The 127,738-nt window shown below is 42.6% G+C and overlaps 33 protein-coding genes and 2 long non-coding RNA genes across 48 annotated transcripts; 16 read left to right on the top strand and 19 right to left on the bottom strand.

Moving 5' to 3' along the window:
- The first annotated feature begins 7,359 nt into the window (after nucleotides 1-7,359).
- LOC6504198 (RNA polymerase-associated protein RTF1 homolog) lies at nucleotides 7,360-10,036 on the top strand. Of its 3 annotated transcripts, none has more exons than XM_032455400.2 (7): nucleotides 7,360-7,622; nucleotides 7,697-9,296; nucleotides 9,351-9,415; nucleotides 9,481-9,547; nucleotides 9,615-9,682; nucleotides 9,740-9,823; nucleotides 9,882-10,036. In XM_032455400.2, the coding sequence occupies exons 1-3, from the start codon at nucleotides 7,620-7,622 to the stop codon at nucleotides 9,395-9,397; spliced, it is 1,650 nt and encodes a 549-aa protein (XP_032311291.1). In that variant the 5' UTR covers nucleotides 7,360-7,619; the 3' UTR covers nucleotides 9,398-9,415; nucleotides 9,481-9,547; nucleotides 9,615-9,682; nucleotides 9,740-9,823; nucleotides 9,882-10,036. The 3 variants fall into 3 exon arrangements, with proteins under 3 accessions (XP_032311291.1, XP_032311290.1, XP_001965163.2); XM_032455399.2 differs by having other exon boundaries at nucleotides 9,737-9,823; XM_001965127.4 differs by having other exon boundaries at nucleotides 9,462-9,547; nucleotides 9,737-9,823.
- Nucleotides 10,037-15,722: 5,686 nt separating this feature from the next.
- Nucleotides 15,723-16,954, bottom strand: LOC6506382 (mitochondrial import inner membrane translocase subunit TIM50-A). The gene has a single exon (XM_001965125.4). It carries the CDS (start codon nucleotides 16,851-16,853, stop codon nucleotides 15,843-15,845), a length of 1,011 nt encoding a protein of 336 aa, XP_001965161.1. The 5' UTR covers nucleotides 16,854-16,954; the 3' UTR covers nucleotides 15,723-15,842.
- Nucleotides 16,955-30,199: 13,245 nt separating this feature from the next.
- Nucleotides 30,200-31,175, bottom strand: LOC6506371. Its single transcript, XM_001965124.4, has 4 exons — nucleotides 30,937-31,175; nucleotides 30,540-30,874; nucleotides 30,412-30,482; nucleotides 30,200-30,351 (listed from the first exon to the last, which is right to left on the bottom strand). The coding sequence occupies exons 1-4, from the start codon at nucleotides 31,012-31,014 to the stop codon at nucleotides 30,305-30,307; spliced, it is 531 nt and encodes a 176-aa protein (XP_001965160.2). The 5' UTR covers nucleotides 31,015-31,175; the 3' UTR covers nucleotides 30,200-30,304.
- A 1,375-nt stretch (nucleotides 31,176-32,550) lies between these two features.
- Nucleotides 32,551-33,139, top strand: LOC6504204. The gene is made up of 2 exons (XM_001965123.2): nucleotides 32,551-32,949; nucleotides 32,984-33,139. Exons 1-2 carry the CDS (start codon nucleotides 32,551-32,553, stop codon nucleotides 33,137-33,139), a joined length of 555 nt encoding a protein of 184 aa, XP_001965159.2.
- Nucleotides 33,140-34,505: 1,366 nt separating this feature from the next.
- On the bottom strand, nucleotides 34,506-35,195 carry LOC6506361 (RNA-binding protein FUS). The gene is made up of 3 exons (XM_001965122.4): nucleotides 35,033-35,195; nucleotides 34,796-34,977; nucleotides 34,506-34,734 (listed from the first exon to the last, which is right to left on the bottom strand). Exons 1-3 carry the CDS (start codon nucleotides 35,081-35,083, stop codon nucleotides 34,599-34,601), a joined length of 369 nt encoding a protein of 122 aa, XP_001965158.1. The 5' UTR covers nucleotides 35,084-35,195; the 3' UTR covers nucleotides 34,506-34,598.
- A 156-nt stretch (nucleotides 35,196-35,351) lies between these two features.
- Nucleotides 35,352-35,794, top strand: LOC6504206 (dynein light chain roadblock-type 2). The gene has a single exon (XM_001965121.4). The coding sequence runs from the start codon at nucleotides 35,447-35,449 to the stop codon at nucleotides 35,738-35,740; it is 294 nt and encodes a 97-aa protein (XP_001965157.1). The 5' UTR covers nucleotides 35,352-35,446; the 3' UTR covers nucleotides 35,741-35,794.
- A 591-nt stretch (nucleotides 35,795-36,385) lies between these two features.
- LOC6506350 (phospholipase A1) lies at nucleotides 36,386-37,866 on the bottom strand. Its single transcript, XM_001965120.4, has 2 exons — nucleotides 37,641-37,866; nucleotides 36,386-37,580 (listed from the first exon to the last, which is right to left on the bottom strand). The coding sequence occupies exons 1-2, from the start codon at nucleotides 37,684-37,686 to the stop codon at nucleotides 36,442-36,444; spliced, it is 1,185 nt and encodes a 394-aa protein (XP_001965156.2). The 5' UTR covers nucleotides 37,687-37,866; the 3' UTR covers nucleotides 36,386-36,441.
- A 1,146-nt stretch (nucleotides 37,867-39,012) lies between these two features.
- On the bottom strand, nucleotides 39,013-40,137 carry LOC26514129. The gene is made up of 2 exons (XR_001408442.3): nucleotides 39,326-40,137; nucleotides 39,013-39,270 (listed from the first exon to the last, which is right to left on the bottom strand). It is a non-coding gene; the product is annotated as an uncharacterized LOC26514129 (long non-coding RNA).
- A 20-nt stretch (nucleotides 40,138-40,157) lies between these two features.
- Nucleotides 40,158-42,760, top strand: LOC6504207 (lysophospholipid acyltransferase 7). 2 transcript variants are annotated; one of them, XM_044716165.1, is made up of 7 exons: nucleotides 40,158-40,459; nucleotides 40,534-40,654; nucleotides 40,713-40,905; nucleotides 41,072-41,223; nucleotides 41,284-41,660; nucleotides 41,848-41,856; nucleotides 41,930-42,760. In XM_044716165.1, the coding sequence occupies exons 1-7, from the start codon at nucleotides 40,248-40,250 to the stop codon at nucleotides 42,342-42,344; spliced, it is 1,479 nt and encodes a 492-aa protein (XP_044572100.1). In that variant the 5' UTR covers nucleotides 40,158-40,247; the 3' UTR covers nucleotides 42,345-42,760. The 2 variants fall into 2 exon arrangements, with proteins under 2 accessions (XP_044572100.1, XP_001965155.1); XM_001965119.4 differs by lacking the exon at nucleotides 41,848-41,856 and having other exon boundaries at nucleotides 40,159-40,459.
- Nucleotides 42,754-50,010, bottom strand: LOC6506339 (RING finger and CHY zinc finger domain-containing protein 1). Of its 2 annotated transcripts, none has more exons than XM_032455105.2 (6): nucleotides 49,835-50,010; nucleotides 47,545-48,196; nucleotides 44,821-44,982; nucleotides 44,154-44,312; nucleotides 43,509-43,787; nucleotides 42,754-43,448 (listed from the first exon to the last, which is right to left on the bottom strand). In XM_032455105.2, exons 2-6 carry the CDS (start codon nucleotides 48,055-48,057, stop codon nucleotides 43,329-43,331), a joined length of 1,233 nt encoding a protein of 410 aa, XP_032310996.1. In that variant the 5' UTR covers nucleotides 48,058-48,196; nucleotides 49,835-50,010; the 3' UTR covers nucleotides 42,754-43,328. The 2 variants fall into 2 exon arrangements, with proteins under 2 accessions (XP_032310996.1, XP_044572101.1); XM_044716166.1 differs by lacking the exon at nucleotides 49,835-50,010 and adding an exon at nucleotides 49,401-49,774.
- Nucleotides 50,011-50,384: 374 nt separating this feature from the next.
- Nucleotides 50,385-51,729, bottom strand: LOC6506329 (MTRF1L release factor glutamine methyltransferase). Its single transcript, XM_001965117.4, has 3 exons — nucleotides 51,427-51,729; nucleotides 50,849-51,369; nucleotides 50,385-50,791 (listed from the first exon to the last, which is right to left on the bottom strand). Exons 1-3 carry the CDS (start codon nucleotides 51,625-51,627, stop codon nucleotides 50,551-50,553), a joined length of 963 nt encoding a protein of 320 aa, XP_001965153.1. The 5' UTR covers nucleotides 51,628-51,729; the 3' UTR covers nucleotides 50,385-50,550.
- A 404-nt stretch (nucleotides 51,730-52,133) lies between these two features.
- Nucleotides 52,134-56,749, bottom strand: LOC6506318 (UDP-N-acetylhexosamine pyrophosphorylase). Of its 4 annotated transcripts, none has more exons than XM_001965116.4 (3): nucleotides 56,612-56,749; nucleotides 54,807-55,193; nucleotides 52,134-53,549 (listed from the first exon to the last, which is right to left on the bottom strand). In XM_001965116.4, the coding sequence occupies exons 1-3, from the start codon at nucleotides 56,667-56,669 to the stop codon at nucleotides 52,435-52,437; spliced, it is 1,560 nt and encodes a 519-aa protein (XP_001965152.1). In that variant the 5' UTR covers nucleotides 56,670-56,749; the 3' UTR covers nucleotides 52,134-52,434. The 4 variants fall into 4 exon arrangements, with proteins under 4 accessions (XP_001965152.1, XP_044572099.1, XP_044572098.1 ...); XM_044716164.1 differs by lacking the exon at nucleotides 56,612-56,749 and adding an exon at nucleotides 56,467-56,576; XM_044716163.1 differs by lacking the exon at nucleotides 56,612-56,749 and adding an exon at nucleotides 55,819-55,836.
- Nucleotides 56,750-57,080: 331 nt separating this feature from the next.
- On the bottom strand, nucleotides 57,081-59,154 carry LOC6506309 (transmembrane protein 115). The gene is made up of 3 exons (XM_001965115.4): nucleotides 58,388-59,154; nucleotides 57,942-58,298; nucleotides 57,081-57,885 (listed from the first exon to the last, which is right to left on the bottom strand). Exons 1-3 carry the CDS (start codon nucleotides 58,909-58,911, stop codon nucleotides 57,417-57,419), a joined length of 1,350 nt encoding a protein of 449 aa, XP_001965151.1. The 5' UTR covers nucleotides 58,912-59,154; the 3' UTR covers nucleotides 57,081-57,416.
- A 62-nt stretch (nucleotides 59,155-59,216) lies between these two features.
- LOC6504210 (GDP-mannose 4,6 dehydratase) lies at nucleotides 59,217-60,979 on the top strand. The gene is made up of 3 exons (XM_001965114.4): nucleotides 59,217-59,483; nucleotides 59,616-60,051; nucleotides 60,106-60,979. The coding sequence occupies exons 1-3, from the start codon at nucleotides 59,331-59,333 to the stop codon at nucleotides 60,684-60,686; spliced, it is 1,170 nt and encodes a 389-aa protein (XP_001965150.1). The 5' UTR covers nucleotides 59,217-59,330; the 3' UTR covers nucleotides 60,687-60,979.
- Nucleotides 60,980-62,278, bottom strand: LOC6506298 (39S ribosomal protein L28, mitochondrial). The gene is made up of 3 exons (XM_001965113.4): nucleotides 62,087-62,278; nucleotides 61,164-61,984; nucleotides 60,980-61,107 (listed from the first exon to the last, which is right to left on the bottom strand). Exons 1-3 carry the CDS (start codon nucleotides 62,105-62,107, stop codon nucleotides 61,044-61,046), a joined length of 906 nt encoding a protein of 301 aa, XP_001965149.1. The 5' UTR covers nucleotides 62,108-62,278; the 3' UTR covers nucleotides 60,980-61,043.
- Nucleotides 62,279-62,611: 333 nt separating this feature from the next.
- LOC6504211 (DAZ-associated protein 2) lies at nucleotides 62,612-63,265 on the top strand. The gene is made up of 2 exons (XM_001965112.3): nucleotides 62,612-62,788; nucleotides 62,847-63,265. Exons 1-2 carry the CDS (start codon nucleotides 62,705-62,707, stop codon nucleotides 63,195-63,197), a joined length of 435 nt encoding a protein of 144 aa, XP_001965148.2. The 5' UTR covers nucleotides 62,612-62,704; the 3' UTR covers nucleotides 63,198-63,265.
- Nucleotides 63,266-63,276: 11 nt separating this feature from the next.
- Nucleotides 63,277-64,774, bottom strand: LOC6506287 (eukaryotic translation initiation factor 3 subunit I). Its single transcript, XM_001965111.4, has 3 exons — nucleotides 64,636-64,774; nucleotides 63,963-64,452; nucleotides 63,277-63,898 (listed from the first exon to the last, which is right to left on the bottom strand). The coding sequence occupies exons 1-3, from the start codon at nucleotides 64,636-64,638 to the stop codon at nucleotides 63,411-63,413; spliced, it is 981 nt and encodes a 326-aa protein (XP_001965147.2). The 5' UTR covers nucleotides 64,639-64,774; the 3' UTR covers nucleotides 63,277-63,410.
- An 11-nt stretch (nucleotides 64,775-64,785) lies between these two features.
- LOC6506276 (protein SCO1 homolog, mitochondrial) lies at nucleotides 64,786-65,691 on the bottom strand. The gene is made up of 2 exons (XM_001965110.4): nucleotides 65,294-65,691; nucleotides 64,786-65,234 (listed from the first exon to the last, which is right to left on the bottom strand). The coding sequence occupies exons 1-2, from the start codon at nucleotides 65,685-65,687 to the stop codon at nucleotides 64,873-64,875; spliced, it is 756 nt and encodes a 251-aa protein (XP_001965146.1). The 5' UTR covers nucleotides 65,688-65,691; the 3' UTR covers nucleotides 64,786-64,872.
- Nucleotides 65,692-65,885: 194 nt separating this feature from the next.
- Nucleotides 65,886-67,044, top strand: LOC6504212 (DNA-directed RNA polymerases I and III subunit RPAC1). The gene is made up of 2 exons (XM_001965109.3): nucleotides 65,886-66,041; nucleotides 66,099-67,044. The coding sequence occupies exons 1-2, from the start codon at nucleotides 65,902-65,904 to the stop codon at nucleotides 66,958-66,960; spliced, it is 1,002 nt and encodes a 333-aa protein (XP_001965145.1). The 5' UTR covers nucleotides 65,886-65,901; the 3' UTR covers nucleotides 66,961-67,044.
- On the bottom strand, nucleotides 66,934-68,308 carry LOC6506265. The gene is made up of 2 exons (XM_001965108.4): nucleotides 67,841-68,308; nucleotides 66,934-67,535 (listed from the first exon to the last, which is right to left on the bottom strand). The coding sequence occupies exons 1-2, from the start codon at nucleotides 68,108-68,110 to the stop codon at nucleotides 67,023-67,025; spliced, it is 783 nt and encodes a 260-aa protein (XP_001965144.2). The 5' UTR covers nucleotides 68,111-68,308; the 3' UTR covers nucleotides 66,934-67,022.
- A 306-nt stretch (nucleotides 68,309-68,614) lies between these two features.
- Nucleotides 68,615-70,659, top strand: LOC6504213 (KIF-binding protein). The gene is made up of 2 exons (XM_001965107.4): nucleotides 68,615-68,705; nucleotides 68,765-70,659. The coding sequence occupies exon 2, from the start codon at nucleotides 68,770-68,772 to the stop codon at nucleotides 70,549-70,551; it is 1,782 nt and encodes a 593-aa protein (XP_001965143.1). The 5' UTR covers nucleotides 68,615-68,705; nucleotides 68,765-68,769; the 3' UTR covers nucleotides 70,552-70,659.
- Nucleotides 70,660-70,751: 92 nt separating this feature from the next.
- On the bottom strand, nucleotides 70,752-77,567 carry LOC6506254 (cilia- and flagella-associated protein 44). The gene is made up of 8 exons (XM_001965106.4): nucleotides 77,386-77,567; nucleotides 77,159-77,321; nucleotides 75,290-77,106; nucleotides 74,517-75,164; nucleotides 74,350-74,457; nucleotides 72,454-74,074; nucleotides 71,973-72,395; nucleotides 70,752-71,908 (listed from the first exon to the last, which is right to left on the bottom strand). Exons 1-8 carry the CDS (start codon nucleotides 77,472-77,474, stop codon nucleotides 70,772-70,774), a joined length of 6,006 nt encoding a protein of 2,001 aa, XP_001965142.1. The 5' UTR covers nucleotides 77,475-77,567; the 3' UTR covers nucleotides 70,752-70,771.
- LOC6506243 (SWI/SNF-related matrix-associated actin-dependent regulator of chromatin subfamily A-like protein 1) lies at nucleotides 77,554-80,485 on the bottom strand. Its single transcript, XM_001965105.3, has 7 exons — nucleotides 79,638-80,485; nucleotides 79,087-79,577; nucleotides 78,881-79,031; nucleotides 78,658-78,822; nucleotides 78,305-78,587; nucleotides 78,045-78,239; nucleotides 77,554-77,971 (listed from the first exon to the last, which is right to left on the bottom strand). The coding sequence occupies exons 1-7, from the start codon at nucleotides 80,393-80,395 to the stop codon at nucleotides 77,756-77,758; spliced, it is 2,259 nt and encodes a 752-aa protein (XP_001965141.1). The 5' UTR covers nucleotides 80,396-80,485; the 3' UTR covers nucleotides 77,554-77,755.
- A 725-nt stretch (nucleotides 80,486-81,210) lies between these two features.
- LOC6504214 (serine protease 1) lies at nucleotides 81,211-82,085 on the top strand. Its single transcript, XM_001965104.4, has one exon. The coding sequence runs from the start codon at nucleotides 81,243-81,245 to the stop codon at nucleotides 82,047-82,049; it is 807 nt and encodes a 268-aa protein (XP_001965140.1). The 5' UTR covers nucleotides 81,211-81,242; the 3' UTR covers nucleotides 82,050-82,085.
- Nucleotides 82,086-83,569: 1,484 nt separating this feature from the next.
- LOC6504215 (serine protease 1) lies at nucleotides 83,570-84,481 on the top strand. The gene has a single exon (XM_001965103.4). The coding sequence runs from the start codon at nucleotides 83,606-83,608 to the stop codon at nucleotides 84,437-84,439; it is 834 nt and encodes a 277-aa protein (XP_001965139.1). The 5' UTR covers nucleotides 83,570-83,605; the 3' UTR covers nucleotides 84,440-84,481.
- A 1,593-nt stretch (nucleotides 84,482-86,074) lies between these two features.
- Nucleotides 86,075-86,893, top strand: LOC6504217 (serine protease 1). The gene has a single exon (XM_001965102.3). It carries the CDS (start codon nucleotides 86,100-86,102, stop codon nucleotides 86,874-86,876), a length of 777 nt encoding a protein of 258 aa, XP_001965138.1. The 5' UTR covers nucleotides 86,075-86,099; the 3' UTR covers nucleotides 86,877-86,893.
- A 1,100-nt stretch (nucleotides 86,894-87,993) lies between these two features.
- Nucleotides 87,994-88,829, top strand: LOC6504218 (serine protease 1). The gene has a single exon (XM_001965101.3). It carries the CDS (start codon nucleotides 88,015-88,017, stop codon nucleotides 88,789-88,791), a length of 777 nt encoding a protein of 258 aa, XP_001965137.3. The 5' UTR covers nucleotides 87,994-88,014; the 3' UTR covers nucleotides 88,792-88,829.
- A 288-nt stretch (nucleotides 88,830-89,117) lies between these two features.
- Nucleotides 89,118-90,694, top strand: LOC6504219 (F-box/LRR-repeat protein 15). 2 transcript variants are annotated; one of them, XM_001965100.4, is made up of 2 exons: nucleotides 89,118-90,014; nucleotides 90,145-90,694. In XM_001965100.4, exons 1-2 carry the CDS (start codon nucleotides 89,251-89,253, stop codon nucleotides 90,326-90,328), a joined length of 948 nt encoding a protein of 315 aa, XP_001965136.1. In that variant the 5' UTR covers nucleotides 89,118-89,250; the 3' UTR covers nucleotides 90,329-90,694. The 2 variants fall into 2 exon arrangements, with proteins under 2 accessions (XP_001965136.1, XP_014760415.1); XM_014904929.3 differs by having other exon boundaries at nucleotides 89,125-90,014; nucleotides 90,354-90,694.
- Nucleotides 90,588-93,389, bottom strand: LOC6506232 (geranylgeranyl transferase type-1 subunit beta). Of its 3 annotated transcripts, none has more exons than XM_032455135.1 (4): nucleotides 93,314-93,389; nucleotides 92,583-92,694; nucleotides 92,375-92,525; nucleotides 90,588-91,761 (listed from the first exon to the last, which is right to left on the bottom strand). In XM_032455135.1, the coding sequence occupies exons 2-4, from the start codon at nucleotides 92,690-92,692 to the stop codon at nucleotides 90,826-90,828; spliced, it is 1,197 nt and encodes a 398-aa protein (XP_032311026.1). In that variant the 5' UTR covers nucleotides 92,693-92,694; nucleotides 93,314-93,389; the 3' UTR covers nucleotides 90,588-90,825. The 3 variants fall into 3 exon arrangements, with proteins under 3 accessions (XP_032311026.1, XP_014760546.1, XP_001965135.1); XM_014905060.3 differs by lacking the exon at nucleotides 93,314-93,389 and adding an exon at nucleotides 92,911-93,051; XM_001965099.4 differs by lacking the exon at nucleotides 93,314-93,389 and having other exon boundaries at nucleotides 92,583-92,740.
- On the top strand, nucleotides 93,028-94,324 carry LOC6504222 (probable 39S ribosomal protein L24, mitochondrial). Its single transcript, XM_001965098.4, has 4 exons — nucleotides 93,028-93,379; nucleotides 93,493-93,646; nucleotides 93,719-94,108; nucleotides 94,167-94,324. The coding sequence occupies exons 1-4, from the start codon at nucleotides 93,296-93,298 to the stop codon at nucleotides 94,280-94,282; spliced, it is 744 nt and encodes a 247-aa protein (XP_001965134.1). The 5' UTR covers nucleotides 93,028-93,295; the 3' UTR covers nucleotides 94,283-94,324.
- LOC6506221 lies at nucleotides 94,276-96,755 on the bottom strand. The gene is made up of 5 exons (XM_032455136.2): nucleotides 95,656-96,755; nucleotides 95,305-95,595; nucleotides 94,833-95,233; nucleotides 94,585-94,770; nucleotides 94,276-94,529 (listed from the first exon to the last, which is right to left on the bottom strand). The coding sequence occupies exons 1-5, from the start codon at nucleotides 95,752-95,754 to the stop codon at nucleotides 94,343-94,345; spliced, it is 1,164 nt and encodes a 387-aa protein (XP_032311027.1). The 5' UTR covers nucleotides 95,755-96,755; the 3' UTR covers nucleotides 94,276-94,342.
- Nucleotides 96,756-97,139: 384 nt separating this feature from the next.
- On the bottom strand, nucleotides 97,140-99,890 carry LOC6506210 (proline-rich extensin-like protein EPR1). Its single transcript, XM_044716415.1, has 2 exons — nucleotides 99,827-99,890; nucleotides 97,140-99,773 (listed from the first exon to the last, which is right to left on the bottom strand). The coding sequence occupies exons 1-2, from the start codon at nucleotides 99,852-99,854 to the stop codon at nucleotides 97,213-97,215; spliced, it is 2,589 nt and encodes an 862-aa protein (XP_044572350.1). The 5' UTR covers nucleotides 99,855-99,890; the 3' UTR covers nucleotides 97,140-97,212.
- Nucleotides 99,891-101,801: 1,911 nt separating this feature from the next.
- On the top strand, nucleotides 101,802-105,396 carry LOC6504223 (P protein). The gene is made up of 7 exons (XM_001965095.4): nucleotides 101,802-102,176; nucleotides 102,429-102,836; nucleotides 102,893-103,065; nucleotides 103,212-103,554; nucleotides 103,612-104,000; nucleotides 104,053-104,379; nucleotides 104,434-105,396. The coding sequence occupies exons 1-7, from the start codon at nucleotides 101,933-101,935 to the stop codon at nucleotides 105,106-105,108; spliced, it is 2,559 nt and encodes an 852-aa protein (XP_001965131.1). The 5' UTR covers nucleotides 101,802-101,932; the 3' UTR covers nucleotides 105,109-105,396.
- LOC123257421 lies at nucleotides 102,729-102,987 on the bottom strand. 2 transcript variants are annotated; one of them, XR_006507477.1, is made up of 2 exons: nucleotides 102,847-102,987; nucleotides 102,729-102,790 (listed from the first exon to the last, which is right to left on the bottom strand). It is a non-coding gene; the product is annotated as an uncharacterized LOC123257421 (long non-coding RNA). The 2 variants fall into 2 exon arrangements; XR_006507476.1 differs by having other exon boundaries at nucleotides 102,729-102,793; nucleotides 102,847-102,983.
- A 1,047-nt stretch (nucleotides 105,397-106,443) lies between the features above and the next one.
- Nucleotides 106,444-126,248, top strand: LOC6504224 (P protein). 3 transcript variants are annotated; one of them, XM_014904931.2, is made up of 12 exons: nucleotides 110,553-110,739; nucleotides 112,880-113,482; nucleotides 122,180-122,286; nucleotides 123,056-123,200; nucleotides 123,274-123,334; nucleotides 123,400-123,538; nucleotides 123,597-124,501; nucleotides 124,560-124,889; nucleotides 124,948-125,295; nucleotides 125,358-125,505; nucleotides 125,568-125,661; nucleotides 125,720-126,248. In XM_014904931.2, exons 2-12 carry the CDS (start codon nucleotides 113,406-113,408, stop codon nucleotides 125,802-125,804), a joined length of 2,439 nt encoding a protein of 812 aa, XP_014760417.1. In that variant the 5' UTR covers nucleotides 110,553-110,739; nucleotides 112,880-113,405; the 3' UTR covers nucleotides 125,805-126,248. The 3 variants fall into 3 exon arrangements, with proteins under 3 accessions (XP_001965130.2, XP_014760417.1, XP_014760416.1); XM_001965094.4 differs by lacking the exons at nucleotides 110,553-110,739; nucleotides 112,880-113,482 and adding an exon at nucleotides 106,444-106,674; XM_014904930.3 differs by lacking the exons at nucleotides 110,553-110,739; nucleotides 112,880-113,482 and adding an exon at nucleotides 119,311-119,873.
- Nucleotides 126,249-127,738: the final 1,490 nt, after the last annotated feature.

Genomic DNA, 127,738 nt, shown 5'->3' with positions numbered 1-127,738 from the left:
ATACTTTAATTTAATTACATTTTATTTAAAAAAATGGATATCCAAGATAAAGATTTATTTTAGACCCTTATGCTTGAACCCTAATAATTAAATCTTTGAAAGTGGTGAGGGTTAAAAAATAAATGGGAAAGTAAGAAAACTTTTTTTATATAAAGGAAACTAAAATAACTTACCTATTAAATTCAGGTAATATATATTTGTTTTATTGTTTAATTTTCTTATTACTTCTTAAGAATAATTCTTAGATTTAAAGTTTATTTGAAAATTAATAAATTTTCCATTTCTATTACCAGGTATCTCATTTTCGAAACACATTTTTGACAGGTATTTGAAATTTTTTGTTGTCCGGCGCCAAAGTATTTTAATGTTTATTTATATGTAGATTTTTTCTATGCTATTGCTAAAAAGGACAAGACCCCAAAGGACCTCGCCGAAAAGGTGGCGGATGTTCGTCGCCGGATTTCTGAATATTTTTTTCTAGTGTCATAAAAAGGTCCCGACAATGTAGCCAGCAAGTACGCAACACCTTTGGTCCTGGACAAACATACATACACTAATACACCCAGAAAAAGGACATTCAACAATAGAAGGGGGTGGTGGGCGGAAGTAATTTACAATTTGGTAGAAGAAATGAAAATCAGACATAAAAGCAAACAGAAATTGCAGGATCAGGATGTGTCTGGCCGCGACGTAAATTGACAAGATTTATTTTCAATTAAAACGGGCACTGCGCATTATCCTTTTTGCAGGATACTCGACATAGCCGTCGCTCCCAACACTTTTATTGGCAGCATCGTTTTATGTTTCATCTCAATTGACAATAAATCAAAAGCGGTCGACGCATTTTAACATTTTGCACATTTCCACATTTTGGGTTCCTTTTTGTTTTTTGCCTTTTTTTTGTTTTTGGGGAAGAAAACTGTTAGTGCAAGCGGCAAGGACGAAGGCTGCATGTGCCACCCCTAAGCCGCAACCGCATACAACGTTGATGAATGACGAAGGACATGCACATGCAGTATATATGTGTCTCCATACGAATGCGAGTCCGTTTATATGGCGTGGCAAGGACACGCACACCGATTGGCTGCACGTCGACGTGCAATAATTTCATGTGTCCTGGCGAGGAGCAACAAGAAAAAAGTCTATATTTGCTTATCACACTCGACAGGACAGTACTCATTAAGAAAAAAGGACATTTTTACTAAAATCTTTTTCAAAATATTAAATTTTGATTAAATGGAAAAATTTATATATTTTTTTATTTTATAAAAATTAATAAAGTAGGCTGTGTTTGGAACACATAACACCCTTTGCTGACCTCAATTAAATGGTAACCAAATAAAAGGAAAAAAATAATAAAGAGGGGAAACAAGAAGTGAGCTCTGAGGTGGATGCAGTGCAGCCGCCTCATTGTTGTCCTGGTTATTTATTGCCCATTAAGGCAAGCGGCAATTGCACATGTGTTCTTCACACTGACAATCTTCCAGCTCCCAGCCAGCACCACCACCCCTTCACACTCTCCTACACTCATACACGGACACACCCAACAAACACACTCTGGTTTTATGTGTGTCAGAGTCCTTCTTGTTCTTTGATTCGAGTTGCTTTCGCTTTTAATTGTTTTGCCGGCACAAATGTTGATAATTACACCTTCTTACAATCCGAGTGCAATGAATGATTCGCCACGTACACACATGCATATGGAAAAAGGATCAGGGATGTCCTTTTGTCTAATAACCATAAGATATAATTCATTCTGAATCGTGTTCCTCCAATGGAATTTATGACACTTCATCCACATCCACAACCGTTCACGCACGCAAAAAACAATTATGTGCCTTGGCAACCTCCTGGATTATCCTGTGCCAACCATTTTTATTCAGTGCCCCCATTCCGGAAGAATATTTAATTGCCTTTGGCCAAAGGATTCGAATGGAGACATTAGAAAAATCTGTCGCCGTCGACAGGACACACGTCGTTCAGCTTCAGTCGAGGGTCGTTAAAATGTGAGAATTACAAGGATGAGGGCGGGAGCACTAACTAGGACCAAGGATGTGTGAAACGATCGTGCTTGTTCAAATCCTTAAGCCCACATGTGACGGAGGACTTATTGGACTTGACGAGGACAATTTCAAATCAGAAATATACTTCAAGTTTAGCTTTAAGTTTTATTTACTTTTTTCCCACCAATCACAACGGACGCAACGGAATCCTTTTGAATCCTGTGATGCACAAGAGCAAAAATGCCGGAATCATTGCAAAGTGACAGAATAAATAACAAAGTAAATAAATTTGACCCGTCGCCCTCAGGAACAAAGACAGGACCAGCTAGGACATAAGCTACTGCGGCTTCTGACTGGTCCTCGAGTACAATATGTCCTGGCTCGGTCACAAATTTATGCGGGATACCAAGTGCGGTGCAAGCTGCGTTTGACTGCTCTTCTAGCTGGAAGAGCCAGGACAGCGAGCTGTCCAATGCATTATCCTTGAGTAGTGGTCTGGTAACAAGATGGCCATTTAAAGGAGCTTAAAAGGATCTATGACTAAGAGTATTTCGGAAAAGTAAGTGGGATAGACGCGTTTAATACTGAGATATACTTTCACTATCTAATATGTTCACATTCTGAATCCTGCAGTCTTATCGAATCAACGCAAATTATTGGAGTTATTCGATTTCCAAAAAAGACCAGGATATATGCGATTGATTCGCAGCAATTCCAGTTCTAATTTACTCGGCCTTTTTCGACTGGGTGGCGAAGCTAAAAGTTCACTGAAAATTTTTTGAATGTTGAAATGTCCGATAGTATTCTTCACAACCAAAATCATAATAGCCATGGCAACAGCCGCAGTACAGATCTCCGCGCAGAATCTTCGGATTGTCGCTCTGACGTCTCCAATCATCAATATTTGATTGACCACATCATCGATCATATTTTCAACTGGTAGCCACAGCAGGTACATGGCGAACTCGACCATCAACAGGGCGAACAACGTCTCCAGAATGAGAAGGCCCCAGGACGGCACAGATTTCCAGTGATTGGGTATCAACTTTCGGTGCCATAGCTTTCCCAAAACGGTAAAATAGAAAATTATACTACCTAATATAGGCTTATCTTCAAACGTTTCCGGATCGAGATTGACAAAAAGGGCTGTATTGCAGAAAACATTTATGATAATCGGAACACAATAACATCCTATTCTTCTCATCTGTTGGTTGGAAATTACTATATTATATTACTTTTTTATTACTATAAGACTCTTTATTACCAAATATTTCTAATTACTTACTGGTACTAAGGATAACAAGAAAATAAATCAAAATTTTTGAGAAATTTTTGACCAAAAACTTTGCACTTGAAAATTCCTTTCTTTATAAAAAATCTACTCAAAATTACAAACTACTTGTACTCAAAGATGAAACAGACTGATGAATGATGATCTGACGATGATGACAAGTATAACATTTGTTTCCATAGACTACTAGTTTTTATTTTCTACATATTTGTTATAGTGGATATATTCTTTTAAAGAAAACATCCTTGTATTCTTTACCCAATCGGTATGTCCCTGTGGAAAGGCATCAAGGTGAGCCTTTGGTCCTTGTCTGCCTTTCTTTGCTAAGTCCCAGCATCATGGTTGAATCTTTAATCCTGCCAGCTAAAAAATGCATAAATACCATTTTAATTAGAAAATTAGCTGAAAATATGCAGCTCACGTTAATCGCATGACGTTGTCGGTGTCGCCGTTGTTGTTTTAAGCTTTTATTGTTGCTGCCGGAGAATGGAGCTGGCTGGATGGCAAATGGAAATTGGGATAGAGGGGAAAACTAAACTCATGCAATATCCAAGAGATGCGACAACAGTGTCCTCGGCACACTCGTCGTATTCGCAATATCATTTGCCTCAGTCTCGGCAGTCTCAGCCGCAGAAGCCTCATTCCTGCAGCCGTCCTGCAGCCGCCCTTTGTCCTGACACTGGAAATCATTGCCTTTTTACTCCGATTCGAGATCCTGGCTTGTTGCAAAGGTTGCAGAGGAGTGTTGCGACAAATGCCATTATAATTATTTATACTGTAAGCACATTTTATGGTGTCGCAATTTTAAAATGCAATTAGAAGCGCGCTAACTCTCACTTGCCATTCGAAGGACGAAACCCAGCAGAATACCAAACGCGGCTAAAAAGGAATTGGAAATGCAATAAAGGGGCACAATGAATATAATCGTAACAAAACAAATGTATTTCTTAATGGAATTTTGTCATTTCAAACAAAAAAGCACATATAATATTATGCAAGCATCACCTGAAGTTGCTTCCCTTTTCCAACTCCGTCACCTGTATTTTTGGGGGCTGAGACCATCACCTGAAATTGGGTTTCCTTTCGTGCCTTATTGAACAGCCGCCACCGCGGATAATAATATGAAAACTCATCTCAGTGCCGGGCGAAGCGAATCGAAATGAGGAAACACACAACAGCTGCAGCGATTCAAAAAGATTTCCCTATATTAGAAAATATGAGAGCAAAATTTTCATATTTAGTGGAACTTTTGCCAAACTAAATTATCTGGATAAGCAATATAGGGCCGTCTGGGATTCAATTGAACTATGTATATTTTTCAATAAATTTACATAGCCAAGGGTTTGGGGTTTAATTTTTTTTCTTAGCATTTATAGAGTTTGGATTGTCCTATATATTGAAAGTTTTGTTATTTTTTAAAGCCTTTTCCTTAAAAATTACACCATAATCTTGCATATTTTTCTGTGATATTCTACTCCAATCGGTAAATAAAATTTCTTTGTCCGGAAATAGAACCGAACTGCAGCATTTATCGACTGCGGTCGTAAACCATTTGCAGCAATTATCTGCGCTAAGTTCGCCCGACGCCTTGGGCGAAATATGCGGCAAATTAATATGGCCCAGGACGACTGCAGAAGTTCTCGAGACTAGAGACCAACTTGGCCCGGCCCGACCCGGCCCGGCCAAGACCCGCCCGGAGTGGCCGGGAATAAAACCCTTTTTAGCCCGCACTGGCAATGAGTTTTTAAGCGCAAGTTTTGCTTAATTTATAACGAGGATTACAATAAACAAACTAATCTAAGGCAATAAACACTAAAAATCCCCCAAAAAGTGCTGGAAGATGCTGCATTCCCAGTCGCAGGACGACAGGGGAGGAAAGCTCATCCAGGGGTGGTGGTGGTGGTCCAGGAGATGAGATTTCGCCACTATCAAAGGGGTAGAGTCCCCCCCAGGGGTATTGAATCCGCTTCGTTGATTTTATAAGTTAAATCGCAGGAATCCTTTGGCCTTTTAAATATGCCATTTCCGTTGTGAGATTATTTTTCGATATCGCATGATACGAGGATGTTTACGAGTGTCCAGTGTCCACAGGGTTTTGGACTGGACCAGATAGGCATCGTTAACCCATCCAACCCCCCTCCCAAAATAGTCGGGAATTGTCAGTAGACCAGGCATCTGATAAGGTGGAGGGGTGGAAGGGGTTAATGTGCGTGCCTCATCCGTTCGATCCCTTTTTCTATTAACAATAAATTTGTACGATTTTTATTTTGACCACAACTGGCTTGGTCAAGATGTGTGGACAGAACCGTTGAAGGAATGCGGGAGAAGGTACAAAATTTACAGAAGTATAGTTTAAGGATTCGAATGGAAAATATATTTATAAATAATATTTAAATACTCCTTTATTTATGAGTAAAAGTTATTCTCCTTCCCTCAAAATCCTTCTAATTATCAAAGGGCACACCGACCCAAGAAAATTTTGAAAGCAAGGCTCGCCGGCAGAGCTATCTCTTTATTCCATCATAGATACAGTAAACCCCATGACCAATGGATCGTGGATGTGGATGTGGATGTGGATATGGGACCGGAGGTAGAAAGACAAAACAAATCGGCAAAACGGGATGCGCGTGATGCCCAAAAGGATGCCATTAAGGCCAACGGTTACAATCGTTAGTGAAGCCATTAGTTTGCAGCTCCAATATGCGAAAATCACATACACATGTGGGCCGGCAACCCCACCAAACAACTCAACCACCCAACTGCCCAACCACCCAATCACCTAACACTGCCACAGAGTAAGTGTATAATTGCAAGTGGAACAGCTTTTGGAAAAAGCGAGATATAACATGTAATAACTTTCGCCAGAGAGACCCACAGCTCCAAAGTGTCCATCTTCCACTAATGTGTCCTGGCTGGGATTGGATGCGGATTGCCGGAGACCCAAAAACAATGAGAGTCACGAAGTTGCCACACAACGACCAATGTCCAATGTCCAACAACCAACGACACAATGAAACAATAACAATAAAACAAAGGCCAAGTCCAGAACGGACTGAAAATAATTTCAGGGATATTATCGCCACCGTCGGCAGATGTCCCAAGTGCGATATGTGCCGAGCCCAATGGAGCTGACCAGGATCTCAGTTGGACATCAACATAATGTCTACTTTACAATGTGGATAAACTCGCAAAGAAAACGAAATCACATCCATATCGAGAGAGACAAAGATACCACCCACACCTGATCTGGAAACATACAATTGTCTGATGGTCAGATTCTCTACGACAGTGATGCCAAAGTTAGCTTTATTTCTTAAAAATAAAATATATCTAATATAAATATATTAAACTAAGAGTAGTGATTTATTTTAAAAATGTATTTTTTTTGTTAAAAAAACCAATAACCTTTTGGAGATGTGACAGTAGTACTTCCCTCATCACTACCCTTTGGAGGATTCGCTGGCCACTCGCACGCCACGATGCAATAAGTTACCGGCTGTTCGGACCATTACAACAACGTCGTCGTGGCAAATGGTAGTCCGTGGAGCGACCTGGCACAGCCGGAGACAAATCCGAAATCCATACTCGTAAACAAATGCAACTAATCGCCGTTCATGTTGAACGTGTTCACGGCTAGGCAAACGTGAAATTGTGGTCAGCCACACGGAGTCCTGTTCCCCATCCGGATCCACCTTCATCTCCGTATCCTCCGGACTGCAGTGTTCATTTTGTGCGGGCTTATGGCTCCGAATTTGATGGCATTTTGGACTGAAATTGGAAAAAAACAAACATATCTGTTTGAGCTTAAGTATCAAATGAATTATGACCAATATTTTTAAAAAAATTAAAGACTCTAAAGAAGCTACAAAATTGATACTATGTAGGGCTTGAAGCCTCAATAATTATCTTTTTAATTACTTAATTGATTTAGTAAATGGGGAAAAACTAGTAGGCCTACTGTGATCTTTATCCTACTCTGATTTAAACAAAATAAAGAAGATTTTTCCTCATCAAGTATGCCTTGAAGCATTTTGGGTTTGATTCGAAGAGTACCTAAGGGCTTGGGCCTCAGCAAAAATCATTCCGATTCCAGATTTCATAGCGAGAAGTACTATTGGTAGGAATAAAAATAAAATAAATTGGCGAAAGTATTCTGAAATAAATTTGTAAAAAAAATTTGTGGAAAAAAACTTGGCGAGAGAAATTGGCTTTTTGTTGAAAAAAGTTGTCCAAAACTTCAGATTTGATTAGCGTTTCTTGAAAAATATTTGTTTCTAATAGTAAGTGAAAGGGACTTTGGAAAAATTCGAATTTTTGCTTACACTATGGTTAGTAACTGCTCAGAAAATCTGCTAAAAATGCCTTAATTATTATTTTCATGCGTTTTTTTCTTTAAACTTAGATGTCCAACTCGCCAAAACGCTTTCGCAAGCGCCTGTTGTCTCCGGCCGAGGACTTGGAAGATGGCGAAATAGCAGAGGTATTAGAAGCCGTGAAAATTCCTGAGGTTGAGCCTTTTAATGATGGCTACGATGATCAGTTCATGGGCGATGCGGAGGACCGCGCACGTCTTCAGGGCATGAACGAACTGGAGAGGGAGAAGGAACTCTACCAGAGGAGCCTGCGACGCGAAGACATGCAGCGCAAGTGGGACATACGCTGCCAACTAGCTAAGGAGCGAGAACTAGCCGTTGGTGTTGAGGAGGATGCTGGTATGAAGGAGCGCTCCCTCATCCGTCGTCACATACTAGATACCCAGCGTGCTGGGAATAAAAGAGCGAATGCCTTTGAACGCTTGATGGCAATTAGAAACAATAAGATAACCAGGGAGAAGTGGGCCGAGCCTGTTGTCGATCAGCCGGAACAGTCTGTGCCGCTAAAGAAGATTTCCAAAGTGAAGCTAAAGGCCACTGATATCTATTCGGACGACTCGTCTAGTAGTCTGAGTGATGCCAGGTCCAGGACGATTGAGCCGAGCCCTGTCCTTAGTGCTAACAGCAGTGACCAGTCCGTGGTCACCATCCGGGAGCAACTGAGCCGGGCCATCTTGACCCGCGTTCAGCTGGAAAGCCTTCTGGACAAGCCTGTCTTTGAGAAGACGGTTGTCGATTGCTTTGTACGTGTCAACATCGGTTCCGAGGGTTCAGCCAACGCCAGCCGCATCTACCAGATAGTCGGTCTGCAGCAGGACAACAAGGACTACCAGCTGGGTGGCAAACGCACCAATATCGTCCTCCGTTTGCGCTACGGCGTCCAGGAGCGCCTTTCGTTAATGGATGTGGTGTCCAATCAGCCAGTTACCAAGTACGAGTTTTATATGTGGAGTGGAACCTGGCAACGCGATCTGAAGGCCTTGCCCCTGCTCTCCCAGATAGCCAAGAAGCAGGAGGACATCGCCAATGCCATGGAGTACTCCTACACGGAGGGTGATGTGGAGAAGATCATCCAGTCCAAGCGCCAAGCCGCCCCGAAGCGTGTTACTTCGGCCTATAAGAAAGTGTGTCTGATCATGGAACGTGACCAGGCTGTGGGTCTAAACGACATGGAAAAGGTGAAACGCCTCGAAAAACAGATCCAAGAGCTCGACGGCCCGTCTGGTGGTCAGTTGGATAGCGCCAAAGAGCCTTCTCATTCGCAGTCGCAGCCGCAGCTAGCCAGGATTAGCGCCCACGTACCTCCCATTTACTCTGCTCCACCCGCCTCCAAGAGATGCCACGCCGAGCGACCTCCCAAAGCTGACGACTTCCAATTAGAGCAGTATATGCGTCGTAAGTACAAGAAAAGCTCCGTAGTGAGCAGGAGTCGTGTGGAGGTCGAGGCGGAGGACTGGGGCGGGGAGCAGGAGGAGGAGGACGATGAGGAGCCAATGGTGCCCGATCATCAGCTAGCTGCGGCTGTGACTGCGAAACCAGAAGAGCTCAAGGACGTCCAGGAGGTGATGCCAAAGGTGGATCTGCACGTCTTGCACAATTTCAAGGTGAACCTTAACACGTCATCCTTAAGTGAGTTCCTTCAATGTTTTAAGGTGAATTTTATAAAATTGTTTTTTCTTCTAGTCCCCTTTAGTGCGATCTTTAAAGATCCCAAGTTTGGCAGTAAATAACTAAAACGAAGTCTACAGGTAAGTATTATTGTTTGGTTAAAGAAAATATTTAATAATATTTAAGTTCATATTTTTCCTCCCAGGCGAGGTCTTTTTTATTGTTCTTGATTTGGATGTTGAATTTCATGCTTAGAAAATACTAAGACCAAGGTGAGCTCTATATATCTTATCAATGAAAGTTTTTAAAATATAATATCGATATCCATATCTTCCTTAGCCACCTTATGCACTCTACCCGGCACAATTTCTTACTTTTCGTGTCATTCATACACTTCGTAATAGCACGTAATATCAATAGATTTAAAAAAAAATCACCAATAAATCTCAGTTCTTCCTTAGCAGCTTAAGAATGTCCTTATAGGACACCCTTCTCCATAATTTCTTGTTTTTCACATCACCCAACACTTCAAAATGAAAGGACTTTGAGTAAGTTTTATGACATTCATGAAAATGATGATTATTTAATTTAATTTACTATATTTAGGTTCATTGAAACACTTGCTTTACATATTTGGATTTTAAGCATTCATTTTTTAAGTTGGCTTGCATTACTGTGAGCTCAGTCAATTTGATGTTTTTCAATAAAATAAGATGGATTTCTATAACTTTCTTAGAAACCTCAAGGACTACAATCTCGAACTTACGACACCACTAATTTCATAATAAGAGATCTTTGACAATTTTAAGCGTTTTGGTATGTGAATTTTTGATATTTTAAAGAAGTTTAATTCGTGCGGACGTTCAAGCCGAAACATTACACATTTTCAATTTGTGAGAATCAATTTGAATATAAATGACTTGTTTCAGTAGAAACAATATCATGTGAATTTAAAGATATTTTTCGGAGAACAGGTTACCCCTTTCTAACTTTCAGGCAGTTGACCAAAACAAACAAATGCAGTAATCACCCGTGCCTCTGGGCTAGGCAGAAAATCGGCTTTCAAATCGGTGGTTGTCAGCAGTCCTGGGAAAGAGGATGGGACCAGGATGCGATTGATACGGATTTGGAAGAGGAAAAGCTGCAGAGCCTGGCCGACACCAACCACATCTGGGGGAAACAAACATCAACAAATTGTGCACCGCCAAAAGCCTGTTCTAATCCAATCAAATTTTGAGTGCGGTTGTCGGCCAATTCAAGGGGACTTGGACTATGGGACTCTAGGACTATGGGCATAATTTGTAAAACGGATGAATAAATTTTCTTATTTTAAAAATAATAATGTATTTAAAAAAAATTCAGAATCCTGTTTTAAAAATATATAAAGCTTATAGCAAAAACGAAAAGTTCTTCCTTTTCTGAAAAAATAGTGGTTGCAATAGATAATATTGTGAAGGTAAAGTCTATGGATACCCAAATAGATATTTTTAAGCAATGGATTTAATCCATAACTTTTATTTTTAGCTAAAAATGGGTCAAAAATCTGATATTTTTACTTTATTTTATTATTTAAAGAAATCTATTTTTGCTACTTTGACATCTCAGGCATATGTCTCAACATTTATTTTTTAAGATCTTTCCTTGAATTCCATTTGTATTAAAAAGGATTAGTGATGCACTTAACACCAGTCACGTGCTGTACCCCAATCACTCATTTATAAATTTTTTCTTGGACCTCGAACGAGAGGTGAAGCTCCACACCTTGTGACCGGCCAAAGTAATCATTAATAATACAAATAGAAACTCATTCATAGTCCGGACATCAAGTGGAATTGGAATCATCATCAGGTTAGAGGTTGGATGCTGGAGGCTGGTGACCTGGCTGGGTCATAATTGAAGTTGTGGTGGCCAGAAAGCTAGAATGCCAGCTAGAGAAAAAGGTGACAAAGGACGCTCGACTGGCAATAAAATAAATGCCATTTACTGATGAGTCATCAGCATAATTTTTACGATTTTCGCCCCCATTCGATGAATAAACAAATAAACCAACTGGAACTGGCCGAGGTAACGAAACCCGATTCCTATTCCGATTCCGAATCCGATTCAGAGACTAGTTTGAGCGTGACACGAAAACATTTCGCATGCATTGACTTTTTATGGCAGGCAACGAGCCGGATCCGAAGAAGCCGCAAAGACTGGAATCGACAAATAATGCAAAATCATTTAGTGGAACTCTTAGAACCAACACTTTGGGTCCCCTCCCTCGCTCCATCTTCCAGCTAGAGTCATAAAATCCAGCACCGAATGAAATTCTCATCAAGTCGCAAGTTGGCACAATTTCACTTTGCCGCTAAGCAACTGAAGGAGGGAGCTGGGAGAGGACTCACTGGCCAGGACCTGGACCTCCCTCGGCAATCGCGCGTGACTAACGTAATCAGCTCACGTAACTCCGGAACGAGATGAGATGAAATCAGCATACACTCCTCTGGGCTGCCGACTGCATAAATGTGGAATTTATACGAAAATGAAGAGGCTCACTCAGGAAACCGTACCGGACCAGATGCTATAGCCTGTGGGGCATCATTCACGGCTGCCAATGTCCTGGCCAAGTCCTTGTCGGGCCCCGGGCAGGCTGTTTTGTAGATCTTTGACACGCGATATAGTCGCATTGCAATGTTTTCCATTCATTGGTTAATTTGCAATCAAATGTCCGGACTAAATCTGGTTTCAATAAATCGAACAATGTAGCACATTTTGTGGGGAAGAGTCCTGATCCTGTCCAGGGAGTCGAATAATGTGCTCTGTACAGAATAGTTGAGTATTTTGGGCTTTTTTTAAGCTCATCCTAGTATCTATTTTAAGTAAAACAAGCTACTTAGCTTAAGAAATTTTAATTTAATTAAATATTAACATTAAATAAATTTAATTTAAAATATATTGAGTTAACCAGCCCGTATAAGTATGCAACACTTTTTGCAATGCCAAGTCTTCCCTGAGAGCCTTAACCCCAAACAATAAAATGGTAAATACAAATATGCCAACTGCATTAGAATGGTCATAAAAGTCAACCTTAGTTCTACGGGAATGGCCATTTCAGTGGATTCCATTTAAATGTAAAACCTATCATTAGTAATGCGAACAAGTGACCCCGAGCATAAAAACGTAGAGAAAGGCTAACAAAAATCCAATGAGACCATCGGCCCAAAACATCACGCATAAGTTTCATTTTATTTTGATTTTTACGACTGCACCACGGCCTGTGACAGTCCTGTCCAGTCCTGCTGGAAGTCCTGTGGCAGTCCCACCTGGATCACTTGCTAAATAACCAACCGAATGAAACGGAGCAACAAAAATCATGGGTTGGGCGGCCAAAAAAAATGTACAAGAGCCCCCGAAATAGTCGCCAGTTGTCCAAGGGGGGTGGATTCTGGATGGTTGGGTGGCTGGGTGGTTGGCCTGCTGGCTGGGAGATGATGTGTCCATGAGAACTAAAGCAGGGAAAATGCCTATTTACGAGCTTGCATGCTGCCGGACACATGGTAATCATATATTTTGGTCATATCTGTGGACCATAAAACCAGTGTCCTTATGTGCCTGTCAATGAGTTGTTTCATGACATTTATTTCGCTTGTTCCAACCCTGTTTTGGGTCTTCTCCTGTCTCCTCTCCTTACTTTTTTTTTGGTAAAGGCCTTGCGTGCAGATGGAAAATATTTTAGTGTCCATTTAATGTCCAATCTAAGATGAGCTCGTAACTTTTGATCGAATAAACGGCACCATCACCCCATCTCCTTTGGTCCATTTGGGTCAAAGGGCAATGGGAAGACGGGAAGGGTTTCTCCTTTTTCTCGAATTGGACACGCAACCTGAGTCTGCAAGTCTCTGGGGATAATTCTCTAATTTTCTCACCGCTTCCCGGCACATCTCTGACTGATAAGCAGAAGTTATTTGCCACAATATTTGCTTATTTTATTAGTGGATTTTCGTTCCCCGGCCCATTGTCTTCAATCCCCTGATTGCCGCGGCATCGCCGCTCCCTTGGAGTCATAAATATTTAATTAAAATCAAAATTAGTTTTTCGACGGCTTTTCATTTTGTTAGGCTCGGTGATTCCGTCAAGAGAACGCTGTGGAAAATGTCAAGGCACCTGGCTTGTTAAAAATTAAAATCGCACATGTTGCTCTTCCTGAAGAAAATAATAAAAATTCGTGTTCAATTCCCGTAGAGTTTTGTGGTTTTTGGCGGCGATTTAAGTCCTGGGCACACGCAATTCTCAACGCTTGCATAACTTTCCCTGCCACTTTCTCCATAAAGTAGATTTGCATGCGACGCCCCAGGGACTGCCAAAAAAAAAACGAATTTCTCCATCTGCCTTATAGAAAATACAAACAGCAAACACTTTAAATTGTTATATTGAATAAAACATAAAAACAAGAAAACAAAAACATATAGTGTATAGTGTTTAAAATGTAAAGTGTTTGTTGGTGAATCTGGCCCAGTGGACAGCTTGGCGGAGTGAATGTGTGGTGTATATTTCTTTGATGGGAATGTTTCGATTATGGCACCAAGCTACAGTAATTCTTGGGTCGAGAAAACGTATAGTGTATTTTAATATATTCTTTTGTCTGTCTGTACGGAATATGTTAAAGCGTCTATTAATTAAAACATTAGAGTTTGAGTGTGAAATGGGAGGAAGTCTTCTGGATGGAATCGAGTGAGTGGAACTAGTTGCGGAATTGTCTAGACAATTGTGGCTTCTTTGAATGTCCCTGATCCTTTGGGCACTCGAACTCATATGCAGTGATGAATGCAAATAGCTTAGGGATTTTCCATCCTTTTGATTGAAGTAATTGTAAATTTTGTTCAGAACTTGTTGATAGTGTTTGAGGTGATCTTTCAGAGGCTTGTTAGGTGGAAATTTTTCCAAATTTTTCTGTAAAAATGTACAGGCGTTATATATCCAAAACATTTTAGGAGTTAATCCATCCATTAAACTTTCTAAATACTCGAACAAAACGTTCGAAGAGAGTTCCTCAAACACATGAAAGTCTGCATCTTTGTAATCCAAAAAGTCGTGCAGATTTCTTAAAATTTCTGGATGCACCATAAAACTCTTCTTGAAATTATCATTTCGTAATTTAAACGTATTTCTTGCTGCTGTGCCATATTCAGTCTTCACAAGATCCTTTACACGCAAATCGCAAATAGAAGCTATTTTTGGATTATCTTTAGACTCTGAAAAGACTTGGAAGCCTAAACGATCGATGAAATAAAGTGCCACCGCTCTTTGGCGTTCAAAACAACACTCGGAATTCCAATCTTGACGGGACACTCTTCGGATCTGGCAAATTCGTGTTTGAAGTCTTCGGGCTGTGTCCATATCTTTTCGGCGACAAGTTACTATATTTCCGATCTTTCTCGCACGCACATAATGGACCCGGCCCGATAAGGCGTCCGTCCAGGACCACAACCAATCTACTCTGCGATCGTGAATTACACTTTTCCAAGTGTGGCCATCGGGAGCCCCTGGTGCTCCATTTTCCTGTGAATTGATATTAACATCCTCGGGTTGAATTCTAGGCTTAACCATCCCGTATTTGGGCCCACTACGTCTATATAAACTTGGTCCGTCGAACGAAAAGTGTGGGACTCTGTGCCTCTTACCATCAATTGTGCAATAGCCGTAGTGGTTTCTCATCATAGGTGTCATCAGTTTCCTCTGAACTCCCTGTTGCCCCTGAATATAGAAAGCAATCTTTGTAAAATCGCAAAGCTCAAATGAAAGAATTTGTCTTCGTAGGGCACGAGACAAGTGGCTCTGGAAATCTTTGAAGAAGTTCTCATTGAATGTATCAGTTATGGCCAAAGGCGAGTTCATGAACTTGGCATACAAAGTGGCCAGCTCCTCGGCCGTTGGATTCAGCTTCAATGGCAAGTCTTCGTAATAGAAAGCCACCTCTTTGGGAAGAGCTTGATAGTGATCTACAAATAATGGTCCATTATGGGACAGGGTTGTCCACTTCTGATCAGGGGCCGCCATGAATTCTTGTGGTGATGGTAATGATACGGACATTATCAGATCCAAAGGATCAACAATGTTAACTCGGGATCTGCGGCCAGAACTGCGCCTGGTCATGGGATGGGGAACAAATTTGTACGCTTTCTTTTGAATATTCATTTTCAGATTGAATTTTTTTCTTCTTCAATACTTCTATATTTATATATTTTTCTTCTATACTGCTTGCTGACTGGTTCGACTGAAGCTGTGCCTTAGAATGACAAACTTTGACCTACAGGCTTTGACAGAATACTGATAGGTGGTATTGGCCCAAAAAGCTAAAAGCAGTTAAGGAAACAAATGTGGTTTGTCCCACACCATATGAATATGTTTAAAAACTAAAAAAAATCTAACAAACTCTACAACTTAGAATCGAAATACAAGAACTATTTTTAAACACACAATTTATTTAAAATTTATTAACTATTTTAAATATTTTTCACACACACAATGACAATTGTTTTAGCCTTATTTTTTTAAAGTGGCCTAAACCGAAGCGTAAACAGTTCATCAGGAGCTTCGAAAGGAGCGTCCCATCAGGCTGAGAGTCCACTGCCTCTGGTTCCTATTGTTCACCCTGCTATCCTCGTTCTCCTGGTGCTGCTCTTGTAGTCGTCGCTGGTTATCCTTGAACTGCTCGATGGGATCATCGAACTGGCGATAGTACTGAAGGACCTCCCGCACATCCGTCACCTGATGCTCGGCCACCAGCTGAAGGAAGGCTGTGAGATCAAAAAGCTGGACATCATCGTCATTCCCCAGCCACTGTGTCATCAGGAATATGTTGTCCGGATGCAGGGGCGTGGCATTGGGATCGCAATCCACCACAATCACCCGGCTGAGATCCCTGTTCAGATAATCCAAGTTCTTGATGTGCTGCCCCTCCACCACTTCAGTGGCCCCCCGGACAAGGCGGTACTTGATATAGCCGTAGGGATCGAGGGCATCCAGCAAGGGAAAGGCCGTCATGCCCTGCTCTGAAGTATAGACCACGATCTCAAAGTTGCGGCTGCACTGCTGCAGAAAGTAATCCACGCCTGGACGCTTCTTGAACCGCCAGCCGGTTTGATAGGTCCAGTCCGGATGTACCAGCACATCCTTGATCTCCACGACGAGGGAGTAGGGCGGTTGTATGTACGGCGGCGGCAGGACATCGGGCAGGAGCTTCTCGTGCAGCGGCTCTTCAACCATCTTCTGGTAGTACTGCAGTGAGTGCCACATCCTCAACACGTACTGTCGCAGCCAGGGCAGTTGGCTGAACTGATCCTCGAGTGGACCCCGATGGTCCTCGTCCGGTTTCCCCAGCTCGTACACTGCCCACAGCATAGCACTGAAAAAGGTGCCGAGGACAATGGTGCATCCGTAGAATTTCTTGCTCCTCAGAAGTCCGGGCGGAATGGGCTTCTGCGTCGACTTATCCGCCCGATTGGGCCGGGGCGATTCCTTTTTGCTACCGTAAGGACGCGATGGGTTGAGAACTCCTTTCCACCGAATCAGTCCCCGAATCCATGGGTTCAACATGTCAAAAGTGTCGGCTTTGTTTAATTCTCTGGTTACCAACAATTTTAATCATTTCGAAAGAATTTTTTGATTAAAAAAACTAAGGATAACTAAGGAGTTTTTCAAGCAGATGGTCCTAGTTTGTAACGGCAAACCACTTTCAAAATCGATCGAAAAAGCCTTTTAAATATTGAATTTAAAACAAAACTGCTATGCAAATACTTGGGCTTAATTTCACAAATTGCATTGGGCCGCTGCCATCAAAAGGACTGGGCAGGATGTGACTGGACACGGGGCTTTCAGGTGGTCATCATCATTTAAATGCCGTATTATCAGTGGCCAGCAGCGGGCTGGCCAGTCAGCTCGTCGAATTGTCATAAACAATCAAAATCCATTTAAAATTGTACATGCAATTTGGCCAGGACACTGGACGGTGGCATGGCGAAGATGTTGCAGGAGCGAGAGGAGCCAGAGCGGCAGGACGAGGACGAGCTGCCAGATGCCGACACCATCAACGCCTCGTCAAGTGTGTGTGTGGGCGATGGGTGGCTCGGGTTGGTTCATTGGTTGGCCCAAAGCTCCCTCCTAGCCCCCCATCAGCCCATGACTGCCTGCCACTTGTCAGCCAATGTGCCATGTCCTGGCTTGTCCTGCGTTTCGAGTGTGTGTGTGTGTGCATGTGTGCGGCCATTTCCCGTGTCCTGGGCCTGTGTATCGTTGATATGATAATTGGCATGAGGTAATAATCCACTTGGATACGTTGACAATCGTTTATATCGCAATCAGTGTCATGCCGTCTGCTTCTGTTTGGCTCTGCTTCCATATCCTGCAATCCAGTGTCCTGGCTGCATAAAGTATAATTTCACAGCCGTGTTCTCGTTTCGTTTCGTTCCGTTTCGTTTCAGTGTGCTCCTGATCCAACAACTCCTGATTCTCCACTCGTCCTGCCGACGATATTAAATAACAATGAACTGCAATTGCCCAACGAGTCTCGTAATTCGTTTGTAATGCGTGCAGACGCACAGATTTTGAGTAGTCGCAGTCAGTGTCCTTACATGGCTCCATCCTTCCATCTCTCCATCCTTTCGTCCGTTCATCCTTTCCGCATCCTGTCGCTGGCAACGCCTTCTGCTCCTGCTCCTCCTGCTGCTACAGCCGCCTCTCTCCGCATCTTTGCCCGCTGTTTTGTTTTATGTCCTCCACTGGCAATTGTCCTTCGCATTGCATATAATTTCTGATTTCCGAGTTTAACTCGTTGCCTGTTAAATTTAATCACTTTTTGAAATCGGACGGTCCAGCCTGATGGAGTACGGGAATGGAATTGAATGGAGGAGCTCCAAGACCAAATGGAAATGAAAATGGAAACGGCCATGGCAGCCAACCGAGACAAAGTCAATTTTGTGAAAATTACAAACCAAATCGGTAAACTCCAATAAAGGGGGATTAAGTTTACCAAATATAATGGTAACTGGTGAGATATTGGTTTCAAATAAAAAGGTAGAAATGTTCAAAAAATATTTTTTGAAGAAGGGTTCAGGATGTGATAGGTAAGTATATAGGTACTGACCAGTGGAAAAACTTAAATCCAAACTTAAAGTCAAAAGTTTGTGAAAAGAGTTATAACCGAGTTATATCCATTCAATATATTTTCAATCAGAATCTTTTATTTCCTCTTCACATCTGAAGCATTTTACTTCCAAAGCTTACTATTTTTTACAACAGCCATCAATGACCATAAACCCTTGTCTATTTATTTAATTATAAAAATCATTTTTATTTAATTATTATCGAAAGGCTTGCCTGTCATGCCATCATAGATTTTATGAGACCGGCAACTGGTGGAGAAAACCATATTAGATGCCACACATGGATGACCGGACGATACCCGCCTGGTAGCCTCCATTTTCGAGGACACTTTGCGATGCAAAAAGGCGAAAATTTATGCGCGTTGCAAGTTGCAAGAGCGGTGGGGAGTGGTACAGGGGGCAGGTGGTTTTTGGGGAAATGGTTTGGAGTCAGATGGACATCCGGTAGCGGCACTTTCATGCTTGACCTCACTCACAGCGGCCTGCTTAGCCTCTTGACCAAAGCAGCTAACTTGGCCGGGATGCGATGCTACCGAGGATACCACGGATGGTCAGGATGTGTGCGCTTGTATCCGCCAGGGAGAGGAAGGGCAGCAACGCGGCAGCGTGTGTGGGCCAATGGCGGTGCGTTGTCCTTTTTTTTATGGCATCTCCTCTCTACCACTACGACCACCACCACCAGGACCAGCACTTGCAATGAAAGCATTTCCGCATCCGCCAGCGTAGCTTGCGAGCTTCCAAAGCCAAAGCCAAGGAGCAGCATGGAGTCCACTTTAATTTTTGTTTTGTTTATAATTTACGCGACACAACATCAATTAAGTGCTTGGCCGGAAAAGCGCATACCTGCAGCTGAAAAAAGCAGTCATAAATTCTCGCCCTAAAGTGTTGGCGAGTGTCGGGTGCAACTCCCTATCCTACACCAAAGGATACATATATATATATTTTATATATATCCGCCATACTTCCAGGATCTCCCTAGGGTCCGAAAAGGGGTGTTAGGGGGGCGTGGCGCTTGAGCAGACCAGCTGCAATGTGCTGGAGCATAAATAGCCAACGCCATTTCGGTATGCGTACTTTTTTATGTATCACACAAATCATTTTATTGAATACACACTGTACAGTATACACGGTATAGTGTATGCAACTTATTTAAGCCATGAAAAATATTTCAGACCAGTTATGAAGACCACACAGGCAGTTTCCAAACAATTTCAATTTATTTATTAAGTTTAAGTATTTATAATTATAATTATAAATGGAATGAACAAATATATGTTCCCAAAGAAGATTAATGACTTCATTACAAAAATATTAAGATGTGTTTTATTTTAAACCAATTATTAAAATCAAAAATATTTATTAAAAAACATTGCAAAGTAAAGGGTTATGTTTTCTTAAAGGAAGCTATTATTCCCCTCCTAATAATTATCAAAAAATAGTTTGTTTAAAAATAATCCTTTTTGAATTGAATTTTTAAAATCTTAAACCTTTTTTGAACAAATTCTTATGCTCTGCAGTCTATATATATTCCAATTCTTTCAACAAAAATCAATTGGCAACTTTGCAACCAAAAATATGACTGCAAAACATGCACTCTGCCGCCCATGGAGACGAAGATAGCTAATTGGAATTAACAAACACGATTTATTGACCAAGTTGGTGTGATTTGTTGGAGTGACATTACGATGCGGTAAACGAGCTAGGACGCAGGCAATCAGGACGAGGAAGCCGGTCCTTGCCGGTTAACGAATGGAAAGTAACTCGAACCAAGGAAAAGAAGGAAAGGTCCTCGGACCAGATTGTGTGTCTAAATGGGGCATGGGGCATGTGTAGGCACTTGCAGACGCAATTTGTTACAATGCTGCAACAAAAAAGGATCCAAAAAGTCATTAAACAGTATAAACAAACCTCCAGACGGGTCCTTAGCTTGCCTAAGGTACAAGGAAGGTCCCAAGTACAAGGAAGTGCCAAGTGACAGTGGAAACAAGAAGTCACTTAAAGCTAATTTAGATAATTATATGGTTTTTGTTAATTGAATCATTTATAAATTGGTTGCTAAATTTGCCAAAAAATTAAAATTGAAATTAAAATTGTACCTTTCTAGGAGTAGGAAACCAAAGTAAATTTATTTACTAGACTCCGGTGTGCAGTTGGTCGCCGCCCCCGCCGGATGCGACATTCAAATAATGAAACGAATGTTTTGCTGCACTCATCCATTTATTCACGCACCATAAACTAGGGACGAATTTATTTCAAGGGACATCCGAATGTACAATAATAAAAATAATAAAATTAATGGGGGCACAAAAAGGCAGACGGACTTGTTGGCTCGATCTACTTTTATGCCAATTTCAATTCGAGATGGAGGTTCATTTTCAGACCAGGTACCCCAAAAACTGTTGGCGAATTAAATATGCATTCCATTTCAAATTGGTTGGAGGAGGCTTCTGGATGGTAAGTGTGGGAGTTGGAAGAGTGGACGACCGCGACCAAAATTATTTCAACCATTTGCCAGATTTTGAATGCAGCTGGCCCTGCATTTTGGCCATTGCCAATGCATTGTAATTTACGCGACAATTGCAATAAACATTAGTTCATTTGTTACGCAATGTACTGCACCCAAGTACCCACTGCAGTTCGACTGCAGCCGTTCCATAACCCCAATTTTGGAACCGTTTTAACCCCCATTTTCGACCCACTTTAACCCCCACACGGCCGCCACGTTGTTTGTGGGTTTGCGGCTGGCACATTAAATTAATTACTCATGTTATTATTTTGGCCGAAATGAAGTACGCAACAATTTATAATCGCGGCTACATGAGATTAGAAGTACCTGCGGTGTCTGTGTCCCCACCACGCCCCCTTACACACATATAGAAGGGTGTCCGCCCACCGCCCCTTACCGGCCATCAGTTGGGATTGCAAACGCTTTTGCTTTATTAGTCAGAATGCAGCCGGAAAATGTATTCGAAAATCAAAATTCTACAATTTTCCCGCGAATGCTTCTGTTAGTAATTAACGCTAATTTATGATCAACTAATTTCCAAAATGTTGCTACGGAAAATGTGTGCCTAAAACGGCCATTATCATTTAAGAGTGGAGGCTTTTACAATTTTATCTAGATTGTAGAGTACTTTGTGGTATAAGTTCCTTATGATTTATTTTTTCTCTTAAGCGAAAATATAATTAATTCATCTTCTTAGTCCTTCTTATTTATGAATTACCTAATTAGGCCTGATTAAGCCTTTCAAGACCGAGACAATCTAACAACTGCATTACATTTAAGCCGGAATGCAACTAAATTTGGCCAGAAATTTATGGCAATTGCTCAAGCAAAACATTAATTCCATTTAAATTACCGCCTTATGAATCAACAGGCGGTTGGAACAAGCAACACAATCACATCCTAATGCATCCGCCAATGCAGTGCCACGCCTCCCCCGGGGGGTACCACCATCGAGGAAGGATGGCCGACTGGCCGGAAGTGTTGTTGTCTAGCCCCCCTTCCTACCCGACCCAGTCTTCGGTAGCCTTACTGTTTTTGGGCCTAATGTATGATTATGTTCCGAAACACAAAGCATACGCCAAGGCGACAAGGACAACAACGACAAGGACAGGAAGGAGCTGGGCTCCCGGAATCCTGGGATTGGTCAACGAGCAGCACCATGGCAACACCACCATGGCCCCATTTATTTGCATCGCAAAATTTGCACATGTTCAAATCGAGATTTACGATGCCGAGTGACATCATTAATCAAGCGCCTGATTGGTGATCCTGTTCCTGTTAATTAATACAATAATGGATTGCGTGTGGAGACTTTTGCCATAGCTTCTATATCCCGATAGATGTATGTATCTAGCTCCATCCCCCAACGCTCCAACGCCCCAAGACGAAGGACATTGCAATTTACGGCCCAGAAGAAGCCGCAAGGATAAGCTAGATGCCATTCTATTGGAGAAAAAAAAAACACGTAGTCCTGGCTGGAACATTGATTTAAAATTTACAACGCTCGTGGCAAAGGTTGCTGCAACATTGCCATATGTTGCATTGATTTATCATTGCCAGTCGATGTGGCAGCCAAAATGGAAATCTTTTCCAGCTGCTGCAACAAGCCAGGACATTAGATACGTTTTAGCCTTGATGAGGTGGGCTGGCCCCTCACACACACAAACACATACACACACACTACTCACACAAATTTCAATTAACAATTTTACCCTTAATTTGGCCAAGAGCTAGCAACCACACAAAAATCAGGCAAAGTCAACAGGGCTAGTGGCAGGGGTGTGGCTGGGCCGAGTGGGGTTAGGCCAACAAACTAAATTACAATTTGGTTTGGCCAACAATATCCCCCTCCCCGGCATTCCCTTTCCAACCTGATTTTGGCCAAGGCTCGAGCATCAATTATGATTATCGTCACGTTTTATGAGACGCTCGCTCGACAACTTTATGACTTGGGCCACGCTTGTCAAGCGCCCGAAAGTATGCACTCGTATAATGAATATTGACAAAGGATACTGCGGATAGTGGCGGTTGGGTCCTGGTTAACCTAGCAGGTGGCATTTGTGTTCTATCCTCATTTATTCATTAGGGGAGTACATTTGTTAGACGAGGCCGGAATAAGTCCGGATAAAAATCTAAGATTTTGGATATCCTCCTTGGTCAGTAATAGCCTATTGAAACGCACAAGTTTTCTATCCTATACTATAGTTTAAAAGCCAATTCTTAAATTTCCATATTAAACCTTCTTAATTAAAACAAACCAAACACCCTGACAACTCCTTAAGTCTTCGAAAAAACCTCTATGATAGCTGCACTTGCTGCTTGTAGACACGAATCCGTGCACAGTTGCTTCTAATTGTCCTAAACCAAAAATATTAATAAGCAAATATTACAGAGAGGGGAATAGGAAAGAAAAAAAACCCAAACCCCAAGCCAAAACACAAGACAATTAAAGCCCTAAACGAAATTTCAATTAGCGGCACTTAACGTCAGCTGCCAAAAAGCCAAGAAAAAAAAGAAAAAAAAGGATAAAACCCCAAAGATGAAAAAAAAAACCAAGGAATATCTAATAACAACTAAAGGATATTAGAGACGAAATTAGCCAGAATAAAGTGAAAGAGTCAAGAAATTGAATGGCAAAAACCGCAGTCGAAGAACACTCTCGGTGGCAGTTTAGCAAAAACAATTTTCATTTGCAAATTGCGTATGCTGTTTGTTGCTTGTTGTGTTGTATTTTGCATGCAACATTTCCATTAGATTTTTACATTTGCCAGCTTCAAATCGTTTTTTGACGCAATTTGGCTTAGTGATTTCTTTTGCATTTGGTAATTGCCAGAGCTCTGCTCCGTTTTGGATTTAATTAAAATTGCAAATATGCAATTCGAATGGCAGAAAGTGCCGGATCGCAGTTCCTGACTAACAAACTTTTAAAAATTGTCTAATAATGGCACTCCATAATAATGTTATCATTTTAATTAAGTTGAAAGCATGGGGATTTAAGTTAAATTTAGGCATTAGAAGTGTTGATCTCTGCCCCTAGGTTTTTTTTTAAGAATAAACTTTTAGGTGAACATCAAAACATTCCATGCCATTACACAAATCCAAAGTATCCTTTATGAAAGCTTCCTGTACTGCACTGGACGCAGGTCCTGCCCCCCAGCCCCCTCAAGCCAAATGTTGGCCGAATATTTTGGATGATTGTCGAGCATGTAAAACTTCTTGAAGATAATAATAATTTAGTGCTGTTGAAATGACTTTTGACCATCACACACAATTGATACGATCCAGGCTCCCACACGTGTTCCTCCAGCAGTAGCAGTAGCAGCCGCACCTACACACCACCCTCGGCCACCCCACGCATCCTTATTTTTGCACCACCCTGGCACCACCAAGCTCGATTTGCCTTGGAATGCAACTGGAGAGTAGAGTCGAGTCGAGTCGAGTAGTTTGCACAATCAAAGCTGGAAAATCGAGGCTGCGGTGGGCCGGCAGGAGGACATTTGTTCGCTGCCGCATCTCAAAGAAATAAACAAAAGGGGCATGCCGCCAAAATGCCGGAAAATCCACACATCCTGCAGGCTGTGGATGTTGCAGCCACTTTGCATGCAGTGCGAGTAAGTTTTGCCTTCAGGATATTTTTTGTGTTTTTTTGTTTTTGTTTGTGCTGTCTGCGAGGAGATTCCTTTAGCGGGCTTGGGCTAAAGTGGAAAATGAATTTGTAAAAATTCACTTGTAATAATTTCTCGATTTTTGGTAAATTATTTGATTACACACACGTGTGGAACTGACTCCACCACCAGCATTCTCTTCTGGCTGATGCAATGTCTGGCTAGCTGGGTGGCTGGCTGGCAACAGGACTCCCATATCCTTCTTGGCTAGAGCGCCAGGACCATAAAATAAACTTCATCTTCGGTTCGTGCTGTTGCTGCTGCTTTGCACTTGGCGTTTGTCTTTTTTTTTTGGGCCTGGAGTTTGGGATTCTTCTCATCCGCCAGAAATGCGCATTCATTCGCAAAATTCACAAAACAAATAAAATAGTTTCTGGATGTGTTTTCCTCGGAATTGGGGCCGATTATAGACGATGTGATTTGCGGTTAACAATGGCTGAGGATTGTGATTATCTGGATGATTTCCATTTGAGTTTGAAAAACTTTGCACTTTTTTTTAAGATTATTGATTTCTAATAAAAATTTTTTATATAATATTATGTTGTTAAAAATATAACCAAACTTCCCTAAAATGATATTCCTCTGAATGTTCCTTTAAGTTTATCAACGAAGCTTTTTTATGAAGTCACTTAATGCCAACCCAAAATAAACTTCCACTGCCCAAAAAATACAAGAAAAAAATATATATTAAAATACATTTACTTGAGAGAGGGTCTAAGAGGGCGAAAGGAAGCTTGTCTCGTCGGAATTAAGCCAAGTTTTGACCGGGATCGGGCCCGGGCCCAGGATCGGGCCCGAGTCCTGGTCCAGGCAGGAAATAGATTAAACTGAGCAACACTTGCGCTATTTTGGTTTCCTTTTCCTGCCGCTTGTTAAATATTCACTGGACGACGTGGAAGGGGGTGGCAGCTGGAGCTGGGGGCATGTTATGGGGGTTACCCTCTTGGCGGCGAATCACACGCAGGTCGTCGAGGGTGCTCCCCTTTCGGCTTCATCTTCCACCGCGTCGTGACAGCCAACGGCATAAACTTTTCGAATCTTATTTGTAGGATGGAGGAAAAAAAGAATATGGGCACCATAACAACAACGAGCGGTTGCGGCAATAACTGTGCTGCCCGTTGTGGTTGCCATTTTCCCGGCCCTGCGGCATCGTGTAACAATTTCCGCCGGCAGCCCCACGGAGTGCCCCACCAAGTCCTGCCATTCTGGCCCCAGTGGCTCTCGTCTCCGACCTTTTGCCTTAAATAACTTTCAATTTGAGCCAAGAACTCGCGGTTGCGCCTATTAACCGTATGCCAGCGGATAGCTTCCCCGCCATCCAGAGTCACTTCACCTTTGAGCCCCTGTCCAACAAGGGGCAGGGGTGGCGCAGAAGCCGACAATTTGTTGACTCTGGTTCCGGTGTGTTTATTAGTTCATTCTGGACTTCCAGATGCAAATTACACGCTTACCAATGGCTACTTTTTTATGGGAAAAATGTTGATCCATTCATCCACCACTTTATTTCTTTACTCATTCCAAGGTATGTATCTAACAACACTATATAATATTATATCCTTTTTAAATAAATTAGTATTAATTGATTGGATAGTTATAATCTATGTTTTCTGGTATACGTTTTTTAGGAAGGGGACACCGACGCGCTGCTGTAGATCCTGGATCATGGCGTGTTCAGATGTCACAGCAGCAGAAATTGTCGAACGACAAATGAGATATTCTGAAGATTTCCAAGACGATGAGAAGGGTATCCTTTTAGTTTGTAAGGGATATTGACCGTTTTAGTTCAATGTACAAAGTCAACTGTTTTATTGCCGTTCCAGTTACCATAACTCTCTTATAAGTTAACAAAAATCTGATCCGATTTTCAAAATTTTCAATTGCAACTTTTCTATTGCAATTTTGTGGGATTTGAATTCAGATTGAAGGCAATTGGATTTTTGAATCGTAAATGGTAATCCTTTTCCAAATACTACACTATATGGTTTCAATATTGGCTAGAAAGTGTTTTAAAATTTGTATTTAAGCCACTATGGCCTTAATTTGGACTGTAATTTATTTTAGAGAAACCGCCATACTTTTGTAAAAAAATCTCGCATATTAAACCTTTCCGACCTTAACATAGATCTAGATTACCTTGATTCTCCTTATAAAATATTCTACTGAATATAGAACTTCATTCCATAAATATTTTAAAATACAATACATTATTTATACATTCTGTATAATATCCTTCCCCCTAATGATCATTCAGCAAACTAAAGTTATATTTTAACCATAAAATTGCTTTGCTTTTGCTGACAGGTTTTCCATCTTTTCGAACTAATTCTTATCCCAGGAAAAGGATTCGGCAAAGAAAAAACTGAACAACGGCATTGTGAGGGTCCTCAAGCAATTGTAAAGATGAGCCGAGACCAGAGAGCCGTGTCCCTTGAACGCCAGAAGTCGGGAGCAGCGACAATGGCTAGATATCCTGTTTAAGGACGACCCATTCGCTCATATTTAGCTTGTCGCCTCGTATAGAAAGCGGCGGCGGTGTCATAAATTAAAACTTAAACTTTTGGAAATGTCAAGTATAAAACGGTAAATCTCCGCACACCCTTACACACACACTTGCCTGCTGGAAATGAATTGCAGCAGAAGATTGGCCAGAGAAGGGTTGGGTGCGCCAGGCAGGGGGCGTGGGTGAAAGTGGGTGGCGAAAGTCGGGAAAGGAAAGGCGAACGGCTTCCCCCATTGAATGCGCATGTTTTAGTTGCGGGCGGCGTTTTTCACTTGCTGGCAGAGATAGTGGGGAGTGCAGGGGGACTGGGAAATCGGTGGGAAAACTATATAGAGCCAGCACCCAAGAAAAGACACAACAACAACAATACATATATATGGAGGAAAAACTCCACCCAGTTTCCCATAAATTTGGGCAAAACGCAAACTTACAGATTATCCGCATTTAGTTGTAAAGGTTTCCCCACAAAATGTGTTGTATTTCATTTTTGGACTCCGCCAAAGACGAAAGTTTGTCCGGCTTGCCCTGCCATTCTGTCGATGATTTACATTTGATTTACTTTCCCTGGACAGAGCGTCCTTTTCGTCCTCCATTCTGGACATCTTAGAGCCTCTCCCCACTAACGATCCCCACTAATTTACAATAAATTCTCATCGCTGGCTCTAAATTTCTAATTTCTAATCATCATAAAATCTGATTATCATTATCGTAACTCTCGAAAAGATAGCCACCGAAAAACTTGACACATTAAGCAGCCATAACAACGAATTTACTATGCTTGAGAAAGGAACAATTTTTAAGTAAAATTTATGAAAATTAAAAAACTGTGAACAACTTTCCTTTGGTCATTTGAGAAATTTAATTGATCGCATAAATTCCTGGCAGTTTCAGCCTGCCAAGGGGGATGTACAAGAATTTATGCGAGGTAAGGGTGTCCTGACTTTGGGGGTGGCAGGGTGGTAAGGTGGTAAGGTGGAAAGGTGGCGAGGTGGCACGGTGGCACTGTGGCAAAAAAAAACATCACGACGAATGAAGTGTAACCGCGAACATAATCAAATTTCGTTTGGCCACCAAGCAAAACACAAGTTTACCTACCACCTCCTTCAAGTTTTTTTTTATTTTTTTGTCTTGGGAAAATTGCCATCTTAATTTAAAAACAATTTTGTAACTTGCCGGTGTCGTGTCTTGACTTTTTTTTGGGACACATTTTTCACGCAATTTTAATTTAACGCATAAACATTCATTTCCCAAGAGAAAATAAAGTTTTTTCCCGTAAAGACTCAAACAATAATGTTTATCTCCAAAATTTTATTTATTAATTAATCGTTTAAGGCAGACTCTTGTCTGAAAAGTACAAGAACCAAACATCATGCACCTCTTTACCAATTTTTCAATTTTTCTCCTTCCAGAAAGGATAAGTCCTCTGGGAGGGTCCTCTACCCACAAATCCCACATTCAATGCCAACACAAATATGATGAATTTGGACATTTTGTGTGCGTTGTAAAGTCACTTGCTCAAAAGTTATTAAGGATTAAAGAGTCGAGGCAAATGCGCCAGCGGATTCTGCTTCATTAGAGAGAAGGGCCAAGGATTCGGACCCAGCCCAGATTCATATGTGGTGAGACAGGACTACCAGGACTAAAGTGTATGTGTGTGGATGAGGGCGATGTTTACTTACCTTTGGTGAAAGTTTTTGAAAATCCTAAAAGGAAATCACTTTAGACGCGTCCAAAGAGATCCAGTAAAGTTTCGTTAAACCATCTGGCCGGGCTCCCCCCTTTACCAGTTCCATCACCACAAAACCAAAGTTACCAGCAGAGGAAGTGTGAACGATTATGAAGAGCTGATAGAGGGAATTCGAAAGGAGTTGCCGAAACCTATTTTAGAGTCTTTTCCACGGATGATGTTTTAATGTTGCCCGCTGGAACTTTTGAGACATCTTAATTCCTCTCGAGATAAATCAGAGAATTTCTAGCTGGTTGGGAGGTAACTTGAATTATTGGCTTGCAGGGGCTAACGAAAAATTTGTATTTTTATTTATACAATTTTTTGGAACTTATGCATTTTTATGAGCCCGCCGCTACTCTCACAACTCACTTGAATTTTTAGTATTTGTTGGGGTGTATGTGTGTGTGTGTGCTGGGTTTATCCTTTCATAAATGGGTCCAACGGCCAACTGATTTATGCCACCGCAAGCTGAAGCTGTAGTTGTTCTTGGTCCTGCAGCAGCAGCGCCAGATCCTGCAACTGTTCCACACCGGGGCATCCTGATGTCGACGGTGGCAGCGTTGGGCGGTGGCAACAAAATAACAAAGCAACAAAACCGAAATTCCAGAAAACAACATAAAACCGATTGATTTATTTTGACAATGCTACCATGCAGTGTCGACCCGACCCGGCTTCCCTCACCTTCCCTCCACCCACCTCTCCGCTCTTGGCATACGCCCATGGAAAACTCAAACCAAAGCCAACCACCTCGCCACCCACTGATACCACGATCCCTGAGCGGTGCAAGTCCAAGCTTCAGTCTGGTTGCCATTGTTTGTTGTAGTCCGTCTCGGTGTCTTCCTCTCTCTGTCCCTGTCTCTGTCTCTGCCTCTGTCTGTGTCCCTGTCTCTGTCCCACTCCACATCGACATGTTCCGTTCGCATTTCGGACCCCATCACACCCACAGTCCCTGCCCCACCACAGCATACCCTGAAAACCACCAGCAGTCCTGGACAAAAAGTTGTCCTCGTTGTCCGCTTTGTAAAATATTTTATTTGCACATCTTTCTTATTTTAATCCTTCATTGCATTTTGTTTGGCTTGGGTGACTTGAGCCAACCACCCACCCACCCACTCACACCCACAATTCCCCTGCTCTCCTCATGATTTTCTAAAGGACATATAGGGTGGGGCAGGGCAGGATGCGTTGGTTCTATACAATGGCAAATGGCCATAAAATAAACGTTAATTACCCACAAGGAATGAGAGTAATTCCTAATCCTTAGGGTAATATATGCAGAACTGATCATTTCGAATAATAGGATCACAGAGATGTGTTTTATCCTGTGTCTTGATCGAAAACTACTACATATAATACCAGATTAATAATAATAAAAATGCAATTCCTTTAGAATAATATATTTTTTCGCATAAGATTCAACAACTCGGAACACACTAAAAGAAAAACAACGACCAAAAATATTTTAAATGTAAGAAAAGGCTGTTCTTCACCAAAATGAATGCCTGCGTTGGTGCTGCATTCGTCCATTATAATCTAAAAATTAAATTTAATTATCTTTTTGAATAATTATAGCAAAGTATTATCTTTACTAACCAGTGGCATAATTAGGAAAGTAACTGGAATCTCCTCCGCTGTTTTGGGTGCTAGAAGCATCCATCGGTGAACTATGGAAATCCCATAATAGTTAATCCCTTAATTAATATATTTTTTTAAAAACTTACTACAACCCATTACGTGACATCATTTCTTTAGCTCGCCTCTGTCCACGTGCCATGCAACGATACTCTGAAGGACTCTGATAACCAACAGGATTGTAAGGATTGGAACGAAAGCCATCAGACATATTGTCGTTAGGCCGCGGCTGCTTCTGATAGTACTTATCGAAGTACTCATGTTGCATAGACATTGGAGGGGCCTGACGATTTTGATAGTCCCGTGGCATTTCCAAATCCATTGCAGGAAGCCGACAGTCACCATAACGCTGCTCCATAGCAGTGGGAGGACGATAGTCGCCATGGCGCTGCTCCGGCTCTTGATGCTGCATCCCACGAGACAACTGATTCCAATCACATAAGTTATTGGGTTATAGGATATATAATTAGGGTGTAGGATAGTTACCTCGGGATAGAATTCTTCAGGAGTAGGCATATAGGGAATTCCAGAGAGCTGAGCGTACATGGCAAAATCAATGTCCATTTTAATGGGTCAGTTTTTCTTTTGATTTGATTTTGAACGAAAAGATACTAAAAATTTTAAGAAAATTTTTTTTAACTTTTTTTCTGGTTCTAATTTGGCAGAAAGTAAAACTCGAATGATCTTAGTCCAAAGGAATTTCCAACTCGTTTGACATCCTAAAGGCAAATGTTACTAGATTGCTAATATTTTTCGTGGTTTAGAAAAATTTCAACAAAAGCCTACTCAGATTGTATAAAGTGAAAAATTATGATAAAAATTTATATGTTCTAAAGTTATTTATTGTACGATTATACAAGCCGACAATTTCCAACTTTTTTTTTCCTCCACGCATAATTTTACCTGCTCCATAACCTTTAGGCTCCCCTGAACCAAAGTCCAGAACAAGAATAGGTTCTATCACCCACAGTTTTCGCGGAACATCTAAGAGAAGAAATCGATCATATTTTACCATATATTGAATTATGTAGGCCGTGTAATGACGATGACCATCATTGTTTCTAGTACATATCATTTTTGAAATGTATGTGTACCAACTAAAATTAAAAAACGGTATCTAGCAGTTACCATATCTTTGGAATACTCATCCAAAGTTGAAATCTCAGATTTTCTACATTAATTTTTGGTCTTCTATGATTTTTCCCCAAACATTTTTGTATGGAAGATTTTTATTTTCTTATTGAAATCAGTAGATCATACAATGTTTAAACAATATTTTCGTCAATTAAATTGGAGTTTTTAATCTCATATTTTCAAAAAGTCATGGCTATCAAAAACTGTTTCTATGTTCAAAACGTATCTATTGCAGGTTCAGCTTGTTTAGTAAAACTTTACAGAAATAGTAGACAGCCATGACTTTTTGAAAATATGAGATTAAAAACTCCAATTTAATTGACGAAAATATTGTTTAACCACCTATAATAAATTCAATAAAATTATTTCTGGTATGATCATGGTACATGGTATGATCTACTGATTTCAATAAGAAAATAAAAATCTTCCATAGAAAAATGTTTGGGAAAAAATCATAGAAGACCAAAAATTAACGTAGAAAATCTGAGATTTCAACTTTGGATGAGTATTCCAAAGATATGGTAACTGCTAGATACCATTTTTGAATTTTAGTTGGTACACATACATTTCAAAAATGATATGTACTGGAAACAATGATGGTCATAGCCATTACACGGCCTACATAATTCAATATATCGTAAAATTTGATCAATTTCTTCTCTTAGGTGTACCGCGGAAACGGTAGGTGATAGAACCTATGTTTGTTCTGGACTTTGGTTCAGGGGTGCTTAAAGGTTAGAGAGCAGGTGAAATTATGTATGGAGATTTTTTTTCTGTTGGCCTGTGTTATCTCGACTTAATTATATACATATATAGGAGTTTATTTGTTTATTTAATGCTTTGCTACTTAAATAAAGATTAAAAAATGTTTAGTGAATACTTTGAAAAAATGACTCCCGAACATTTTAAATATAAAAATAATTATTTAACTATTTTCCGAATCATTCTGTTGGTAACATTGTCGCCATGAATATCGGATTTATAAGTCTTTTGGGATTATCCTTCATAGCCATAGTTCCTGGTGATATAAAAACACGTCACACGAACTTAAAGTGCGAAATCCGGGATTTCTCATACGTGGAAGTGAAAATATGCCGTCTGAAGGTTTTGGGGCGTGGCAAAATAGGAGCAACGGTCAATCTAAAACTTTTAAAGCTGCCCATTAAAGCAATAAGCGTTAATTTTTCCGTCTTTAAAAAACTTTCCGGCTACCATCCATTTTTATTTAACGTAACCGTGGATCTTTGTCACTTCTTGAAACATCCAAATCGCTTCCACGTCTTCTACTACTTTTATGGAGCCATGAAGCCCTTCATGAATATGAACCATAGTTGTCCCTTAAACGTAAGTATACTCAAAACTATTGTAGTTGACATTATTTATCTTTTTCGACATACAGCACGATTTCATATTAAAGGACTTTGTTCTGAGTGATCAGATGTTCTCTAAGATCCCAGTCCCAGTCGGCAGTTACATGTTTTTAATCACATTTATCACGGAAAACGTTGTGCGAGGAACCATAACTTCGTATTTGGATATAAACGTTGATAACTAGTATAAATGAAGCACAAGTGACATAAATAATTATAAAATTCTAAGCTACACAATTATTTAAAACTATGGCCTTTTTCGACTTAAATATTAATATAAATTTATAAGAGTTTACTTTTTTTAAATAGAATAACAATTTGAATATTTAGCAATAAAAGTACCTAAAAATTAAATGTCTTCTAGTTTGGTTTATGGTTCACTGCCTAAATTGTGAAAAATTAATATTGGTTGAATATTTATATTTTTGCATAAAATTGATTCAATCTTCTGCTTTTTGAAAGCTAATGATGTTAAATATTTGCCATAATTGATACTATGTTGTTTCAACAGGAAGTAGCTGTAACTACAATTTTTTTTCCAAACTACCATATAATTACCTGCGTAGTTATAATATTTGTTTGTGAACTTGTAATATGAAAATAATTACCTAACCATTTTCCGAATCATTCTGCTGGTAACATTGTCGCCATGAAGATCGGATTTATTAGTCTTTTGGGATTATCCTTCATAGCCATAGTTCCTGGTGATATAAAAACACGTCACACGAACTTAAAGTGCGACTTCCCGGACTTATCATACGTGGAAGTGAAAATATGTCGTCTAAAGGTTTTGGGGCGTGGCAAAATAGGAGCCTCGGTCCATCTTGACATTTTTAAGCTGCCCGTTAAAGAAATCAGCGTCAATTTTTCCGTTTTTAAAAAACTTTCCGGCTACCATCTATTTTTATTCAACGTAACCGTTGATCTTTGTCACTTCTTGAAACATCCAAGTCGCTTAAATGTTTTCTTTTATTTTTATGGAGCCATGAAGCCCTTCATGAATATGAACCATAGTTGTCCCTTAAACGTAAGTAATCTTTACACTTTTGTAGTTGACATTATTAATCTTGATAATAATATAATCTTGATATATATATATATCTTGTGTGATACTTATCATATTTTACCAATAATACTCGTATTTAAGATTTAAGTCTTTGAGGATTTGTTGTTTTAAAATGATTTGTGGAATACAATGCATCGTAATCGGTCCAAAAAAATTAGCCTCGTTTGGCTTCCGTGTGAAAATTTCGAAGGTAATTCGAAGGAAAAACATCTGTCACAATAAAATTCCATTGTAGTTTTTCCATGTAAATAAAAAAGTGCCTTTAATTGGACTAAAAGTAGCTAAAAAGCAATTTTTCGTTTTCAAAAAAACTGATATGTTCTCTGGAATTATTATATTATGGATATTAAAAACATTCCTTTACATTAATGATATAATATATCATATCAAATATATCCTTTACTAATGATTATTTAAACACTATAGAAAACCAACTAGTTTTTACCAGATCCAACCCTCAATCATTAAAAATAAAGTAGCCAATATTTAAAAAAATATAATATTTAATGTTTATTTATAGGCAAACACGTTTCAATTTTAAACCATAATATCAATATCTAGTGAGTGCACATCTTTGACTAAAAGTAAGAGTTTTGGTTGCTGCTGCCGTTTCCACGGTTTCCACGATATATTTGGCCCTCGGCGCCACCAATTCCGGGCAAGGAGCTGTAGTAATCTCCCTGTCCTCCACCACGCTGTTGGTCCATGGGGGAGCTATGGATATATTTTATTATATTTATATAAAGGACTAAGATGTGATGATATGTGGACTTACTAGAGCCCGTTGCGAGAGTTCATTTCGCGCATGATCTTCTGATAACGTAGAGGACTACGATATCCGGGGCCACCGAGAGCAGCGGCGCCACTTTGCATGTTCCTGGACTCTTGTCCAAAGCCACCGGCAGGTTGGCCGAATCCCTGGCTGGTGCCCATCTGGTCATAGTTCATTTCATAGCCCTATATATTTATAATACTAATAACTGATTTAAATTTAAAAGAATTAAGTTCTCACCTCGCCGCCCTGGCCGTAGCCACCAAATTGCATACCATTACCGTACTCCATTATAATTTTTTTTTTATCGAAAGTTTTCACTAAAAATTTTGATTCCAGAAAAACTTTTTTTGGTTTTTGTGTTTTTTGTTTTTAGAGATCTTTACAGTCCGAAACCAGAAATAGAAATGATTTGTCTCCAGAGATTCATGACCAGGTCGAAATTTTCATTGACAGAAATTTGTCATAGATTGCTTGGTTTGGAAATCTGGGAGAGCTTAAAAAAATGTCTAAAATCTAAAAATGTTATTATTGGTATATCATAGTGTGCCTTTTGTTATCCTTTATAATAAATACAAAGTTATAGTTCAAATCACATTTTAAACTTGGACAAATAAAATCGAAAAGTGGGTACTTATATATATTTCCTAAAAGATGTCTGCCGAAATTGAGGAGATATTGAAACGCTACCAGAGTTATCCCAATGTTGCTGGCATTATAATTTTGGATCCCTTTGCCATTCCTATTAAGACGACTATGGACTATACCTTGACGGTGCACTACGCCGCTGTGGTCCACACTTTGGCGGCTAAGGCGGCTAAGATGGTGTCCAGTTTGGACGCAAACAACGAGCTGATGACCATACGCTTGCGCACCAAACAGCACGAGGTCGTCATAGTGCCATCGGAGAGCTACATCATTATTGTGGTGCAGAAACCCGGCGAATGATTAGCCAAAAAAAATGTAATATCCAATAAAAATATATTTGTGTTGGGGCCCCTATGCAATTGGCTTTTTATCTAGTTTTAATTAAAGTTAGAAAGTGTCTGGGCCAATGGCGCATCTTTGGCCGTGTGAAATATGAGAGTTGGCCCTGGCTTGGCGGCGTTAATTGCTGCAGATAAATACACGCCGCGTCGCCATAATTACGACAGACAGATTAAGGGCCACACTTAATTGTCCGCCGTAAACTGTTTGCCGGGTATCTCTAATCCGGCCAAGGAGAACAACTTGCCATTGCCATCGTCTTGGCAAAAAAAATATTCTCCTGCTCGATTTTAATTATTCGGCGACTTTCTCACACTTTGCCGTTTGCATATTCATTGGTTTTGCTTCACTCCCTCTAAAAAGAACCTTCTGGGGGCATGCAGCGCTTTGATTTCCATTACGGCCATTTTGCAAATTTTTCTTACCTCTTCAGCCTGAAACTTCTGAAAGTTACGTTGCAATATGGCTTGGAAGATAAGCTAGTTGAAGTGGTCATACAAATGGCCGGCTAGTTGGGGGAAAAACTACATTTAAGTTGATATTAAGATATTTTCCAGAGCGAGAAGAGTATTATTAAAATTACCATTAAATTTATTTAAAATAAATTATGTATTTTATAAAATAAAATCACATTTGAGGCACTTATTCAAATAACTCTAATCCTAATCCGTCGACTTGCCAAGGGCAAAGGGATCACTCGACGAGGTCCTCACGTAGAAGATCCCCTCTTTGTGGAGGGATGGTTCTCCGGCCATCTGGACTGTTTGCCTCCTGCTCTGATCGCACTTCCACTTGCCCTCCTCCCGGACACAGGGGGTGCCCCAGAATCCAAGCGGCGAGTTTATGGATTCAGCGAACATCTGATAGGATCGGATGTGGGAGCACCCCAGGTAATAGCAGCTGCGCTGGTAGGCACCATAGTTCGGATAGAACGTGGCACTGCCCGTGGGTCGGCGAAAGCCAAAGTTGGCACTGGTGTGCATGGACTCCACATACTTGGCATCGGTGGGATCGATCCGGAACTCAGCGGTGCGGTGACGGAACTTTGGCCCAGCAGGATCCAGAGCAAAGATGGTATTGACCTGGTCCGGTTTCAGTCGCTTGCCGGCGGATCCAGCTATCTGGGCTCCCAGGGAGTGTCCAATCAAGTATATGCTATCGAAGTCGGCGTCGAACTCCCGATGCAGGCTCCTCACAAACTGGGCCAACTGAGCGCCAAAGGTTTCGATCAGAGTGACGACTGAGAAGTAGTTGATATTTGCGGAACTGGCACTCCAATCGGCCACGATCACGTTGTACTCCCCCTTCTTCAGATAGGCATCCTTAATGTCTCTATTGAAAGAGCCCCGCGACTGACTCATCCAGCCATGGACCATCAGCCTGGTGGGCAGAGAAGCATTGAAACCGGAACGCTTCCATTTTTGCTCATTGGAGAAGTCGAGCTCCCGGCCGCATTGGGGGAATTCCCGCTTGAAGAGGTAGAACTGCATTCTCAGCTTCTTGCTGGAGAATGGATTCAGATTGCTGGCTATTTTTTTGACAAAGGCCAGATCCAAAAACTTTCCAATGCCCCGCGATTCGCTGAGATCCTTGTCGCACTGATTCCACTTCTCAAGCTTGGCTCCCTCGTACTCATCGTCAAGATTTTGGAGGATGTCATCCGCCTCGGGTTGGGTAGAAATGTCAGATCTGGCGCCTAACCCAGTGGGTATGTCATCCAGATTGGTAAGAGTGCTCATAAACTCGTCCATCTCGGCATCGTAATTGCCCTCGACTTCAATTACGCTGGGCTTGCCTTGGGCTAAATTATAAAGAAATATTATTTATTTATTTTTTATTATTTTGTTCGAAGAAAACTCACCTAATGTGGCCACCAACAAGAGAACTGCGAAAAGTTGAGTCCACATCTTTGGTCGATTTATTAGATCAGCTGCAGCTAGAGAAGCTATCGGTTCTACTGGCAATTGCACTCTGTTGATCTGTTCGATCCAGCTACCTGGTTTTATATACCTGGGGTCTCAGCAACTCTATTTATAGTGCCAATGCATTCTGGCATTATAGATTCACTAGACGCACTCGGCACGTCACAGCCTGGCATTTTCACGGCATTAGTTCGCACAGATCAAGCGATTCAATTGATAGTCGATTGACTCCAGAGCGGTAGATTAAGAGGGGTTTTGTAATTTATAATAATACGAAAGTCATAGATTATATCTATAATTATAGATATGTATTAATGATATTATAGTAGATATATTACATGTTATAGTATAGATGGAAGATATATTTTTTTGTTTATTTTGATTCAACATCCCCTTGGTTAATTTGTTAAGTCCTTTAATGTTGTATCTATTGATTTTGCCTGGTTATTCTCCCACATAAACTATTATAACTACGTGTGGCTTTTTAAAACCCCTTTTTAAAGGCTAAAATTTGTATGAAAAATAGAAAATATATCCACTTTCAAATCACAAGCATTAAATATTAAAATTTTGACTTTAACGTCAGCAAACTGCGTCCGATTCTATGGAAGATTTGTTAAATTTCAACATTTTCTAAGTTTTAAGAAGCTTCTAGGACCCATAGGCCTCAAATATATTCATAGATTAGTAAACCCCTTTTGAGCCAGCCTCTGATCACTATATACCCAGCTGATATGAGGCATTGCCAGCTTTTTTTGTAGAGGCACGCGTTTCTTCCCACAGAAACAAGTCCAGTTTGCATTACCGGTTCCCCAGGCATTCTATGACGTAGCACTGACTAGACCAAGTCGGACAACTAAGTCGCGTGTCTGGGAAATTCAGAATGAAAGCTTCAGTAGACGGCAAAAAAAGTGGGCAAAAGCTAAGTTAGCCAAACGCGATCACAATTATCAACTGGGCGTTTTGCGGCTATAGATTATAGAATACTATTAGCCGACCAACCTCAATGACTTTAATCGTAATCGTTTTCATGGGTCATCTAATCGACTATTTGCGGTTTTTTAAGGGAAATATCAATTGAAGTTTAATAGATTATTTTTATTAAATGGCACAGTTGACGTGATTGAATATTAACATTTAACTTGTAGAAACAATACTCACTGAAAAATCTTTTATTCCCAACATTTTCATTCTTTAAAGCTAGAATATTACCTTGAATAGAAATTTTCCAATACCTTTCTAATGAATAATAAGAAATCCCTTTCTTTTTAATTTAATTATTACGTTAATCACATAATAATACATAAAGTATAAATTATAAACATATATTTATGTAGAATGATTCCAAAATAACTAAAGCCACAGGAAAAATTTCCGCATGGCCAGAAGGCGCTACAGGGCAATAGGGTTCTTCTTGAAGATCTTTAGGAACTGCCAAATCTTCTCGAAATGTTCTGATATTTTTAGACACGTATAGTACAGAAACCAGACAGCATCTAAACTGAAGAGGGATACTATCCTTGGGAAGTACACGCAAATGATTCATCATTTCATCTCAGGATTGAAGGTCTGAAAGGAAAGTTAATTTAACTGAAAATTTTACTAAATAAAACTGAATCCTTACCTTTAGTTATAGAATTCACTCTGTTCTGGTCCGACTAGTATTTCAATACAGCATCATGGAACTCCGTTGGCCAGTCTATTCGCATCATAGGCATTGACATTGGAAGCTCACCTGGGGCCGCTCGCAGACGCTCCCCCAGATCAGCGAGAGTTTCTTTAGAGCCATGAGCCGACTCTAAAGCGAAGAACTCCTTACCAGGAAGATGTCACCAAAAATTGGCCAGCCCAGAGCAGATAGGTTTCATGTGGAATGGGCTTCTCGTGGTACACTAAGCAGAGCATCAATTTGATTCAAAGGCAGCAACATCAAAAGTTTAATAAAAGTTTTTAGTTTTTAATTTAGAAATTTAAAACAAAATTGTTTATTCCATTTTGTCTCTGGTTTTTTTTGGGAGTTTTGTTACCGTTCCGTGTGATAAATATTGTAGACTGAATAATTTTTGCCTGGGGCTCCACTTTTATAGTAAATTATGTTTCTATTTACAAAGCCTCCTTAGGTGACAATTTTTCAATTTATATTTTTTCAATTTCAATTGTTTAGCAACATTTTTTATTATTGACTAGGGCCTAGAGTCTCAGCAATATTTTCAGACTTCAATAAGAAAAAAATTAAATACTAGCACTTTAATGAGCTTTTTAAACGGTAAAGTAAAATTTAATAATGAAAAATATTACTTTTATTCTTAAACTAAGCAACATCTAACAGAACTTTGTAAAAACTTCTTAGTCAAGTTCACAACCAAATGTTATTATTTACTTTACATGTTATTACAAATCTGTTAATAACAGAGAAATGGAGCACAACAGGGGGATTTAAGAAAAAGTACGCTATGGCCTCTCTAGTATCCTAAAAAAAACAACAAAGGCGGCCGCAAAAGCGGCTGGCAAATCATTAGCAATAGAAAGAAACAATAACAATAACAATGAGCATCGACGACGTCATCTACGTAATCTGTCTCCTGGCGTGCATCGGCGCTGGAAGCTATGTGAAGAAGATCAGCGATGAGGGGCAGCGGAAACTGGTGTCCACCGCCCTGGGGGTGATTGTTGTTGTGATTGTTTCCGGTCTCCATAGTCTCCACTGCTTTGCATCCTTGGCCTTGGGCACGGTCAGTGTGCTCCTCGTGCATCCTAGGTGAGAATGGGGGGGTTTAAATGGAGTGACATACTTCTGCTAACCACCAACACATTCTCCTCCTCCTCCTCCAGCAAATGCCATCTGGTTACGTTTTTTGTAATGTTTGGCTACTTGGTGTTCTTCCGACTCTTCGATTTTTACCTGGGAATTCCTGGACACACGAACATGATACAAATGATACTCACCCTGAAGGTTAGTTGCATAATCCACTCCAATTGCCAGTAATTGGTTTAAAACGATTTCATTTCAGGTGTCTGGAATCGCATTTGAGAAAACGGCAGCATGGAAGAAAATAAAGGCCCGGGATGAGCAGGATAAGAAGGAGGACAGAGATGTCCACTCAGAGAGTCTCGTGGAGATTACGGACTATGATGTGGAGCTGCAGACACTGGGAGCGGCGGAAATTGTTCACTATAGCTTCAACTATATAGGAGTTCTAACAGGTGATGATCGGGCGGATCAAGTCAAGTGGTTATAGACTACGGGATGCAAAGTTCAACCGCTTTAATTACAGATAATAATTCTGTATATTCTTTCCAATAAGCGCTGTCCACCAAATACCTTATCAGCTTGTCTGGAGCTTGTAAAACATATGATTTTCTTTTGCAGGCCCCTACTATCGCTACCGCACATACCGAGACTACTTTGAGATGCCCTTTAAGACTCATGCGCCCAGCATTGACGCCACGCTCGAGAAGCTTAAGTATGCCGTGTTCTACTGTGCCCTGTACCTAACCACAAACTATCTGTGGCCCTTAGATGTGAGATTTTCCCTATAGAATGTCATTCTATTATTCATTTTTATTTTCATATTTTTATAGTATGCGCTGAGCGATGAGTTCTACAATGATCGCTCCTTTGTGTATCGGCTGCTCTACGTGTGGCCCACATTCTTTACATTCCGTGCCCGCATTTACACGGGCCTGACCCTCAGTGAGTGCGTCTGCACGATGGCCGGCTTCGGAGCCTATCCAGATGAGTCTGATCCCAATAACGGCGAGGGTCCTCGCAAGCGCTACCAGCACTTGAAACGAGATGCCGAAAAGCACAAGTACAACTTCACAACGATTGTAAATACCAGAGTACTGGATGTGGAGCGATGCTGGACCTTCAGGGAGGGCATGAAGCACTGGAATGTCTGTGTCCAGTATTGGCTGGCCGTAAATGTTTACAAGCTCTTCCCCAGCAAGAAATACAGGTCAGTACGGGGCCTCTTTATAGTTATGTGTAAACTATGAGACTATGAAATAACATATATTGGTAAGCTCCTGAAAACTCCTTTGACCTAAAAGTATTTCATAGAATCCTAGCTATGTATTGTAATTGTGCTTGCCTTTGGTATTATTGCTCTTGTTGTTGTTCTTTCCCATTGCCACTGCTCGCAGGGTTGGCAGGTATTCCTAGTAGTTAATTGTATTTAAGAATTTTTGTAATTCCGCTAAACTGATACGATTTTAAACATTTTAGAACCGGGGCCACCTTGCTGTGCTCTGCCTACTGGCACGGTTTCCGGCCGGGACACTACTTCTGCATCATGGGAGCCCCCTTCTACGTTTCCCTGGAGGATATGTGGCACAAGCTGGTGCGCAAGGATGCTACTGGCACCAGCCGCAACGTGATCGACGTTCTGTTCTGGATCTTCAAGTGGTTTGCGTTCAGTTACCTGGGAGAGGCGTTCCTACTCTCATCGTTCGGAAACATTTGGCGCTTCTACAGCTCGGTGTACCACATTGGATACATCAGCTGGGCGGCAATGATTGCCTTGGGACTATATCTGACCAGTCAGAAAAAGGCTGCCGAACGGCGGAAGAAACGGGCGGAGGAGAAGGCCGCTGGGGGAGATTCAGCCTCCCCTCTAGTAGACAAAGAAAAGTCACAGTAATGGCTCTTTTAATCAAATCGCCTATCGGTTCAATTTAGGGACAACTTCCTGCAAGTTTTCCAGTAGATATCGGAAAGTCTGCCATTTACTTGGTTACAAATACCTTTTCAAATCTAGTTCCAATCTATTGTAAAAAGAGAAGCTACTCCAAAGCAAATTAATTCGCAATTCGTTATTCAATGCAAAACACCAATTTAAATATGTACAAAAGCCTTCTATCAGTTACCATCCATATGCTATCGGAGAGAATGATATTTTTATCTATAACGAGTAGGTTCTAGGCATATAAAAAGTTACCAAAATTATACACATCTTATTATTAGTTTTAATTGAAAATAGAATCGAAAAGTGTATATTCCTAAATGAATTTAAATACCCAAAATATAGATATTCAAAAAATAAAGCGTTCTTTTCAAGTTCACTTAGTTTTATTGAAAATATTGTAAATTTGTAACGGCGTTGTGAGATTTGAGGGGATTCTTTTTTTTCCAAAAATTAAGTTTAAAATTCGAGAATAACATCAATTGATTTTGAGAAAATAATAGAAAACATAAAAATTCGAGTGCTTTTCGTTGCAATATTAAAAACTGAACTAAATGGTGGAGTACTGAAACCTTTAAAGATTTGCAATTAATATTCAAGATTCAATTATTTAAAAGGCCTATCACAATATATTCAATCTATTTAGTTTCTGTAAATCAGAGATATTGTTTGTAAATCCTTAGAGGCTTCAAAACTCCACCCAAGTGCTTAAGGAGCCTTTTGCTTAGGGGTTTGTTTGTTTCATATTCGATACCAGCTCGAATTTGGTCTAAATTCAATGCGTTTCGACTTCAGTTGTGTTGTGTGTTTACGAAAACAATTTAGTTTCTTCAAATATGTGGGAGCATGGCAAGAGATTTCCTGTTGCAGTTGCTGATGCTGGTTTTGATGTGATTGTGAATGTTGATACTGATTATGAGGGATTGAGGGATCCTGGGGACATCACGCCGATGAGGGTTCATCTGTGACCAGAGACAGGCGACGCTTTACATCCTGCGTGGTGTTGTAGGCGCCGCAGTGCACGCACTTGAGTCCTATGAAATGGAATTTGGTTTTGGAAGTCTGAAAAACAATAAATGACATTCATTATTCCAATAATTTGATTATAGATGATATACTCACCTTGTGACAATCGTTGCAAAAAATATGAATGCGCTGATTTTCGTATTTCAGTGGCACTGGCAAACGGAGTGCCTGATCGTCGAGGTATTCCCAAAGCGCCGTCATGTCTATCAGTGAGGTCTGGCAGGTGGGACAGGTGTAGTGGCCGGAGGCCAGCAGCTGGTCGAAGCACATCTTGTGCAGCAGGTGTCCACAGTCGGGAATATGGCAGGGAATACGCGATGTATGGATGTCCCCCAGGCAAACCGGACAATGGGATCGTGAGATATTCTCCACGCACTGCAAAAGAACGAAATACCATTAGAGAGGGCTTGGGGATCTTAGTTTCAGATCCATCTCAGATTTGGGTGCCTGTTACGGATCTGCACAGCACCTGGAAATGTTGACCAATTAATTAAGCTATTCCTCGAACCGTTTTGACATTCATATCCACTCAACTGGATCGCAGATCGCGACCAGCTACAAAAAGCAATTAGGCAACCGGTTTCGGCAATGAATTGTCGAAATTAATATTCAAACTGTCTGTCTGGCAGTGTCTTTGATTTGCTTTCGATATACTGAGGTCAATCCGTACTTACAACGAAAACTTTTCAAAGTGGACAATCGTGTGGTCTAATGGCGTACTGAAAACGAAACCCAACTCACCCGATGGCCATCGATCTTCAGCTGGATGGGTAAGCACATGTTGCACACCTCGCAGTGGAAGAAGTTTTCGGCACCGCCAATCCTACAGATGCCACAGCCGTGGCAGTGGTACTGCTGCTTGTCGGCATCATCGAAGAGGTTGCAAATGAGGCAAGTGTACTGAAATATTCGAATACATATTTAGTCAAAATCTACAAAGCTTTTTTGGCGTGATCAATTAATTATTTCTCCAATTAGTATGATCAATCTCAATCTCAATCTTAACAATCTTCAACCGAAAAAACCCCCTTACGTGTGTCTAAAGGCAATCGAATAAATTGTAAAGATACAAATATTTATAAGCTCTTTTAACGATTTTAAGCTCATCTAGTGAGTTAAAAAACAAATATTTGTTTTATTTATACATGTTTTTATCAGGCTAATAAAAAATTTGAATACTCTTTGGATAAATGACATTTTGAAACCACTTCTCCATTAAAGATCCGGTATGCAAATTCATAAACTTGCTGGGGACATTCCAGCAAAGTGTAAAATGTAATAAAAATTTAATCAATTAAAATCAAATAATTTACACTTAAAAATCTTCCAAAGATACACAATTACAAGTTTTTTACAGGTATGTTTGTCAAATAGGTTGGAGTTTCGGAAACCCTATAGATTTACTTACCTTTCCAAAGCGTACTCCACAGTTTTCGCATTGTTCCCGGACTGTCTGGCGGGTATTGCACTCTGAGCAGATCAACTCCGTGAGTGTCTTGCGATCGAAGTGGTGCGTCTCGTTCTCATCATGACAGAATCTACACTTGTAGAACTTGTTGCAGCAGGGTGTCTGGCAGGGAGAAGTAAACAAATTAGTCATAGAAAGAAAAAGATTCCTCTGAAAAAAATTCCATCTAAAATTAAGCCAAGATTCCACTCTAGCTCTGCTCTACAACTCCCCAAGCCAAGGACTACCCCGAACCCAACATAATTCATTAGCAGTCCCCGATGATGCGACGACTAATTTTCAAATTAAGTTGCTAATTAACAAACTCTGCCTGGAAACCGACAAGTAAGACTTAAAAGTGACGCACTTGGCCTCCAAAATTAAATGTTTCGGAGTAAGTTAGCATTATCGTAAACATTGCACTCGGAATTCGAGCGAGATTTATGAGCTACGAATCCGAATCCTAATCAAATCAGGTGGAGAAACTAAATCCGTCTTAAAGATGGATAAAGAAACTCGTGTCGATTCATTATATTGTCGCTAATTGCCCCAACATTTTGTTATAAATCTGACGGGTAGAAATCTGGTTCTTGCAGACACATTAAACAAATTTATGATAAACACGATAAACGTGGCTTATCTCAAGTGTTTGCCTTTTGTAACTTATGCAATAAAAAGCGTCCTAAGTTGTGACACCCTTTGAATGTGTCTTCCACTATCTTCAACAATTATTTATAACTTAACAACAGTTTCTTTTTTATATTAATTGTACTTCAACTCTGCTGGGATGATAACACCCGAGCTGCAGAAGAGGAGTAGCAGCCTGTTTGAATCCGGTTACTTTGTGTATTCCCCCTTCAATTAAGTGCTGTTCTTCATTAATGATCGTATTATTTCATTTGTGTTCTTGTACCTGACGACCCAAACTCATTTATTCACCAAAAAAAACAAAGAACAAAGTTAAACAATTAAAATACAAGGTTCTACGACAAATTGATACAAGATGTGCCTGGAACAGACACATCAGATATTAATATAATCGCGGGCATTGCTCCACTTGGACACATTGCACACATCGTTTTTGACATTGGGCCTGAGTCCACAGGTACTACTTATATGCATAAATTAATTTCACGCATTGTGCGACTTACAGACACTCGTTTATTAATGCAAATACAAATATTTGTGATTAAAATACGCCACCTGATTCAACAATTCAAGCGAGCCTCAAATACTCGTTATGCTTAAATCTAGCCGAATTTTTTTAGCAGTGTAATAATTGAACTGGCGAAAGCGAAATCGCTGGGAACACCTCTCGGATTATCGAAAATGTAGGACGGAATGGGGCGTGCACGGGCTTACGTGACATTTTTGTAAAAATACATTTTTTCGGGGCTACAATTATTAATTCATATCGCGGCATGGAAATTGCTAAGCTTCCCGCTTACTTTGTTGTGTTTTATTTAAATTAGTTTTCTTACTACGTTCGAGTGCATCCTAATCGGGGTTTAGTCATGCTAATAATAACTGCCAATCATTAGATATTTTAGGCAAATAGAGGGCTCACAATTTTCCGTCTTGTGCATCTCTACTTTCCCTTGAAGACAGCCACTATTCTCTCACCCTATAATTTTATTATCTGACGCTATATCCCTTACTTATCGCCTCTCGATAATTATGTCGGCTTCCTCCTAATAGGCTAAGTAAAGATCTGGATATAGCCGAGCCGAACGACTGCTTTATGAGTGCACACAATTTTCAGTTTACTCATAATCTTTTATCCAAGCCCGAACCGTAAAATGGAGGTGTTAACTGGCCACTCGCCTCCGGGGCAGCCGGCCCGTACAGAATTCCTGCCTTCTGAATCGGAACCAGAGCACAAGTTTCCGGACACCGTGAGGTTGGCTGTACAATTGCCTGGCAAAAAGTAATTCCCTTCAATTGAAATAAAATTACAGAAGCAACAAAAGAATCATTGGCAAAGGTGTCTGGTTAGACTTTAGACACTTTATTTCATTTGTTTGTTTAGAAATGAATAAATAAACCTTAAATGGTCCATTCGCGGCTGCCGGATTGAATAAATCGAAAGGAAAATGGGCAGAAAGAGAAAATTCTCTATGGGAGCCACCATAACTTTCCTTTAAGAAAAACCATTTATGATTAAAAAAATATTTGGAAACATATAGCCCGCATATTGAATTAATTTAAGATAGGGTTGACCTTCTTCTCCAATTGAAGAAAATGTTTCTTCATCTATTTTCATAACAATTTTTCCAAGCAATTGAATTGCGACAAAAGAATAATTAAGGTCAAAACGAGTTCTATGGATGATCCATCTACAAAAATTTGGAAATATTGAAATTAATATCTTTAGGTTATCAAAGAAAATGTCATAGATATCATGTCTCCCTCCTTTCTTTTTTTTCGTGCGGTTTCCGCTGCATACGTACAGCCCATTTCCCGCCCAACCGAGGGGCGCTGCCACATAACGTACGGCGCAGGGATCCGACATAATAGGGGTAAAGTTGAATAAAGTAAAGTATATCGAGGAAGAGTGTTGAACAAATAAATTGTTAAGGATAAAAGGTTTCAGTTGTTTGATGTTTAGAAACTTCCTATAACTCTTTCCAAACTTAATACTAATTTTAAAACATTTAATATTTATTTTTTAATATTAAAACTTACCACAAACATGGCCCTTCGCTTATAGTGAGCGCAACCAAAACGCAATGACTCCGGTGTCGTTGGCGGGCTGTTGCTGGTGATGCGTGAAAATTGTTCATGTTGCAGGGTTTTCTTAGCCTCTGTGGCAGATTTCCCGAGATGTGCGGATGGGCGATGACAGGTGGGGAGATCCTCCGCCATCGGGTGGCTCAGACTTGGCGTCGATTTGGATTTTCGCAGCTTGGTGTGGAATGGAAAAGCGCCCGTCATGATTGTGGACGGCCTAATCAGTTGTTGTTGCTGCTGCTGCGGTGGAGCGGCTATCTGAGCGGCTGGAGGCGAGACGGGATGAGCAGCCTCCGTTGAGGTCGACGTTTGTGTAGTTGCCAGCAGCTTTGACGATGAATTTAAATTGACTTGATTGGGTTCTTTTGTATTGGTAAATATTTGTACATCGATGTTGCTGCCGCTGGCCATGTGTTTGTTGTGGTTTTCATTTAGCGATATTCGGCGGGTTCGCTGACGATTCTTCATTCTGCTGCAGGAGCTGTCCAGTCCAGTCCACTCCACTCCGTCCGAGTGTCCGTCTCTCAGTGTGACTACGGTTTTCCGCTGCTTCTTTCGCTATCGTGCTGCAGTTGTCTTTGTTAATTGTTGCCTCTCCAATTGCCGCCTGAGGAGCATTTAAATTATTTCTTGATGTTGCTATTGTGACATAGACTTTGTATCCGTCTTGTGACGTGACCAATCCTAACTTATAAACTTAACCCTACCACCCCCGGCCCAGCCCAAAACCCAACTCCTAATTTCTCTTCTTTTTTTGACACTATATGGGTAGTAACTTTCATTTATGCAACACTTCCTTATGTATTCATAGGTTGTCGTTGTGCCACAGGTACGACACTGGGCTGGAAGCTATTCAAAAGTGTGGGAAAGTGATAAGAACCTGTGTCGGAGCCATTGTTCAAACAGAGATCGATCAAGTTAGTGATATGGTAAGCTCCCCCCATTAAGGTGTTTGCGACAAACAATCTACTGTGGGCAGTCCATTTGCATTTCAATGATTCCCACTCTCGCCGGCCCGTGAAAGGCCATCTAAAATAGATAACTGCTATCTTGATTTTTAGTCGGGTTTCTTCGACTATTCGCAGTGCATTGGAGTGGAGTGGGAGGACCTTGTGGCATGCGAACGTGTGCATTTAAATAGCCTACTTAGCCCCCATGGGTCACAGTGTCGCGAAAGAGACATTCGCAGGCTTACTGATTCGCAGTGCCTTGACACACAGTGCGCTAAAATAAAAACAGAAATAAAAACAGAAAAAAATAAAAATAAAGAGACAACAACCCACACTTGTTAACATAACCGGCGTGCGACTCGGCAAAAACTTTCGCTCATCGATTGTTGCTGGTGCTGTTGCTGGTGTTGCTGGTGTTGCTGGAATTACAAGTTGCTGTCGTCGTGCTGCTGTGTTGCCTCTTGCCACCGCAGGAGGAATTACCAGAAATAACCAGCAACAGCAGATGATTATTTGGCCTGGGAGGCTGTGTGCGGGGTTTTGCTTGCCTCATTATCGTTATTTTGTGGTTATTCTTATTTGCATAGAGCTGCCAGCAGAAAAATCGTTGCTAAATCTTGTTTATTCAGTTTGTTATTTTCGCAATTATCAGAAGGAGAGCACAGTAGAGCGGCATCAGCCACTGTTCCACTGTTCCACCGACAACAAATATTGAAAGTGTGCTAAAATTACAGAAACCCAAGGCGACAAAATAGCGTCATTGGAGAACCAGTCGCCGAAAAGAACGCAGTCCGAGTTTAAACTTGATTTCGGTTTTCAATTATTAAACATTCAAGCTTACGCAGGCACGCACTCACTCACACTGAGATACAAATTGCAGTCAATCAGTCAGACAAATGCATTAAATAATGTCACGATCTGTGTAATTGGTTTCTAAAAGTTTCCAATCCAAAATCCAAACAGCCTTCGGCTTGAAGCTTGGCTATGCCTCTGAGTCTCTATGTACATTTACACGCATTTTATAAATATTTTTTATTTAAAAAAAGAAAATATATGTATGCACATTAACTTATTTAGGTTTTTTAAACCAATTTCTTGCTTAACGTGTTTGGGTTTTGCTTTCGGCTTTGCATATTTATACTTTTTGCTCAGCGACTGGCTTAATCTTTTTCGCTTTTATTATCGGTCTCATTGTGAGCTTCGCCGAAGTTCAGCCTTTAATTATAATTTTGCCCATTCGTTAATTATAATTTATTAGCAATAAAACGTATACTTGAAAGTAATATAACACACACACCAGCCGCTCCGAGGAGATCGCACAACTCGCAGCCCGAAAAAGTCAATTGAATTAAAAACGACAACGGAGACTATTTCAAAAACCGCGTTTATCTCGCGGATGCGTATCCCGCAGATTCGTGCGGCGCGAGCTTCGATTCCCAAGTGAGCATAGCGTCCGGACTTCAGAGATATTCCACTTGTTGCTCTTGAAGCTTTTTCTCCCCGAAGCTTAAAGCTGCTTCCAGTTGTTGATACTTCAGTTGTTGGGGTTATACGCATTTAAAAACTTTTAAAATGAGTTTATTTTTTTAAAATGTGTGTAGATATTTATCTAGATTTAAACAAAATTTAAACAGAAAAAATTACAAATTGTAAAACAATGTTTTTTCTACAATTTCGTACGAATACTTTATCCAAAAACGAATTATTTCAAATAATGAAACAGTTTCTGTAAAAAAATGCATTCTGTCAATTACCCCTTAAAGTTAGAGTTCCTCTCGAAGTAGTAAACTCCAACAAAAATAGTTGTTTCCTCCGGGTATTGGTAAAGTAACAAAACATGAGCGATAAAAATATTATTTTATATATATATTTAATATATATTACGTGAGAGCCTCTGGGCAGCTTGCGGTCGTGAGGTTATAAATCAAATCACAGCTAAATGCGTAGGCATGGTAATTGGTTATTGCATTATCTATGTCATATCGGCAGTGCGGGTTAAAACAAATCTCGCCTAGACTTTTTCAATCTGGACGAATCTCTCGCGCTTATACTGGTCATTATAGCTGGCTATGAACTTGAGCCGTCCCTCGTACTTAAGATTCATAATGGTCTTCACCATGGGCGGATGCTCGTTGCCCAACTCCAGCCAGAGCTTGCCACCGGGATGCAGGTGCCGGCAGGCGAGTTCAAAAACCAGGCGAGCTACTCGCAAGCCATCGGAACCGCCATCCAGGGCGTTGAGGTTTTCGTAGCTGAAGGATAAAGGATTTCAGTTTAAGAAAGTCAAGCCATATCCAAAAGTTACTTACACAACCACTTCGGGGTGCAGATACTGGAACTCCTCCGTCTTAACATAAGGCGGATTGGAAATAATTAAGTCGTACTTCTTGTCCTTTAGCTCCTCCGGCATATACTTGTCCTCCTCCATGGTGTGGTTATGCACAGTAAACCGATCCTGCAGGTTCAGCAACTTGGCGTTCTCGGCAGCCAGAACCGTGGCCGCCTTGCTCCTTTCGATGGCCGTGGACACCACCTGGGGCAGAGAGTGCAACATGGCCAGAGACATGGCACCGGAACCACAGCCCACTTCCAGCAGATTAACATGCTTCTCATTCTTGTAGTTCTCGATCACCAGCCGGACAAACTCCTCCGTCTCAGGACGGGGTATAAAAACAGTGGGTGCCGTTTTCAGGGTGATGTCCATGAAGTCCCACTCGCCGATGATGTGCTGCAGGGGCATCCGAGCGCATCGTGCCTCCAGGAAACGCTCAAAATCGGCCAACTGACTGGAATTGAACTGAAGCTTCTCAAACGAATCCGGAACGGTGTTCTAAAAAATGCAGCATGTTAATTAGGTCAAAACGGAGATTTATGACAGAAACATTACGAATTTCTTGTTGAGGACATGGGATATGATGCACTTAAGGTTGAATTTGGTGTCCTCAATACCAGCGGCCTTGAGCTTTTCCGCCCAGCCCACCAGGGCTTGGGTCACCGGAATCTGTCCAGCCGTGGAATCTGTGCCATAGTTGAAATGCGTGAATGCGCGCGAGGTCAGGCGCAGTGACCGTGTCAGTTGTCTAAGCATAATTTCACTTATTATCTAATTGCTATTGATTAACAACAAAATTTTTACGCCGACCAGCTGCCCGTTCCAATTTGAAGCAGTGTGGCCAAGTTTTAAATGTTTATTCAAATTGCATGCAGTGCTGCCACCTGTTCGTGCTGTCATTTACGATAAATTAGGCGGGAAATTTAAAATTTCCAAAGCTTTTTAAACTTGATGGAGATTTCAAGTGAAACTATTACTTCAGTTGGCTTCTTAAGTATCTTGAATCTTGTTTATTGTTAAGGCTATAAGTATTTAAATGAAATATGATACCTGTGCCTTTTTAGTCTTTCAGCTGTGTGTTCTAAAGAATAAAATCCACCCGCCAGTACCAGTTTGTACTTTTCGCTCAAATATAAACATATATGAACTGATATCGACTTAAAAGCCTTGTAAATAGACATTGGCACCTGTTCACATATGGGATTGGTTTTTATTTACCTTTGTTTTGTACCTTTGATTACAAAGAAATGAAAAACAAGTCGCTTGATTATACTTATAATTTTGTATTTTACAACATATTAAAATATTTATATTATTCTATATATATTGTATATATTCACATTATGATTGCACAATTATTGCCAAAAAACGAAAAAAAACAATGGACACAATACGTAACAAATTTTTACAAGTCTCCTTTAAGTACTGAAATCAATGGAATTTCCGTGCTCTACCTATGGTGTGGGAATCATAACATTCAAAACGGAAAACGTAAATTTACAAATAACCAAATCAACTATTATCCGTCCATCAGTCTATGTGGCGGCACTGCATCCTAGTTAATTAAAGGTGCCCGTGCAGGGGATCCCGGGTGTCCCGAATGTAGACGGGACTGCTGAACGACTTGCCCTCGACCTGCGAGGCGAGATTCTCGCCGGCATAGGTGACGAACGGAGAGATTTCGCAGACGTCCCCATGCACAATACCGCCGGCGCTTTCAATATACTTCTTGTGCAGCCTATGAAGGTCCTGTCGGGCTGTACTGGGGCAATCCTTGCCAGCGGTATCAGCATTTTTCAGAGCACTAAACTCTTCGTCGCGCGGCACCTCCATGGCCACGAATTTCTGTGCGAACTCGAATACGTCGAACACGAACTTCTCAATTTTAATGCCATTTGGCTTCTCGGGCGTCAAACGCTTGCCGGCATTGTCGACAAAAGGAATCTTCTTCTTGGCCACGTGCAGCTTCAGCTCCTGCTCGAATGTGTTGCCGATCTTCTGAAGGAAGTTTGCGCTAAAGAAGTGGTTGCAAATGTTTCCGGCACTAAAGGTCAGCCGTCCGTCGGAGTTGCGCATCTCGGCGGTCTTGGCCGATATTTCACTGTACTCCACCACCTGGTACTTGCCATCTACGATGGCCACTACGCCCACGGCCTCATTGGGCGACGCCTTCTCCACCACCTTGGCGGCGCAATCGGCCTTCTCCTGCACACAGTAACCGATGAAGACCGGGTCCGCCACCTTGATCAGGATATTGTCCACGCTGTGAGCGTGTAGGTAAAGTACACCACGCTTCTGCATGTCGTCCAGTATGCCCTGGCGCTTCATCGCCCGGTAGATACCCCCGTTGCCGTCCGGTGCACGCGCCACACGGTGCTTCTCGTCCAAAATGATACGTCCATCGTATTCGAAGCACGGTAGCGATCCCTGTTCAAACAGCAGCACGTTCTCAGCCTTCAGGCCGAAGTAGTTGTTGGCAACGAAGTAGTCTTCCGTGGGTTGTACGGTGTGCTCCGACGTCATGATGTACCAGGTGATGTGGCCACGCTGACCGGTGGCGTGGTGAGCCAGCTCCTCCAGCCTAAGGATGCGCTCGGCCTGGATGCGGAACAGAGTCTTCTTGGACTGTAGTCCCACATCGTACATGCCCTTTGGATGATCGAAACCAAGTCGTGTGCCTGCAAAAAATTAAATATTTTTTAATATACTCTTCTTTTAAGTCAAAAGATTAAAATTAGTTATCTTAAAATGTATACTCTACCCGCTTGTCTGAAACTATTAATCATTCATTAACAAGAACTGCAACATTTTTGATTTCCCACCCGGTTGGCCTTAAAAACATGTTTCTTTTTCGACCATTGTTCCGCTCTTACGTATTTCGACTTGTCTCCGCGCCCATTTAAACATTCATAAGCGGCTTAAGGTCGGACCTACTACCGGTTTTTAATTATCAGTTTTGGTATAAGCTTAAAATAGTGCTTATCGGCTCGGAAGAGAATCTAAATCCACTCGGAAAGTTCTTAGAAATTGTGCCACTATCTAAGTACACCCTGGAACCTAAACGTGATAGAAATACCACTGAAACGAAGAGATTTTATTGCCCTGCCCCAACTTCTACTTGTTTTGTCTTCTATTCCGTTAAGGCAATTACGTGAGTGGACTGCACCCACCAGCCTGTTGCTCGTGGAGCGGCAAGGAAATGTCAAATGCCGACTCAAAAGAGCACTGGCCAGGCTGGCAGCGAATCAGAAATACAAAAAAAAAAGAAAGGCAACGCCTGCCCATAAGAATGGCTTAAAATTGCTACTGGCTTGGCGGGTTTTATTTATTTATTGTATTTTTTTTTCCTTTTGTTTTCTGTTGCACACGGAATTACAATTACAATTACAATTGCAGTGCAGCTGCATGAGTGGGCAGCAGATTGAGATGGTCTATGTGTGAGATGGTTGGGAGCTCGATGGAGCATTTTTTATATCAAGTTAATTAGCTTTTTCAAAAAAGGCACACACACAAACCCAAATCAAATGATTCGCTGAAGTTGCGTTGCTTCATTTCAGTTTACATTTTGTTTATTGCACATCAAGGCAAAATGTAGTGAGTGGGCGACTGATTGTGGAATGATAAAAATATCTCACTTTATGGTGATATGAAGGCAAACAGATAGGGTACAAACCAAATACGGAGATATACACATGTACCCCCACGAGTATGAACACTAAAGTGCACAAAAACAGCCCGTAAACATGCAGAAAAGGTTGAATTTTGTATTTCAAAGAAGAAATACCCTTGAGATACATACCTCTTGAATTTGTTAAAAATGAATCATTTTCTTGTGGAATGAGACCTACTAGTTACTATCAAAACTTTTTGCTAATCAAACACAAGTGTATCTTTGACGGTTTTCCCCAAATTTAAGATGAAATTATACAACATACCTTGTCCCCCTGCCATAAGCAGCACAGCGACATGGCCCTGGCTGATCTGCCGGAGTCCCTCATCCCTGTAGGCAGACAGCTTCTCCTCCGGGGATCGGGCGATGGAAATCAGCTTGCCCTCCGGCAGCGGCTGCAGGCGATCATCCAGCTTGATGCCGTTCTCATTCATGGAGACGGTGGCCCGATCGAAATACTTCTTGATCTCGTCTAGATTCAGTTCCTCGATGTCCTGCACCAGCTCGATGCGTTCGTCGTTCGTAAGCTCCGGCCAGAACTTGAGCAGATGCTCCTGGCCCACCTGGGCGAGGCGCGAGTGCAGCGTCAGGTAGTCCGTCATTGTGGGCGAAGGCTTTGTTGCTATCGGTGACTTGGATGTGGCACCGCCAGCTGAAAGGTTGAAAGAACAGAGTGTGAGTTGTTTACTTTGGCTAATGGAGTTCCTCTCCAGACTCCCAGGTGTGTGTATGTACTTTTCTCGACCGCTGGCTACTGATATTTGGCGAGCGCGATAAAATGACAACGTTTTTATTTGATTGCGAACCGTTATACGTGGTTACCAAAGCTCAACTGAGCGCCAGCGATCGCCCTAAGTGGTTTTTCTTGCTCGAAGTGGAGCTGCCGTCGCCGTCGCTGTCTTCGCCTCCATCTGTCTCTGTCCGTCCGCCTGCCTGTCTGTCCGCCAGTCCGTCAGTCCGTCGTGGAATGGCAGTCGCTCGTGCGCTGGTTATATGGGTTTGTTTCGGGTGCAAGTGTGTGTATGAGTGTTTCTCTTAACGTATTTTGCAGGCCCATTTTAACATGGCCATGCCAGTTGTTTGGGGATACCCTACCAATGACGTAGCTACTAGCTATGGTGGTGGCTATGGAAAGGAAATCTTTAATACAAATTTAATAAAATCATGATAAACTTTAAACTTTTTACTCTGAGACTGGAATAGTTCATGCACCTGACAATTGATAATGATTTTTAGCGGGAATTGATATGGGGAAGTAGTATATATTAGGGGAATACCTGTTTTCTCTTATCAGTTAAAAGGCATGCCCATTAATAGGTTTTCCAGTACAATAGATAGGCCTTAAGGGTATCTCCAAGTCGAATCCTATAAGTGCCCGCCCGCTTGATTGCTCGACTTTGTTGTGGACGCCACTGGACTGGGGGGCTGGCTGCAGCAATAGCCATCGCTTTTCAGCTGCGGGGCATATTTGCGGGTTGCAAATGCAAAGCAAAATATCGAAACCGAAACCGAATCCAAACGACCCTGAGACTTGGTTTTGTGAAAGTAAGCGGTGCTCCACATAGAGTCCCAGAAACAAGGAAGCACTTAAGGGCGGTCCCTCCTTGGTTAACTTTTGTAAATGTACAGGTATCTGTTATATTATGTACAATTTGAGTCCAGTTCCTGATAAACGAGTTCAAGTTGGGCTTACAAACTAGTTAAGTGGGTTACGGGTGGTTGTTGGAAAGGTTATGGCATTTAAATAAGCCAAGAATTGACGAAACTGAAAAGGCAAAACTGATATACGAATTCCATGCTAGGCCGGTTTGTTTAGTTTTTGTTTTTGCCACGAAGCTGCAAATGTTAAAAAATGGAAGCGAAACAGCAAAGAGCAGAGCCAAAAACGGAACGAAACTGCGATAACAAATAAATTGTTTACATACACTGGCGCAGATGTGTGTGCGCTTTTTTTGTGTGTTTGTGCTTTTCCGCTGCCACTCCTTATCGCAGTCATTTGCCTCTTTTTCTTATCAATATCAGCGACTGGGTTTTTTGCTTTGGAAGGTTTTCAGTTGAAGCACTACTAACCATTTCGGTGGCGCCGCACATTCGCCTGCTGATGGGAATTGTAATTGTGGCGACCCATATCGGCTGAGACACCCTGTAGCCGTCTCCTGATCAAGTTTCTTTTGTCAGTTCTCTCTTTTCTATTATCTATGGCAGCATCGTTTGTGCCCTTACGGCTAAGATAGTGTAGTACACGTGGCTTAAATTTGGATCAAATCAAGCTGGCAGTCGGTAAACAAACTAAACAAAATAATACACTGCACAATCAATAACACGACGCAGTGCGGCCAGAGGGCTGTAAGTTCTGGTTTACGCCTAACGCGTAAGGCTTCATGTTTCCCCTGTGACGTTTTTGAACACTAAAAATAACTGTTAAACCTCATTTTGAAACCTTAATTTATTTTTTTAACTTTCTTTTATTTATTATTGATAAGAAAAAAAATATTTTCCATTCAGTCACAAACTTTCCAACCATCAAACACAAAATATGTTTCGCTTTTTAAATATATTTACAGTTATGAACTAAATAAAGCATTATTTTCATTTAAATGTAAGGACTACAACAGAAAGTATGCATCTACATGTGTAAAGACTCTAAATTTCGCCTGGAAGGTATTCTTTCTCGTTATTAATTCGTAAAGATAACGGCCGGCGATGTGCGCAGCAAGCAAGCAAATCTACAGGACACTACAAAACACACGAACGGTAATTACAAGGTGGTCAAGCTAACATACTTTTTGGAGAACCATACAAAAAACGGGCTTAAATCATTGGATCATTCGTTTAAATATCAAAATATTAGTTTATGTTTGAAAAAAATCACTGTCTAGGCCGTCGAAGACGTGGAAGGGACGTCGTCTAGATTAATAAGTGTTGCTTCGGCTCCGGCCGACGATGCCGAACCGGTTCCTTCCTTAGGCGGGGGCGCCGGCATTGGTATTGCAATTGGGCTCATGGTGCTGATCATGCGCGGCTCCGCTCGTGACGTTGTGATGGGCAGCTGTCCGGAGCTGCTGGTGGGCTTCAGGAAGTCAGGTTGCGGAGTCTGAACGGGTCCAGGCCCGTGGCTGTGACCGTGTCCCCCTCCATGGCTATGACTATGTCCAGCACCATGGCTATGACTATGTCCAGCACCTTGGCTATGACTGTGACCGTGATGCTTGTGCTGTTGGTGGGGCGAATGATGGTGCTGATGCTGCAACTGCTGCTGCTGCGGAAAAGACTTGGGAAGCTGAGAGTGCTTGGTGGAGTCCGTGGCCTTAAGCCGTTCACTCAGAGCCTTCAATGCAATTTGTCTAAAAATAAAATAATGGCAATTACAGAGTTTATGCATTTATTTCTATTCACTTACCGCCTACGCTCAATATCGTGCGGATCTACACCCGGCATTTGCACGGATATTGACGATAAGCTGGAAGTGGATATCGTTCGCAACGGCGTGGGCGTCTTTACTACGCCCGCTCGCAAGCAGCAATTATAAATGGGATTAACCAGAACGCTGATAAACGGCTGGGTCACGTTCGGGAAGAAGCTGACAAATGTAAAGCTTTCTGAGCTGTCCCCCCTTCCATTTGGATGGTGTTGGAAGAATCGTAAATAGATCCAAGAGACCAAAGATCCGGAAGCAAACATTGCCGGATAAGTGCCGTCCAAAAGACCAACAGCCCATAATATAATGGCCATAATGAGAACAGTAAGAGGAACGTTTCTAAAATGATCAAATTATTCAAATTAATGCATAAAATTGTAACGAAATAGAAAAAAGCCTAATACTTTTTTTTGGAATGCAGATCTTACCTATTGGTCAAACGTCCGTAGCGTGTTTTGAAGATCAGGTGATCGGGCATTATCTGGCGGACAGCAACGCAAATGCCGGCCACGTATCCGGCCAATCCGTGAATGTGAACGTCGAAGAGTATAGTCGGGTTCTTGGTTACCATGTAGTAGAAAAGGTAGTAAATGGTTGTCAGCAACGACACCCCGAAATTGCTCAATGCAAAGAACTTGAACATCTCCAGCTGCCCCCACAACGGCTCCAGCATCTTTCCACATAGACCCACGGTCACCACGTCAACAGCCACCTCCCACCAGTGCAGCTCGATGAAGCAGAACGTGAAGGCGGTCCATATCCAGAACTTCCCATTGGGCAGGATGTAACCGGGCGTGACGCTCAGTAGCAGGATAGCGGTCTCCGAGAAGGAAAGCAGGTAGCCGAAGGTGGTCACCACGCATATTAGTGTGATGACCGGGGAGGTGTTGTGCAGCAGGGCGTTCAGCTGTTGCCATATATACGGCCAATTTCTGGCCAGCGGAGCTGACATGGCACCAATAGCGGGTTTGATTCGGGTGTGAGGCAGCTGTAGTTTTCACTTTTTTCTCCGCGTCCAGCCGGCTCCAGACTTGAGTATTTGGTATCTTCTCGGCAACGAGGTTAAATGCAATTTAATTCGTGTCTGCCTCGCAACTCAACAAGCTCTCGGGGCTTCCGAATGGGCCAAATTTCCTAATATTTACGATTTTGCTTCACTTTACATTTCATTTTGTTGCCCCAGTATGACCGGATAATTCTGCAGCGGAAATACCTTCCCAAAGGTCGTGCGTGTGACCGGTCGTCGCATATACCATTTGGATATACCATATATACTGAAACTCTAATTAACAATAACAATCTACCCTCCCCGGCAACATCGACTTAAAAACCACATATTTGGATTCGTATTTCACAGAAACTCTCATTAAGATGTCGACCAGTGATGGGGCCACGGAAAGCAAAAAACGTCGCTCGGACAGCAGCAGCAACGGAAGTATAGAGCAGAATGGAACTTCGGCAGGTTCCGGAGACGCGGGTGGACCCCGTGATAAAGTAGCGCTGATAACCGGCATAACGGGCCAGGTGTGTAAACGAATGTAAATGGATTAGTCACGGTTGTGGTTTTATTTGTTGGACAACCTACCAATCCCATGTTTACGTGTCCTTGCTACGTGTCATCAATTTTGATGTTTCCCTCTTTATATGATTCACCAGGATGGCTCCTATCTTGCGGAGTTTCTACTGAAGAAGGACTATGAAGTGCACGGCATTATACGGCGGGCTAGCACTTTTAACACCACCCGTATTGAACACCTGTATGCGGATCCCAAGGCGCACAAGGGGGGCCGAATGAAGCTCCACTATGGCGATATGACGGACAGCAGTAGCCTGGTGAAGATCATCAACACGGTGAAGCCGACAGAAATCTACAATTTGGCAGCACAATCGCACGTAAAGGTGTCCTTTGACTTGAGTGAATATACGGCGGAAGTAGACGCCGTGGGCACGTTGCGCATACTGGATGCCATTCGTACTTGTGGCATGGAGAAGACCGTAAGGTTCTACCAGGCCTCCACTTCCGAGTTATACGGCAAAGTCGTGGAGACACCGCAGAACGAACAAACGCCCTTTTATCCAAGGTCTCCTTATGGTAAGGTGATTAAAATAATTCAAATTTATAATTTAATGAGTTTCTCCTTCCTAGCTTGTGCAAAGATGTACGGGTTTTGGATCGTTATTAACTACCGTGAGGCCTACAACATGTATGCCTGCAATGGCATCCTCTTCAACCACGAGAGCCCGCGACGTGGAGAGAACTTTGTCACCAGGAAAATTACTCGAAGCGTTGCCAAAATTTTACTCAACCAAATGGAGTATTTCGAGCTGGGAAATCTAGACTCTAAACGCGACTGGGGACATGCTAGCGACTACGTGGAGGCAATGTGGATGATGTTGCAACGTAATTCGCCTTCTGATTACGTTATCGCCACAGGAGAGACGCACAGTGTGCGCGAGTTCGTGGAAGCCTCTTTCAAGCATATTGGGCGCGAGATAACGTGGCAGGGAAAAGGCGTGGACGAAGTGGGCGTAGAGACCAGCACGGGCATTGTTCGTGTGCGTATTAATCCAAAGTATTTCCGCCCCACCGAGGTGGATCTTCTGCAGGGCGACGCGTCAAAGGCCAAGCGAGAGCTGAACTGGACGCCCAAGGTGAGCTTCTTGGAACTGGTCAAGGACATGATGCAGGCTGACATCGAGCTGATGAAAAAGAACCCCATTGCATAGGGCACGACTGCCAGAATGGTGACAAAAACGGCACAAAGCTCTCTTACCGCTTCCGGAGCTATTTTTTAAATACATAGTCGTAAGCCTAGAAAGTGGATCAATCATCTGGATTGCATCGCGTTTTTGTGTATGTGTATTTCTGTATTATCTGGGATTTTGCAATCATTCCTTTTCTAATTTGCGCGTACGTTTTCAGTGTGGTTTTAATTGTTTTTATGAATTTTCACCATTCTAACGAATATTTTCAATAAATACGTTTAAAGTGTAAACTACAGAATAACAAGGACGACATATTTCCGAAGTTGGTTTTTTATTCAAGGCTAAACACAAATCAAAAACAAAACGAGGGCAACTGACCTAGGTCTCTTTTTTGCCAAAAGGATTGATCTTGGAGAGCCAACTGGAGGACGGTGAAGATTCCCTGAAATGATTTAGAAATTAGCAAATTAGAAAATAGGTATAGGTTTTTATACTCACAGCTTTGTTAATGCCTCAATATCCGAATCCTTGTGCTCCGCGGAGGATCCTGTTTGTGAGTCCGTCTGCTCAAGCTTGCCTGCCTCACTAATTCCCGCCTGCCGCAACTGCTCAATGAGCTTGCTACGGAATTCCACCTTATGTGGCTTGACTTTCTCGGCCTCGCGCAGCTGCTTCTGCAGCTTACGGATGGCCTCGAGGTATGTGTGGCCGTACCAGTCGATTTCCTCGGGCGTATACGGCTCCAAATACCGTCCATATTCTTTGAGTACCTCCTGCTGACGGTCGGGCTCGTCATCCAGCGCCGGAACTCCCTTCTGAAGAGCCTGCAGTACTTCGCGTTTGAGCTTCAAGGCCAGAGCGGAGCGAAGATCGCAAGCCCTGTTCTTGAGGAGGTAGTGATCGAATCCATGGCACTCGTGGATCTGTTCCAACGTACGCTCCGTAACCACAACTGACATGTAAGCATCTAGCACATGGCTATGGACAACAGAGCGCCTTAGATTCGGAACCCAAAAGTGCGGGACACGACGTTTCGTCTGTTGGCGCTTTTGGAATCCCTTGATAACAGCTTCACCGCCCCAGATGCCTTGGTGCGATTCCGGCGTGTCAATCAGCGGCAGTGGAATATTCTGCACAGGTAGAATAGCGTGCGTCACCTCATCCCGCTGCCATTCCTGCTCCTTGGGGATGTAGTGAACTGCAGCCGGAGTCGTCAGCTTCCATTCGCGCCAGAACTTGCGGTACGCCTCGGGCAGTTGGGCACCCAGTCCCTTGTCAAACCGGCCCGGACGTTTCCATCCGTTCAGCAACTTTACGCCCTGTAGGACAATTTTAATATTTGTTATTAGTTTTCTTGCAAAAGCTTGTAAAGCTATTGCGTCACAGCAATGCTTCTTGGAATGGTTTGCGCCCAAACTCACCTGCGGAGTGGCATGAGCCATTTTATGAGGTACCGCTTATCAGTATTCTGGTTTTCTTAGTTAAAAACTACTGGTGACAGTCTTTACGAGGCAATTTAACAATAATTTCCTTGATTTCGGTAAGGCCAACAAAATTATCACGCCGCTCTTCCTCTTCCCACTTGGAAGAATCAGCTGGCCGAGGTGAGTGGTCTGTCACCAGAGTTGGCAACTTCTATACGATAGTTTGTTTTAGAGGTGCCACAATATTAAAAAAAAAAACACTAGATAATTTTAAATTAAAATATTTCTCTTTAAGCTTTCATAATTTTAAAAAAATTTCATAGAAAAATGCACATGTAATCTGATGGATAAGACTGTATTATCTTATGCATAAAATTTAAAAATAATGATTAAAGATTAATTAAAATAATAATATTTTCTAAATTTAAATATAAAGAAAATAAGTAGCTTTTTATTTGGTTTAATTTCTCTAAAATTCAATTGGAACAAAACAAACACAATTTAACGCGAGAAAAAAGCCAAATGGCTCCATTTCCCGCTGATAACACTGAATAGTGATTCACAGTTGTTTCAAGTAAACAAAGCGGATAACAAAGACGGAAAAAACGAAATACCATGTCGAACCCCCAAAAATCGTCCCCATCAAGCGGAGGATCTGCCCCCCCTTATGAAATGGCCTCCAAGGATGAAATGGCTATGGTAAGATTCAATCTATAATCGAGAAAAATAAATATTTGAAATGTATGGACACTTCTAGCGTGCCCCGCCGCCATCGTACGAGGAGAGTCAAAGAAGTGGCGGCGCAGTTGGACACGCTTACCAAGGACCTGTTCCCCATGCACAGAATCAGTATTATGGCATGATAAGTCATCACCAGCAACAGACTCCGCCATATGGAATGACCTATGGAGCCGCATATGGACCCGGCACTTCAGCTGCATCTGGTGCCTCTGGCTCCCATGTTCTTCATCTGGATTCGCGTGCAGAAGTGGGAAGAACTATAAATATTCCGCCGCCCCCGCCGGGTTGCCTGCCGACGCCTGCTCAGTGGGCTGCAATGCAGGGCCAGCAGGTCGCCGTGAAACAGAAGAAACGTTCCTTCTTTTAAATTTAAAATTCCATTTTCTATTTTCTCGAATATAAAGTATTGTTACCCTTTAATGTTATCCAAGAAAAGATGCCCTGTGTTTCGTTTCGTTCTCGCGTATATTTGAAAGTTCCCTAAGCTCACGAACATTTTGAAGCCAGTGAAAAAATCCCAAGAACCGGGTGCAATCTTCACTGGCCTGGCTTTTTAATACAGACTACTAGCGGTTGCGGACTACTCGAAGATGTTTTCAAAGTATGTACTATCAAATGTCTGGACACGCACGAAACCGTCTTCTCCGCCAGAGGCGTAACTCTTGCCGTCCGGATGGAAGGCCAAACTGTTGATGGGACCGAAATGACCCTTCAACCGAGCGAACTCCTCCTCGTAGATCAGATGGAAGAAGCGCGAGTCGAACTTGCCGGCCTTCGTCGATGTGGTGGTTACCTCCATAGCATCCTGGCCACCGCCCAAAACCACATGGTCTAGGATGGGGCTGATGGCGGCGGAGTTCACGGGACGCTCCGTCTTGTAGGTCTTCAGGCACATGAGGGACTCGGAGTCGAAGAGCTTAGCAGTGGTGTCCTTGGAGGCGGTCACGAACATGGTGCCGTCCTTGCTCAACTGCATATCGTTAATTCCAGCGGTGTGGTCACTGCCGGAGTCAACAACTTTCTGACCCTTACGGATGTCCCAGATAGCAATGTTGCCGTTATCGTGGCCTGAAATGTAATAATTTATATAAATTACTTAGAAAGGTATATCAAATGCATTGTAATAACTTACCGGTGATGATGGTCTCATCCAAGGGACCCCAGAGCATTGAGGTAATCTTTGATTCCGTCATCGGGATGCGCAGAGTAGGTGTCTGTTCAGCCAGCGACGAATCGGCGTTGCGAACGTCAATAATGAACAGCTCACAACTTTGACCCATCGCCTTGTCCGTGGAGTAGGCGGCCTGGTTACCCGAGAAGCTGAAGTTGCTGGTACGCACCGACGATTTGGATGGGATGGAGGCGATGATGGTACCATATTCCACGTCCCAGATTTTCGTGGTCATGTCACCGGCACCAGTAATGAGCTTTCGGCTCTCCCAGTCCACATCCAAGCACCAGACAGCACCCTGGTGGCCATCGTATGTGCCCAGACGCTCGCCATTGAGAGAGTACCAGACGTTGGGCTTCTGATCCTTGGAGCAGGAGAAGAGCAGGTCGCCCTCGCGATTGTACTTGATTTGCGTGATGGAACGCTCGTGGCCCTGGAGCATCAAAGGACGCTGCAAAAAAAAAAAACAAATGAATGAATTGATTGTTGAAATAGAAACCGCTTTTAAGGTTATGTTTAGCGTAGATTTTCTGCAGCGGTTTTGCGCCCGGCCGAATCGTTTAATTTTGAGTTATTATTGTGGCAATTCTCCTATTTTGAATTTAAAATATTTAACACTCCTGTAGCAACGCACCATTTTGTATTAAGTTGTTATTTGTTGCGAGAAAACAATTATTTTTGCAACATCCACGCAGCAGCACACGCGAAAAGAGCTGCCAACTTGACGCAAAGAAAAACGACGAAATCCCAGGCGCTGCCAACTTGTCCCAACAAAAAATTTAAATTTGTTATTTAATTTTTTTTCTATACGTTTTACGTTATAGGTAAGTATAAATTACAACGAAACAACTTTTTTCAAAATTTAACAGGCCTAACTAAACCAGCCTTTTTTGTTTAACGAGTCCCACTTGGCGATGTTGACCATAATGGAGGACACACACTGGTCCTTGTCCCGATTTTGGCCATAGTAGTCCACAAACTCTCCGTCCGGATTGACTAAATACATGATAATGGTGTGGTCTACAATGTAATCGTTGTCCTCATCTCGCGGCCCGGAGCTGAAGTAGACCCGGAAGGCCTTGCACACATTGCGAATTTGGTCCACTGTTCCCGTGAGACCTAGGAGTTTGGGGGAGAACTCCTTGACATATTTTCCCACCACCTCCTTCGAATCGCGCTCAGGGTCCACAGTAATGAATATGGGCTGTATAGCCGGCGTTTGTGGGGATTTCTCTGTTCAAGATTACAAAGATTAGATATTGTTTTAAATTTTAGATGTTATATGAACGCACCAACTTCGTCCACTACGGCAGCCATTTTCTCCAACTCGTCAGGGCAAATATCAGGACAGTGGGTGAAGCCGAAATATATGAGAAGCCATTTCCCAAGGAAATCCTCGGATTTCCGCACTGCACCTTGGGAGTCGACTAGTTCCCATTTTCCGCCAATGGCCGCCTTTCCCAGCTGACGCTTCCGTTCCCTCATCCTTGCTTCATCCTTCTCACTTTTGACGTAAAGCATAAAACCTAATCCACCGGCTCCAAGCGTCCCGATCACCGCCAGACTTTTCCAAGATATGGGACCCTTTCCTTTTGTGGAATCCACAGGAGTGGCAAAGTGGCGTACCGCCGGTTGCTGGGCCCATCGACGACAGCCGCCCAATAGACGTTGCAAGGAGCGGGACATTATATCTCAGAGTTTTTGGAGTTTTAAGCTTTTACGTAAATCCTCTGGAGAAGTGAAATATCGCCGGCGACCTGCTGCTTCTTTTTTGTGTGCCAGTCACTGCAAAGCTGTGCCAGCGCTGCCAACTTGTTACGAAATTCCACTTGGGTTTGGATTCCAACACGTGCTGGTCTTCGATTTGGTTTTTGATTATTTACTCGGAAATAAATAGAAAATGTCAAATTCAAGACGAAAGGAGCCTCTGCTGTATATGGAGGAATACAGAGTCAAACAGGACCCTCAGGATTATGGCCTGGCCGACGAGGTGTTCAACATGGAAGTGTTTAAAAGCAAGCTCCAAATAGCTATCGTTAGGTTTGTTATTCTTTCGATTTAAATTTTTTTATTGAGTTTAATGTGTTTAACCTGAAGGAATGACGAGGATGGACTGGAGTTCGATCTGATCGGCGTTTACCCAGCCATTGCCAACGCCTTCCGGCGCCTGATGCTCAGCGATGTCCCCAGCATGGCGATTGAAAAGGTCTACATATATAATAACACTTCGATCATTCAGGATGAGGTGCTGGCACATCGAATGGGATTACTTCCACTCCGGGCCGATCCCCGCCTATTCGCTTACCGTACGGAGGAGAGTACCGAGACTGGAACAGAGCAAGACACCCTGGAATTTGAGCTAAAGGTCAAGTGCACGCGGCGCAAAGATGCAGGAAAAGATCAATCCAACTTTGATGACATCTACAAGAACCATAAGGTTTACTCCGGACACCTAAAGTGGCTGCCAAAGGGCAAGCAGGCACAGATATACACCGAGACGGGGGTCGGCTGCATTCACGATGACATACTTATTGCTCAGCTGCGACCGGGCCACGAGTTGGATCTCCGCCTCGTAGCGGTTAAGGGCCTTGGTCGGGATCATGCCAAGTTTTCGCCAGTTGCCACAGCGACATACCGCTTATTACCGCAAATTAAACTCAACCGCGAAGTCTCTGGCAAGGATGCTTATTTGTTGCAGAGCTGCTTTTCGCCAGGAGTGATTGGCATTGACGAGAACGAGTGCGCTTACGTAAAGGATGCACGCTACGACAGCTGCAGCCGCAACGTATACCGATACCCGCAAATAAACGACTCTGTGACCTTGGCCCGCGTTCGAGACCACTACATCTTCACCGTGGAGTCGGTGGGAGCCCTTAAACCTGAGGTTATCTTCCTGGAGGCCGTCAAAGTGTTGAAAAAGAAGTGCCGATCGTTTATTGACGAAATAGAAGCAGAGTAGATTTTTATTTAGAACATAAAAAGATAATGTAAATAAGACAACAAATGATATATACAGTAAGATTAAAAGGATCGTTTTCCTTCTCTTTTGCGTTTAAGGATTTTGAGGCGGAACTCTGTTAGTACCACTTGCAGTCGCTCTTGGCAGAGCAGGGCGTCCTCCAGCCTCATGTTATTTAGTTGGAGCGCAACGCTCTTGCCAAACAAATCGAATTCGCTCATCATGTTCTCCTCAGATAGGAGCTCATCGTTATAGTCATCTTGAATTTCTTGGTCCTGCTTATTGTTTATCTCTTCATAGACTTCCTCCTCTATGTGCGCCTCCTGTTCCTGGTTTTCGTCCATTTGCACTTCCTCTGGTATGTACTGCGCCTCCAGCGGCTCACCGCCTAGCAAGTCGTCCAACATTGAATCGTTTGAAGCCAGGTCTTCATCGACCACTTCGTCGTCTTCCTTCATCTCCGTCTTGATCTTTGGTTTAGCTTTGGACTTCGGCTTTGTCTTAGTTTTGGTTGAATAAGCCCGTGTATCCTCCGGCAGCTGCATTACCGCCTCCAACTCTTCCTTAATTAAGTTCTGCAATTAAATAAAAATGTCAATAACAGGGATGGTATTTTTATGGATAGTAGGGAGTAATAATATTTATTAAAGTTGCAGTATAATATTTAAATCTGGTGTGACCTCTAGTATATACCATGGCTAACAGAAATTTAAATAAGGATTGGAGAGTGTTTTTTTTTTCAAATTGTGAAAATGTTTTAATTTCAATATAATAAAAACAAGGCCGTTTTTATTGCAAACACTAAAAAGGATTTAAAGGCGAATTCTAATTGTTTGTTTAGACTTAAAATCCACTGTTGCTATTGGATAACCTTTCTCACCTTGCATAAAAAGTCATTGCACTTCATGGCCTCTTGATGTTTTCTTGTTATGTGATGCTGCTTGATGGATGCTAGTCTGGCGAGCACATTAACATCGCAGATCTTGCAGTGTGCCGAGTAACCATCATTGCTGGGTTGGAGCCAATGAGAAAACGAGGGAAACCTCTCCCACTCTGATCGGTATCGCTGATGGTACTGTCGACGCACCGACTTATCTACGGGGGCTTCTTTCCGGATCTTGGATTCCAGTTTCATTTTGGCAATTTTCATGTTAGTTGGCAATCAAAATTTTATGGGAATCCTTTAAAAGATGACCGCCAAAATTCGTACCGTATTTTATTTTAGTAATTAATTTGGTATAAACCGAAAAACAAAGCGACGCAACTCGAAAAAATCTAAAATTCAATACAATGTGACCGTCCAATGATAGCCAATAATACCAAATCTGTATATATACCATTATAGAATGTCAGGGCTGGAAAATTCGGAACAAAAACGGCTAGTTCCGTTTGGTGTGTTCGTATATGCGACAAAATAAATGTTATATCTTGTAGTTGAGAGATTATTTTATCAATTTTTTTTCAGATCTTTTGAAATTAAATATATTTCAAAAATAAATTAAATTTTTTTTATACATTTTTTTTTAGAGGATTTTCTCTGATTTTAATGAACCAAACAATATTTCATGAAATTACCTCTGAAATTTTTATGAGCCTTGAGTAAATGGAACTTTGCTACATTTTTAATTTTTAGTAATTTTAAATTCTTTCCAGTTTGAAGTGTTTTTTCGGAACTATTGTTCCTATCAAACGGTCACACAGTCCAGAGGAGCGATGACAGCCTAGGAACGAGATATCTGAAAAATGTAAATAACAAACAAATTAAACGAACAATTTGAATGAAGCTTCACTTTACAAAACACAGTAAATATGGTTATTGCAAAGGAGATTCTAAGCGACATCAAGGAGCAGTATGAAAAGGCCAACCGGCTTGTCGAGGAGGAAAGTCGCAGTGACCCGTCCACTGATCCGTTTCGATCCCATTACAAGGCGCGCGATGTGCTCCATGATTTGAAAAAACAGCTGGACGACCAGCTGGTATCTGTTCAGGCCTGTGAAGATGGTGGAGGCCAGGATGACCTTTGCTATCGCTCCTTGCTGGCCTTTGTTTGCCGGGACCTCGGGCGCATCTATGTTTACACGGAGGAGCAGGCTGAGGGTGAGAAATTCTTAAAGGAATGCCTGGATCTCGTCACGCCCCTAAAGAAGAAATCAGTGGGGATTATTCCATATGTAGGAGCCATAAACGAATTAAGTATTGTGCTGGGAACCAAAGAGAAATTTCAGGAGGCTCTAGACATGCTCCTTGAGGCTGAAAAAGGGTATGAGGAATTTAAGGCTAGCGGCTTCACACCCTTGGCCATATCGGATATTTTTTGTCCTCCAGAAGAGGGGCTGGATACAGAAGCCGCTGGTACCAATGAGCTCGAATCTCTGTACACACTAGTTTGTTTTTATCTTGCCCAAATGTACGGTCATTTAGGCGATCCGGAGAAGTCTGCCAGGTGCTGCCATAGCACACTGCACCGCCAACTTCAGTTCAAGTCCTATGATGCTATTGATTTTGCCCTAAACACGGCAACACTTTCACAATTCTATATAGGAGAGGAGCGCTTCCGTGAGGCACGTCACCATCTGGCTGCGGCCACCCTCATCATGGCCGAGTACGAGGAACGTATGTTTAAGCCGGAAATGAGCGATCATCAACGTCAAGAGCTGGCTGAGACTTTCAAACATCGGTATGCCGATGTGGCGCGTTGCTGGGCCAAGTATGGTCTATATCTTTTGCAAACCGCTAAGTTGCGCCTGCTTAGGGATGAGGACGAGGAGGCCAAGTGCCTGGAGAAGGCCATGCGCCATGTCCGCCTAGCCGAGGCGGAGAAGTCTCGCTTTCCAAACCTGGATGTAACAGCTTGCGAGAATCGGATTAGCTGCGAATACTGCCTGACTTTTGACGATGCCAAGTTGGTGTTCCACTTTGTCAACGAGTGGCTGGACATTGCCAAGGACTACTACAAGGCCGAGAACGAGGCCACCGAGTATTCTAAGATAATACAGGACTACGCAGAGGCGTACGAACAAATAGCCTTCTTCGAAGAGAATCCAGAAAACCAGGCTAAAATGCAGAAGCGTCGTGCAAAGTACCTAGAAGACTTACTGGAACTTCTCGACCCGATCTTCTACCTAAAGATCTGCCGAGAGTGCTGGTACGGTGCCGGCACTGCCCATGCAGCTGTTCTTGACGTCCGCCTTGACATTGTCCGTGACAAAATCTCTCCGGCCCCAGATGACATCAAAAAAGTTAACCAGAGCTGCATGAAAGCCATTAAACACTTTGAGAGCTACGTAAAATCGTACCTAGGAAAGCCACCGAGTGAGGAATGGCGTCCCAACATGGACGTCGAGGAGCAGAAGCACATGCTCTACGCCCACTTTCACATTGGACGGATCTATTACAAGATGATCAGCGCTCATCCAATGCTGCAGCTGGAAAACCTTACCAACTGTCTGGACTATTACAAAAAGTTTATAGCCGGCTGTGAACAGTACAAGGAGGCGGCGGAGCCTCTGCATGGTGAGATCGGAGTGGTGCGGGAGATGCTGCAGCTGCTGCCACTCAAAATTAGTCAAGTGAAGGCGCGCCTCAATTAGTTTAGCAGAGTCAAAAGGGACAATTTCCAAAAAATATGTTGCATTTTTCGAAAGCTTTATATATTTTCAAAATAAATCGTTTATGCTAGAGAAAATTCACGTAATCCAGTTAATTGTGTTTTCTTATTTCTCGGATTTCTCCAAAGATCTCCCAATCATTTTCGCAGGATTTCTTTCCAAAATAAGTAACATCATATCAGTAAAAATTAAGATTTTTATCCTAGAATGGGAGACCACTGACGTTAGGCGCCTTTTTGGTTGCAATGCGCACCGACATGGGCGACTCGCAGCTGGGCGGCTTGTACTGCCGCCGCTTGATCAGATCTCGCTGGATATTGCTTCCTAGCTTGCGCACCGGAACAGCTGTGATCCCGTCCAGCAGATTCTCACGGGCGTGTCGCAGTGTACAGCGGATTAGATCCTCTACATCGATCGCTCGTGGATCCATCATTGGCTCTCGCTCTAGCACGTCGACGATCATGCGGCAGGTTTCGTCGGACTGGAACTCTTCCAGAGGCAGTACTTCGATCAGCTCTTTAAACATGTGCGACACAATAAAGTGGGTACGATTGACCACACTGAGATCTGCCTGGGGGACCAGGGCGCACATCGATTCTTTTGCGTGATCAAAAATGCCGGAGATCAGCTCCTCGGTGTTTATGTCAGAGCGTTCGTAGTCGAACACGGCCACCACTTCGTTGAAGAGTTTTCGCAGCTCTTCGGCACTGATGTGGATGAAGTACTTCTTCGGCACAATTGTCTGCAGGTGCTCCGTAATGCACTCTGCAATGCGATCCGTGTAACGTCCCTGGAAGCTATAGGCGGCTTGACAAAGGTATAGCGAGGATCTTTGGGCGAATTTTCGGATATTCTCCGGCGTAGTGTTACGGCCAAAGAAACGATTGAAGCTCTTCTGGACAATTGTGTGCACGCGATCCATAATGAACTCATCGGGCATGGGCGGCAGCATGTATGCGTCCACATTGAGGATAGCCGGACAGATCATGGCATCGTCGTTGGGCAAAAGTTCGGTGGTCACCTGAGGCGGTTCGTTGGGATCATTTTCGTACTCGCTGTTGATCTGCAAGGGCTTAGACTTCAAGCGAAGCGCACAGATCTCCCGCTCCAGGCACTCGATCTGTTGCATCAGGGATTTCTCAATGCCCATCAGTTTCTCGATGTCGTAGGAGAGATTCAGCACGTTTGGCTTGCTCCACTTGGCCATGTTTCTGTCCTGGATTTCCAGTAAGGTGCAGAGTATGTTCTTCTCCTCCCGTAGCACAGTCAGTATATTTAATTTTTCCGTGTTGTTTTGGGTCTCCAGGACAAATTCCTCTTCACAGCGGGAAAGTTCTTTCTGTGGATTGGAGAAAAGTTAAAGGAATTCTTCAGGATTATGTTCCCATAACTGAACAACAAACCTGTCTCTCGGCCAGTTCCTTCTCCAAAGCCCGCAGCTCATCCTCGGCAGTGGTCTCTAGGTCAAAGATGTAGCGTCTCAAGACTTCCTCCTCCAACTCATCCAGATTCACAACAATCCCGAATTTCTTCATCATGGCCTGACGGATTTCCTCCTCCAGTCGAGTGATCTCGAACCGCATAAACTTGATGTCCGTGTTCATGCGCCGCAAATGGATGAAGTTGATGCGGTGCCAGCGTTTAGTGGCCAGAGTCTCTTCATGCAGTTGGTCAGCTCTCCGGCGCAAATCCACTAGCATGTCGGCGTTGAAGAGAACAGCCTTGGACAGGTCCCTATAGTCGTCGCCTTCGTAAAAATGTTGCAGTTGGTCCATTCTCAGGATGACGCTTACTTTAACCTTATTTATTTCACCTTGTCTTAGACGCTGGGAAAAGGAGGTAAGTAATCAGGAAGAAGAATCATTACCATGAGATGAAACTTACTCGGAACTCCATGAGTGCATTTTTCTCTCGTTGGTAGACCTCTTCATGGTACTTCATCTTGATCAGCATCTCAGCGATCTCCTTTCGTTTGTTTTCAACGTCGCGCTGCAGGTCGCGGACATTCCGTTCCAGTTCATGGCGGTCGGATCGCATTTGGAAGGCTAGGTCGTACAATGTTCGGTCCAGTCCAGAGGGGCAGGTGGTCTCGTCCAGTCGAATTGTGGTCATATCCAGGGAGTCCAAACTCTTGTTGTCCGCCTGTTGATCTTCGCTAGAGGAGGAGGATTCCGACGAGGACGACGACTCCTCGTCATCGCCCTTCGCCACTTTCGGAGGGCGCCACTTCTTTTTGAAAATGCGACGCAGAAAATCAAAGAACTTATGCCCCTTGACGGTGCTCATGAAGAGCACCTGGAGGGCGGTGATCTGCTCGCCCAGCTTGTCTATGTTGCGACGCAGCTCCTCCAGTTGCCTGTTTGTCTGATTTATGATCACCTGCAGTTCGTTTCGAGTGGCCATCGCTGTCTTGGCATTTTGGAGTAGCTGCGTCTCTATCTCCTCGCTATCGCGCAGAATGTACAGCTCCTGGTTGAGACTAATCATGTAGGAGGCCATAAATTCGGAGTCCATCTTAACATGAAAGCGTCGCACTTTTAACTTTTCCAGGGCCTTGTCGAACTGCTGGACTTCCTCGTCCACATTCGTCCGAATCGACGCCTGCTCCACTAGGAGCTGTCTGAGCCACCTGTGGCGCAGCTCGCTCATATAACTGGACTCACCTTCCTCATCTCGTTCAAAGTAGGCCGCATCGGAGACCGGGGGAAAAGAATCGAGCATAGCATGAATCTCCTCGGCAGGTAGACTCCGTTCAAGCTTCGAGATCTCCAACATAGTGAAGGCGGCGGCCTCGTGAAGTTCCGGCTTTTCCAAGCCGTGCATACTGTACAAACTGACCTTCGAGACACTCTCAGTTTTTCTTTTGGTGGTGATCACATCCTCTACCCTATTCTCCAACGAAAGGATCTGGTCGATCTCCACTCCGCAGCCGGGAGTAAAGTGCTCTATGAGGTTAAGCTCCGGATACTCCAAGTCGAAATCAGTTTCGTGTATGTGGTCCAGGGGCAGGCGATCCTGGGCGGGCATATAGCTATGGATCACCGCCAAACGGTCGCGCTGTTGATTTATGAATGCCACCAGGTCACGCTTTCGGTCGCGTAGCTCCAACACAGCCTGGTTGAATGTGTTAACTAGGTGGAAGTACTTCTCCCGGCACTCCACCACCTCAATATACTTTTGAGTCAGAGTCTCGTCGGACCGGGGCTCGTAATCTGCACCAACCTTCAGCTTGAAGTCGCCCAGGTTGCGTTTGGCCAGCTCAATCTGGGCATCGTCATCCGGGTGATTGCGGTTGGGATCTGGCTTCTGCCGCTCCAGCTTGTCCCAGTCAAAGATGCGACGCACCTCGTACATCTGGCGCTTTCGGTATCGGATCAGAAGTCTCATCATCTTCCGACTGAAGCGCGGCTCGATGCTTCGCGGATCTCGGCCGAAGAAGAACGTCTCCGGCGGCGGCTCACCAATAGTTTCCTCCACCACATCGGTCACTAGAAGATCGTGGAGTCTGTGAGGAAAATATTTTTAGTCTAGACTCTCCCAACAAAGATTTGGTCGACCTACAGGTGTAACTACAGTGTAACTAGTGCAAAGTATAATGATATTTTAAGCTTACACTTCCGGCTGATCTGGAACTCGATCCACGCGATAAAGGCTGCATGTTTTGGTTTTCAAAGATTGGTATTATATGTATATTGGAATATGTATTTTGTGTTTTTTTTCCATTAAAGTATAAATGTTTGAAGACCTGAACGTGTTCCTACAAACTAGAAACTAGCATACCCCATGTCGTGCTCCAGTTTTAGGCGCTCCTCAATGTCCTTCTTGATCTGCTCGAACTCTTCGCCTAGTTCCTCGAGCCGAAATGAAGAGACCCCTGGTTCGTTGCCACTACCGGAAAATAATTAATGTTCCAGACTTGTAATGAGAGCAACTGACAGATCACTTACCGCAGGTGGCTGACGGTGAAGGGAACATGCACCAATTTCTTGAGGAAATGATTGTAGAGCTTGTTATGACCCACTTGGGCGAATTCCAGGTCATAGGCCAAGTCTTCGCGCACATCGTCCAGCTCCGCTTGGAGCTCATCTCGGATTTGTTGGGTGATGCGATTGTCCAGCAGCAAGTCAGTGTCCTGGGCCCTCAGTGCCGCCGGCAACTCCTCGTTCCGCCTAATAATTTCAAAGTAGTCGTTTTGCAGAATTCCGATCTTGTTCAGAACATCTCGGTCATGCGCCTCAGCTGCCTCCTGCTGTCTCCGTAGCTCTGCATTGATCTTTTCCTGCTCCAAAGACGGTTGCTCCGGGTCGACAATGTCCGGCACCGCCTGGAAGCCTTCTGGCAATGGAGGCAGTTTGTCCCGCCGACTGTTTTTCACAATCTTTGGTCCGTTCCACTTAAACAGGAACATGTTCCCGTCGTATCCAACGGATAGCATGTGTTCCCCATCGTAGCTGGTCTTGATGCTAGGAATGATGCCCTTGAGAGCGTCATGCATGGGGTATACCCGGTACTCAGAGAGATCTGTGAAGTCATCAGGGTTGATCAGATTGACCCGAATGCCTCCGTTGAACATTCCGAATATAATAAACTCATCTCTGTTGGGAAAAAGTGGTAAGAAAAACTAACTAAGATTATTTCGGAAAATCTCAACATATCCTGGAAGGATATTCGAATAAAATGTAGTTAAAAAAACAGGATAAGCCCTTTGAAGAACACTCACACGATGCAGTAGGAGTGGATCTCGATGTCATCCGCATCCGCAATCATTGTGCTGAAGGTTGGCTCTGCCTGACCAAATTCCAGCTCGTAGACATATCCTGCATCGTATCCTGCCATCGAGACCCAGATCGTATCCCTATCGGTGTAGCGCAACCAAATAATTGGATTGGGTATTGGGGGAATGTGCAGCGGCTCCTCCTCCTCGTCGGGCTCCGAGTCTGCTAGGGCCGACTCCATATCGATCTGAATACCCGGGTTTGCCTTCTTCAGCTTCTCGATCTCGTCCATCTTGCGTTCCTTCTTCTTTTCCTTCCGTTTCTTGGTTTTCTCCCGCTTGATCTCCCGCCGGATAATGCTCTTCACGGATGCGAATTTTATGCTTCTCATGCGCGCCGGTTCCGTGATATTGTAGGAGAGATAGGTCTCTTCACTAGTTACCTTCGTGCGGATATTGTACTCATAGACCTCTCCGGACTTGGAGCCAATCAGGACAATGGTGGGCACCTCTTCGTGCCAGTAGAAGCAGTTCGGCACCGCCTTAAACTGGACGAAACCCAGAGGATGCATATCCACCATCTCGTTTTCATCCTTCCCCAGTAGGTAGATAAATATGCTCATGTCGGCGCTGCCGGAGAGTAGCAGAGTGCCCGCCGGATTGACGGTGAGGCGGGTTATTGGTGAGGTGTGAGCCTTAAAACATCTCACCCGCTTCATGGTTGGCTTCATGGGATCGCTTATGTCCAGGTACAGCTGTCGAAGGATGCCATCCTTAAAGCCGGCTACCATTTCCGTGCCCCGCGACGAGACCTTTGTGTCCAGCCAGAGCAAGTCGACACCATCAGCCGGGAACTGCTTCTCCAGCATTAGACGCTGCTCCTCGTAGTTGTACACAAAGATTTTGCCGCACTCGGACATGGCCAGGAAGTGGGGCGATACTGGTGACATTTGGGACGTAATCACTTTGCCGCCGATGCAGGAGTAGAGCTTTCGCGGCGGCTGGGGAACGTCGAAGGTGTTGATGTCGCAAAACCATATGCCTCCCTTGCCATCCTGGGCGTAGTGGGTGAAGTCCGTCTCGTCAAAAGGCAGGATCTTCTGCATGCAACGCAGCTCCACATCGGCAATCTTGAACTCGTAAATCGGATCGATCTCCACGAACAAATCGTCCTCGGGGGGATCGGCTAGATCCACAGTCTCCCAATACCAGACCCGCACATAGCCATCCATGCCCACGGTGGTCACCTCGCCATTCTTCATGGTGATCCGAGTTATGGGCTTCAAATGGCAAGGCTTCCTCCCTTTTCGACAGATTTCAAACTTGATGAGGCCAGCCTGCCAGAGCAGCATGTTGCCCCAGTCACACCCGGAGATGACGTTCTCATCGGAGAGCATGAACATGGCGTAGATATCGCTGAAGTCCGTCTTGCCAAAGCGTCCCAGATCGCCCTTGAGCTTGAGACCGGTGAACGTGTTGGCCATCTTCCAGAACTTGATGTGACTGAGGCCCGATGAGCAGAGCAGGATGGGGTTGAATTCCGAGAAGTGCACGAACAGGATGTCGCTCTGAAACGATTTGGCGCGCAGCACCACCTCGCCCTTCTCCCAGCGCCAAATGGTGATAATGAAGTCCGGATAGCCGGCCTGCGAGGCAAACAGCTCCCCAGTTTTGTTGTAGGAGCCGGCCGTGAAGCAGGATTTCGCCGCATTCCGGAGCCTGATTCGGACATTAAGAGAGGGATACTCGTAGATATAGATGGTCGGCGTGGGTCCGTTCTCACCCACCGTGAAAAGGTCTGTGTAGTCCGGGTGTTCGTTTTTCTGCAATACCGAAGAACATGACATCCCAGCCTTTTAAATATCTTAAACCCACCGTGATGAAGCCTATGCCGCATCCGAAAATGGTCTCCTGGAAGGTGATCTCCTGGCGCGATATGCTGAAGTAGTTTAAAAAGTTACCTGATGCGAAGATCAGCGTATCTGAACCCACTAGCACCAGATTGAACAGCCTTTTGCAGTCATATCCAAACGAGTGCCTGCAGAGCCATAGCCACAGCCGAATTAGTCAGAGAAACTCGACAGGATGTTTCAATTACTTACTCCACGTGCAAGATCCCGTGGGCGAAGGACACTTCCGGCTCCTCGTTCAGCTCCTCTTCCTCACCCAGTAGTTCCGTTTCGGTATCCATTATATCTATTTATCATCGGTTCTAAAAACTTTATCTTGTGTAAATTTTTTTGATGCAAGTAAAAAGGATTGCTTGAGTGTTTGTTTGTCTGTTGCCAGGACTCGGCTGGTGAAAATTTTAATAGAGCGTGGAGCATGCGCTGTTTTCGTTATTACAGAGCTAACTTTTTTGTTGGTAAACAACAGAGGTAACTTTTTTATAAACTGGCTAAAATTATTTCGAAAAATATAAATCCTTTTGCTTATTGTAACAACTTAACATTCTTAATTCAATTTATTTATCTAAATATCTAAATCCATGAACGCCTCGTCATCATCATCGTTGAAAAAGGCTGCAATATCAGATTCCTTATTTGGTTCTTTGGTGTTTTTCAAATTATTATTTTGTTCACTATGAGATTTAGCAGGAATTGGAGATAGGTACTGCTTAATGGACCCTCTATCCGGTTTGGCTGATGAGGCTTTGGCCGGAGAGAAATACTCTTCGATTTTGTGAGACTGTAAATCAGTGAGAGATTAGAGCCAGGTTAAAGGCTTCAAAGAATTCAAGTTTAATTTATTTTAAGTTTACCGAAGTGGGTGCTGCTGTGTGTGTGGCTTTCTGAAGATTCTCGGCAAAGATCCCCACTTTGCTGAGCACTTCCTGCTTGTTTTTCAGCATTGCCCAGATAGTGTCATCGGCTGTACCATGGGCCATCAAATAGCGACAGATCACGGCTTTTGTCTGTCCAATCCGATGAGCTCTACTCTCAGCCTGAGCAAGGGTCTGTATCATATTGAAAACACAAATTTATTGCGGTGTCTTAGCCTTCTTACTTCCCTTCAACTTACACTAGGATTCCAGTCAAGTTCAGCGAACAGAATCATCTCGGCTGCTGTTAGGGTGATTCCGGAATTGCAGGCTTTCAGGGATAGCAGAGCCACTTTGCAGCTACTATTCTTCTGGAAGGTGTCCACAAAGTCTGCCCGGAGATCACTGCGAGTTTGGCCATCAATGCGAATATAGTGGACTTTTAGCTCGGCAAGACAATCACTAATAGCGTCCATCATGACTCGATGGTGTGCGAAAATGATGAACTTCATCTTCTCTTTAACCAAAGTTTTTAAGTAGGCACTTGAATAGGATAAAAATCTGAGCTAATAAACGACGTAACTTTTGAAGAATAAAGATAAATTGACCTTACCAGACTGCCTTTGTTTTTACTTCGGCTGTGCGGGCGTAGAAACGAAGCAGAATCTCTTCTTTCATCTTGCCTTTGCTTGAATTGAGTTCCTTACTGAAGGCGTCTAAACTAGTTTGAGTCTCCTCGTTGGTCGAAACCAAAGCAGGATCCAAGATGACAGTTTCTCTAAGAGTTCGTGGAATAACTTTACATTCTTCTTAAGATTGGAGTGAATGAAACCCACCGATTTTTCTCAGCCAGCTGAGGAAGAACCTCTGTTTTTGTGCGTCTTAGCATGTATTTTAGTGTGAGAATAACTTTAAGCTCTTCCAGGTTCGATTGCCCATTGGCATCCCAGCCAAAAGTAGACTGTTTTCCGTCACAGTACCGGGTGGCTACAAAAGTATATGTTAAGTCGAATATTTTAGTGAAAATTATGAATTTTCTTACTAAACTCCATAAAGCTCATAAACTTGCTGTCAACCATTTGAAGTTGGGTGAACAATTCCAGGGGCCGTGAGAGAGCTGGAGTGCCAGATAAAAGGATTACCCGTTTGGCCTGATCTGTAAGCCTCTTTGCCACAGCCGTGCACTTGGCTTTTCCGTTTTTTAAAGTGTGCGACTCGTCAAAGATGATAAAGCCGTATTTTCGCTGCAGCAGTTTGTCCATGTGACGCTCCATCATGTTATAGCTGGTGATTAATACCTGTGCCTCGGCAACATACTGCTGGTTGTTGTTCAGCACCTGGAGGTAGTGGATGGGCACCTTGGGTAGAAGCTCCACAACATGCTTAGCCCAACTGTCTCGTGTCGAGGCAGTTGTGCAAACGAGCAGAGGCCAGTCATCACGAAAGTAGTCTGCCACGGCGAGGGCCTGATAGGTCTTCCCCAGGCCCATCTCATCACAGATCATTATGCGACCCATTTGGGCGATGGCAAAGCTGGATAAAGATTCCGACTATAAAATTTGTTTTAACTTTTAACAGAGAGAATATAAGTACCATACTCCATCCTGCTGAAAGGGCATAAGCTTGTCTGCCAGCTTAGGTTCTATGGAGGCCAATACACTCTTGTCCAGGGCCATGGGCGGTTTCTGGCAGAGATCAATAACCTTTTTGGGAATGCTGTTCATATGGACATATGGCTTTAAATCCGCCGTGTGCGTTTGGAGCGATTGGTAATCCTTTAAGTCGAAGTTCCATATACGAGTGTTATTATCGTAGGATCGTGTAGGCATATTTTTGAACACGGCAATCAGTTTTTCATGGTATCCAGTCGTGTGGACGGCAAAGCGATGTGTGCTTATCATGTAAAGGTTACATGTAATTGAGGTCAACCGCTGTGCCACTGTAGGACCATCCTCCTTCTGTGGTGCGAGGGAAAGACTGGGTTTGCCCTTTCCCGCCTCTCGGTGCTGTTTCTGATACGGATGTGCCGCTCCTCTGGCCAACTCCCTTGAGGAGCTCTGTTTTATAGCCTTCAATGCATTCAAGAACGATGAGCTTTTGTTGTCACTGGAGGTGGAGGCAGTCCGGCTGATCTTTTCCTGCTCCGCCGGCGGTGAGCGGTAGAAATTTAGAGGCGATTTGACCTGTGGCACATTGGAGTTCACATTTGTTTGCGGTTTTTGCTGCACACTTGTTGCACTTGTGGACGGGGTGGCTTTTCCGCCAGCTAGGATCTGCGCCTTCTTCGCCTGCAGCTTGGCCAGTGCAATGCGTTTCTTCTCCGCGATTTCGATGGCACTGCAGGCAGACATTGTGCATGGAATCAAATACGTTTTTTGGCGGAATAATAAACAAATGTGGTTGTCCGTGTGGCCAGGTGTGTATCTTAAAAATTAGTAAGGCATTTGCACCGAACATCATTTGGCGCATAATTTGAAAATGTTTTCAATTTCTAATGAAAGTATTTGAGTTTAATTTTTTGTTGAAACTATTATAATATTTCGCGAATCTTAATATAAAACAGAAGAGTTTAAACATTGCAGAACAAAATGTGAGATAAGTTAAGCAAATCAATCAATAGTAAAAAAAAAACAAACTTAAAAAAATATTTACACATTTAAACATAGAAAAAGTTTTTTAAAGTCGCTATTTTAGTCAAGCTTCAAGCACATCTATATCCATAACCTGGATAAATCTAAGATTAATTTAAAAAAATTTGAAAGAAAATTAAAAATTATAAGATTTGGAAGACTTTACTAAAGTAGCTATTTCAGAAAACCTTCAACCTTTCGGAAAATCACAAGTAATCTCCAGCCAAGTAATCTCCAATTTGAAAGAAATATTCAGACATTTAAGATTAGGGAGAGATTAATGGATTCGATACTTTAGTAGACCTGTGAAGTGATTCATTTTTTTCGCAATATACAAAGAGAAGCCCAACAATAGCTTGTGTTTGAGTACATACCTCCAACAATAAAATGTTGAACTGTCTAGATGTGCTCAGCCCTCCTATCTATTAATTTCTATGTGCCTAATCGTGATGAACGTAAGGAGATAGGATAACCAGGAGTGGCGGCCACTTCAAGCCCTGTGGTTCCTGATAAGAAAGATGAATAAAAACGCCCGGGTGTTGGCAGAAATCACATTCGCCCTTCCACCATGAAAGTATTCATTGTATTGGCTCTGGCTCTGGCCGCCGTCTCTGCGGAGACTGTCTACCCCAAGCAGGTCTACCCCAAGGACCTGCCCAAGGACACCAAGATCAATGGTCGCATCGTAAACGGCTACCCAGCTTACGAGGGCAAGGCTCCCTACACTGTGGGTCTGGGCTTCAGCGGTAACGGCGGCTGGTGGTGCGGTGGCTCCATCATCGCCCACGACTGGGTGCTGACTGCTGCTCACTGCACCAACGGCGCTAGCCAGGTCACCATCTACTACGGAGCCACCTGGCGCACCAACGCCCAGTTCACCCACACCGTGGGATCCCACGAATTCCGTCAGAACGGAAACTGGCCCAACCACAACGGCAACGACATCGCCCTGATCCACACCCCCCACGTCGACTTCTGGCACATGGTTAACAAGGTTGAGCTGCCTACCTTCAACGACCGCTACAACATGTACGACAACGCCTGGGCTGTTGCCTGCGGCTGGGGACTGACCACCTCTGGATCCCAGCCTGACTGGATGGAGTGCGTCGACCTACAGATCATCAGCAACTCTGAGTGCTCCCGCACATACGGAAACCAGCCCGATGGCATCCTCTGCGTGTCCACCTCCGGCGGCAAGTCCACCTGCTCCGGCGACTCTGGCGGCCCCCTGGTCCTCCACGACGGCGGTCGTCTCGTGGGAGTCACCTCCTGGGTGTCTGGCAATGGCTGCACCGCTGGCCTGCCCTCCGGATTCACTCGTGTCACCAACCAGTTGGACTGGATTCGCGACAACTCTGGAGTCGCTTACTACTAAGCTTTTTGAAGTAAATTCAGTTTAAAGAATTTGAAACCAACTTTTGTTTTTTAAAGAGGGATAATTTATGCAGATCATGCAGATTACTGAGAGACCCTCAGATGAATGGCGTTTCTGATTTCGATGTTCCTTAAAATATTTACAAGAATCTTAAAGATGGAGAATCAGATAAAATAATATTTGATTCAGGATTTCAGTAATCAGGAAAATAATATTGTTAAGAACCCAAGAATTCTTATATGAAAAGAATATTGAAACTATTCATTTATCAATTTCTAAATTGTTTTGGAGTCAGGATTTAGGATTTCAATATACATGAAAATAATAATTTATAAGAACCTATGAGTTCGTATATAAAAAGAATGCTAACCAAACCATTTCATTCATAAATCTATTGCTAATTTGTTTACCATTTATTAATATTACTCTGGATTTATGATTCAGGTTTTCAGTTGTAAAAACTCTAAAGAATTCCCATATAAAAAGAATGTTAAAACTATTTTATACATCCATTGCTAATTAGTTTACTATTCTTTAAATTTTGTGGATTCAGGATTGATGATTTTAGTACCAATTAATTTATGAGAACCTTAGAATTCTTATATAGAAAATGTTTGAACTATTGCTTATTTCATTCATCCATTCAGCATCCATTGCTTATTTGTTTACTATTTTAATTATTACTTTTGAATTATGTACGATGCATTTTCATCGATTTAATTTGTATCTTCCTTTGTAATCCTCGAGGATTATGAATTCAAAATAATAATTTTTTTAAACCTTTCTCTTAAGCGAGAGGCCCTGACACACTTCAATTACACGAATTTCCAATCATTACTCGATTATTTGTTCAATAATGGTTTTTGTAAAAGAGTATGTATAGTCTACATTCCAAACATGTGGTATAAAAATGATGCACGCATAATTTATAAATACAAAGAATATATTTAATCATTTATATAAATTATTTTGAAAACGGACGGAAACTTTATACAAACGAACATTCAAAAATAATTCTCATAATTTTATAAAAAGGCGAAACTAATATGTATATTTTAATAAATTAATGTTATTTTTTGACAATAACAACGCTTATATAAATTGTTGTTTGACTTTTTAAGAACTGATCCCCACGAGGATCACCCTAAAATTGTTCGGTGCTTCTGTTCAAGTGCTCCATTCAATGGAGGCTTACGGAGTGATTTGGGGCTTATCAGGACTTATCGACTGATCGTCTGAAAGTGGCGGCACGACTGTTGCGATTGTGCCCCACAATCTTTTAATGAATGAATGGAAGGAGCTCACATGGTGTGCAAGTCATCAGCTGAAAAGTAAGTGGATCGGGAGATCTGACACTCGGCGCACTCCCCATTAGATAATGGCAGGAAAGCTCCGAGCCAAACCGCAGGAAAGCTATCGCCGCGAAAAATTATTGTGATAAGATTCAGCAGTGCCAAGTGCATAGAACTCTCCAGGAATATTAGAGATCTTCGATATGACGGGTATATAAATCACCGACCAACAAACCGTCAGTCAGTTGTACTCCAATAAGCAACATGAAGCTGTTCCTCGCTGTTTTGGCTTTGGCCGTCGCCTCCGCCACCGCTCTGCCCAAGAATCCGGTGAAGCCGGTGCCTCTTAAGGATGCCATTGTGGGATCCGGACCCGGTTCGATTGAGGGCCGCATTACCAACGGCTACCCAGCCTCCGAGGGCAAGGTGCCATACATTGTTGGCCTGGGCTTCAGCAGCGGCGGCGGTGGATGGTGGTGCGGTGGCTCCATCATTGGCAACACCTGGGTGATCACTGCTGCTCACTGCACCCACGGTGCTGAATCTGTGACCATCTACTACGGTGCCCTGTGGCGCCTCCAGGCCCAGTACACTCACACCGTTGGCAGCGGCAGCTTCCGCCAGCACGAGCACTACAACACCAACAACCTGAACAACGACATCTCCCTGATCAACACCCCGCACGTCGATTTCTGGCACCTAGTCAACAAGGTGGAGCTGCCCAACGGCAATGAGCGTTACAACAACTTCGAAGGCTGGTGGGCTCTGGCTTCCGGATGGGGTCGTCCTTGCGACAGCTGCAGTGTCTCTGACTACCTGAACTGCGTCGACTCCCAGATCATCAGCCGCGGTGATTGCGCCGGTGTTTATGGAAATGAAGTTATCACTGACAATGTCATCTGCACTTCCACCCCTGGCGGCAAATCCACTTGCTCTGGTGACTCTGGCGGTCCCCTGGTCATCCACGACGGAAACAAGCTTGTCGGTGTCACCTCCTTCGTGGCCTCCGCCGGATGCACTTCTGGCCTGCCCGATGGCTTCACCCGTGTCACCAGCTACTTGGACTGGATCCGCGACCACACTGGCATTTCCTACTAAATTTGATTTTCATTTTTGAAATAAAAATTTTAGAATAAAGTACAATCTGTGGTTTTAGTTTTCCTAATTTTCTCTCATTTAACGTTTGTTTTTAAGTAAATAAAAGAAATGTATTAAAATACTACTTATGTAACCTTAAAACTTTTTAATCAAAAATAAAATTACAATTTAAAGCGTCTTGCTATTTAGAGAAATGACTGAGACTTTGGATCTCCAACGGCTGGACTGTGAGAATAAATAAAAAGGGTCCTTAACTCTTCAGTTAAAGTCGTCAGAACATAATATGAAACTCTGACAGTTTGGAATCCATTTATTATATTTTATAATATATACTAGTTTTCTTTTTGTTTGCCAATTTTTAGCCAGAAAGTATTATCGATTTCATATTTAATTGAACCGAAGGGCTGGCAATCGTTTGTTGACCGATTTGATAAGATTAGGCATTTGCGCATTAAAGAAAAGAGATTATTCCTCCCTCAGGAAATATTTTATTTAAATAAACATTTAATGAATATCTAAGGATATATGGAATTTGTGATAAAGTCTTCATCATAGCGAAATACTATTTAAAGATTAAAAAATGTAAAATTCCGTGTCCAAATTCGAAAGTGTAATGAAATGATAAGATAAGCCAATTTCCACTTGAATAAAATAGATTTAAAAGGAATACTAATCACAGCAGGAAGTTGATACAGTAATGATGTTAGATTAAAGTATATTTATGTGTAGGTTCTGTTATTAGATTATGATTGGGGGAGTAACGTTTTCAATAAAGCGTATTTATTTAAAGTGCTTTACACTAAACTAAATAAAATTTAACTTCATATTTTTTCACTTGAACACTATTTTATGATTCAAGAACTTCTGGAAGCCGGTTGAATTGGATTTTACTAGAGACATTGTATCATTAAAACCATTTATGGGGCTCTTGAGAAATATTTATGACTCAAGTTAAATCACAGGTGGGACTTTTCCAGATTCAAAAATCACATCAAGCTGAACTATAGCGAAGCTATAGTGAAAAATAATAGTTAAGTCCATCTAGAGTTGTTTATAGTGGAAAGGACTTGGTTAGCCCATTTTATAGGGCTTTAAATATATAGCCCTCTAAAGATAAAATATTTTATTTAATCGAAAACATAAGTGCAATAATATTTGTGTTCAATTTTTCTAAAAGGCTGAGTAATGTCTTCTGTTGAAAATCATCGGGTTGAAGCGATCATTGTAAATTTCAATGTACATATTTGATTAGATAGAGGGAACAGGAAAGAAATTAACATGCTCACATATATTAATCAAAGTATTAAAAATGTAACAAAACCGAGTCTTATAAGCTTTATTCGGAGGAACAGTTTTATTCTTTTACAATGTTTGAATCCTAGGCAAATCCTATTCAAACAAGGGACTATGTGGCATTATTTTCATTTAAATTGCATTTAGTAAGATATAACTAGTAATAAAGTTATAGTTAATTGTAGTTATAGTTATAATACTAGTTTGTACTGAAGCTTCAATTGAGCCCTTATCACTGACATCGTTTATGGATGTCTGGAAGAATATTTACAATCCTAATTTTGAATATACGGGTAGTAGGAAATGAGGTTCGGAAATGCGTATAAGAGGCTTACCTAGGGTTCCAGATCCCAGATTCGCCATCAACATGAAGGTGTTCCTTACTATTCTGGCTCTGTCCGTGGCTTCGGCCTCCGCTTTCTCCAGCAAGGTCTTTGTGAAGGATATTCCCAAGGTATCCAAGATCGAGGGACGCGTCACCAACGGTTACCCCGCATCCGAGGGCAAGGCTCCCTACACCGTCGGTCTCGGCTTCAGCGGCGGATGGTGGTGCGGTGGCTCTATCATCGGCAACACCTGGGTCCTGACTGCTGAGCACTGCATCAGTGATTCGGCCTCCGTTACCGTCTACTTCGGAGCCACCTGGCGCACCAACGCCCAGTACACTCACTGGGTTGGCAATGGTGACTTCATCAAGCACCCCAACGCTGACATTGCTCTGATCCGTATTCCCCATGTGGACTTCTGGCACATGGTCAACAAGGTTGAGCTGCCCAGCTACAACGATCGCTACAACAACTACAACGAATGGTGGGCTGTTGCCTGCGGCTGGGGCACCACCTATGACGGCAGCTCTCTTCCCGACTGGCTTCAGTGCGTCGATCTCCAGATCGTCCACAATGACGAGTGTGGCTGGGCCTACGGATCCGTCGGAGACAACATCATCTGCACCCGTAACGTCGATGGCAAGTCCATCTGCCAAGGTGATTCCGGCGGCCCATTGGTCACACACGAGGGCAACAAACTGGTCGGAGTCACCAACTTCGTGTCCGGCAAAGGATGCCAGCATGGCGATCCTGCTGGATTCCAGCGTGTCACCTACCACTTGGACTGGATCCGTGACCACACTGGCATTTCTTACTAATTTTTTTAAAATAATGAAATAGCAATATTTTTTTTGCAAAAACAAATAAAATTTTCTTAATTATTAAATACAGTTTATTAAATATCTAAGATTATTATTAAAAATATATATATAATATTGTGGGTTTAACAAAGACTCTAATAGAGACCAATAAGTATGAAAAGGCATTGGTGGTGCAGTAGCTCCATCATAAGCAACACCTGGTTTCTACAGCTGAGCACTGCATCGGCGATGCTTCCACTTAGTTGACTTGACATCATCAGGGGTTAAAGGGCTTAACTAGGTTAAGATTCCCGGCGACATCGCCCGCTACGACAACTACAGCGAATGGTGGGCTGTCTTGGATGCGGATGGGGAAACACCTTTGACGGTTTGTTCACAAATGCAGTGCGTCTGGTCCTAAGGGTCTGTAGAGAAGATCAAGTGCCAAGATGGCCAATCCACTACCGAGGTAATTCCTGTGGCCCAATGTAAAAGCACTTGGTAATCCCTACATAGACAGTTCTCTTTCTTTAAATCTTTATTTTATCTAATCGAAAACACGAGCCCAATAAAATATATGTATCTGTAAAAGTTTTTTTTGAGTTGCTAAACAACTCCTTTTGTTGAAAATCATTGAATTCAAGAGATCATTGTAAATTTTCAAAGTACATTCTTGATTAGATAGAAAAAACAGGGAAAAATAAACTTGGTCATATATATTAATCAAAATATTGGAAAAAATAAAAAAAAGGAAATATAATGACTGATAATGGAGGAACAAATGTATCTTTTAAACGATTTTGGATACGCAAGTTTTATGCAGAATTCTCCAAACTTATTCGAAATAGATGTTTATAATTTTTAAAATATTCCCATTTTTTAGTTGCTTTTAGCATTTTTGTTTTTAAATCAAAATCGATAATTATAAGATATAAAAAAATGCATAAACGTTTTATAATAAGATTTTGTTGGGATTGATCTTCAATTAAAAAAAAAAAGAATGAAGTGCACTTTTCAGTCCTTATCACTAACACCGTTTATGGGGGTCTTGAAGAATATTTACGATCTCATTAAAGTCGAAGATACGATAGTAGAATCAGTGGTTGGGTATATAAAAGGCTGCCCAAGGGTGTCAGAATCCAGTTTCGACATCAACATGAAGGTGTTCCTTACTATTCTGGCTCTGGCCGTGGCTTCGGCCTCCGCTTTCGACGACAAGGTGTTCGTGAAGGACGTGCCCAAGAGCTCCAAGATCCAGGGACGTGTCACCAACGGATACCCCGCAGCTGAGGGCAAGGCTCCCTACACCGTCGGTCTCGGGTTCAGCGGCGGATGGTGGTGCGGTGGCTCGATCATCAGCAACACCTGGGTCCTTACCGCTGAGCACTGCATCGGTGATGCGGCCTCCGTTACCGTCTACTTCGGAGCCACCTGGCGCACCAACGCCCAGTACACTCACTGGGTTGGCAACGGTGACTTCATCAAGCACCCCAACGCTGACATTGCTCTGATCCGTATTCCCCATGTGGACTTCTGGCACATGGTCAACAAGGTTGAGCTGCCCAGCTACAACGATCGCTACAACAACTACAACGAATGGTGGGCTGTTGCTTGCGGATGGGGCGGCACCTATGACGGCAGCCCTCTGCCCGATTGGCTTCAGTGCGTCGATCTCCAGATCGTCCACAACGACGAGTGCGGCTGGACTTACGGATCCGTCGGCGACAACATCATCTGCACCCGTACCGTCGATGGCAAGTCCATCTGCCAAGGTGATTCCGGTGGCCCATTGGTCACACACGACGGCAACAAACTGGTCGGAGTCAGCAACTTTGTCTCCAGCAATGGATGCCAGTCCGGCGCCCCTGCTGGATTCCAGCGTGTCACCTACCACTTGGACTGGATCCGTGACCACACTGGCATTGCTTACTAAATTTTAAAATAAAATGAGCATTTTGAAAGAATCAAAAATCAAATTTTTCATTAAGAAGATCTTCCTTTTCGAATTTGTAGATGATTTATAAAATATTTGCAATTTACGTTGGTATAGTCTATAAAATTCCAATATACGCCAGGCAGAATAATCAATTTTTACTTAATTCAAAGTTAGACAAGAAATTTAAGTTATTAGAAACCTGTTTTAGTGTGTTAGTTAAAAGGATTGTAATTTGGCAGCCATTTTAGTTTTCAAATTGAATTGAAATGATTCAAAAAGAAAGAAAGTAACGAAGTTTTCGTTGGCCACACTTTATAGGTCGGGTTTACTGTTTTACAACACTACTGTCAGCTGTTCGCCTGCAAGGTAAACAATAAATTGCGTCTTCACCTGGCTCCTTGGATTGGGTCGCTGGTGCCCAGATCACGTAATCGAAGTGGAGACGGGGACGGAAACATGTGTACCCTGCACCCTGAGGAGGAGGCCCACCTGGCGGCGATGGCTCTTTCACCCAGTCCGAGAACGCTAGACTCCTCTCGACCTTCAACTCCCACTCCCTGTTCACTGTTTGATGTTTGTTGGGATGATGTTCTTATTCCACAAGTTGCCGTCTACCTGACGCTAAAAGACTTGTTTAATTTGCGATGCTGCTCACGAACTGCAAAGAAGTTCGCAGAGGCAGCGATGGAAAAGCGGCAAGAACTGCACCTCTCTGGAAACAACTCAAGCAATATTGAAGATGGCTTTCGCGTGTTGGCCCGTTGTTGCCGTCGCCTGGAGGTGCTGCATTTGGCCTGCTGTCGCTGGCTAACGGACGATTTGCTTCTTCCACTTCTGGCCAATAACAAACAGCGTCTGGTGGCCGTGAACCTCAACGAGTGCATCAACATTACGGCCCTTTCCCTGCAACCGATAATCGTAGAATGCAAGGAGCTGCGGGTATTGAAACTGTCCAAGTGTCAATGGCTCACTACTGGAGCGGTGGACGCTCTGACCCTGCACCAGAGCAAGCTGGTGGAGTTCGATATTTCGTATTGCGGAGCAATTGGCGAGCGTTGCCTAATCATATTTTTCAGGAGGCTCAACAATCTTACCGTCCTGTCACTGGCTAATACTCCTAGTGTTACCGACCAAGTGCTCATCCAGATAGGCAACTACTGCCGGGAACTAGAACATATAAATCTGATTGGCTGTGCCGCCATCTCCGACTATGGAGTGCAGTAAGTAATCTATGCCCATTTGTGTTCCTCCTCTCGGAGTAGTTGTCTGTAATCGTGTTGGTGCCGTGATGTGTTTGATTGGTTTGGATACAGTACAGGAAATCAGCATCCGCCTCTGCGTATTTTTCAGTGCTCTGACAGTCCACTGTCCGCGTATCCGGACTCTGCTCATCCGGCGTTGCCCTCGGGTAACAGAGCGATCGTTGGCTCCGCTGCGGCAGCGGTGTCTTTTTATTGACCGGCCGCTCCTTGAGGGGGCACACAACGCCTACAGCCTGAACGACTTCTATCCCAGCAGTTTTCTCGTTTACTAGCCCCAAATCCATTTTTTTCCTTTAGCGCCCTAACCCAGAGTTGCCCACTTCTGCAGTCGCTGATGGTGCAGCGTTGCCCGCAGGTCACCGAACGAGTGCTGGCCCCTTTGCGGGGACGCGTCCATATAGATAGGCCAGGAATGAGTTACAACCTACCAGCCATGCAGCATCATCGACTTTTTCTGCAAGTGTAAGAACTTCCCAACCCGCCATAACCGGTATTCGAGGAGGCTATCGGAGGAGGCTTTAACCCAAGGGATTCGCTGTAAATACATGCTTCTGCATGGGACGCTTTAATTTAGCTTTAGGCTTACTCTTACAGTGTAACATTAATTAAGGCTGTACATTAAACATATTTACTATTTATCCATCCACTCTCTAAAGGCCAAAGCATCTCATCATAAAAATACACGTAAAAAAGCTAGACGTGGCTCAAATGCTGCCAATATTAATACAATAGTGTGCTTTAAGTCGTTAGTTTCGTCGTTGGATTCCCATCATTGTGCCGGAATCAATGGCGAATTGGAGGTAGTCGCAGCAGTCGTGGCTTTCGGATCGCCTTCCTTCATTTTGAGCTTTAGTTGCTGTTGAGCGGCGGAGCTCAGGCCGTGGTCTTCTTCACCCTTTCCGTTTTCAGATCGCCATTGTTCATGAAGATGCTGCAGGTGGGCGTAGGCGGCCATGGACATGTTCAGACTGGGATGAACAGCGCCTAAGCCTGGCTCACCGGTGAAAGACAAACCACAAAGGCCCAGGTACGTATGAAACGGATCGGGGTTGCCCTGGGGCCACTTCGAAAACCCGCCGATTAATTTATCTTGTGTGCTTAGGATGTACTCTCGGTTCTTAGCATAGTCGGTCACTTCAAAAGCATCTAGGATACACAACGAAGCCCCGATCCAGAAGGAATAGCAAGTGTCGACAGGCTTGTTGGGTCGGCCCTGGAAGCCGTCCATTTGGCGGAAAATAAGCCACCGCTTTATCCGCTCCACTGTCGTAGAATCCAGACGTTGCAGTTGGCCGCTGAGTTGCAAAGCCGCCAGAGCACAAAAAGTGGTGCCGCCGTGGGCCTCGCCCTCCAGCTCCTGACTGAAACCGTAATCATACCTCAGGCTCCGCATGATGAACTGAAACATGGCCTCCTTATCCACATCACCCCAATAGTCGAGCATGTAGCAGATGGTGGCGGCGCAGTAAACGAATCGCATATCATCCTCGCTACCGTCGATGCAGGCTCCGAAGCTGCCTTCCTTCTTTTGTACGGCAGCCACTCCGTCGACGATGCTCTTGCGGTCCAGGCCGGATAAATCATCACCCAGGGTGACGAGCACGGCAATGCTGGTGTAGGTCATGGCCAAGTGACCCCACTGATACTTCCGCATGCACTCCAAAAGAGCAGCATCTTCTGTTTTTGGAACCATGGCGCGACATCCCTGAAAATAGTTCAATTTACTGATCTGTCTCAAAGTGGTTTTGCATGTTTCTGATAAGGCCTTGGCAGATAAAAACGAGGTGGGAGACTTCTGGGGAGTGGGAATGGGAACTGCTGTCATGTAAACTGCTGCGCAAATTGAGAATTCCCCCACAATTATGCATATTTGCACGCTGGAGGCCGCCATAATAGCATGTTTTACGTTTCAAATGGGAAACTATGCATTGGAAGCTTAAATAAGTTTTTAAATATTCCATTCATGAAGAAACAAAAATATAATTAATTGCTTTCTAAGATAACAGGTATCTTCAACGTAAAAACGATATCAGTCTTACTATTTTGGGCGCAGCTGTATGTGCAGTCAGTTGCTTTGATATGAAGCGAATACTAATACCAATTTTCGGAGAAGGAAATGAAACTGGTGGTGTATCAGCTGGCTGGATAAACAACCAGAGTGCCGAGGGATGCGGCAAGGTCTGTCGCAGTGTGTGCTACCGGGCCACGTAAAGAGATAAGGAGTTCGGTTGGGAATGGGAAAGGGAGTACCAAGAAGCTCTATTTACTTGCCGACGACAGAGTGTTTGTTCACCTGACAGAAACGAATTTATGCTCACCATGAAGCCGCCGCAGCGTTTCTCGTTGTCGCGTGGCACCACCAGGCCCCCGTAGATCCAGTCGATGAGGTCCTGCCGCAAGTAGGGTTGAATTAAATGCAAGGAGTTCAGAACATCCAGACCAGAGACAGCGAAGAACACAATGGTGCTCCTGGAAGTTACAAAAGTATGAAAACAGAATGCATCAGGTATCCAAGGATTTGCTTACCGGGTGTTGTCATGCGAGGCCATCCGCGCTGGCAGGAGATTCAGAAACCGCAGAAGGTTCTTGGCGTGCCTGGAGAAAGGCAAAGGCTCCGGATCGACGTGGTTTTCCATATCTATGTGGCAGGACATATTGGAATTCTTATTAGATTCGTGTTCTTGGGCAGGAACTTTTTTCTCAGTGAGCGAGAGTTCTGATACGAAAATGACTAATAGCCCCCTTCGAATGGTTGCGAGTTTTAAAGAGCAGGAGTTGAAGCTCGCTGAACGCAAGTGCGCCGGGTAATGGAAGTGCGGTTGCACGTGCCCACATTTAAATAGTCAGCACTTACCTTTTGTTTATAATAAGCCGGTTTGCATCGCAATTTAGGGCTGCGGAGAACGATATAAAAACCCAGAGAACAAATAGCACCTGCTTCTTCTTGCAGTACTACCAATCCCCGCGAATTTTATTACACGGAGAAAAATGTTTTATAATAATTGTGTATTTTTCTTGGAAGACCAAAAGGACATAAAGCGTTTAATAGAATATATTTTCGGTGTATTGAAACATTAAGATTATTTGAGAAACAATTATTTAAAACCCCCGCGCAACTGTTTATAAACCTTAATATTTGGCGCTTCGTTGTGAATGGTACTTTGTTTTGGGCAATCAGCTGTTTGCGAGCCGCATTTAATTTTTATGAATTTTGTTAATTGTTGAATTAAATATACAAAATGCGAATAACACAATACCTGGCTAGCAAACTGAAGAACTTCTCCAATCTTCCCAAGGAGTACATTGAGCGCAGCAAAAAACAGGTAAGCCAAGTCTACATTTCGTAGGAACGAATTGGTGGAACAGCTCACGTAACACATTTCATGAAAAGATTTTCCGCTTATTAATATATTATTTGATTTGTTTTTACTACTAGGTATACTGGCAAACTCCGAAGGAAATCAATTACCTGCAACGGACTGTGGAAAGGAAGCGATTCCGCTATACCACGAACCGATCATGGACGGGCCAGTTCCGGCAGCAGAACATGCCGGGAACATGCCGCCGCCATGTATTGGTAGAGCCAGTTGGTGGGTGTTACATGCATAATAACAAAGTAATGTTTTAAAATGTTATTAACCAAATGAAAATCATTGTTTTAGAGGAGTGGAGCTTCTTCCGCGGCGATCGCATTGAAGTCCTGGTGGGCAAGGACAAGGGAAAGCAGGGAATCGTCACCCAGGTGATTCCTGAGCGCAATTGGGTCATCGTGGAGGGTCTGAACTGGCACTACCGTAAGGTGGGTGGCGAGAAAGAATTCCCCGGAATCATCATCAAGTCAGAGGCGCCACTGCATGTTCTGAAAGACATCCGGTTGGTGGATCCCTCGGATTTGCAAGGAACGGAATTTGAGTGGCGGTTCACCGAGGAGGGTGAGAAGGTGCGTGTGTCAATGCGCTCTGGTCGCATCATTCCCATTCCTGAGACGAACAACCAAACACATGACTACAAGACACCCAATGCCTACATCGAACGGGAGAAGGACACACCAGGTATGTCTAGCAACAGCTATAATTTCGTAGAATCTTCTAATTCCCGAACCATTTCCAGCCGCTGTTGTTGGCGAGATTACTTTCCAGCCCAAGCTGTCCACCTTTGAAATGGATATCATGGAGGAAATGGGTATCGAAGAGGAGCGAACGCCAGCCAAAAGCTATTGGTACTAAGTCTACGTTTACTGTTTATTAAAATACTGTACAAAAAAAGTGGATCGTTGAGCTTGTTTGTCATTTCTGCACTGTGCTAAAGACCTCCTCCCTATGATCTCTCAGCGTTTTTGCCAATCCAAAAACAGTTTCCTCCGCTTTTTCGAAGTCGCTGCGAAGGGTGCTGTTAAATGTATCATACAGCCAAGTGCAGGCTTTGGAGATGTTGGTCTCGTAACTTGTGAAGACGCGAGTGGTGTGCTCATATCTGAAAGGAATCGGTTTTAAGGAAGTTTAGGAGGAGCCCAATTTGAAAAACCTACCGCGCCTTGTTGGCTATGTCTGTGATAAGGTAGGTATTGCAGTGCTTGACGGCCAGAACCTGGCGGTGAGTCATGTACTTCAGCTCTACGTGCGGCAGAGCCAGCTGTGCCGCATCCAAAGAAACCATCGAGGCATGCAATAAGCTGCGGCTGTCCAAGGCCCATTGGAGCTTCTGCTTGGGATCGCTGAAAATTAGAATGAAAAGATTATTGAATAAGTCTGTAGAATAATTCTATGAAATACCCACATCATCCTGCTCAGCTGTCGCCACTGCTGTAGACCCTGGGTGGCGGAGTTGGCAGAAGCTCTCAACAGCAGGCCACAGATTCGCCACTGCTCCAAGGCACTGCCCAGCTTGTCCCTTGTGTCTCTGGCCGTCTCTAGCTGCTCATCGATGCTTTCCTCCAGTCGGGTCATGTACGTTCCCCCGCTTATGTAAGCAATGATCCCGTCCTGCTTTACGTATCGTTCGTTCAGATCCGCATAGCTCTCCATCAGTGTCTTCAGTCGCTCTTTACTATGCTCCAGCAGCTCTCCGTAGTATCGTATGCTGAGCAAATACATAGCCGAGTCACTCAGGTTGGCAAAGAAATCCTCGTGCATGGAAGCCTTGCGGGCATCGCCAATCACGCCCAGGTTATAGGCCAACTGAAACCCAAAAGGAAACTACTAATTTACCAAAAGAAATTTCATCACATTCGTTAATGGCCGGCAATTACCTGTGCGAGGTCCTTGGTAGGTGTGTTGGCCACAATTTGATTGCCCTGCCGGCCCATGGGGTAGTTTGGCTGGGGCAGAGCTTCCTTCGGGTCGGTTTCCCTCACCCTATTATTCTCCCTGTCCCGCATCGTAGCCAGTTCCAGGTCCATGCCCTCAAGGCCCAACATGGCCTCATGCTTGCTCCGTAGATGTTCCACCCAGGCCTCGGCGGTGGCCATCCGCGGACCCGGGCATGTTCCTTCCAATTTGCTTATCTGTTCATCCAGTCGGACATACTGCTCCACGATATTCTGAAGGCGTAAAATGTGCAGCTATTGATTGGGTTCGAAAGTAAAAGTTCCATCCATTACCATAACTCCTGGTGCGCCATTTTGGCGCGATTGCATTCCTGAGCTGACCTCCGTGACGATAGGATTCGTCTGTGTCTCCATGGATGAGCCGCAGCCCATCGCTCAAGTACGGTTTCCAGTTTGTCAGATGCACTGCACGAAGGTTTCCTTCGCTGCCGGCGATAACATCTTCCGCCTCGAACCTATTCCGTTTGCCTGTCCAGCTACGAATGAGCTTTCGTTTGGATATCCGTGCCCACTTATGAGGGAAAATACAATAACAGAATTATTTTTTGCGCGCTGACCATTAAATGGGGCCAAGCAAAGCCACCCCTCGACGATTAATGGCAGGTGAGGTGGCAGGACACCGTCTATAACATTGCCCCTTTGTGTCAGCACGTGTGTGCTCCTAAGGGTGAGCCTTCATTTTCACATTACGTATACGACATGTGTGTCATAAAGTATATTTTGAATTAAATGAATATTAATTGCGCGGAACCTCTGATCCTTTCTCATCAAGAATTTCTTATAGTTGTCAAAGCTATATAAAGTAATAATTAATTTAATACATCTTGCTGTCAGAGGTCCACTCTAGCCACTCTGTGTGTGTCAACAACTTGTTATTTACTCTGGCTGTTGGTGTTTCCAGTGCGGCCACAGGAGTTTGTTTTGTTTGTGAATTGGCACACTGTGTATTTGTACTAACAAGTTATCAAAGTCCAACAACGGGGAAGCCGTTAACATCTGTGCTTTGTGAGCCCAATGTGCAGGCCCCCACCCGGACGAAGGACGAACTCACACGGGGGCGGAGTCACCCACAGAAATTGGGTACTAATCGACCCGGAGCATAATCCATCAACAGGATATTAATCTAGATTTTGATAAATTACAAGCAAATTATGGGTTGATTTTGAAGCGTGGAGTCGATTCCAAATCGAACCTTTCAATACCCTGGAAAGCCTGACAATTTTGTTATAATTTAATAATTATATTGTTAATTTTTTAACTAATCTTATAGGGTTAAATGTCCTGGTTTAAATGTTTCCAATTCGCTTTGCTTTAAAAAGAAAAGGATATATAATGTTACAATTGCAGTTATAATTTTCACCCTTGAGTGCTAATTCCGGACCGCCTACCTTCGAGGTGGTAAGAGCCTGAAATGGCCTGGAATATTAGGCATTAAGTTTGAATGAATCACACACACACGTTGCACCCCTACACTGAAACAAAATTTGTGAATCATAGAGCGCTCGAAATAGATGCATGAGCCATTGTGCATGTGCACTCAGTGACAGGTGTGGGGTGGTGAAAATTAATAGGTCAAGTGAAAGCACTTGAATAAATTATAATCTGCTAGACACGACTAATCAAATGAAAACTTGTTGATGGATAGTCTCCCCCCCTCACTTCGAGGGGGTGCAGAAAGAGCTGAGCAAAATATGGAATTAAAAAATGGGGAAGACAGCGCGCCTGCGCCATTTTGTTTTTCAAAGATACCGTTACAATTGACATTTTAAAAAATTTAAAACTTTAATCAATAACTATGGTACAAATCTAATGACAAGATACACGATAAACTTATGGTCTAGGACACAAGCACTTCCTGATAAGATCTTCCTGGTACTTAACTCCCTTCAAGAGGTTCTCGCAAATGTTCTCACATCCGTCACCACTGGGGACTACCACAGGAGGCTTGGGCCACGGCCAGGGCCAGTTAGAAGGTGGCTGGGGCTCTGGCCAGTTGGGATTACCTGGCCATTGGGAGCCTGGTGAAGAGGGGGGTGATCCCGGCCACTGCGGCCATTGTGGGAACGGTTTTGGATATGGAGATGGCAGCCAAGGCCACAAGGGATTCGGATAAATGGGGAACGGATACCACCAAGATGGCGGATTTGGGTTGGAGGGGCCCGGCTGACACGGACAAGGACGACGCGTTGTGACCGTAGGTGGTGGAGTCGTCGTGGTTGTTGGACTTCGAGTGGTTGACGAAGTTGTACTTCTTGGAGTGGTTGTCGGGGGATTGCAAGTTGGTGGTGGTGCAATTGTTGTCGCGGTTGTAGGAGGATTGCAAGTTGGGGGCGGTGGGGTATTCCGTGGTGTTGTTGTAGGAGGATTGCAAGTTGGTGGTGGTGGTGTATTCCTTGGCGTGGTTGTGGGAGGATTGCAAGTTGGGGGTGGTGGAGTAGTTCGCGGAGTCGTTGTAGGAGGATTGCAAGTTGGTGGCGGTGGAGTATCCCGTGGCGTGGTTGTGGGAGGATTGCAAGTTGGGGGTGGTGGAGTAGTTCGAGGCGTCTTTGTAGGAGGATTGCAAGTTGGGGGCGGTGGAGTGGTTCGCGGCGTCGTCGTAGGAGGATTGCAAGTTGGGGGCGGTTGAGTAGTTCGCGGCGTCGTCGTAGGAGGATTGCAAGTTGGGGGCGGTTGAGTAATTCGCGGCGTCGTCGTAGGAGGATTACATGTTGGGGGTGGTGGAGTAGTTCGAGGCGTCTTTGTAGGAGGATTGCAAGTTGGGGGCGGTGGAGTGGTTCGCGGCGTCGTCGTAGGAGGATTGCAAGTTGGGGGCGGTTGAGTAGTTCGCGGCGTCGTTGTAGGAGGATTGCAAGTTGGTGGCGGTGGAGTGGTTCGCGGCGTCGTCGTAGGAGGATTACATGTTGGGGGTGGTGGAGTAGTTCGAGGCGTCGTTGTAGGAGGATTGCAAGTTGGGGGCGGTGGAGTTGTTCGCGTCGTCGTCGTAGGAGGATTACATGTTGGGGGTGGTGGAGTAGTTCGAGGCGTCGTTGTAGGAGGATTGCAAGTTGGGGGCGGTTGAGTAGCTCGCGGCGTCGTTTTAGGAGGATTGCAAGTTGGAGGTGGTGGAGTAGTTCGAGGCGTCGTTGTAGGAGGATTGCAAGTTGGGGGCGGTGGAGTGGTTCGCGGCGTCGTCGTAGGAGGATTACATGTTGGGGGTGGTGGAGTAGTTCGAGGCGTCCTTGTAGGAGGATTGCAAGTTGGGGGTGGTTGAGTAGTTCTCGGCGTCGTTGTGGGAGGATTGCAAGTTGGGGGCGGTGGAGTGGTTCGAGGCGTCGTCGTAGGGGGATTGCATGTTGGGGGTGGTGGAGTGGTTCGCGGCGTCGTCGTAGGAGGATTGCAAGTTGGGGGTGGTGGAGTTGTTCCCGTCGTCGTCGTAGGAGGATTACATGTTGGGGGTGGTGGAGTAGTTCGAGGCGTCGTTGTAGGAGGATTGCAAGTTGGGGGCGGTGGAGTTGTTCGCGTCGTCGTCGTAGGAGGATTACATGTTGGGGGTGGTGGAGTAGTTCGAGGCGTCATTGTAGGAGGATTGCAAGTTGGGGGCGGTTGAGTAGCTTGCGGCGTCGTTTTAGGAGGATTGCAAGTTGGAGGTGGTGGAGTAGTTCGAGGCGTCGTTGTAGGAGGATTGCAAGTTGGGGGCGGTGGAGTGGTTCGCGGCGTCGTCGTAGGAGGATTACATGTTGGGGGTGGTGGAGTTGTTCGCGGCGTCGTTGTAGGAGGATTGCAAGTTGGGGGTGGTGGAGTAGTTCGCGGCGTCGTTGTAGGAGGATTGCAAGTTGGTGGTGGTGCACTTGTTGTCGAGGTTGGAGGAGGATTGCAAGTTGGGGGCGGTAGTGTAGGTGGAGGTTCTGTAGGTGGAGGATTGCAAGTTGGAGGCGGAGGTGTACTTGTTGTAGTGGTTGGCGGAGGATTGCAAGTTGGGGGTGGTGGTTTACAGGTTGGGCTGTCTGTCGGCGTTGGGTCTGTAGTCGACTCGGTAATTGTACTTAATTGTGACGTAGAGTCTGGACACGATGGAGGTGTTACTGGGGGGCTCCAAACAGTGGTATCAGGGACATCTGTAGTTGTTTTTGGCTTTCTTGTTCTTTTGGTTGTGGTTCTTTTGGTGGTTCTTTTGTGGTTCTTTTTGGGTCGTTTTGTTGTAGTTTTGTGCTTCTTTTTCTTTGGTTTTTTTGTTGTGGTCCAGGAGTCATTGTAACAGTCGGGCTCTGGATAATCGGGGTTCTCGTAATTGGGATACAACTCATCTCCCGGTCCATCACCGAGGGGTCCTCCATTATCCCCAGGATTTGTATCCATGGATCCTTCATCGCACTGTCCTGTGACGTCTACAATCTGTATGAGCACAAGGCTCACTGGGAATGGAATTGATTAATTTAATGTATTACTTGTTATTGTATGTTTTTACCACAAATGCAGATTAAAGATAATTTCATGATTTACGCCTTGCAGTCTGCTGTAATATTGTTTCAGATGGGGAACAGGGACTTCCATTTTATAGGTCTCAATACCGGCATAATTTGGTTTACTCGATCTTGTTTCATGTGTATAAATATTGACAAGCTGCACTCGACTTTTTAATAAATTCAGCTAAAGGTGTGCAAATAAGTTCACTTTTATGTTTGGGCAAGCTTATAAAAACAGCAGTTTTTGGCACGTATCTCAAGTAAATAATACGGGTTTGAAGTTAAACCGGAGGTAAAGAGTTCACTATCATTATTTTAAAGTATCAGAAAGACATATTTAGAGTTTAGTTTCTTTGACTAGAAATTTTAGCTTGAATTTAAAGGAGAATAATATTTTTTTTCCATCTGATATTTTTTCAACTGCTAGACGCAAAATAAAAACATATATATTTTTCGTTTTTATTAGTTTTATTATAGTTAATAATTATGGAATATTATATTTTTTAGAAAGTGGAACTACCTAACGTAACGTAATATGCGTATTATTGTAAATTTATGTAATTATAGGAGCCTTATGTTTTATCCTGTATTTAAAAAAAGTTTGCCTGCTTTCTTATTTGTTTGATAAATAAAATGTATTTTTTAAATATTTATATTGGACGTTCTATAAATAAAATGGAACACAAAACTCATAAAAAATGGGTCAAAATTCCCATTTTTTGTATTCGGAATTAAAGGAACTTAAAAGAAGTAAATCGAGAGGGGAATACCTTTTTCCTTGGGAAAAATATTAGCTAGTTAGGAAAAATCCTTTGATCATACGGCCGATTTGGAAAACGAATCCCATTTATGAATAATCGGTAGGTCGGGTAGTCAATCGGTTCAGATAATAATAATTCATAATAATGAATTCAAAAATGTTTGTATAGTTAAAAATTTTAAAATGCGATCTTTTAAGAGCTCTTTTAGCCAATATTTAAAACATTTTGTATTGTTTTTTGTATAAGGAATACCATTAACGGATCAGGGGATCTGAGAATTATGCCTTCGATCTGCATTAAAATGTCATGAAAATCGATAAATAAAATTTTGGACCATTTTTTAGCCTTCCCTTTCAAGATTTGCAAAAATTGGGTCAAATTTTAGTGTTAGCCTGGTTTTAATGGAGAATGATACTACTTAAAGGTCTAAGATCGGGGAGATATGTATAACAATCATCGACTTGCCAAGTATAACCCGGCCTATTCCTAGTTCACTGAATTTGTTCTTCAAAAATGTATATTTTAATATAAGTATCTATTTCTTCAGGATCTATTTCCTTCTTTTTATAACCCTATAAATAATGAAAATTTACAGTGCTCCAAAAAGTATGCTATAAAATATTGTCATTGAATGTTTTAAAAATACCTTTGATTTTATAAATAAAGTCTATAAATCTATTTAGATTTGTGAATAAATCTATGGATTGTGTAAGCTACTAACAAAGGCATATTAACATAAAACTTTTTCTAGAATTTTTTTTTTAGAATGGCCACACGGCGTATGAGCAATTGAGTGCATCCAAACGCACTGGAGCAGAAAATAATAGTGCCAGTGAATTGATTTGAATAAGTAATAATCTGGCAGAGTGTCCGCTAGCGTGGGAGTGCAAAAATGCAAACTTGTTGATGGGTGCCCCACTGGGTACCTCACCTCATCCCCCACCACCTCCTCGATGACCATCCGCCTTTGTGGGGCAGCGAATGGGGCGAGCAAAACAAGAAAATCCACAAGAGCTGTACGGCGCCTGCGTCATCCTGGAAAGCGGCGACAACAAGGCCTCCATTGTTGAATGCCGTTAGTGGGGAGGTGGGCCGAGGGCGATTTCACTTTCAATATTGAAAGTGCCGACGATGTCGACTGAATGGAATGGAAACCAAAACCGAAACCCCGCAGCTGCTTCGCGTCCGACTCTCGGATTTATATTCGCTGGCTGAAGATTCCATTCAGTCGCATCGTGCCTCGTGTGCGGCAAAGATGCCAGCAACTGCTCCTCGCGCTCGCAGCCTGTAAAATATTTTCACATCTAGAAACGCAAATCCTCCCACGTCCATCTAATTCCGGGCATCATGGGTCTGCGGGAGACCTTCCGTAGTCTGCGGCCAGATGGTCCTGGTCGCGACAAAACAGGAACAAGCATCGAGCTGCAGCGCCGTAGTCCCAGGAGTCCAAGGGGCGGGGTGTGCCACCACAACCAGGTGGCCGCTGTCCAGGTCACCGAGCAGTCTCTCCAGGTGTGGAGGGCCCTGCCCGCCGAGATTCGTCATGATCCCAGCATGGCCAGTTTTCAAATGGAAAATGAACGAATTCATGGTAAGTAATTATATTTAATCTAGGAAGAAAGAAATCCCCAATCATAGAATGATTAAAATATAATCAGTTGACCCAAAAGATTAAAAAACAAAGTCTGAACATGTTTCCCACGAGGGCACGTTCAAAATCCCTTAAAGTCAAATCAATAAACTGTCAAATAGTCTGACAAAGGTCAGTCCATTACCGCGGCCATGTCACATGGCTTATCCTCGTTCAAGCATTATTTATTCAAACAACACCGACGCACTGTAGGTTCCTCCGTCGGAGTGAGCGATGATGACAACGACGACCCGGATGGCTACGATGATGAGGAGGACAGGAGGAATGCTAGTCGCCTGAACGACGAGCCGGGCTCCAGCTATGCGGGTTCCGACTTTCTGGACATCAAGACCAGGCCCGGGGATGACAATGTTACCGATGACGAGGCCACCACCCATTCCGACCACGAAACCGTCAATGGTCCTGGAAACGCCAAGTCCCAGGCTCGCAGAATCCATCACAAGTCGAAGCGGTCCAAAGAGCAGCGTCAGAGGGACAAGCTCTGGAAGAGAGGCGGACTACTTGTCTTCTGGCTACTGGCTGCTGTAGTTCTCATCACGGTGGGGGAGAAGCACCTGCTGGAGAAGACCATAGATGTACCACAAGGAGAGCAAGGAAAGGGTAATCTTACCTTGGACTTTGATATTTTTTATCCAAAAACTAACAAAATTTTTTAGTTTTTCAATTGCTGCAAAAACCCACTGGTGACTTTCGTCTAAAGGTTTATGGCGCTTTTAGAGAACAATCTGTTTTGGATGCCACTGAAAATGAGACTGTGAGCTATGGGTTTCTGACAGTGCAGCCCCAGGTATCGGCTTACATTGGCGAGAATCGGAGCAAAGTGTTTCAGGTGGGTATTACGTAATTTGGGTTTTTTTGTAGAATTTGGTTGCAGGTGAACATAAATCGTTAGACGTAATTGAAAGTCGTTTAGTAAGGTGTTTGTTGGAAATTGTTTGGATATAAAAAAACTGATTAGCTCAAACTATTTTTTAGGATATTCTACCAGCTTGGCGGCTGCCTTTGCTCTCCGAGGAAGAGCTAACACGTGCTCCCGCCGTGGCCAGCAATCGCACCTATGAGATGACCCCGCAACTCAATGAACTCTTGGCCTCTAAGGACAGCGAATTTCGATTGCATATCTACAGCGATGTGGAGACGGACTTGGCCATTATCCTCAACTACAACCCTTTGATAGTCAATGCCAGGATAGGTAGCATCCTCGCCGGATTGATCCTGTTGATCTTCTACGCACTGCTTGTATGGGAACTTTTCGAGCGACCCTTTGTGGCCATGATATGTTCCATATTGTCGGTGACGGCCCTTGCATGTTTCAATGGTAATGAAAATCAATCAACAATATTTTAAATAAATAATAAAAAAATGTCCCTTCCAGATCGTCCCAATATGGATGAGATAATCCAGTGGATGGACATGGAGCTGCTAACCCTACTCTTCTGCATGATGTTAATTATATTGATTCTGACAGAGACTGGGGTGTTCGACTATCTGGCGGTGTTCTGTTTCGAGATTTCCGGTGGCAAGATCTGGCCCATGATCTACAGTCTCTGCTGGGTCACCTGTGTGGTGTCCAGTGTGCTGGATAACATGACTACCGTGCTGCTCCTGACCCCAGTGGCCATCCGTTTGTGCGAAGTCATGCAGCTAGATCCTTTGCCCGTGGTGATGGGTATCATAGTCCATGCCAATATCGGAGGAGCTCTAACTCCCATCGGAGATCCCATAAGCATTATAGTCAGCACCAATCACTATATTGTGGAGAATGTAAGCTTGGAAACTTTCTTCTTACATTTAAGTATTAATGACTCCCTTCCAGGATGTCACTTTTCTGACCTTCGTGGCCCACACGTTCCCAGGTGTCCTCCTGGCCGTTATCCAGAGTTGTGTCTATCTGCGTCTCTTCTTCCATAATATCGATGCTCTGCGTCGCAACGAGCCCAAGGAGATGAGCGAACTGCGTAGGGAGATCAAGGTCTGGCAGAGGGCTCTCAATGCAGTAGCTTCCTGTTCCAAGGATGCACAATTGGTCAGGGGTACGTTGCAGGGAAAGGTTAAGCAGCTCAAGAGGACTCTTCGGAGAATGCAAAAAGGAGTGGGATCCTCGGAGGTCTATACTAACACTTTGGATGAACTCAAGCAAAAGGTTTGGCGGGATTGCAAGTCACAAGCTCTAAAAGTAACCAATCTTCTTTTCCAGTATCCTATTAAAAATAAGACGTTGTTGCTCCAATCCGCAGGAGCCCTGGTCTTTGTGATCATTTGCTTCTTCATCCAATCGGTGCCGCACTGGAGGACCCTGCCCCTGGGATGGGTGGCTCTACTAGGTGTGATTCTACTGCTGATCATCCTGAATCGGGATGACATGGAGCACTTGATGCACCGCATCGAGTGGACGACGTTGCTCTTCTTTGCCGCCATGTTCGTGATGATGGAGTGTGTGGAGCGGCTGGGAATCTTCTCCTGCATAGGTGACTTCACCGAACACGTGATCCTCTCGGTGGGCAAGAGCCATCGCCTGGCCATGGGCATCTTTATGATCCTGTGGATGTCCGCCTTGGCCTCCGCAATATTGGACAGCATCCCGGTAACCGCGATGATGGTGAAGCTGGTGACCTCTCTGGTGGCCAAGCCGTCGCTGGGTCTGCCGCTCCAGCCGCTGATTTGGGCCCTGACTCTCGGGGCGTCTATGGGCGGAAATGGAACCCTATACGGGGCTTCGGCTAATGTCATCGCTGCTGGCATCGCGGAGCAGCACGGCTACAAGCTCTCCTTCACTCGATATCTCCGGACTGTGTTTCCCATGATGCTGGGACAGATCGCCCTGATGACCGTCTATCTGCTGGTGGCCCACATTGTTTTTGGCTGGCACTAAGACTCCCTCCGAATTACACACATATTCTATATGTATTCCCCAATCTAGCTGGCCATACGAATCTATTTAGTAATCTCCATGCATATAGAAATGGAGAATATTTTTCACCTTGACTCTATGGTTATTTTGTGTGAGTTTTACTGTAGATTTTGCTCTCTTTTACATTCGTCTCTTGATGTGTATTTACTGTATTTTTCTACATATAAGTATTGGTATATCTAAGCGTTTATTTGCCGTTGGCGAATGTATAAAAATATACAAGAATTATGAAGTATATAAACTTGAAAACTTTGACTAAATTGATTGAAATGAACAAACATTTCTGGGTTGCCTTCAAGACATATTTTGAGTGTTTTAATTTTAGATTTTATTTTTATTTGGGTCAAATTGTAAAATATCATTCAACTAATTCCAAAATCCATGGAATTAAAACTTTAAAATACGTCTGTAATAAACAAGAATAACACGTCATTATTGCAATGTTTTAATTAAAAACAGACTCATGTCTTTCAAACTATTCTACAATAAATAAAAAAATATTAATAAATCTTTCATAGTTTTTAATTACTAATTTTTTTATTTAATTTTATTGCTTACTCACTTGACTGCCAAAACTTTATCTAATAATATTTTGAAAAGATTTAACATTTAATATTTATTATGCAATTATTATCCGTAAAGCTTTCATAATTTTCTGCTGTTCTTGATTTTGTTTCCTATTGCACTTACAAGTAGGGGGAAATGGACATAAACAATTACAAATAATACTAGTGAGACTGTCCATTGCCAAGTTCAATGTTGGCCAGGCCAGACCAGACCAGGCCAGAAGAGTGCTTTTGTATATAGAGTCCAGTATATAGAAAGACAAACACTGGTCAATAAATGAGCACAAAATAAAATAGAAAAGCAGCAAGGGATTTTCTCTGGCGCTGCGCTTTCCATTTCCACGCTTCCACAACGCTCGTTCCATAGGTAAATGGTATTTTAAGTTTTTCTCCTCAAACAAATGGCCAGAAGGGCGGTGGAGCCGGCGGGGCGGTGGACGGCTATGTGACTATGACGATGGCGGTGCGAGGTGTCAGCCATGTGGAGAGGAGACGGCCAGCAGTTTTATGGCAGCCGCGAGCGGGAAAGCCAAGCAGCCTGAAATCCATCGCCATGGGACGGTTGAATTTTAATTAATTTGCCGAAGAAATAAAGTGAAAATTGGAAATTGGCTTAGACTTAGGCTCAGACCCTTGGACCCACCCCGAAGGCCAATAAAGATGTGACGGAAACTGTAAAAAACAAAAAAAAAATTTAATTGTTGCTATATTCTTGAGAGTTGCAAATAGAAAAGTGTGTGTGCCAGTGTGCTGTGTTCTGTTTTTTATTGTGAATGAAAATGTCATCTCCTTATGGATATACCAAGCCCACGTTTACGATAACCGACCACACCCGGGATCCGTATCATCTGGATTGTGACCAGGACCAGGACCAGGAGGAGGACGAGGAGCAGGACCGGCAGTCAAAGCTGCAGGAGATCATAAGCTGGTTGCATTTGAATGCCAAGCATCGGGGCAAGTGGTAAGTTGGCCGCATCAAGTATACGCCCCGGGTGGCTCGTTCTCATCAGCGTATTTCTTTATTAAGTATACGCCCGGGTGTTCCCATCCCATCACTCTACTGAAAGTTGCCTCCTGTTTTTCTCATTAACCAGTTTGTTGTTTGGTCCTGACATTTAATTGTGGTTAGTCGGCCCAAAACATTTCCTTTTTATGTTTCGCCAAGTCGCTTAATAACGCTCCATCGGCTGTCCTTTGTTTGTATTTCGAAAGAAATCAATTTCGTTACATTTTATGGAACTTAAGCCGCTGGGAACTGCAACAGATGGTTCCCATTGAAATTGATTTCAATTTATTTATTTCAGTTTGAACAGCCTATGCCCTGAAATATTGGGACCTTCCGAGAAAAATAGAATATCCAGCTGTGTGATAGATGTTTGAAGTAAAAAAAACTTTTTTGAGTAAAAAACTAAGTCAAAAATTTGTTGCTTTTTTATTTTTTTTTGCATTAAAAGCATTAAAAAAATACATTTTATTTTCCGATAACTTTTCCAGCTAATTTAGAATATGCTTTATTCACAATATGTAATTGAATCTTACGGCTATTCAGCTTTTGAGCGAGCTATTCTAGGAATACCTTCACCTGTCAAGCTTCCGGTAAACTTTTGTTTTCGAAAAGCATTTCTGGGAACTATCATTTGATACACTTATAAGTATATATGGTAGTATTGTTGATAATCAATAATATAATACCCTGGACACGTGTGAAAATATCCCGAGCACAAAGAAAATGTGTAAATATTATCATAACTAAACAATGGAGAATATATATTGACTTCCTTGCATTATATTTATATTTCTTGATTTCTGCTGGTGAGACGCAGATGTTTGTGATATTAGGAGCTCTCACAATAATTAGAGGTACCATAAACTTGTGACATATAAAGCCTAATGCCGACACTCCCACGCCAAGAAATTTAAGATAAGTCGAGGCATTATCATTGATGTGGAAACCTGATGAAAAGTGTGCTTAATCCAGTTCATCTTTAATTAAAAGTTCCGCTTTAGTAATTAACAATTAAAGGGAAATCTTGGGCTTGTAATTCGCTGAAACAGATAGCCTACAACGCAGTTTTACTTAATTGTGGTCCATGATTATACAGGGTATGATATAATTTTTTTTAACACAAAAAAATTATATACAAATTTTTACTCAAATGTTTTTCCCTTTCTTTAAGAGAATGTGTTTATTATTTAATTGTGAGTAAGATTAATATCGTATCACCCTGTAAATCCAAGACCTATACTTATTATAGATTTATTTTTTATGAAGTCATACTGGGCACTACAGGGAATGGGGAAATTCTGGATCCCAGATACTCGTACTTATGCATGCCTACATTATTCATTATTAATTTGCATTTGCGAGTTGGTTGGTGGCAAGCCATGTATTATTGCATTTAAGCCGGTACAATCCATCGGTAATAGCCTTCCGGCAATTGCCATTGTTTATGGCTATTAGTTAGCACCACTAGATGGTTTCGAGTGGGAAACGGGGGAGACATGCGGCTGGAATGGTCGAAGGCCGCTTATCGGCCTTGGCATTGACAGTTTGAACCATTAATTTCCACCTTTTCAACTCCTGGCGTACATTAGAAGAACATATTGACACCCAGCTAGATATATAAATCCATGTACTAGACACGTACATATATATAGTTGGATGTGTCAAACCCAAGTTTGTTGATGGCGCGATGTGTGTTGTTTGCGGAAACATGTCATACAATGACGGGGGTGTCTCTGGGTTTTCCACGTTAAATTTTCTGTCAAACTGTAAATACCTTTCTGTTGCCAAGGGATGGAGCTTAAGGGCTGTAAAAGTTCCGGTTACCTATACATACGTTAGTGTATCCACCTGCTTTTCTCCTGAGTCTAACCTTGTTGAGCTTGAATGAATTATGTATAAGTTATTACATGGTATGGGATTTACTTAATAATGGGTTTGCTTGCACATGGAATACTTAATCAAAAAACTTGTTTGAGAACAATGCAAAGAAAATCATCTATTTGTTCGGCATTAGCATCAATTTAAAATTCTCCTTATTTAATTAACTATTTATCTGGCTATGAAGTAGGTTATAAGAACCTGTTGCTATCTTTAGAATTCGAAAAAAATCCATAACCATGCCATCCATCCATTTGGCCTCACTCCCCATATTGCCGTTCATCAGCATTATTATTGTTATCATTTCCATTGAATGTGGGTTGGGTGCGGAAAATTGCAAAATAAAAGACCGTAAATATTATACTTTAAAGCCGTTCAAATGTCAAAATGCTCGTGTCAAGAACTAATACGCACGAGGGTCTGGGCTCCTTGGAGCGTGTTTATTTTCTGTTTCATTGTCAGTGGCATGTTTCGTGTATTCTATGGATATGTATGCCTAAAATGCGAAATGCCAAGAAATCGAGAAAATTGAGACGACGACGCACTTTGCATGGCCCGTTTGATAAATTTGCCTTTTGTCTGCACAGTTGTGTGTTTTGCCTCTGTGTGTGGGTTGTGTGTTGTGTGTGCGCGCGTGGGTGTCCCTAGTCCGGATCTAAATTGGAAACCCGGGCTTGAGACGAGCTCTGCTGGAACTTATCATGTTTGGCCTATAAATAAATACACGGCACACATTGCCGCAAATTTGATAAAGCTGTTCTGTTTTTGCAGAAAGTCACTTTCGCTTTTGAGGAAGCCTCTCATCCACTAAGCTTTCCCGTCCAGATTCTCCACTTACTGGCATTTGTCCCACTATTTTTAGATGGGATGACAAGTGTTTTAAATTTGTGCTAATTGCCAGTTGTCTCTCAATGATGAAAAAACACGAACTTGCTGATTTCTGCATATTGAATGCTCATATTATAATTAGCAATCAAAAGCTTCGGTAAACAACCGATTAGTTAGGGGATTTTTAACAACAAAGCCAGTTCGAATGTCTAGATATTGATTTTAAACAAGGTGTCTCGTGCTTCGTTTGGTCACACGGCTTAATGCTATTAGGTTTTAAATTTATTAAACTTCTCAAAAAAAGAGGAAAAAGTATTGAATATAAAATAAAAACCAAAAATTAATGTGCTTTAGTACATATAAAAGAGTTAGAGTATAAGTATCTCCGAATTTTTAACCTTATCTTAGTTTTCTTCCTAATATGCTAATTTTTTAATATTCTCAATAACTACATTAGTTTTAAGTGATGATTTATGAAATATTTGTGATGAAATAGCAAGAGTTAAAAAACAACCCAGTCCGATAAGGTACAAGAAAAAAATGACTCAATTAAAATACCATACCATAAAGGGAACTACTTGATAAAAATGTATACATAGATTATAAAGAAAATATAAATATTAATGAACAAAGGCAACTGACCTACTTATTACTCCCATTTAATGGAATATATAATGCATCTTTTAGATTAAATAATTGTCTTATAATAGTATTTCTATGTTTAATTGTATAAATTAAACTCTTGCTTCTGAATAAATACCAAGGGAACTAACCTACTTAGGAATTTCAACAAGTTTCAGACACGCAAAGAAATGTTTATTTAAACCTTTAAAAAAAATATAAACAGTGCCAAAAAGCCATCAAGTTCAAGTGTTTGGCCACTGGAATACAACCACTTCCAGGGGCCCAAACAAAAACACAAACAACAAAAGATTGTGGCATTCAACAGCTATTGAAAGCTTGGGATTCCATTCAATTGGCGCCGCGCTTTCAATGCGCCATTCAACCGAAAACAGCTGCGCACGAAGTTGGGCTTGTATCGGTGTCTGTGTGTGTTTCTGTATCTGTGTGGCATCGGAATCGCCAGTAACCGGCTGAAAATATAACTAGGAACGCGGCGACGGGCCCGCAGATTTATTCAGTTTACAACTTTCGCTTGAAACGGACGTTCTCCGGCAAACGCGTTCGAGTTCTAAGCTTCGAGTGGCAAACAATAAAAAATACAATAAGAGAGAAAAAATAGAAAGAAATAATAATAATCTAATAAATCGGGACAAATAATCAAAATCACGCGCACAAAAAAATTAACTTAAAGTGAGCATATACCATTAAGTCACAAATAAAGGAACCAATTTTCAGTGCCTTTTTGTTCGCCTTTTGAAGTTCATGTGGTTGCAGTATCAGTAGCAGGGTAGATTAAAAAGTAGAAAGAATAAAAGATAAAAGGAACATTTAATTATGGAAATTTTTGCTTTGTTCCCGAGCCAGAAGTTCTCAAGTCCTTATCCTATTTCAAGTTTCGCATTACCTTTTGCTGCCCAGGATAATTTTGCTCATTAGGATGAGCCGAAACGAAGAGAAAGTGAACCATTTCTATATTATTTTCTTCTTTTGCATTAAGCTTTGGTAATTAGTCTGTTTCGGCTTTTGGCTGGCTGAGTAATTGGTTAGCGTCTGGTGACTGCAATTCGTGGCAAAATTAACCGAAGGATTCCCCAGGAACTCCACGTCTACAGTTTTAATCTGTGGGAAATTCCGGACCGGATGACAGGTATCCCACACCTGGCCTGACTTTCAGCATTTTCCGATTAAACATTCAGGCCCGATGGCATGTGAAGAGGTCCTTGGCAGGATGGCAGACACTGGCTATCAGTGGCTGGCAAATATTTCATAATTTATGAATGATATTCTGGGTCGCACCTAAATGAGAAGCCGGAATGGCCGAACAACCCAATCAATAATAAAGAGCGCCTGACAGGCCACGCAAATAAGCAATATATTAAGCTGGACAAATTGAATCGTCAGGAAGTGGCATCGCAGCCAACAGCCAAGTGACAGGGGTGTGGAAATGAAAATGAAAATAAAAACATAAAGTAATTCCAACGAACACCCGCAAAAGTAGGCAACGCAAAATGTTCATCCACTAACACACACGAGCACATCCTTCATTTTATACGTGGCTGGCTTTTTATGTTAGTTTTTAAAGCTTTGTAAACTTTTTTCAACATTTTCCTTAAATATTCATGTCATGTTAGATGTGTCTGTGTGTGATTCTCCACAACATAATATACATATTATGTATCCTTTTCGTCAGTCTATCCCTTTGCCCAAGTCCTCGAAGAAATGATTGAAAGGAACATTTATGAACATGAATTTTTGTTGGCTTTTAACACAAACTCAAATATATTTGAGTGATTGCCGGAGGGTTGCCAAAAGTCAAAACTTTTGGGGCGTTAATTTCCTAAAGAATTTCTGCCACAGGGACAGGATACCAAAAGTTTTCCAACCACAACGCTGACACATTGTCTGCGAAATGAACCCTCAGGCTGTATTACTTTTGTGTTCATATTTTCACTTTCTTGTCTAGCTGAGTGTAATCAATTAGTAATTAGAGAAGGAAATGTTATTATTTTCGCATCAATTAAAATTTAAAATATAGAACGGTAGAACAGCTAGGCTAATATATTTCAGGATATATATAATATTATATCTCCATCTTTGTCAGCGTGACACATAAAAATGTCCTGCTAAAATTACATAAATATCCTTCCACGATGACATATCCGTGAAGGCAATTTCCGCTTATCGCGCAGGATATATTTGGCACCTTTTTTTGACTTGGGGGCGGCCAAAAATATCCATCCCATTGGGACTCGTACACGTGTCTCTTTTGCATTTGACCCGTCACTGCTGCCCACATCCTGACGGCCTAAACCCCCAGATGGCCGGCCATAATTTTGAATGTGTTTTGTTTCGGCCTGGTTTTTAATTATACGGCACCTAAAACGTTTAATGGGTGGAGGGTTGCCCGGACTAATTAGCTGAAAATGCCATAATTAAATAGAACCAATAAGCAAATATGAAACACATACTGTAAACTCGAACAGTGTGCCACACATCGGAAATCAACTGATGGAACGTGCTCCATGAACCGCGAAGGATGACGTATCTCATTCCTCGGAGTGGCCCTTTACGATTGAGTTTTGATGTTCCATCTGATTTGGTTGATTTGGTAGGAAGTAGGCCATGAAAAACTAAACGAATATTGATTCCCAATTAGGCGATTTGGTCGAGCCTTCGGTCGAGTCTCTGAGCCAGCCAACTATTTTTGTCACTCCAGACCCTGAATAATTAATCAACCCTGTGTGACGCAACCATGAACTTCAGAGGGGAAGCAGCTGTTGTATTTATAAATATGTTTTTCAATTTATTTAACTCCCGTCGCATTTTGTAGGGACCAACGCTGCGAATGCGTAATACATTTTTATGAAGAGAAGGCACAAAACGCTATCCTACGTCAAAATGTACAAAAGAAAGGCTTGAACCGACCGGAAAGGCAGCGCTAGCCTAGAGCAAATAGAAATTTCTTAAAAATCGTAGGCATTTGTTGTGATTTGCGATAATAATTAGTATTAATAGTTAAGGGTTCTCCAAACTAATCATCCGAACATCAAAGAACAGCCTGCGGCGAGTTCATCGCCAGCGTCTAGACTCCAGACCAATATCGTCAGCGGCTTAATTAATTTAACACGCTCCCCGAAAAACCAGTCAAAATTGCGCCTGTTCGGGTTCACGCCGCGCCCAGCACCCCGCCGCCTCCAGCCGCCAATCAAAACAACAACGACAACAACAACAAGTCTACGGAAACGAGCACAGTGGGTCACAGTGCCGAAAACACGGAATCGCGACGCCGCAGCCGAAGCGGAAGCGCCAGCGGCAGTGGCATCCACAAGAAGCGGAAGAACATCTGGCCCTTCAAGATGCGGGTGAAGGTGAGCAAGCGCCTGTGGCCCCACCGACAGGCGTCGACCAAAAGCGACAAGTTTCCACAGCCAAAGTAAGTCAGCATGTTAATTTGGTTAACTTAAAATGGCCAAAATGGCGGTTCTAAGAATTGGAGGTTTTAGGAAGCATGTCACAGAAAATATAATTAAAAGCATTTTATTTAAATTTTAAACAACATAATGTACACTTAATATTCCTAATAATTAACCAATCTCCCGTGAAAACGTACATATAATTCCTGGAAGTCAATTAAACGGACTTTCGCCATGGTTATGAGCTTGTCTGATCCTTTGGCCTGTTTGGGCTCTTACCAAGTTTTCCTTTGAAGCTTCCCCATTACTAGATTGCGATTCTCTTTTGGCAAAAAGATGCCAAAGTTCATGGGGCGAGACCTGTGCGGCCTTACATCTGTTAATGTAGAATACTCATACTCGTATGTTTATTTGTTTATATGGTTTTCTTATGTCCCGGCCAGAGGCACGTGCCTTGTACGCCGTAGCCCCGGACACGGAGGCTGTTTCGCCTCGACCGCAACATAAACATAAACATAAAGCCCGTACCGTACCGACTTCGTGCGAGTCTAATTTTCTCCGGGAATGGCGGCAACATGTGTCGGCCCGGACGAAAACGAAAAACAAGAGCAAAATTAATGTCAGACATTTAATTTCCGTTCGGCCAAACAAAAGACAAATGTGGGGAATCCTGTTTCCGGCGCCATTAATGTTTCAATACCGAGAACACTTCATTGAATTTGAAAGGCAGTCGTGGGCATATTTCTGTCCGTCCAGAATCAGGTATTGACATTCAAGAAAATCCATCTAGCCATCAATCAGGCTGCCAAGTGAGGCGTGCTTTTGGGTCCTTAAAGTGTCCTGCCAACGTGCCTGGCATTAAGTGCAAAATATATTCCCTTTGCTATTGGGCATGAAGAGGAGAACTTATAAAGTAGAGAGGGTGCCTTGGAAAAATACAAATTAATTTGTTGGGGTCTTTTTCGGCCTTTGGGTAAATCAACAAAATCGAAAAACAAAACGAAAACTTTTGTCCGGCTTCCCTCCTTTTTGGCGCATTATTTCGCAATTAATTTTCAATTTGTTTGCCAAGTTTCTATTCTCTATTTATTCCTTTTGGTTAAAGGCAATAGACAAATATTTACAGAATTTCTGCAGTGAAGGGATCCAGCAAGCCAACGCGGCGTATGCTTAATATCAGCTCGGGCACATCACTCATCCGCCCCGTTGGCTGGTCGGCGTCTTCAAATAAGCCATTAACATCCACGAATGTGGGTCAGTCCAGTGTTAAAATTCCTGCACATAACGCGAACTGCGACTACGACCTCGTCCAAGCCAGCCAAGGTCATTGGCCAAGTGCCACCGCCGCACCGAGGACCTAACCAGAATTTCCTCTCCGGCCAAGAGCCTGGCTTGGCATTGTTCTGAGAAAATTCAAAATGTGATTATGAGCCCGCCAAGAGTGTGGAAAGTGTGCGTGACAGCGAGTATCATAAACATGGCACATGAATAATTAAAACCTTTAATGCCAAAATTGGGTTAGGGCACTGCAGTTGACACTTGGCTTGGCAAAGGCTGTGATTCGGTCTGAAGAGAAAGGTCAGGGAATAAAGGACCTTTTCTGAATGAAAATTTAAGAAATGTTTACATCATTTAACAAATGTAGTGTATGGGCATAAATTAACACTAAACATCTAATAGAGTATCAGATTATTCTAGACATGTGCATTACACAATCCTCATAGAAATTAGCATAATTATAATGTTCTGTAACTGCATTTCGATTTACGAACTACCAACTTATCTTGGAATAATTGTGAAAATTATAAATGCAAATGATAGCCAGCTATTCCACCTATTTGCAAATCAAACTCGGCTGCAATTTGCACCTATTTTTTATGGAGGGTGGCACTTCCAGGCCCTTCTCGCCGTACTTATTAGCCGAGTGGCTAATACTTGGGCCCTTGGCCGAACGCAATTCGATTTATGGCGGCGTCATTGGGACGTGTGACTATGGTAAATCATTATTAGGAACGTGTGTAATTTGCCGATCACCTTTTGTTAACGCCAGGCAGCTGTTTCGGTTTGGGTTTCTGTTTCTGGTTCTGTTTGAGTGGCGGCTGTGATGGTGGCTCGGATTACCGGGGTGGCAATTGAAACGTGTCGAGGGCTGGCGCATTTTTCAATTAATTAACTTAACTTACGTTTTTCGCAATGGAAAGTTACCGCCGGCATAAGATTGACTTGTTAATCGAGGCCTGCTCTGGATGCTCTTGATCCCCCCATGAGGGTTTTAAAAATAAACTTTAAAGTCTCTCACATGCGACTTGCCGAGTGCTGGATGCTGAATGCTTTGCGGCGGTTTCATGCTTTCAATTTTCTCGAAATTAATGAAGCGTGTCGCACTGAAAGCGCCACATGAATGGCATGGCCCATCAGCCAAACACCGAGAAAAATATCCTAAGCTTTAAACACTAAGGGCTTTTGCAGCCTAAAAATAGTTCATTGACTTTCTTAAAAGTTTCTTTATCCAAGATTAAAAAAAGTTTCTTAATAAGCATTAAAGATTAAAAAGGAAATATATTTTTCCCCAGTGCCTTTGTCTGAGGAGGCGAAAAGTTAAAATTGGGCAGAGAATCCAAACCAAATGACCGACTGGACGAAATTACGTTTTTTCGGGTCTGTAATTTTGTTATCAACGTTGTCGCACAATGACCTATATAAAGCATCAACTCTCGGCTCAACATGTGGGTGTGTCCGTTGCGGTGTGCGTGTCTGTATCCGTATCTATGTATCTGCGAGTGCGTCTTACTTAGGCAACTTTGAGTTGATTTAATATATTTTATATCCCGGCATAAGAACTGAGTCGTTTGATGAGCGCGTGTTCATTTAATTTATGAAATGGAAACAGTACTGAGCATTTTCTTCCCTCATGCTTCCCTCAACTGTTTGTATATTATTACTAGCAAACTATTTATAGATTATATTTTTACCCATTAGAAGAAATTAATTTCTTTCAACGTCCCTGAAAAGTTTGTCGGCGAAATCAAAAGACAGTTATCAAAGTAAAATCAATAGATCTTTGTGTTTCTATCTTACATAGTTATTAGATTATCTACTATATCTTGTCTTATCTTCATCTTAGTATAATTACTTAGTCATTAATCCTGGTCATGATTTGTGAATTAAAAAAAAGTATGGATTGGATATTTCTATCTATAAATATTCCTACTTTATAGCTTATCTTGTCATAAGTGCAGTGGTTAAATTAATGGCTTTTCTTACAATACCCCTAATTATAGTTAAATTAGCAGTAATTAACCAAGTATACCATAAAAAATAATTTGAATAATATAAAATTATATAATATAATTTATAAAAAAAAGTTTAGAGTAAAAGTTTAGATATAATGATTAAAAAAAGAAATCATTAAACCTTTAAAAACCTTTAAAAGAAAATAAATATTCAGATGGGTTTCATATCATATTTAATTATTTTTAGTGTATCCCATGACCATGACTTTATGGAAAATGTATTGGGACTTCATCCAATTTTCAGATTGAATAGAACTTAACAAACAATCGGGGCCCAGACGGGGCGTGCCTGATTGTCTCTTCGAAAAGTGCGCACATTACGCTAAACGCCGGCATCTGGCGCTTCAATTTCCATTCGATTTCGGTTTCAATGGCATATGGCTGTTAACTTGTCACCGTAATGCGAAACCGGCTAGTCCGCAGTACCGTTTCAATTAAATTGCATTTCGCCAACACTTGTGGCCGTCGTTGGGTCAACATGCTGGCCTGGCTTCATGCTATCTTGGAGATATTTTTCATTAGCCGAGTGAGCTGCGAAATGGCTATCATTAGGTGGCCGCGGTGTCGGATTCCACTTGGTCGTGGCCCTGGCTTGGACTGGCCTGGCCGGCCAAGATTTTCTAATCTATTGGAGGAAAAGTATTACATTACCTGGCGCATTATGCAAGCTTGCCAAGTTGTGCTCCGCACCTGTGACGTCAGTGAGTCAGCGAGTCAGCTCTGACTCGATGCTTGTCAAGGGAAAATCTGCAGCTTAAAACCCCATTTGCTTACTGAGCACAACCGTTTCGTTGATATGCGTCTGCCAAAAGTTTTGACAGGTGCCTTTCCCCCTGGGGGGAGCTTTCAATTACAGGGGGTTATATGTATGTAGGTACACCTAATACGTATGCTTTGAATTGGGGGGTGGTTGGATGCTTCGGATTTGGCTCAATTTCGCTTCTCATCTCCGCGAATTTGCATGCGAATTGAAGGCACCCTTGAACTTCAAGGTCTTTCCAAGCACTCGCTGAATACGCCATCAATTTGGGGGCTATTTCATAATTCGCGGACTTCTTAACAGAATAATTGGGCCAGGAGCAGCAGCTGATTCCTCAACAAATTACACTATTCACACATAAATTCGAGTTCCAGAGCTCATTTTGTCTCATAAAGTCATTTGAAGCGAGCCGAACAAATTGATGAAAATTATACCCGGCTCTGGCCAAAAATAAAATTTATAATTGGAACTACACAAGTTTAGTAAGGTCTTCAGATTTTTATGATAAATTTATTAATGAATATTGGGTACAAAATTTGTTCCATAAAATTTAAATGGGAAGTGAAATTGATCAAAGAAAATATTTTTTTTTTATATTTTTACAGATTAAGATTTTTGGTCAGATTAAGATAATTGGTATAAGGTAATGATCTAAAAATCGCCCAAGGATCTTATAGATATTAATTGAGATATAGCCATCAGAGATTGTCCCTTTCAAGTTCGAAAGTAGTCCGCTTCAAAAATTCTTTTAAAATGTTTTTCTCATATTTAGATATACATTAATTAGAAATTAAGATAAGTTCAGTTAACTTAAGGTACCCTAAGAAGGTATCGTAAGAATATTCCTTGTATACAGAGATAGAGTCATCCAAGGGGCTTATAGCTTAACATCTTAAGCTATATCCAATTTCATAAAAATTTATTTCTTTTTTTCCTTGAAAATATATTAAAATATAGTGATAAAGATGAAGACCGTCCAGAAATAAATATTTTTATAGACCATAAATTTATAGATCATAAATCCAATTGTTGAACGGGTCTCGTAGATTAAAATTTTTTTCAAAAAATATTAAATCGAACGAGAGTAGAACCTTAAGCTTATTTGGAAATGTCAGGCCAATGTTCATTCAAACGAATATGCCCTCTGGAACCGAGTGTAGCGGAGCGCAAGATCAAAAGCATCACAGAACAACTGTCAAATGTGATAAATCAAGTGTAATTGAAAGAAGTGCAAATAAGCCAACGCCAACCAGCATCCAAGACAACAACTAAAATAACAACAATCACTAAAACCAAGAGTGAAAAGTAAACACTAACTAAGTGAGGGGGCGAAAGCACTCGACAAAGCCGAAAATGATGAGCAGAAGCCACAATTGGTGTGCGGGAGAGATGGTGGTGGTGGTGGTGCTCGGGTTAAGCCGCAAAAGGGGAGATGATGTGAACAAGTCAGACCGACTGATCGAGCGAGTTGGGCTTTGGGGCTATGGGACTATGAGGCTTTGAGTGCAATTGCATTGGGCAGCGGCGAAAGCATAAATGCGAATAATGAGCAAAGCGCGGCCAGCGAGAGATAACCGATGGAAAGCGAATATGAATATCAGGAAACTTATATTTGAGCTCGAGTACCTATTCTTTAACGCGCTGCTTTCGCCGCTGACTGTGACTGAGACTGTGACAGAGACACTGACGCTGACGCTGCTCAGCAGCAGAGGCAACAGAGCCAGCAGCGACAGCAGCGACAGCGGCTGCATTAAAACCTACAAAATAGGGTAAAAAACTACGAACTGCAGTTAGTACCGCTCGAGCTTTCGGCAGCGACTGCACCGCATTAGCCCAAAAATAAAAAAAAATTAAAAAATAACAAATAGAAAAAGCCAGTCACGATTGGCGGCAAGCACAAAAAAAGGCAAACACTCTCGTACCGAAAAGGGCACGCGACAATAAAAGCGCAGTTGCAACAAGTGGTCAAGGCAACGGGATCTCGCCTTTTAATTGAGGTTCTACTCTCTTTCAGTTCGCTGCTCGGCGCTTTTTCCACACATTTTTTAGTCAAATATGCGATTAACAAAGGAAATTTCACATTTTTTTCGGCTTCCATATTAAAGCGCCATTGCTAACATACATATGCATGTGTATATGTGTGTGTAACAGCGAAGGAGAGTGTGTGCGTGTGTGTGTTGGTGACAACAACAAAAAAAACAACAAGAAATAGCAATTTACGTAATAATACGTTTTTTGTTTTGCGGATATTCTTAACTTGTGTGTGTTCTCGCGAGTGTCATATTTCCATCCAGGAATCCACGCCAGGATGGCCTACAATTACAACAACAGTTCCGAGGATTACTCATACGAGGATGAGTATGTGTCGAGGGTTTAACTTTTCTACCTTAACTAGAGAGTAAAAAATTAATTAAATACAAGTATTTGTCTTTGATTTATAGTCGCGATCGGTGACCTAGTTTTTAGTTAATAGCTTTGTGAAATATTACCAATTTTTACATTTCAAAACAGTCTAACTATCTATTTTAAAAGGTATTTTTAAGTTCTAGGCTTAAGTAATTTATGACCTAGAACAAGCTAAACGAAAAAGCTGAAGCACTTTCTTTATTAAAGTGAAACCCAATTTAAAACCCAACAAATTGTCGGGAGCCTCAGTCGTGTGGAAAACTCGTTTGGCCCACTTCTTAACGATAGCCCCGTCTCCAGGATAGACTTTTTTTGTGGGTATCCTTCGTAGGCGCCTAGCTGGGTGAATCAATCTTTGACACCAGGGCCACTTCACATCACTTGGGCCGAGGAACGCCGTGACATAAAGTAGCTGTTGAAAGTATTAAGAGCCATCAACAAAATCATTTAATCATTGACTCGGGCGGAGGGAACTGAAGCACTTGTAAGCCTCTACGGAATGGGAATTAATGAAAGTCTTGGCTGTGGTCTTTTGGGTTTCTATACCAGTTTCTATACTAAGCTTTAAGAACATCAATACTATGTCAATCATCATGTCACAGACAATAATTAGCTAAGGAAAAAGCCTACCAATAGAAGTTCTTAGAAATTTTCCAATTCCATTTCATGAGGCAATCAAAAATCCCATGACTTATGCACGAGTACCTAAAGTAGAACTGTCTAAGCTGGGTATCACAATTGAGGCAAGTTCAAGCTGAAATGTCGTGTCCGACATACAAATATATATAGTATAGCTATAGTATAGTATGATAAAGTATGCACGAAGGTGTGAGTTGTTTCAACAAAATCAGTGTCAGCAATTCTTTTGGCGGTCTTGTCTTTGGTTCAGATTTTTTTTTTGTTTCTGGCATGTCTGAATCGCGTCCATCATGCCAGCTAATTGAAATTTAAGTAAATATAATTTATGACCTGCTCCGAGCACTTCTCGTCATCTCTCGTCGCTCTAACGCTGGCCTAAGTAAATTTAGTCGAGCCGACTGAATTAAGATTTGTGTGTCCACTTGAGTCAAGTGCACAAATTGCATTTATTCGGCCCGGACCGCACACGTGATGCGATTCTCAATGCACTCAAAGTGCCTTCATCGCGATATCTTCTTCCTCCGAGAAGGTTGGGGCCCAGCTGGCTGGGCCCCCGTAATTATGGCAAAGAGTCATTAAACTCGCATTTGAAATGGAAAACAATGCTTTAGCAATGAAACTGAAAACAATATTTTATTGCCAGTATAAATAGACATCTTTCCCGGGCGGTCTGGGTCTCTGTCTCTGGTCTGATGGCTTTTTCGCTGATAACGACCTTAAACCTCAGACAGTCAGAGTCTGTAGTTAGAGTCTCTGGCATTGCTTCAATTGAGCTCTAGTACTGCTCTAGAATCTTTGATAAATCTGTACTGAAGATAGTATGATTTTGTGGAAATTTGAATGAGAATTGAAATCATTTTGGGGTTTATCGTGAACTACGTGACGCACAAAACGTTGTCTCTGACTTTCAGTCACTAAAGCTTCGAGTTTCAAATGATAAATGAATTATGATATATAATCTTAAGTTGAATTTCTTATCTGACTCATACAATGAATTATTTGGGCAACTTAGTCATACTAAAGAAACCTATTTTATTTTCTAAACTCAAACCCTTAGTTAGCCCTTTTTTTGGTAAACAGATTCGTCAAGTATATTTACTTTAATCTTATTTTATTGCATCTCCATCGAGAGTCCTTAGGGACTTGTTGTCAATCAGATTTCGCGCTAAGACGATTTCCATCCACTCCCTTAACCACAATTGAATTTCCACTTCATATAGCTTAAGCTGGGACCCTCCAAAAACCCCTTTTTGGGTAAACAATTTCAGTTTAAAGACTTTATAAAAGTCGAATCAAATGAATACAAATTGTTGCACGCACGAGAAAAGCTAAACGAAACCCAAATATAGGGAGAAAAATCAATACAGATGTGCTAAAAAATTTATTGAATGTTTCTCGGTGGGATGGGAGGATGGGCGTGCCACGCCCAAGCACCTGAACAAACAAATTCCAAACACAAGTTGGGTAATCTTATTAAATCTTTATTCTGTGCTTATTTCTGTTTCTTTCTCGGTGGCGCATTTCATTGGTCCCCGATGTGTAACAAAAATCCACAAAACCATGGACTGCTCCTGTACCATAATTTCGTCCTGCGTCCTGCTCTCGTTCCACACATGCAGCGAAGTAACAGAAGGTGCCTTACAAGTCTGGCGAACTCTGCCGGAACGCATTCGTCAGGATCCCAGTCTAGCGTCCTTTCGCCAGGAGCATGAACGTTTACATGGCGGTAAGTGCTTTTGATATCCTGCCTGTCCCTTCCCCTGCCAGAACCTCCCCCGTAGGATCACATAATTTCCTTTTTTATGTCAGACTGTGTTGCTACCTTTTTTATTGCCGTAATTATTGTTGAATTTTTTATTGCCATTTGCGTCGGCGTTGCCATTGACATTGGACTGCCGCAGGTCCGCAGATCCGCAAGTCCGAATCCCATTCCGAGTCCGGGTTTTCGCCTGATTTGCATACCAAAAGTTTAAGTCGCCTTACGGCTTACGTCTTATCTTCAATTGTTTTGATGGACGCACTATTCGGGGCTCTGCAAATTATGATAATGGCAGGGGATTCGTTCTATTTCCGTCACATGATGTCATGTGGCAAGTGAAAAGCTTCCACAAACTAAGTCTTCACTGGAACTTTTGGGAACTAAACTGGCCAATAGATATCTACTAGTTCTCCAGCCTTCGAAGCATTTAAATTCCGCATCCTTGTCGCCGGCCATCCGTCAGCCAGCCAATGTGTCCCTCAGCTCGCCCATGGTCATTGAGGTGTATTTATAGCCTCGAGTCGATTACCTTGTGCTTTGGCCAATAAAATAATACCGCCACGTGGCAGGTGGCTGGGCCAAGTTAATTTCTGGCCACAGTCCTCCGTTAAGTGTCCTTCCGCCAACAGCGAATGGGTTTATTTTTGCACAAATATTTACCAGTTCCTGCCCGCGGTTAGTCAACAGAAAAGGGACTCTTTCTAATGAACACTCTCATTTATTTTTAACACCACAGATGTTGACCCCTTGCCGGCGGAGGATGGAGATGGTCGGATCGAGAATGGACACCACGAGGAGACCGCAATGGCCACCCACGCCTTCACCCAAATCGGAATCAATGTGACAAACGAGGCGGGTCAGGTGCGGGTGCTAGACGGCAGGTTCGTAGTTCTGTGACTCTCGATTGTCAGTTACGTAATTAGTGCAACCAGTTTTCTGTGATTCCCCTTGCAGGGACCTGGAGAACAACAATGAGGATCAGCATGACGAAGCCGAAACGCACGGAAAGAGTTTGGTGAGTTTTTATGAGAGGGGGAGACATTCCAGATAGAAGCAACTGTCCGATTTTATCCTTCTTAGATCCGAAAGTATCTCATTTGGTTCAAAATAGCCGTTCTGCTGGTGGTCTGGTGCGTCTTTACCGCCTTTCTAATGTCCAACAACGAGCACGTGGACCAGCTCAGCCTCATCAGTGTTCCTAGGAATAGCTCTCCAAGAGGTAAGATATACAAACCAAGTGTGTTATGCTTTGTTCTTATTGAAAACCTTCCTTGTAGTGTTTCCCATTGCCACATCTGATCTCCAAAGGATCGGTCTGGGCCTGCGTGGTCCTTTCCGGCTGCAGGAGAATGAGCTGGCCATTAACGATAGTGTTCCCTTGCCCGTGCTCCAAGTGGTGGTGATGCGCAGCTACTTTGACGCCGAGGGCATGGAGATCTACATCGAGAACGCCACCCAGTTGTGGCAGCTGGACGTGGTGTATCCCCACCTGATCGACGCCACCAAGGACACGAAGAAGCAGCGAACCTTCGAGCTGAGTCCAATCGATCCGCTGTGGCTGGCGCAGGCCAATCGCACGGAACTGAGCTTCGAGTTCACCAGCACCATCGACGGGGAGCTGCCGCTCCAGCTGAATGTTGACGAGTGCCCGATCTACAAGCGGGATGGAGTAATCTATGCGGCGGCAGTGCTCTGCGGGCTGTATATTATGATCATCTGGGAGATTGTGAATCGAACCTTTGCCGCCATCATCGCCTCAACGCTGTCAGTGGGCATCCTGGCTGCCCTCAACTCACGTCCCTCGATGGCCACCATCATGGGCTGGATCGACGTGGAAACGCTTCTGCTGCTCTTCGGCATGATGATCCTGGTGGCCATTCTCTCCGAGACGGGCGTGTTTGATTATTTGGCCGTCTACGCCTACAAGATAACCAACGGACATGTCTGGCCCCTGATCAACTGCCTGTGCCTCTTCACTGCGGTCCTGTCCTCGTTCCTCGACAATGTTACCACCGTTCTGCTAATGACCCCGGTGACGATACGACTCTGCGAGGTCATGTCCCTCAATCCTGTGCCCATACTCATGTGCATGGTCATCTACTCGAACATTGGCGGTGCACTGACTCCAGTGGGAGATCCTCCAAATGTAATCATTGCCTCGAATAGCTACATATCCAAGAATGTAAGATTTTCTTCCAGAATTTCTAAGCAATTATTTAAAATATAGATGTTTTCTTTAGGGCGTCAACTTCGCTGTCTTCACTCTGCACATGTTGCCCGGAGTGCTCCTGGTGATGGTGCAGACATATATCCAGCTGCGCTTCAAGTTCCGCAACATCAGTGACCTGCAGTTCAAGGACTCGCCAGAGGTGGAGGAGCTGCGCCACGAGATCCATGTCTGGAAGCGAGCGGCGGCCAGCTTATCGGCTTACTCCAAGGATGAGGAGCTGGTGCGACAGACGCTCATGAAGAAAGTGAATCGTTTGAAGAGGAGCCTGAAGAAACGCATGACAGCGGTTATCGAACCTGCCCCGAATTACCAGCAAACTCTGGCCAATCTTCAAGCGAAGGTAATCTATTCTCTATAATATTATTGTTTCATTTTAATAACTATAATTTATTTTCCAGTATCCAATTCGCAACAAGCAGCTTCTGATCAAGTGCTCGGCCGCCTTGATCTTTGTGATCAGTCTGTTCTTCTTGCACTCGGTTCCAGAGCTTCAAAGACTGTCCTTGGGCTGGACCGCTTTGCTGGGTGCCATATTCCTCATTATTCTGGCAGACATTGAGGATATGGAGGCCATTCTTGCCAGGGTAGAGTGGTCCACTCTCCTCTTCTTCGCTGCTCTGTTCATCCTTATGGAGGCACTGACGGAGCTGGGCCTGATTGAATGGATTGGCAACATGACCGAGCACATTATTCTGAGCGTAGGCGAGGATCAGCGACTTATGGTGGCCATTTTAATAATACTTTGGGTGAGTATATGATGAACCATAACTAAGCACGATTTAATTAATTGTTTATTATTCTTTTTTAGGTTTCTGCTGTGGCTTCCGCTTTTGTCGACAACATCCCATTGACCACAATGATGGTGAAGATCACCATTTCCTTGGCGCAGAACAGTACCTTGAATCTGCCTCTGCAGCCCTTGGTCTGGGCCCTCGCCTTGGGTGCCTGTTTGGGAGGTTAGTTATAAGAATTATTTTAATCTGAAAACTTTGTTTTAATTCTGAAATTTTTTACCTAGGTAATGGAACATTGATTGGAGCATCTGCGAATGTGGTTTGTGCCGGAGTGGCCGAACAGCATGGCTATAAGTTCACTTTCCTCCAGTTCTTCAAGTGGGTTTCGTGTGTTTCCTTAATGGACCTTTTAATAATACAATTTATATTCTTACAGAGTTGGCTTTCCGATAATGATTGGCAGCATTATAGTCACCACCGGTTATCTGCTGGTTTCGCACTCTCTGTTCGCGTGGCATTGATGAAAAGCCCCCGTCTAGGAATCGACTGTGTCGATATCCCACCAAGGCGCACTTTACCTCGTGTTACCAAAACGAACAGAAACTGTTCCAGATGCCACACCCATCGTGTTTCGGACCCAATATCAAACAAATTGGCACCAAGCTATAGAAAATGGAATACCTTATACCCTGGCTATAAGAACTAATTCTAAAGTAAATCGTCGCAACCAAACCAAACAAAAACACAGAAACAGAATCGAAGAATATTATATAAAAAATACATTTATTTTTACACATCGTTGTTAGTGTAGTGTGTAGTTTAAATAACAAACAAACAAAACAATTAAGAATACTAAACTAAATATTAATTAATTATTTACAATTAATAATGTCGCTGAACTGTGAAACAATTGTTAAATGTTTAATGTATGAATACAAACTAAATAAAAATGAAACATACCAAAATCCTAGTTGTACTTTTTTCACTTTTTTAACCCCAAGTGTTTGCTTTAAAAGTAAGTCATTTTACAAAATATTAATAAAATTTTATTGTTTAAAAAACTGTGTGTGGCAAGTGCTTATTTTGTTTGCTTTTAAGTTTGGGTTATTAATAAAGTAAAAAAAATTGTCAAGAATAATTGGACAGTTTTTCTTGACGAGAGGTTGGGATGCCCAAAACAGAACTCCAGAGGAGTGTGAAACACGATTCTGCCGATTTCTACAACGATGGTCGAACTCAGTCATGCAAATATGTAACACAGTTACACAAGTCAGCCCTATGATATTCTGTCATAAAAAGTTGCAGTTGGAAATGCTATTTTCAACTAGAAAGAATTCGAGTATAAATATTGAGAACTCTTCAAAATATTACTTTACCATTTGCTAAAATTTGCTAAATTCTGCATAAAATCTAAGAACGAAATATTTTTCTAATATTTTCTTCAATTTTCTGGTGGTTCTCCTTAGAGTTTCCATCATTCTTCAGCAAAATCTAACAACGAAATATTTTTTTGGTAATTTGTTAAATTTCTGGGGGATCCCCTTTGAAATGTGGAAAATTACATAGCAGGACAATTTGGCTCCCAGCGAAGGTTATATCTTGTCCAATTTCTATCCGATTCTTGAGCGGAATATCTTAAACGATTTGTGAATTGATTTTCCATAATTCTACATTAAAATCTAAGAACGAAATATATTTTCGATAATTTGCTAAATTTTTGGGGGATCCCCATGAAAATGTGGAAAATTGCATGGCAGGACAGTTTGGCTCTCAGCGAGAGCGAATACCTTAAACGAATTGATTGACACATTTTTCACTATGCCTAAAGGATGGCAGTAAATTCCATAATTAAATGGACATCAAAATATTCTTTCAGCAGCCCTAAAGTTGGCAAGTAAATTTTCCATTGTTTTATATATTATAAAAAAAGGTAATGCGCCGTGGAATTCATGTCTATATTTAGCCAACCGCAAATTTTGTGCACATTTTCTTAGAGAATATCTTAGTCATTACCTTCGTATCCATTAAAGAAAGACCATGAAGGTTTTTAGGTGGTCAAAGAGGCTCTCCGCATCGATTTACATCGGGAAAATGTCCCTAGCTTTATTAATACCTATCCATTCAATAAATGGCATATATTCCCGATCATAGCATAGATCGTCGAGTACTTTGATTTTTAACCCAATTTTCCAGATGCGATACGAAATGGCTCAAATATTGTGAAAAATGTGTCTCAAAAGTTCCTATTTTAGCCACCTTGGCTTTTAACTTGGACAACAAGGCTCTTCGCATCCGATTATTTCACGAAACTCGATCGTCTATTATCGAGAACTATCATTGCCTTCAAAGTCCGAGGAAAAATTGACTCCATTTCGGCACATTTATAAAGAGGTCACATCACCATTTAGTCCAAAAATCAATCAAAATTTAGTTTTCCATATTTTAATGCAGATTG

This window comes from Drosophila ananassae, chromosome 3R, assembly GCF_017639315.1.
Source record: "Drosophila ananassae strain 14024-0371.13 chromosome 3R, ASM1763931v2, whole genome shotgun sequence".
Taxonomy (NCBI): domain Eukaryota; kingdom Metazoa; phylum Arthropoda; class Insecta; order Diptera; family Drosophilidae; genus Drosophila; species Drosophila ananassae.
Note: the sequence above shows the minus strand (reverse complement) of the source record. Positions and strands in the feature narration are given on the sequence as shown.

What these genes read in the sequence shown, in the direction of transcription:
- LOC6504210 (XM_001965114.4), top strand. Translation starts at nt 59,331, where the DNA reads ATGTCGACCAGTGATGGGGCCACGGAAAGCAAAAAACGTCGCTCGGAC. An exon ending in TAACCGGCATAACGGGCCAG is followed by an intron (nt 59,484 to 59,615) that starts GTGTGTAAACGA and finishes ATGATTCACCAG; the next exon opens with GATGGCTCCTATCTTGCGGA. An exon ending in TTATCCAAGGTCTCCTTATG is followed by an intron (nt 60,052 to 60,105) that starts GTAAGGTGATTA and finishes TCTCCTTCCTAG; the next exon opens with CTTGTGCAAAGATGTACGGG.
- LOC6506243 (XM_001965105.3), bottom strand. Translation starts at nt 80,395, where the DNA reads ATGTCTGCCTGCAGTGCCATCGAAATCGCGGAGAAGAAACGCATTGCA. An exon ending in GTAAAAACAAAGGCAGTCTG is followed by an intron (nt 78,588 to 78,657) that starts GTAAGGTCAATT and finishes ATCCTATTCAAG; the next exon opens with TGCCTACTTAAAAACTTTGG. An exon ending in ACACAGCAGCACCCACTTCG is followed by an intron (nt 77,972 to 78,044) that starts GTAAACTTAAAA and finishes ACTGATTTACAG; the next exon opens with TCTCACAAAATCGAAGAGTA.
- LOC6504212 (XM_001965109.3), top strand. Translation starts at nt 65,902, where the DNA reads ATGTCAAATTCAAGACGAAAGGAGCCTCTGCTGTATATGGAGGAATAC. An exon ending in CTCCAAATAGCTATCGTTAG is followed by an intron (nt 66,042 to 66,098) that starts GTTTGTTATTCT and finishes TTTAACCTGAAG; the next exon opens with GAATGACGAGGATGGACTGG.
- LOC6504218 (XM_001965101.3), top strand. Translation starts at nt 88,015, where the DNA reads ATGAAGGTGTTCCTTACTATTCTGGCTCTGGCCGTGGCTTCGGCCTCC.
- LOC6504211 (XM_001965112.3), top strand. Translation starts at nt 62,705, where the DNA reads ATGTCGAACCCCCAAAAATCGTCCCCATCAAGCGGAGGATCTGCCCCC. An exon ending in CCAAGGATGAAATGGCTATG is followed by an intron (nt 62,789 to 62,846) that starts GTAAGATTCAAT and finishes GGACACTTCTAG; the next exon opens with CGTGCCCCGCCGCCATCGTA.
- LOC6504198 (XM_032455400.2), top strand. An exon ending in CCTTAACACGTCATCCTTAA is followed by an intron (nt 9,297 to 9,350) that starts GTGAGTTCCTTC and finishes TTTTTCTTCTAG; the next exon opens with TCCCCTTTAGTGCGATCTTT.
- LOC6506339 (XM_032455105.2), bottom strand. Translation starts at nt 48,057, where the DNA reads ATGAAGAATCGTCAGCGAACCCGCCGAATATCGCTAAATGAAAACCAC. An exon ending in AGCGAAGGGCCATGTTTGTG is followed by an intron (nt 44,983 to 47,544) that starts GTAAGTTTTAAT and finishes TCTCCCTGCCAG; the next exon opens with ACACCCTGCTGCAACAAGTT. An exon ending in GTGGAGTACGCTTTGGAAAG is followed by an intron (nt 44,313 to 44,820) that starts GTAAGTAAATCT and finishes CGAATATTTCAG; the next exon opens with TACACTTGCCTCATTTGCAA.
- LOC6506329 (XM_001965117.4), bottom strand. Translation starts at nt 51,627, where the DNA reads ATGCTTAGACAACTGACACGGTCACTGCGCCTGACCTCGCGCGCATTC. An exon ending in ATGTCCTCAACAAGAAATTC is followed by an intron (nt 51,370 to 51,426) that starts GTAATGTTTCTG and finishes TGCATTTTTTAG; the next exon opens with AACACCGTTCCGGATTCGTT. An exon ending in CTGCACCCCGAAGTGGTTGT is followed by an intron (nt 50,792 to 50,848) that starts GTAAGTAACTTT and finishes TTTATCCTTCAG; the next exon opens with CTACGAAAACCTCAACGCCC.
- LOC6506287 (XM_001965111.4), bottom strand. An exon ending in GGATGAGACCATCATCACCG is followed by an intron (nt 63,899 to 63,962) that starts GTAAGTTATTAC and finishes ATTACATTTCAG; the next exon opens with GCCACGATAACGGCAACATT.
- LOC6506371 (XM_001965124.4), bottom strand. Translation starts at nt 31,014, where the DNA reads ATGGACATTGATTTTGCCATGTACGCTCAGCTCTCTGGAATTCCCTAT. An exon ending in ATGTCACGTAATGGGTTGTA is followed by an intron (nt 30,483 to 30,539) that starts GTAAGTTTTTAA and finishes GGATTTCCATAG; the next exon opens with TTCACCGATGGATGCTTCTA. An exon ending in CTTTCCTAATTATGCCACTG is followed by an intron (nt 30,352 to 30,411) that starts GTTAGTAAAGAT and finishes TTTAATTTTTAG; the next exon opens with ATTATAATGGACGAATGCAG.
- LOC6506232 (XM_001965099.4), bottom strand. Translation starts at nt 92,710, where the DNA reads ATGTCCTGCCACATAGATATGGAAAACCACGTCGATCCGGAGCCTTTG. An exon ending in GCCTCGCATGACAACACCCG is followed by an intron (nt 92,526 to 92,582) that starts GTAAGCAAATCC and finishes TGTAACTTCCAG; the next exon opens with GAGCACCATTGTGTTCTTCG. An exon ending in AACGCTGCGGCGGCTTCATG is followed by an intron (nt 91,762 to 92,374) that starts GTGAGCATAAAT and finishes AACTATTTTCAG; the next exon opens with GGATGTCGCGCCATGGTTCC.
- LOC6506221 (XM_032455136.2), bottom strand. Translation starts at nt 95,754, where the DNA reads ATGGGCTGCGGCTCATCCATGGAGACACAGACGAATCCTATCGTCACG. An exon ending in CTACCAAGGACCTCGCACAG is followed by an intron (nt 95,234 to 95,304) that starts GTAATTGCCGGC and finishes TTTGGGTTTCAG; the next exon opens with TTGGCCTATAACCTGGGCGT. An exon ending in CGACAGCTGAGCAGGATGAT is followed by an intron (nt 94,771 to 94,832) that starts GTGGGTATTTCA and finishes TCTAATTTTCAG; the next exon opens with CGATCCCAAGCAGAAGCTCC.
- LOC6504206 (XM_001965121.4), top strand. Translation starts at nt 35,447, where the DNA reads ATGTCTGCCGAAATTGAGGAGATATTGAAACGCTACCAGAGTTATCCC.
- LOC6504219 (XM_001965100.4), top strand. Translation starts at nt 89,251, where the DNA reads ATGTGTACCCTGCACCCTGAGGAGGAGGCCCACCTGGCGGCGATGGCT. An exon ending in ATCTCCGACTATGGAGTGCA is followed by an intron (nt 90,015 to 90,144) that starts GTAAGTAATCTA and finishes CGTATTTTTCAG; the next exon opens with TGCTCTGACAGTCCACTGTC.
- LOC6506309 (XM_001965115.4), bottom strand. Translation starts at nt 58,911, where the DNA reads ATGTCAGCTCCGCTGGCCAGAAATTGGCCGTATATATGGCAACAGCTG. An exon ending in TACGGACGTTTGACCAATAG is followed by an intron (nt 58,299 to 58,387) that starts GTAAGATCTGCA and finishes TGATCATTTTAG; the next exon opens with AAACGTTCCTCTTACTGTTC. An exon ending in CACGATATTGAGCGTAGGCG is followed by an intron (nt 57,886 to 57,941) that starts GTAAGTGAATAG and finishes TTTTATTTTTAG; the next exon opens with ACAAATTGCATTGAAGGCTC.
- LOC6504204 (XM_001965123.2), top strand. Translation starts at nt 32,551, where the DNA reads ATGAATATCGGATTTATAAGTCTTTTGGGATTATCCTTCATAGCCATA. An exon ending in TAAGTATACTCAAAACTATT is followed by an intron (nt 32,950 to 32,983) that starts GTAGTTGACATT and finishes TTCGACATACAG; the next exon opens with CACGATTTCATATTAAAGGA.
- LOC6506361 (XM_001965122.4), bottom strand. Translation starts at nt 35,083, where the DNA reads ATGGAGTACGGTAATGGTATGCAATTTGGTGGCTACGGCCAGGGCGGC. An exon ending in GCTACGGCCAGGGCGGCGAG is followed by an intron (nt 34,978 to 35,032) that starts GTGAGAACTTAA and finishes ATAAATATATAG; the next exon opens with GGCTATGAAATGAACTATGA. An exon ending in AACTCTCGCAACGGGCTCTA is followed by an intron (nt 34,735 to 34,795) that starts GTAAGTCCACAT and finishes ATATATCCATAG; the next exon opens with CTCCCCCATGGACCAACAGC.
- LOC6506350 (XM_001965120.4), bottom strand. Translation starts at nt 37,686, where the DNA reads ATGTGGACTCAACTTTTCGCAGTTCTCTTGTTGGTGGCCACATTAG. An exon ending in CTTGTTGGTGGCCACATTAG is followed by an intron (nt 37,581 to 37,640) that starts GTGAGTTTTCTT and finishes TTTATAATTTAG; the next exon opens with CCCAAGGCAAGCCCAGCGTA.
- LOC6506254 (XM_001965106.4), bottom strand. Translation starts at nt 77,474, where the DNA reads ATGGATACCGAAACGGAACTACTGGGTGAGGAAGAGGAGCTGAACGAG. An exon ending in ATCCACTCCTACTGCATCGT is followed by an intron (nt 75,165 to 75,289) that starts GTGAGTGTTCTT and finishes TTTTCCCAACAG; the next exon opens with AGATGAGTTTATTATATTCG. An exon ending in AGGAACTGGCCGAGAGACAG is followed by an intron (nt 71,909 to 71,972) that starts GTTTGTTGTTCA and finishes TCCAATCCACAG; the next exon opens with AAAGAACTTTCCCGCTGTGA.
- LOC6504207 (XM_044716165.1), top strand. Translation starts at nt 40,248, where the DNA reads ATGAGCATCGACGACGTCATCTACGTAATCTGTCTCCTGGCGTGCATC. An exon ending in AAATGATACTCACCCTGAAG is followed by an intron (nt 40,655 to 40,712) that starts GTTAGTTGCATA and finishes ATTTCATTTCAG; the next exon opens with GTGTCTGGAATCGCATTTGA. An exon ending in ACTATCTGTGGCCCTTAGAT is followed by an intron (nt 41,224 to 41,283) that starts GTGAGATTTTCC and finishes ATATTTTTATAG; the next exon opens with TATGCGCTGAGCGATGAGTT.
- LOC6504215 (XM_001965103.4), top strand. Translation starts at nt 83,606, where the DNA reads ATGAAGCTGTTCCTCGCTGTTTTGGCTTTGGCCGTCGCCTCCGCCACC.
- LOC6506276 (XM_001965110.4), bottom strand. Translation starts at nt 65,687, where the DNA reads ATGTCCCGCTCCTTGCAACGTCTATTGGGCGGCTGTCGTCGATGGGCC. An exon ending in TGCCGTAGTGGACGAAGTTG is followed by an intron (nt 65,235 to 65,293) that starts GTGCGTTCATAT and finishes AATCTTGAACAG; the next exon opens with AGAAATCCCCACAAACGCCG.
- LOC6506318 (XM_001965116.4), bottom strand. Translation starts at nt 56,669, where the DNA reads ATGGGTCGCCACAATTACAATTCCCATCAGCAGGCGAATGTGCGGCGC. An exon ending in TGTGCGGCGCCACCGAAATG is followed by an intron (nt 55,194 to 56,611) that starts GTTAGTAGTGCT and finishes TCAACCTTTCAG; the next exon opens with CTGGCGGTGCCACATCCAAG. An exon ending in GCTTATGGCAGGGGGACAAG is followed by an intron (nt 53,550 to 54,806) that starts GTATGTTGTATA and finishes AATTTTTTGCAG; the next exon opens with GCACACGACTTGGTTTCGAT.
- LOC6504214 (XM_001965104.4), top strand. Translation starts at nt 81,243, where the DNA reads ATGAAAGTATTCATTGTATTGGCTCTGGCTCTGGCCGCCGTCTCTGCG.
- LOC6504217 (XM_001965102.3), top strand. Translation starts at nt 86,100, where the DNA reads ATGAAGGTGTTCCTTACTATTCTGGCTCTGTCCGTGGCTTCGGCCTCC.
- LOC6504223 (XM_001965095.4), top strand. Translation starts at nt 101,933, where the DNA reads ATGGGTCTGCGGGAGACCTTCCGTAGTCTGCGGCCAGATGGTCCTGGT. An exon ending in GGAAAATGAACGAATTCATG is followed by an intron (nt 102,177 to 102,428) that starts GTAAGTAATTAT and finishes GACGCACTGTAG; the next exon opens with GTTCCTCCGTCGGAGTGAGC. An exon ending in ATCGGAGCAAAGTGTTTCAG is followed by an intron (nt 103,066 to 103,211) that starts GTGGGTATTACG and finishes ACTATTTTTTAG; the next exon opens with GATATTCTACCAGCTTGGCG.
- LOC6506265 (XM_001965108.4), bottom strand. Translation starts at nt 68,110, where the DNA reads ATGAAAATTGCCAAAATGAAACTGGAATCCAAGATCCGGAAAGAAGCC. An exon ending in GCAATGACTTTTTATGCAAG is followed by an intron (nt 67,536 to 67,840) that starts GTGAGAAAGGTT and finishes ATTTAATTGCAG; the next exon opens with AACTTAATTAAGGAAGAGTT.
- LOC6506382 (XM_001965125.4), bottom strand. Translation starts at nt 16,853, where the DNA reads ATGTTGAACCCATGGATTCGGGGACTGATTCGGTGGAAAGGAGTTCTC.
- LOC6506210 (XM_044716415.1), bottom strand. Translation starts at nt 99,854, where the DNA reads ATGAAATTATCTTTAATCTGCATTTGTG. An exon ending in ATCTTTAATCTGCATTTGTG is followed by an intron (nt 99,774 to 99,826) that starts GTAAAAACATAC and finishes TTCCATTCCCAG; the next exon opens with TGAGCCTTGTGCTCATACAG.
- LOC6506298 (XM_001965113.4), bottom strand. Translation starts at nt 62,107, where the DNA reads ATGGCTCATGCCACTCCGCAG. An exon ending in TGGCTCATGCCACTCCGCAG is followed by an intron (nt 61,985 to 62,086) that starts GTGAGTTTGGGC and finishes ATTGTCCTACAG; the next exon opens with GGCGTAAAGTTGCTGAACGG. An exon ending in ATTGAGGCATTAACAAAGCT is followed by an intron (nt 61,108 to 61,163) that starts GTGAGTATAAAA and finishes AAATCATTTCAG; the next exon opens with GGAATCTTCACCGTCCTCCA.
- LOC6504213 (XM_001965107.4), top strand. Translation starts at nt 68,770, where the DNA reads ATGGTTATTGCAAAGGAGATTCTAAGCGACATCAAGGAGCAGTATGAA.
- LOC6504222 (XM_001965098.4), top strand. Translation starts at nt 93,296, where the DNA reads ATGCGAATAACACAATACCTGGCTAGCAAACTGAAGAACTTCTCCAAT. An exon ending in TTGAGCGCAGCAAAAAACAG is followed by an intron (nt 93,380 to 93,492) that starts GTAAGCCAAGTC and finishes TTTTACTACTAG; the next exon opens with GTATACTGGCAAACTCCGAA. An exon ending in TGTATTGGTAGAGCCAGTTG is followed by an intron (nt 93,647 to 93,718) that starts GTGGGTGTTACA and finishes TCATTGTTTTAG; the next exon opens with AGGAGTGGAGCTTCTTCCGC.
- LOC6504224 (XM_001965094.4), top strand. Translation starts at nt 106,487, where the DNA reads ATGAAAATGTCATCTCCTTATGGATATACCAAGCCCACGTTTACGATA. An exon ending in TGGCCAATCTTCAAGCGAAG is followed by an intron (nt 124,890 to 124,947) that starts GTAATCTATTCT and finishes TTTATTTTCCAG; the next exon opens with TATCCAATTCGCAACAAGCA. An exon ending in CTTGGGTGCCTGTTTGGGAG is followed by an intron (nt 125,506 to 125,567) that starts GTTAGTTATAAG and finishes TTTTTTACCTAG; the next exon opens with GTAATGGAACATTGATTGGA.